This window comes from Pelobates fuscus, chromosome 5 (genome assembly GCF_036172605.1).
Source record: "Pelobates fuscus isolate aPelFus1 chromosome 5, aPelFus1.pri, whole genome shotgun sequence".
Lineage (NCBI taxonomy): Eukaryota > Metazoa > Chordata > Amphibia > Anura > Pelobatidae > Pelobates > Pelobates fuscus.
Window position 1 is genome coordinate 64,214,354 of NC_086321.1, and position 144,179 is coordinate 64,358,532.

A 144,179-nucleotide genomic window follows, 5' to 3' on the forward strand; every position below is an offset into this window, starting at 1 on the left:
GTCCGAGCTGAACCTACTTTGGTTTTCTTAATCTCGACCTTGCGAACCTTTCCATCATCGCTGGGCATTACGTTTGTTACAAGACCCATAGGCCACTCGTTGCGACAGACTTCTCTATCTTTCACTGCTAGCATGGCTGCACAAAGTTCAAGTCTGGGTATGGTATGCACAGGTTTTGGTGTAAGCTTTGTCTTGATTAGAACAAAATTGCAATGTATGTCTCCATTGATCCCTGAAGTCTTCAAAGAGGCCACTGCAGCTTTAGCTTCAACTGATGCGTCTGAGGAAATATGGGTTTCCTTCAGGTTAGCGGCTGAAATGGAGACTGGGGCATAGCAATGTGGAATTTGGAGCTGTTCTGGTGGATTCAGAGAACCTTTCAATTTCTCCCATCTTTGTTGTTTCTCAATAGTTTGCTACGGATAGCATCTCCTTTGTTCGGGTGAGAAGATCAATTGATTCTTTAGCAGTAGGAAAGGATTTGAGCCCGTCGTCTACGTAAAAGTTCATTTCGACAAATTGACGAGCGTCGGATCCATACTCAGCTTCTCCAAGCTGGGCTGTCTTTTTTAGTCCATAGATTGCTACAGCTGGGGAAGGGCTGTTCCCAAAGACATGCACCCTCATTCGGTAATCAATTACCTCTTTGTTGAGGTCATTGTCCTTGTGCCATAGGAACCTCAGGTAGTTTCTGTTGTCTTCCTTGACGATGAAGCAGTGGAACATTTGTTGAATGTCTGCCATCACTGCTACAGGTTCTTGTCTAAAGCGAATTAGGACTCCAATCAGGCTGTTGTTCAAGTTAGGCCCTGTGAGGAGCATGCTGTTAAGTGAGATGCCTTCATGTTGGGCACTGGAGTCAAAGACAACTCTGATTTGGTCTGGCTTTCGTGGGTGATACACACCGAAGGAAGGGAGGTACCAGCATTCTTCTCCTTCTTTCAGTGGAGGTGCGGGTTCAGCATGACCTCTATCAAAGATATTCTGGATAAAGTCTACAAAATGTCTTTCCATCTCTGGTTTCCTGCTCAAAGTACGCTTTAAGGAGGAGAATCTTTTAATGGCTTGATGTAGATTGTTGGGTAGCTTCTCTCTCGGGAGGCGAAAGGGTAGGGGGGCTACCCAACTATTGGAATCTTCCTGAAAGAACTCGTTGTCCATTACTTTAAGGAATTCTTTGTCTTCTACTGAAGGAGCTAACATGTTGTCTTCACTGCTTGCATTGAAAACTGTAGAGCCAAACCTGTCATCGTTTGTGCGGGAAAGGTTTGTGTTGCCATGTTGCAACTTGCAGCTAGTTACCTTCTCCTTTACCCAGTAGTGATGTGGGCATGGCTCAAAGTGAGTATTACGACCATTCGGCAATATATTTGTCTTAAATGAAGAAATGTTAGTAGGCCTTTTCATTTTGCCTATACAGACATTACCTATGATGACCCAGCCCAAGTCCAGGTACTGGGCAAATGGAGCATCTGGGGGTCCGCTGACCTGCCTGTGCACCTTGTGGACCCTTAGAATATCTCTTCCCAGCAGAAGAAGGATTTTAGCATCTTTGTCAAGTGGTGGGATTTCACTTGCTATTGACTTTAGGTGAGGGTGGTAGAAGGCAACTTCTGGTGTAGGTATTTCTTCTTTGTTGGCTGGTATCTGGTTGCACTCTACGAGTGTAGGTAAGGGTAATTGTACGTTATCTCCTAGAGAGGACACAATAAATCCATGTGCCCTTCTTCCAAAGACCTCTGTAGTGCCGCTACAAGTGCCTAAGGTGTAAGGGTGAACCTCTCCTCTTATGCAAAATAGATCAAACAGTTCAGATCGGGCAAGTGATCGATTGCTTTGATCATCTAAGATAGCATACACCTTTAAAGTCCTTTCTGGTTGATCCTTGTGGTGAACGTTCACTAGGCATATTTTAGCACAAGACTTGTCACAGTGGTCTTCCCCACAGACTTCAGTGCATGAGGAAAATATCATAGTGGAATTAGGCACCTGATCTGTACTCTTCCCATCGTGATTTGGCCTGGGAGAAAGGTTTGCAGATTGTGAAGGGTTGGGCTCGAGTGGATGGAGAGCTTGAACATGGTCCTCCGAACCGCACTCTATGCACTTGATAGGGATTTTACATTCCTTGGCAAAGTGATCAGTGGAAGCACAGCATCTATAACATACCCCAAAGGTCTTTAGGAGTTCCTTTCGTTCTTGTAGGGGCTTCTTCCTAAAACCGATACATTTTTTGAGGGGATGTGGCTTCTTGTGGATAGGACATAATTGGTTTGGGTTTTCGATCTTGCCGCTCTTGTTTGAGGCGGGAGCTGAGGTGGGAGCGGGAATAATGTCTGTCTTCTTAACAGACACGGGACCTCTACGGTTCTTGTAGCTGATTTGTAGGTTGTCACCTTTCAGTGAGGGAGTACTGAACTCACCAAGCGCAAAACTAGGATCGTTCTTGGTGTCAGCAATGTTCCTGACAAATTCGCAGAAGTAGGAGAAAGGGGGAAATGAAACCTTGTTTTCCCGTTTGTATTTTGACCCAATTTGGATCCACTTTTCACGTAGGCTATATGGAAGCTTGTAAATGATAGGGTTAACTCCTCGAGCAGTGTCCAGGTAACTGAGGCCCGGTAGTTTAGGGTCGGTTTTGGCAAGCTGGACTTCGAGAAGAAGGTCACTGAGTCTCTGGAACTCTTTATTGTCCTTACCAGATATCGTTGGGAAATTTTCCAATCGTTTAAGCAATGCATTCTCTATGGCTTCAGGACTACCATAACTCTGTTCTAGACGTTCCCATGCAGCGGTGAGACCTGCTGTTGGATTGTCGATGTAGACTGACCTGAGGCTCTTGACACGTTCTGTAGATTGTGGGCCAAGCCACCTGATCAGCAGATCCAGCTCCTCGGCAGCAGAAATACCAAGATCACCTATGGTAGTTTTGAAGGCAGCTTTCCAGCTTCTGTAATTTTCAGGATGGTCATCGAAGCTTACTAGGCCTGACTTGGTGAGCTCTCTTCGAAGTATATACTTTACAAACTCTGCTGTATCAGTTGTCTCTGACTTTACGTAGGAGGTCGCTGGTTGGATGTTGTGCATTGCGTTGTTTATGGTATTGTCGTAAAGAGACATTGGAAGATATGGTGCAGCAAGGGCGTTCAGCTGAGTTGTTGGGTTAAAGTCTGGAACGGTACTATTAGCAGGAGGTTGGTGACTTGCTTGCAGATTGGTGTGCAATTCTGTGACATATGCAGAATCAGCATGACAGTCAGGCGCTGTACTGGGGTGGTTTTGCATGTAGGAAGTTGCTGGAACAGCTTTTGCCTCGTGGTGTGGTGAAGTCCTTGCGTTGTCGTGAAGAATGGAGGCCATTGAGTGCTCGCTGCTGTGGTTTAGAACATAGTTCTTAGTGCGTTCGAATGGATCTTCCACATCTGCCTTGACGCTGACCCTTTCACTAGCATTTTCATCTGCACCGATAGCTTGTTCCAAAATCTTTAGTCTTGCTGCAGCTGCCTCGTAGTTGCTCTGTTCCTTTAAAGCTTCAATTGCTGCCCTTTGACGTGCTGTCTGAGCTTCCATTGCTGCCCTTTGACGTGCTGCTTTAGACGCTGCCTCAGCTTCCATTGCTGCCGCTTCCGCTTGCATTGCTGCAGCCTCGGCTTGCATTGCTGCAGCTTCAGCCTCCATGTCTGCTCTCTTTTTAGCATATGCGGCCTGTACTTTGCTAGCCTCTGCTTCAGCTCGGGCGTTTATAAGCTGTTCACTAAGCGTTGAGTGCCTTGAGCTTCGGGATCTAGAGGAACTTTTAGAATGTCTGGTGGATACGGATCTGTGAGATACAGTGTCCTGCGGCTGCGTTAATTTTGCTTCTGCCTTTGCTTTAGTTAGCAGGATAAAGCTTTCTCTTTCCATGTTAAGAAGCTGGACATTGTTAAGTTGCTCTAATGATTCCTCAGTGTTAATGTTTTGCAGAATAGTTTTATATTTATTGCTTGTAGTCTGGTACAGTTCATATGAAGCACAGAGATGCTTTATGGCGCCCTCTAGTTGCAGTACCTTATGGCTGGGACATGAAATCACATCAATGTGGGTGAGGATTTTATCCCAAATCTGCTTCAAACTGGTTGCTAGTTCAGTTCTCATGGATTCATAGTTCTCTTTAACCTTCCAAGTGGGTTTCACAGAGCGTTTAGCCAATGCACTGGGCTCTGGGTCCTCATCCTGGCTTTCTCCATGTGTTGCATGCTGTGGTGTTTCATCACATACTGAGCCTTTTCCACTCATGATGGCCTGAGGTACACAGGCTTGGCTGTAGCAGTGAAGTGTGTCTGTATACTGTGTGGGGCTGTAACAAGCTGTGCTGGGGCTGTAACAAGCTGTGCTGGGGTTCTATGCAGACTTCTCATACAATACACACAGTTACACTTCACTATGATCTGTCCTGTGACACAGCAATCTATGTACAAGCTGCTGGATACGTTCTTTTACTATTCTGGAACGGCTGCAAAGGCTATGAATGTGATTTTCAGGAGCACATGGCGCTCATTGCCCTGATGAGATTATCCATACCAAATCACCTTCCCAGATAGTTTACTCAGTCACAACTCACATGTAAGAAGATCTGGCGCTGTTTATTCGTCGTATGATCTGTAGAATGTGCAGTTACAACAGGTAAAAGAACGATTCTTCCAAACAGGTAGGAGAGATATCACAAGTCACATATAGATGTACAGCATAGAATACATTGGAACAGGAAAGGGGGAGGGGAGAATCTGAAGCATCATGCAAACTATGGAGTGGCCCAAGAGACAAACTTAAGATGAACATTAAAGAAACAGTACATTATAATAAAACAATATCATGTAACATGACATCCGGTATCATTATCAATAAGCATTCAAAGGTTTAATGCGTCATACATTGTATATATAAAACACAGTTTGTCTAGGGGTGTATACATTCCACCCCAAGCTCCCAGACAAATGCCTTGTTTGCCTCGTGTTCTGGGGCTGTCCACCTTACTGTGAGTGAGTGTAGCTGTCAGTGTGTGTCTGTGAGTGAGAATGGGTGTGCCAGTGTGTGTATGTAATTTTATGTGTACCTGAGAGTATGTGCCTGTCAGTGAGTGGGTGTGTCAGTGTGCGTCTGTCAGTGAAAGTGTGTGTTGGTTAAACAGTGTGTGCCAATGACTGTGTATCTGTCAGTGAGTGTATATCAGTGCATGTATCAATGAGGGCATGTGTCTGTCAGTCAAAAAAATGGCCTTGACACGAATTGGAGGGGCAAATTTACATTTTGGGAGTGCCCGAATTTAGTTGTGGCTAGGGCAGCACAAATCCAAAATACACCACTGTATACATCAACGGAAACATATAGTAATAGTGACTGGCTGGGAGAATGATTTAAATGTAGAAAATAATCCAGGCACTCCAAGGTATTCCAACAGGTAGGCAATTTTTATTGGACCCAAGCACCAAAAAACAAAGTTTCGACCCCTTAGGGCCTTTATCAAGCTACTGAAACACACAACTTACATAGAATATATATAGGTGTATATAACAATTAACAAGTGAAAAAAACATGTGAAATGTTACAATTTGTTAATGACATAATCACAAAAGCAGCGTCAGAACATAATCATCTCTCCAATTATAGTCTCACATATTGGGGGTGTCACACAATGCAATGGAATTCAACCAATCAAAAAAGAAGGTTCATTAAATACTTAACTAATTGCTAATTATATGAGATTTGTTTCAACAAGATTAGACAATTTTAAATAGACTGGGAGCGCCAAATAAGGATAGATACTTACATTTCCGGATCAGCTGTGTGAATCTAGTCACATGACTACATTTGACATGCCATGCACATCCCATTACGCCGGCCACCTGATCGAGCTGAACTAAAGCTATTAATGCACATGCGCCGAACAGTTCGACTTCCGTCAAGATTAAATTAACAAGGGGACGGGGGCACAAAGCCAATGCGCATGCGTACAATAGCGCATGCGCAAAACACACCTTAATACAATTAAATAACCCACTTCTCAAGGATAAGCCATTTTAGAGATAGGTAAGAGATGAGTTTCTCAAAATTCTCAGGTAATTCACCTCGTCTAAAATGGAATCAGATAAGTCATTAAGAAATACATCTACAAATGCTCGATAATTCCATTTTATATCTGCTGCTAGAGTGCGAAGTTCTAAGGCTGCATGGGCTTGTCTCCCTGGTGGATCAAAAGCACGGTTAAATGCAATGACAAACTCCTTATAGTCATAAACCAAATTACTGTCATTCTCTCAAATAGGATTAGCCCCGGCCAGAGCCTTCTCGATAAGAAGAGCAGGGCTCGAGTCCTGCAGGAACGCGTGGGAACGGCGTTCCTGCACTTTTCCCACAGCAGGAACGCCTCCTATTACTAGTCCTGCAGGACCCAGGGCTGGCACAAGCGGCTGCCAGAGCAGGGGGGAGCACAAATCCGAATCCCCTGCCTCTGACTGGGGACTCGGATTTTTAAACTCACCTCTCCCCCTGCAGTCAGTGGAGTCGTCCGGCCTCTCCTGATGATGTCAGTAGGAGGGGGCGTGACTTTCTCTGCTCTTCTCACAGGACCGCTGGGGAGCAGAGGAAGCCACGCCCCCTCCTCCTGACATCATCAGGAGAGGCCGGCTTACTCCACTGACTGCAGGCTGCAGGTTCCAGATCCTGTCCCACCCCTCCTGGCCCAAGGTAAGCCTCAGGGAGGGGGGAAGGCACTTTAGTTTTTTTTTTTTTGTCCCTTTCCCCAGTCCCTGTCCCCCTCCTCAGGCCCTGTCTCCCTCCTCAGTCCCTGTCTCCCTCCTCAGTCCCTGTCTCCCTCCTCAGGCCCTGTCTCCCTCCTCAGGCCCTGTCTCCCTCCCCAGTCCCTGTCTCCCTCCTCAGGCCCTGTCTCCCTCCTCAGTCCCTGTCCCCCCTCCTCAGTCCCTGTCCCCCTCCTCAGTCCCTGTCCTCCCTCCTCAGGCCCTGTCTCCCTCCTCAGGCCCTGTCTCCCTCCTCAGGCCCTCTCTCCCTCCCTAGTCCATGTCTCCCTCCTCAGGCCCTGTCTCCCTCCTCAGGCCCTGTCTCCCTCCTCAGGCCCTGTCTCCCTCCCCAGTCCCTGTCTCCCTCCCCAGTCCCTGTCTCCCTCCTCAGGCCCTGTCTCCCTCCTCAGTCCCTGTCTCCCTCCTCAGTCCCTGTCTCCCTCCTCAGTCCCTGTCTCCCTCCTCAGGCCCTGTCTCCCTCCTCAGGCCCTGTCTCCCTCCTCAGGCCCTCTCTCCCTCCCTAGTCCATGTCTCCCTCCTCAGGCCCTGTCTCCCTCCTCAGGCCCTGTCTCCCTCCTCAGGCCCTGTCTCCCTCCCCAGGCCCTGTCTCCCTCCCCAGGCCCTGTCTCCCTCCCCAGGCCCTGTCCCCCTCCTCAGGCCCTGTCCCCCTCCTCAGGCCCTGTCCCCCTCCTCAGGCCCTGTCCCCCCTCCTCAGGCCCTGTCTCCCTCCTCAGGCCCTGTCTCCCTCCTCAGGCCCTGTCTCCCTCCTCAGGCCCTGTCCCCCCTCCTCAGTCCCTGTCCTCCCTCCTCAGGCCCTGTCTCCCTCCTCAGGCCCTGTATCCCTCCTCAGGCCCTCTCTCCCTCCCTAGTCCATGTCTCCCTCCTCAGGCCCTGTCTCCCTCCTCAGGCCCTGTCTCCCTCCCCAGGCCCTGTCTCCCTCCCCAGGCCCTGTCTCCCTCCCCAGGCCCTGTCTCCCTCCTCAGGCCCTGTCCCCCTCCTCAGGCCCTGTCCCCCTCCTCAGGCCCTGTCCCCCTCCTCAGGCCCTGTCCCCCCTCCTCAGGCCCTGTCCCCCTCCTCAGTCCCTGCCCCCCCTCCTCAGTCCCTGTCCCCCCTCCTCAGTCCCTGTCCCCCCTCCTCAGTCCCTGTCCCCCTCCTCAGTCCCTGTCCCCCCTCCTCAGTCCCTGTCCCCCCTCCTCAGTCCCTGTCCCCCCTCCTCAGTCCCTGGCCCCCCTCCTCAGTCCCTGTCTCCCACCTCAGTCCCTGTCCCCCTATTTAAGGCCCTGTCCCCCCTCCTCAGTCCCTGTCTCCCTCCTTAGTCCCTTTCCCCAGTCCCTGTCCCCCTCCTCAAGCCCTAATCCCCTTACTCGGTCCCTGTCCCCCTCCTCAGTCCCTGTCCCCGTATTTAAGGCCCTGTCCCCCCTCCTCAGTCCCTGTCCTCCCACCTCAGTCCCTGTCCTCCCACCTCAGGCCCTGTCCTCCCACCTCAGTCCCTGTCCTCCCACCTCAGTCCCCTGTCCTCCCACCTCAGTCCCTGTCCTCCCACCTCAGTCCCTGTCTCCCACCTCAGTCCCTGTCTCCCACCTCAGTCCCTGTCCCCCTCCTCAGTCCCTGTCTCCCACCTCAGTCCCTGTCCCCCTCCTCAGTCCCTGTCTCCCACCTCAGTCCCTGTCTCCCTCCTCAGTCCCTGTCCCCCTATTTAAGGTCCCGTCCCCCCTCCTCAGTCCCTGCCCCCCTCCTCAGTCCCTGTCCCCCTCCTCAGTCCCTGTCCCCCATCTCCAGCCCCTGCTCCCTTCATCAGCCCCTGCCCCCCTCCTCAGCCTCTGTCCCCCTCCTCAGCCTCTGTCCCCCTCCTCAGCCCCTGTCCCTTTCCTCAGCCCATGGCCCCTTCCTCAGCCCATGCTCCCCCTCCTCCTAAGCTCCTGTCCCTCTTCCTCAGCCCTGCCACCTTACTCAGCCCATGCATGGCCCCTTCCTCAACCCATGACCCCCCCTCCTCCTAAGCTCCTGTCCCTCTTTCCACAGCACTGTCACCTTACTTAGCCCCTGTCCCCCTCCTTAGCCCCTGTCCACCTTACTCAGCCCTTGTCCACCTTACTCAGCCCCGTGCTCTTACTCAGCCCCTGCATACGAACATCAGCCCCTGTCCCTCTTCCTCAGCCCCTGTCCCTCTTCCTCAGCCCCTGTCCCTCTTCCTCAGCCCCTGTCCCTCTTCCTCAGCCCCTGTCCCTCTTCCTCAGCCCCTGTCCCTCTTCCTCAGCCCCTGTCCCCCTTCCTCAGCCCCTGTCCCCCTTCCTCAGCCCCTGTCCCTCTCCTCAGCCCATGCCCCCCTCCTCAGCCCCTGCCCCCATCCTCCCCCTCCTCAGCACCTCAGTTCCTGTTCCTGTCCCTTTCTTCCGCTCCTGTCCCTTTTCCTCCGCTCCTGTCCCTTTCCCTCCGCTCCTGTCCCTTTCCTCCGCTCCTGTCCCTTTCCTCCGCTCCGGTCCCTTTCCTCCGCTCCTGTCCCTTTCCTCCGCTCCTGTCCCTTACCTCAGCCCATGCCCCCCCCTCTTCAGCCCCGTGCACTTACTCAGCCCCTGCATACAAGCGTATCATTTTTTGGGCGGTGAGGGGGGGGGGGGGGGGGGGCGGGGAGTGGATCTTGGGTGAGTTCCTGCACTTTTTTACCCAGGACTTGACCCCTGAAGAAGAGTGATAATAAATCAAATTTTAGCTCTATCAGTAGGGTATGATCTAGGTGAAGCTCGAAATGTGTGCTCACCTGATTCAAAAACCCTCTACAGCCTATAGGGTCCCCACCATAACATAAAGGAAAATGCATATTGTTATTGCTGCAGGGATATGAATCTGATGCAGCAGTAATAGGAGTTAGGGATTCATCTTGGTTTTCGGGTTGCATGTTAGCTGACCGATTAAAATAATGTTTGTAAAGCCTGAGCAAACTGATCCATTCTGTGGTCAAGACCATCCAAACGTGTATCATGAGAGACTGGGGGGTTAATACCTGCAGGATCAATAATGGCCCTGTTGTAATGTCATGACTATGGAGTGACCCAACACACGGAATATTAACTCTCCTATAGAAAAGGGAATATTACCTAAACCAGAATGGCTGGATTGAAGGTAATAAAAGAGAATAGTCAAAAACAGGTCAAAGGTAACAAGAAAACAGCAAAAACAAATAACCAGAGCCAAGTCAAGGGAACCAGAAATCAGAATAGTCAATGAGGAAGCCAAATGAAAACCAGAATAACTACAAAACCAATCTTGGTATACTAGGCAAGCTAGGAACCACAGCAGGGCACTGAAACATTGGTCAAGTGAATTTTTATATATCTGGGGACGTGATTGATGTAGTCATGCTCCCAAAACGTAGGAGGGTGTCTGTAAATCCTGCCCATAGTACTGCCCATCGTCTGACGTCAGCACGCGTGCACCGCATCATAAACATGGGCATGCGCACAGCGGCCGGCGTCTAGGAGACTATCTGATCGGTTAGGAAGACTGAAGGAGGCGCTCCGCTCGATCGGAGGAACAGCTGATCGGCAGACCGCCAAGATAAGTATATGATTCCTTACAATCACCATATTCAGAACATCTGGAACTAGGACTAGTGGAGGATTGAAGGAATAGCAACAATAGACTAGTGATCCTGTGACACCTTATATTCGGACAAGTCGTCACACCACGTGGATTATGCGAGGAGCATCTCAGCAGGCTCTGGGGACTCCCATGCTGTGGACAATATCAAACAAATGCTCACAGAATTCTAAAAAGATATTAGGAAGGACATCCTCTCATTGGCCGCAGATTTCGAGAGGGAGTTAGGAACCTGGACCAATGAGCTAGAAGATAAAGTGACAAGATCATCACCCACCATAATTCTCTTTTGGATGAACTTATGACCCTGCGCAATAAAGTACATGCGCCAATTTAGAGGATAGGACAGGGAAGAATAATCCCCGCATCCGGGGGATCCCAGGGCAGGTGAAGACGTGCCTACCTTTGTCCGGGACTTTCTCTTAAAACTACTTCCTGATATCGACCTGGGAACAGATGTTTTTTTGTTTTTGTTTTTTACTACTCTTCACATGCTTTTACTTTATGCAGAGGGAATTAAGTTAGGAGGGATGCAACTATAAATTAGTTAAAGTAAAGTTGACTTGGTGCACTGTACAAATGCTCTTGTTCCTTAGGTCCTTCTAACACTGTAGCCTGTCCCCTTAATTCTAAAAAACTTGCAACATCTACATTTCTCTGTCCCAGGCTACATACCAGGAGCTTCTGCACCAAGCTCCAGCTGCTGAAACAATGTTTTAATTCTTTAGGCACACGCACCCCTTTATGGCGTGGCCAGTCACGTTATTCTCTTCATTGGCTCATCTCCTTTTATCCCGCCCACCGACATACTGCTTGATAGGGTTCTGATGTTGGAGGGTATGGGTTTGGTTGAGAGATGAAAACGAGAAATTAGCATAGGATATGTGTATTCTTAGAAATGCATCCTGTAAATGTGTCAATAAGATTCTGTAATTAGGCCCATTAGAATTGTCAGCACAAGGCCCAATAGGCTCTTAATTGAGCCCTTGTTATTGGACCTTATGCACAGGCTTCCGTAGGTAGTAAACGCACCTCAGGTGGTCCCTAGGGACGTGATAACAAGAATACATTTTTATACTGTTAAGGCTGAAGGTATAAAAATGCTCCCAGAGAGAATGCACCAGCAACTAAAATTGTAATGGCCCAACATATGCATTATTGGTGGGGCCATCCTGCCTATCTTCTTATTTTTAAAGATGGCTACTTCATCACGGCTTCCACGCCTAAGGCCTCTTCCAAGTTACTTCACTCGTGGGGCTTATTGCCTAAACTGCAACGGTTTGGAAGGAAACTGAGCAAATGTCACCCAAGTTATCTCAGGAGTGGTCCCATGTTCCTGTCCGTCCCCCTAAACTACTCATCTCACTGACACTATCTGCTCAAGATCCTGCCTGAACACCCTACATCACGGATCAGGGTTGCTTTATCTTTTGTTCAACAGAAATCTTTTGTGCCAGAGGCTGCACTTGTTTCAGGATACAAAAGTTATTTTTTACTAAGGTTACACTTTGCTTTTATTGATCTACGCTCCATTTAAAATGTTATATGTTATGATCCAATTGGGCAGTAGTTGCTCTTGACCATAAGGTTCTGAAATCTAATCTACGATCCTTCGCCCTCACCTGCACTGGAGCAGTTCCGTCACTGGACCCTATGCCATGTAATGGACCGCTATGTATTTATTTTTTTCTTTCCTTCTTGGCTCTGCTGTTTTTCTTTCTAGCCTGTTTCTGTTGAATAAAACTCAACAGGTAAATCCTGTAAGGATAGATTTGTCCGGGTACAGTTTAAGAGGAATTTAATTTATTCACACCAGCTGAAACACATTTGTCTGCCTTTTTTCGGCTTGTACAAATGTTTCTTCAAATCTTCAGATGAGCTGAACCACCAAATGAAGCAGTATTAGAGGTCCCAAACAAACTCATTTTCAGAAAAAAATTGATCTGCCAAATGGAAGTCTAATAGGAGCTTCTTTCATTAGTTAAATTATGCCTGTGCAGGAGAATTTGATGCATCTACTGAGTTTTCTTTTCAGGCATTTCTGTTGTAAAAGTAAAGCGTTACGGAATCGGTTGGTGCTATATAAATGTCAATAATAATAATAATAATAATAATGATGCAATGATAAATCTGGTCATACAACAAGCTATGGCACATCAAATAAAAATTTATAGTGAGAAGCCTATTGAAATTTACAGATTTGTATACAACCATGAACCTTTCCTTCTCACAGTAAAATCCACTTTTAATAAAAGTAAACAATATGTCAGGTATATCCGAGACACACAATTAACTGTGAAAGAATCAATTTGCTTCCTCCTGCACAACTCAAGACATGACTGGCAGTGAACTTGGGAGGAGCCCGCCATGGTATCCCTCCCCATAAAAGTAAAAAGATGGCCCCAGGATCCCCTATTAACCTCTTAAGTACTAAAATTTTGCAGAACAATCTGGGCTTTTTTATTATATGTTTGTTTAAATATGTTCAAATATAGCTTCCCTCTATCTCATTTTGTGACACCACACGTGTCTTGAAATTAGGTATCCCCCTAATCCTAAACTATCCTTAATAACATTACTCTCCTAACCCTAACTAAGCCGTAAACCTACATCTCACTTTTTTTTTTTGACAATCTTTATTTCTCATTTTTCGTTTTTCATTTCACAAGTAAAACAGTGTGTGAGTCATAGAACAACAGTATCAGAATAACATTTTTGCATTGTAACATTCCGAATGCCAGGTAACAATTAACCGAAGGTGAGCCCTGATTACGTATAATTAGGCTGTGCATTAGTATCATCCTCTGCTATTAGCTTTATACTTTTCGATGCGTCAAGGGCTTCGGGAGTATGATCGGGTACTATGAAAATCACCCTAGCTTGTGAGCAAGGCTGTTTAGTTTCATTCTGGTAGTTTAGCGTTTTAATTGTGTTCTGATTATGTATCAAAGAATAGCTTCACCTTTATATGAGTAAAACTTCGTCATGGTGTGGTTCCCTAGAGGTCGTGTCTAGAACAAGTCGATCGTAAGATCTGTCTGCGTCCGCTCGTCATTGAGCGAGTCACTTCAGAATCCTGGCTGGTAGAGCGCAAATGTCTACTGTCGTCTGTCTAAGTCGTGGGGTGGAGGGGATACAGTCAGAAGTCCCGTCAGGGGGTTGGTGTGTGTGGTGTGTCTGCGGGTCCTTGGAGTGTCGTACCTTGGGTCTGTAATCTGTTGGCTAAGTATGTTACCCATGGATACCAAGTCAGTGCACATTGCTCTTGTCTCCCATGGAGATCGGCTGTTAATGATTCCATAGAATGTATATCTTCCACCTTGGTTATCCATTGCTGGAGGGTGGGTGCCCCCTTCTGCTTCCACATCGCTGGGATGAGGGACTTGGCTGCATTAAGGAGCGGTAGCGTAACAGACTTCTTATATGTTTTTAGGGACATGGGGGTGTGGTGCAATAGCATGGTCAGGGGGTTTAAAGGCATTTCCGAACCAGTGATTGCGCGGATCTTTCCTCTGATCTTTTCCCAATACGGGACGATCTTAGGGCATGTCCACCATATGTGGTGGTATGTGCCGGGGTGGGTGTCGCATCTCCAGCAGGTGTCTGGTGTTGTCTCTCGCATGCGATGTAGTATGTCGGGGGACCTATACCAGCGGGTTAGGATTTTGTAATTCAATTCCTGGAATTTAGTGCTGATTGAGCTTTTATGTGTAAGGGTGAAGATTTTGTCCCATTCCTGTGCGGTTAGGCTTTCTCCTGAATCTGCCTCCCAGTGGGTCTTAAATCTAAGCACCACGTCGTCCCTAGTCTGGGCTATGAGTAGGGCATATAGCGCCGAAATGCCTCGGGGAGTATGTGTGCGTCGTGTGCATAGGAGTTCAAAGCTAGTGAGGGGTCTAAGCAGGTGTCCTCGTCCCGTTAGCGATTTAAAGTATGCTTTGATTTGGTGGTACCTAAACCGTTCGAGCAGCGTAGGCGTTCTTTCTGGGCAAAGGTCCCCGAGAGTTTTAAGTCCGCGAGGGCCAAGCCACTGGTGTAGGTATGTCCAGTCGGACCCTTGGAGGCCGGCCAGATCGCTAGGGTGGAGGGAGTCGGCAAGGTCCGGGTTGTGTGTGATGGGCGTGAGGGGGCTAGGCGAGGAGGTTAGTTGTAGTCGGTAGCGGGTACCTATCCATACTCATAGCGTGGCGTTGATCAGGGGGTTATTAGTGCGTAGGTCTGAGAAAGTGGTGGTGTGTAGCCACAGTTTGGAGGGGATTGTCTTGGCTGCCTGTTCTAGTTCCAGGGTCACCCACTGTTTGGAGGGTTTTTGTACGTGCCAATCGGTGAGCCTATGGATGTGTGCGGCGCGGTGGTATGTCTCTAATGAGGGCAGTCCCATACCTCCCATCTGTTTCGGTAGTTCTAGGGCAGTTCTCTTCGTGCGGGTAGGGCGGGAGCTCCAGACAAATTGGCGGACTGCGGTTGACATGGAGCGAAAGAAGGCTCTCGGTACCGCGGTTGGGACCGTCTGGAATAGATAGAGTATCCGGGGCAGTACGTTCATTTTAACTGCATTCATACGGCCAAACCAGGTGATGTAATACGAGGACCACCTCTCGAGGTCAGCCTGTAGTGATTGCAGCAACGGCAGGTAATTGAGGGGGTACAGGAGTGACAGGTCTTTGAGCAACCAGATTCCTAAGTATTTTAGTTTGGTGTGGCACCATTTAAAACGGTATTGAGCATAGAGGTGTGTTGCGCGGTCGCCCGGGGCTGGTAAGTGGAGGGCTTCGGACTTATCGGTGTTAAGTTTAAGGTTTGAGATCTCCCCGAATTCCTGGAACGTCGCGAGGAGGTTCGGCAGCGAGACCAGCGGCTGCGCAAGAAAGAACAGCATGTCATCTGCATATGCAGCTACTCTGTATTCTGTGCGCCCCACCGCGAATCCCGTGATTCCCCCATTCCGTCTGACCGCCCCCAAGAATGGTTCCAGGGAGAGGGCAAACAGGAGGGGGGAGAGTGGACACCCCTGCCGAGTTCCATTGCGTATCGGGAAGGGGGCTGAGAGAGCTCCATTGATGCGGACCCTCGCTGTGGGCGTCGTGTACAAGGAGAGCACCCAAGACAGCATATGCGGTCCGAATCCCATGTGCTCTAACGTGTGCTCTAGATACGTCCAGTCGACTCGGTCGAAAGCTTTTTCTGCGTCCGTTGACAATAGCAGTAGTTCCGTTCGACGCGACCGAGCGATGTGTATTATGTTCAGAGCTTTAATTGTGTTATCCCTCCCCTCCCTCCCCGGGATAAAGCCGACCTGATCTGAGTGTATAAGATCTGGAAGGTATTTCGCGATCCGCAAGGCAATGGTTTTGGCAAATAGCTTCAGGTCTGCATTCAATAAGGAAATGGGGCGATAATTTGCGCAGAGCGTCGGGTCTTTACCCTCTTTGGGTATAACCGTGACTGTAGCAGCCAGCGTCTCTGTGGGGAAGCGGCCCTCCTCAATTAGGGAGTTGAGGCCCCGGAGGAGGTTTGGCAGGAGGATGTCCCGGAATGTGCGTATGTATATCAGAGGGAGACCGTCTGGACCCGGGGCCCTGTGTGTTTTAGATTGTTTCAATGCCGCCGTCAGCTCCTCTATCTCTAGGGGTCGCTCTAGGTCTTCTCTAACCTCAGCTTCCTGTCTATGTTTTGACTCAGGAATTCTGAAATTAGGGTTCGGCGGCGTGTCTGAGCCGCTGCAGTGGTGGGTTGGGTGATATTATAAAGACTTGTGTAGTATTCTACAAAAGCGCGCTGTATCCCGTCTGGTAGACGTGTTTCAGCTTTATCCCATGGTTTGATCTTGTGTATGTGGTTTGCTCGTCGGCGGTCCTGGAGCTGGCGAGCCAGCAACCTGCCGCTCTTGTCTGAGTGTTCGTAAAAAAAACGCGCGGATCGACTAAGAGTGTTCTCCGGAGGAAGGTGTCCTCATCCGGACTTCGCTTATGGGTCTGTTCTAGACTGGTGATTTGTGCGTTTAACGCGGAAAGCTGTTGTGTGCGTTCTTTCTTCCGTTGTGTACAGGCCCTAATATATTGTCCTCTCACGACGCATTTGTGCGCCTCCCAGATGGTCAGGGGGGGCGTGTCCGGGGTGTTGTTTGTGTCAAAGTATTGTGTCAGGGCTAATCTGATAGGTTCCGTATCTTCTAATTTAAGTAGTAAGTTTTCATTTAATTTCCATGATCTTTCGGCGGGTTTGTGTAGTGGGGATTGGATCTGCACTATAATTGGTGCGTGGTCTGAGTCAGTTAGTGAACTGATATTCGCCTGGCGGAGCAGGGGCAAGGCTTCCTGAGCTAGGAAAACATAGTCTATATGGCTGTAGCGCTGATGCACTGTGGAGTAATAAGAGTAATCCCTGCGTTCTGGGTGCACCGCCCTCCAGCAATCTACTAGACCACTCCGTGCTAATGCCCTCCCCGTAGCGCGTATGCAGTGACTTGGTATTGCGCACTCTCCCCTGGATGTGTCTATTCTAGCGTCTAGTGGCGTGTTTAAGTCTCCAGCTACTATCAGGATGCCTTCCATAAATTTATTGAGTGCTGTTAATGTCTTATTCAAGAAGACGTGCTGGTTACGGTTCGGGGAGTACAGACAGGCAAACGTGTACATGTGTTGTGCTATGGTCCCTTTAATGAATAGGTATCTGCCCCCTGGGTCTTTCCGTTGGTCTACGAGCATGAATGGGACATTGCGGGAGAAAAGGATTGCTACACCCGCTTTCTTGTTATCCGGGTGGTTAGCGTAATATCCTAGGGGGTAACGCCCGTTCCTTACGGTGGGGGCTTCTGTTCCTTTTAGGTGTGTTTCATGTAAGAAGGCCACCGAGACACGCTCCGACCATAGCGCTCGAAGTACCTGGGAGCGTTTCTCGGGGACGTTCAGGCCCCTAATGTTATTGGACCACAAGGTGAGCGGAGCGGGCTCATATTTGGAGCCCATCTTGGGGTGTGTTCGTAGGGGGGAGAGGATGAGGTGGTAGTCAGTGTGTTGGGTTCGAGGAAGGTGCTGGGCGTAGTCCGGTCAATGTCAGGGGTTAGGGTGTCCGTCCGTGTAGAAGGTAACTGTGACTCGATTCGGGGTCAGTCGCCCACCGGTGTGCAGGCCTCCTAGAGAGTGCCTCCGGAATGGTCCCCGAATTTATGTACAACTAGAGTCCGTTACGTGGGCCGTTGGCCAGTTGGTCTGGGGTGTTAGATCGTGGGTATCACGCCGCTCTTTCGGCACCCAGCTCACCTGTCATGTCAATTAGGGTCATGTCTACCCAGGTTTGGGATCAGCAAGCGTTCTACGAGGTAGCGGTCTGCAGTCTTGGGTTCACGGGACAACAGGGTTCATTGTAGTGGGAAGTGGTGGATCGTCAGTCCATGCGTCTCTAACTAGAGTCTGATCACCCCCAGGGAGCCCCCCCTGGGGCCGCCCACCCCCACCCGAAGCCCGGTGATATCTCCTTCGTGTACCAGGGTGTGAGCTGATAAGCGGGGTTGAAGTCTGGTAAACACAGCGAATACAATAAACATAGTAAACAATACATTTTGTACATCCCATAACGCTTGATCAAACCTTTCCCCCACCCTCCTCCCGTCCACCACCGGCCGAGTCCACCCGCTGCAACCACCTAGGGCTGTGGCTGCCTGTCCAGCCATTATGTCTGCCAGTCACATTGGGATAGTCCAGAGACAGACCACGTGCCCTCGAGGGTGGGCACGTGGTAGCTCCAGTCCTGGCTGGGGGACGGTTGATGCAATTATTATTTCAATTAGCATTTTTTGCCCAAATCTCAAACTATAAAATAAAAATTCAGAAATCTCAAATATTACTAAAGTCTCAGTTATCTTCGGCCGGGCCCATCTGCGGCCCTACTTCCTAGGTGGCGGGGCATGTCTGTTAGTGAGGCCCAGGGCTAGCATATGGCTCTGCAACGGTTATGTCCCTCTGTACGTCTGCTGGTATGGCCCTCATCCCACTCAAACCCCCCACCCCATAAACATGGAACCCCAGGGCCCGGTGGTAGGCAGTTCTGAAAAGGGGCTATACGGTGTGGGCCAGGGGCTGGTGTCAAGTACATACCCATCTCTGCAGTGTCACCTCAGGTGGCGAGTGGAGCGCTCAGAGCCGGGTGGAGGCCCCACAGGGGGGGGGGGACACAGGTAGCAGCGGCGTGTACTGTCCAGCATTCAATTTACCAGAGTCAGGGTGGGCTCTCGGGCCTACCGTAGGGGCGTCGGCCGCCGATGGGCCCCCCAGGCATGAAGGCCCCAATCAACCAGAGCCTGTCATTCCTCGTGGCTGTCTGGACCGCCTCTTCGGAACCCCGGTCCAGTGAGGCCTGTGCCAGGCCTCTCGGTCGATGCTTGTGGGCGTTGTGGTTGCCTTTCCAATATCCAGTTGGAGATCGTGACAGCGGGGAGGCCTGCGGTTCGGAGAAAGCGCGGTACGTCCGCCGGCCAGCGTATGATGTGCCACGTGTTGCCTACTTTAGCCTGCAGGCTGAAGGGGAATCCCCACTTGTACTGTATCCGCCGGTCTCGAAGCAGGGTGGTGAGCGGGCGTAGAGCTCTTCTCGCTTCCAGGGTGAACACGGATAGGTCCTAGAATAGGGAGATTTGCGTGTCCATGAAAGTGAGGTTCTGCATGTTTCTCGCTTCCCTCATGATTTCATCTTTTTTTTTTTTTTTTTTTTTTAATTCTTTATTTTTGTTGTGCAGGAGAGTACAAAGCGCAAGTATACGCCACAACAGCGTACATACAAATTAAAACATAGATAGATTAAACAGTGGCTTGGAAGATTTTGCACAAATTTTTTTTTTAAGTATAACTAGCTTGAGGCGTCATGTAAAATCAACAGGTTTTTAACGTATGATAAAAAAAAAAAAAACAGTGAGATAGAATTCGCTTGCCGTGTTTTTACACCACATATACATAGTAGATTAAACAAGCTATTTACGACATTTCACAGGTTGGTTTGGTATAACCTACGTGTATAGTCATGAGGCATGCGTCTCTGAACAACTACGCTTGTTCTAGGTGCATTATAAACAGAATAAAATTAAACAAGAAACGTGAACAAACAATGAGTGATTACGGAACTAGTTTAAATCAGGAGTTAGAGCTCGGGTATTACGGTGCCGTTGCTCACTGTGCCCCAACAATAATCGTCAGTATTCTGAGTGACAAGGTAAAACAGTGTTAGGGCATGTATCATGCTTAAGATATAATATGGGTAAGACTGGCGTGGATGATTTCATCTTTTAAAGCGTAAGAGAGCAGGCAACAGATAATGTCCCTAGGAGGTCCCTCCGCGGACGCTGGACGCAGGGCCCTGTGCGCCCTCTCTATCCCAAAGTCCGCCGGTGCTCTGTCTCCCAGTATGTGGGCGAATAGCCCCGGCAGTAATTCTTGTAGTGCTTCTCCGGCAGTCTCTGGGAGGCCTCGTATGCGGATATTATTCCTCCGCCCTCGGTTATCGAGGTCCTCTAGGTGCCTCCTGAGTTCGAGTATGACCTCACCTTGTCTGGTGGTGGCAGTGTCTGTAGCCTGGCGGTGTTGTGTGTGCTGGGCTCGGTCTGCTTCCAGGTCCTCCACCCTGTGCTCAAGTGCTGACAGGTCCCTGCGGACCTCCATGATTTCTTCCCTGATCGCAGACCTGATGTCAGCCAGCATCTCCGCCTTGTCAGTTCGGGATAACATGTTTGCTGATATTGTGGCCAGGTCTGCAGCCATTTTAGTGAGGGATTCATCCCTGCCTGGTTCTTGTGGCAGGCTTGCGCTACTGCTCGCATCCGGGGATGCCAGCGCCATTTTGGACGTGGCCTGGGCCGACCGCATGTCTCGCGGTGTGCCGAAGTACCCATCCATGGGACCCGGCTTGGCGAACCTGTCTGAGAGGGGCCTGGGGTGTTGGGACGCCTGGATTTCCCCATCCTGGGTCTCGGTATGCGGGTGTATCGGTGCGTTTGGTGAGCTGGGGCCTAGGAGCTGCAGGGAGATGCGACTCACTCCATTCCCGGTCAGGCCACGCTCAACCTACATCTTTCAATCCGCTAACTCTAACTCACCTAACCATAAATCTTTGAAGACACTCCTATTACTCTGCCATGAACAGGATTCCCCAAGGTTGATGTAATTTCCAACAGAGGGATTTTCAAGATTGCACAGTATAGGGCAATCTATACACCAATTGCATCATAAAAGGGTTTATCTCCTTATCTGCCTCTCTGTATATGACAAAGTCCTCTCCTGGTTAATCATTACAAAGTGACCATAATGCAATACTTCACGCACCATAACTACTACAGCTTGCTTGATGTAGGTGTATGGTGCCAGGGGAGCCCAGGCACCCCTCATTGCAAGTAGTCAAACTGGGCGCCTCTCCCCACATCCATTACGGTTTAATAAAAAAATAGATTCACTTTATTCATGTGATTAGCAGTAATATGCATATAGGTGTAAAATATACCGTACATATACCTGTATATGTGCATGTATTATTAACAAATGTGTATTGTATTAAAATGCATAAATAAAATAAGTATTAAAAAGCCTTCTATCTGTACGTTGTGCTAGCAGAAATGCTAGCAAATGCTTAGATTTTCATTTAAAACTTGTTCAAAATATGGTCCCTTCCCTACCGGTCGATGAAACCTTTAACATTAAACATGTTTGACAGGGCCACACAGGGTCTACTGCCATAAGTTGAGTAACGGGCAGTCCTCTTTCTCCCTGTCACGGTGTTACACCCCCAGCAGGTGCTTGCTGGGTGAGTATTGGATGCATTGAAGCCAGCATGTTAGCGTCAGCATGGAGGATTGCCTTGCTTAGGAAAGACCCCAAGCAGAGCCAATCACGCCACACTCACATGCAGCCAAACCCTATATACAATAAGACTCAGCCAGCCATACACAAACACACTCACACTCAGCTAACCCCTCACACAATCCCACTCAATTGTATGGCTTAGGTGGAACAAAGAGGGGCAATGAGGGGGTCCTTCTTTGATTCTGGTACCAGGGCCCCATGATTCATAGTTATGCATCTAAGTGGTTGTGATGCTTGAAGATTCCAGTGTATTACAGGCTGAGAAGCAATGAGGCTGATTTGGTATATTTCCCAGATCTCACAAGTCAATCCTTCACTGGTGGTATACAGAAGTTCAGCCATGGCAGGTTTAATAGATGTAATATCAGTTATTATTTGGTCACTTACATCTTTCACTGTTTTATATTGGTACTTTGAGAGATTATGGAGCATCAGCAAATGAATTTAAAGTAATCTGTTTCCCACTTTGATTGTGTTTAATAGTTACATCAACAGTTTAATCTGTACATTGTATCTGCGTTTCATGGTTACTTTCAAGCCAATGAACGCAAGAAGATTTTTGTAAAAGTATTTTTTCATTACTATTAAATAGCTTATTACTATTATTGTAGTTCTTTTTTTCCTGCCCTTCTCCTAAGAACTTTTACAATAACCTGAACTGGAAGTCTTTTTATATTTTATTTTGTGCTCTACTCCCACACTTCACCTAAAGTATAATGTGATCCACCCAGATCTGAATGGTGGCTTACTCCCAAGTATTGTACTTCATGTGCTGTTTGCTTGCGCCCTTCTGAGTACTGAAGACAAACCCAAAGTTCTAGATGTCATAGTAAAGTTTTAAGATCTCATCTAGTCAACACGGTTTTGTGGTTCAAGCTGTTGTTAATTGGCATCAGACAGATCAACATGCTTCCCCCCCCCTCTCTAACAGGGTGGTGGTACTACAGTCAGGACCAATTTAAATGCCGTCAAATATGGTATCATGTAAGATTAACTAAAAAAACAAAAATTCATTTAAATGGGCTTTACAAAACTAATGTTTGCAAAAACATAACATACAGGGATATAATTTCTAATTAGTGGGGTAATAGCTGCTTGAGCCAAGGAGATTTCTGACTGCCATTTTGGGGTCAAGAATGAATTTTGTTGTAAAATTGGAAGTGCTTCAGACTGGGTTTTTGCCTTCTTTGGGATCAGCAGCAAAAAATGTGAGGAAGGCTGAACTTGATGGACACAAGTTTCTTTTCGGCTATGTATATGTGTATGTAACAATTTAAGAAAAGGCTAATTTCAATTGGATAAGGGCAACTAAAAAAAAAATTGACCGGCCAGAACTATTTTGGCAAACCCACAGAGGACAAATGGAAGGTTTTTAAACAAATTCTACAAAAGAGCATTTCTCAATGCAGATCATAGGAAAACAACTAAAAAAATAAGGAAATTAAAAAGCAATATGGCTTACTAAAGGGTCAGTCAAGTGATAAACAATAACAAAAGGGCATTCAAAACATTTAAATCACATGGGTCAATAGTAACCCATTAACAAATATAGGCCTGCTAATAGGACTTGCAAAAGGGCAGTTAGATAGGCTAAATTAGAAAATGAAAAGCTCACAATCCAAACCCCCAAAAAATGAATGCCAAAAGGGGTAAGAATTAAACTGTTGGTTCACTGGAATCGGACATGGGTGTGTTAAAGGGATACCATAGTCACCAAAACAACTTTAGCTTAAAGGACCACTCTAGGCACCCAGACCACTTCAGCTTAATGAGGTGGTCTGGGTGCCAGGTCCTTCTAGGGTTAACCCATTTTTTCATAAACATAGTTTCAGAGAAACTGCTATGTTTATGAATGGGTTAAGCCTTCCCCCTATGTCCTCTAGTGGCTGTCTCATTGACAGCCGCTAGAGGCGCTTGCGTGCTTCTCACTGTGATTTTCACAGTGAGAGCACGCCAGCGTCCATAGGAAAGCATTATGAATGCTTTCCTATGTGACCGGCTGAATGCGCGCGCAGCTCTTGCCGCGCATGCGCATTCAGCCGACGGGGAGGAGAAGAGGCGGATCGGAGGAGGAGAGCAGGAGGAGATCTCTCCGCCCAGCGCTGGAAAAAGGTAAGTTTTTACCCCTTTCCCCTTTCCAGAGCCGGGCGGGAGGGGGTCCCTGAGGGTGGGGGCACCCTCAGGGCACTCTAGTGCCAGGAAAACGAGTATGTTTTCCTGGCACTAGAGTGGTCCTTTAATGAAGCAGTTTTTGTGTATAGATCATGCCCCTGCATTCTAACTGCTCAATTCTCTGCCATTTGAAGTAAAGTCGCTTTTGTTTCTGTTTATGCTGCCCTAACCACACCTCCGCTGCCTGTGACTGACACAGCCTGCATGAAAAGAAATGGTTTTACTTGCAATCAGATGTAACTTATTTTAAAAGTTTTCATCTCCTGCTCTGCAAATTGAACTTTAATTACATACAGGAGGCTCCTGCAGGGTATAGCAAGCTATTAACAGAGCAGGAGATAAGAAATTCTAAATTAAACATAATTTAATAAAGGAAGTGTAAACATTAGATGACTTTTTACAGGTGTTATAAGTGTTTAGGAAGGCTGTGTAAGTCACATGCAGGGAGGTGTGACTAGAGTGTTTAAACAAAGTGATTTAACTCATAAATGGTAGAGAATTGAGCAGTGAAACGGCAGGGGCATGTTCTATACACCAAAACTGCTTCATTGAGCTAAAGTTGTTTTTGTGACTATAGTGTCCCTTTAATTAAGTAGGATCAGGACAGGGCAGAAATTAAATTTCTTTTTTTCTCTTTACCACTTAAAAAAACATCTTAGGAGTACAACTCTTTACACATGTAGGCAATGACCGCATATAATGATGAAACTACCCCTCTTCATACTCTCTTCACTACCCCTCATACTTCATATCTGCGGCCATGTGAATTCCAGAAGACGTGTTTCGGCATGCGTTCCAACTACACCCGCCAGTGATGTAATACGTGCCACTGGAATAAGCGAATCCACGCGTTTCATAGATAAAATCTACTTAATCACTGGCATCACGCTTACCCAGTGGAACAGTCTAGTAAAAGGGCTAGTGGTATACATTTATACTGCTTCAGGGGTTTCATCAACAGACGGCTAATTAACACACAATATACCAAGGCCAAAAGACATAAACCACAATCAGTTAAAACAAAATGATAGCAAATACATTTCCTTTAAAAGGCTATTAAGCAAGTGGCATAAAAGCTTCTAGAGAAACATCTAGGAGACAGATCCCCTGAGAGCAAATGCTGAATATTTTACCAGGTGGTCAGGGATATATATTTTATAGGACAAACCTTTGAATAAATGTAAAAATAAAAGTGACCTTGATAAAGCGCAATTGTGCAGCCTTAAGACAGAACCACCTCTAATAGTTCCAAAAAACATGTGCAATAAACCAAAAATTGTCTTTGGCACCAATAATAAAGTGCACAGTGTAAAGCTCACAATTATATGCAGAAAAAGATGTAAACAAAAGTGAAAATATTATCTTTAAAGATCTGGTCAAAGCACTCTCAAAGTGTATGTATATATATATATATATATATATATGATTCATATTATTTATATATATATATAACGAGAAAAACACACACACAAAAAAGTTTCATAGTGTAGTATTTAATATAACATTAAAAGTTAAAAATAGACAAATAGACACTCACAAAGAAGTACGCACAAAATAAATTGTGATATATATATATATATATATATATATATGCGCGCAGGGGGCAACTTCTCCGGTATGTACACACTGTCCCCAGGATAATATGCAGTAATGGCAATATGCTGGAAAAGCACAGTTATTCAGTATCTCACATTCGCCACAGTTCCCTTGTAGTGTATTAGTGTATTTGGATTCGCTCAAGGGGTTTATCCATTTCAGGACTTTTTCAGCTCTTGAAAAAGTCCAAAAAATGGACGAAACATGTCCTAGCCCATTATTATTATTATTATTGCCATTTATATAGCGCCAACAGAATCCATAGCGCTTTACAATATTGTGTGGAACCATATCAAACGCCTTGGCAAAATCCAAATACATCCTATTCACTGTACACATCACTAAAATACAACTTCAAAGCTCACAGAATGTAATATTTATTTGTTAGAAACATAGAAACATAGAAACATAGAATGTGACGGCAGATCAGAACCATTCGGCCCATCTAGTCTGCCCAGTTTTCTAAATACTTTCATTAGTCCCTGGCCTTATCTTATAGTTAGGATAGCCTTATGCCTATCCCACGCATGCTTAAACTCCTTTACTGTGTTAACCTCTACCACTTCAGCTGGAAGGCTATTCCATGCATCCACTACCCTCTCAGTAAAGTAATACTTCCTGATATTATTTTTAAACCTTTGTCCCTCTAATTTAAGACTGTCCTCTTGTTGTGGTAGTTTTTCTTCTTTTAAATATAGTCTCCTCCTTTACTGTGTTGATTCCCTTTATGTATTTACATGTTTCTATCATATCCCCCCTGTCTCGTCTTTCCTCCAAGCTATACATGTTAAGATCCTTTAACCTTTCCTGGTAAGTTTTATCCTGCAATCCATGAACCAGTTTAGTAGCCCTTCTTTGAACTCTCTCTAAGGTATCAATATCCTTCTGAAGATAGGGTCTCCAGTACTGTGTACAGTACTCCAAGTGAGGTCTCACCGGTGTTCTGTACAATGGCATGAGCACTTCCCTCTTTCTACTGCTAATACCTCTCCCTATACAACCAAGCATTCTGCTAGCATTTTTCTCTATTACATTGTCTGCCTACCTTTAAGTCATCAGAAATAATCACCCCCAAATCCCTTTCCTCAGATGTTGAGGTTAGGACTCTATCAAATATTTTGTACTCTACCCTTGGGTTTTTACGTCCAAGATGCATTATCTTGCACTTATCCACATTAAATGTCAGTTGCCACAACTCTGACCATTTTTCTAGTTTACCTAAATCATTTTCCATTTGGCTTATCCCTCCTGGAACATCAACCCTGTTACATATCTTAGTATCATCCGCAAAAAGACACACCTTACCATCAAGACCTTCTGCAATATCACTAATAAAAATATTAAAGAGAATGGGTCCAAGTACAGATCCCTGAGGTACCCCACTGGTGACAAGCCCAAGCTTCGAATATACTCCATTGACTACAACCCTCTGTTGCCTGTCACTCAGCCACTGCCTTACCCATTCAACAATATTGGAATCCAAACTCAAAGATTGTAGTTTATTGATAAGCCTTCTATGTGCAACAGTGTCAAAAGCCTTACTGAAATCTAGGTAAGCAATGTCTACTGCACCACCCTGATCTATAATTTTAGTTACCCAATCAAAAAAATCAATAAGATTAGTTTGGCATGATCTCCCTGAAGTAAACCCATGTTGTCTCTGATCTTGAAATCCATGTGTTTTTAGATGTTCAACAATCCTATCCTTTAACATGGTTTCCATCACTTTCCCCACTACTGAAGTAAGGCTTACTGGCCTATAGTTGCCCGACTCCTCCCTATTACCTTTCTTGTGAATGGGCACAACATTCGCTAACTTCCAATCTTCTGGGACTACTCCTGTTATCAATGATTGGTTAAATAAATCTGTTAATGGTTTTGCTAGTACACCACTAAGCTCTTTTAATAGCTTTGGGTGTATTCCATCAGGTCCCATTGACTTATTTGTCTTTACTTTTGACAGTTGAAATAGAACCTCTTCCTCTGTAAACTCACGTGTAATAAATGACTCATTTATCCTTTTTATTAACTGAGGTCCCTTTCCTTCATTTTCATCTGTAAATACCGAACAAAAATATTCATTGAGGCAGTCAGCTAGACCTTTATCCTCATCTACATACCTTCCTTCTTTTGTTTTTAATCTAACTAATCCTTGTTTTACTTTTCTTTTCTCATTTATGTATCTAAAAAAAGTTTTGTCCCCCTTTTTTACTGACTGTGCTATTTTCTCTTCTGTGTGGGATTTGGAAGCTCTTAAAACTTGCTTAGCCTCTTTCTGCCTAATCTTATAGGTCATTCTGTCTTCCTCACTCTGGGTTTTTTTATAATTACTAAATGCTAACTTTTTGTTTTTTACTATTTTGGCCACATCTGCGGAGTACCACAGTGGTTTCTTGAATTTTTTGCTTTTACTAACAAGCCTAATGCAATTTTCTGTTGCCTTCAGTAGTGCAACTTTTAAATAATCCCATTTCTTTTGGACTCCATATAAATTGCTCCAGTCTGATAATGACTCCTTTACACATATTCTAATTTTAGAAAAGTCTGTTTTTCTAAAGTCTAAAACTTTTGTTTTTGTGTGGTGTGACTCAGTCACTGTTCTTATATTAAACCACACTGACTGATGATCACTGGATCCTAAACATTCACCTACAGTAATATCTGATACCAAATCTCCATTTGTTAACACTAAATCTAGTATGGCCTCTTTACGAGTTGGCTCCTCAACGACTTGTTTTAGAGACAATCCCAGTAGGGAGTTTAGAATATGTGTGCTCCTGGCACAAGTAGCTATTTTTGTTTTCCAATTCACATCAGGAAGATTAAAGTCACCCATGATAACTTCCCCCTTCATTGTCATTTTAGCTATTTCTTCAACTAGTAGATTATCTAACTCTTCAATTTGTCCTGGGGGCCTATAAATCACACCTACACGAGTTACTGTGTGATTACCAAATTATAACGTAACCCAAACGGACTCTATGTTCGCCTCACTAACCTTTATTAGGCTAGATTTTATGCTATCCTTTACATACAGGGCCACCCCTCCCCCTTTCTTGCCTTCCCTGTCTTTTCTATATAAAGAGTACCCTGGTATTGCTATGTCCCAGTCATTTTTCTCATTATACCATGTCTCAGTAACAGCGACTAAATCTACACTATCAGTTGCCATTATTGCCACAAGTTCATGGATCTTATTCCCTAAACTGCGAGCATTTGTAGACATGACTCTAAGCTTATAATTTTTTAACACACTTGCTACAGGCACCTTCTGTCCTTGTTTTGGGGGACAATTGGATTGATGTTTTATCACCCTTTTGCCCTTTTGTTAACATCTTACCTAGGCAAAATAATGAGGGTTTAATTGCAGTATATAATCATACATTGCATAAGCTTTGCTAGCCAAAGCACGACTGTACCCTATTAATGAGAGGTCCTATCCGAACTACGAGATTAACCCTGTTACTTAGGAAAAACTTACTCCCGGTGCTCTCTGCAGTGCAAGATTAAATAGGGCCATAGAATGAGGCACTGTGACAGGGAGTTGGCTTGGACTCCCTAATATAGAAACCAAGAGGGCTGCACTCACCTGAACACACACACACACACGGCCTTACAACCATTCCCAGTTTAATGGGCAGCAACAATTGCTTCTCTAAGATCATTGCTGATGTCTTTCCTCCTTTGGCATTGTGTTAAACACCTAAATGCTCCAGACCTGCAAACTGCTAAAACATTGGCTTTTATAGAGGTGGTCACACTTGATGATGATGATATAGAAGGCATTTGTCTGCTACTTACCTCTTCGTTCCTATGGAAGCAGTAAGGGTGTACTACATTTTTCACACGTCTTCTCCATTTGGCTTTATTTTTGTTAAATAAATCATGAAACAGTGTAATATATGTCATGTGTTGTTCACCTGAGGTTGTATTTACCCAATTTTAAAACCTGCTAAGGAACAGATGATTGTAATCATGTCCCGATATGTAAAACTTTAGTACTCACAGCGTACTTTCTTTTCTCCATGACTGCACATACATACATACATACATAACCTCCCCCCAAACAAAAATACCACAAATCATAGATAATATTAATCCTTGATGTAGAGATATTAATACAGAACACATAACTTTACTACAGTTTATTATTCTTTTTAAATATCCAAAGGCTAAAATGTAAACCAAATTTTACAGGTGCTGCAGTTCAAATAAAAATGTCCACGTACAGAGAAAACATCCAGAAGTCACAGAATTTAAAACATTTGGCTGTGCTTGTATAATGCCAGTTTATGTTCACATGCTTAACTTTGGCAAAACCAATCACTAATGTATGCCTCAAAAGACACTCCCTAATTTGCACCCACAGTTCCTTAAGAAAACATTTCTTCTTGTAGAACTGATATAAAATAAAAAAACCTGAACAAAACATTAGTCCTTTTGTTTTGAAAAGTTTTTGTTTCAAGCAATCAGCGTTGTAGAACATAGTAACATATGTATCCGCTTTATAAAATGAAAAAAAAAAAAAAAAACCTGAGAGAAAGAATGACTTTTTAAAAAAATATATACACATAGTCCATGTGCAACCATTTGAGTAAAAAAGAAAGACTAACGGGAAGTTTTATTGCATCATGAAGTATTCCCAGCAGACTGGACTATTTCTGCAGCATTGCTCCCCAATACAGCGTCAAGTGTTGCTCGTTTTTTACGTATACTGCGTCCGGTAGAGATGAGGTCTGCATATCCTCTCTGGTGTGAGAAAGCATAAGCAGAACGGCGCGCGGCTGCGCCACGCCGAATTGTACTGAATCTCGGTCTCCACTTTGCTTCCTCCTTGTATTTTCTTCTGTTCTTCTGAACCTAAGAAAATAAAGAAATAAAAGAATACGTTTGAATGTTTAAAAGAAGGAGTCAGTTACATTGGCAAATATGTCCTGTAAAATATACTTACTAATTCACTATAACAAAATAAAGAGGCATTCCCGTGATCATTTATTGGTTCTATTTAAACATGGTGTACAGTCTAACTTTCTGGAAGAATAGTTATTTGATCAATGTGGTTCTTAATTTTTTGGGTTCCGGACCACATGCCAATTTATTGTGTCCCCACTTTTTGCAGCTGGCACACATTTGTCAGCCCTTGGGCAATTGCTCACAACAACCGGTGTCCTGTAGCAGCCCTACTTTACTCATAGTACTGGAGACACATCCAACAGCAGTGTGTGTGAAGATGGTCTGCAGAGGTTTTGTTTAGCATATATTATATTACAAATTATAAACAAAGAATGTGTTATTGAGATCATTTTAGAAGTGAAGGATGCGTTGAAAGCCAAGAGTTTGGTCCATGTTGAAAAACCATTAGGAACCCCTGTGTTGGATCAACAGAATTGTCAGATGTGATACAGTTGTAGCTTGTGTCCCAATCCCTGGTAATGTCCTATGCTACAAATGTGCACCCAGTTCTCCTGAAAATAAACATTGAGGTTCCTTTTGTTAAATAGCCAAATTTCTACAAATTCTCGTAACAATCTCTCTCCTGTAGGTTTCAGACTTTCAAATCATTACCCTATGATCTAAACAACTAACTCACAAATAACTAATTAGGCTTATGCAACCAGCAGACATGGTGTTAAAATAAATGGTGTAGTGACCTAACAGACAGAAGAAAACCTTCTTGGCAAATGTGCGACATGAACAGTAAACCTTCAGATTTTTTTTGTAGGAATTTGGTTATTGTACCTCAAACAAATTTGCCATTATGGTATAAAGAGCACCCTTACACAGTTTTTCCTCTGTAATATTATGAATAAATAAAATAATTTATTCTTGAATTAGGAAATGTAGGAGGAACTTGCCGATGAAATAATGTCACTTACTAGGTCACTTTCAGTAGGCCAGATCATCTTGGTCAAGAACCGTATCGCAACAATAGGAAGTAGACAGATGGCAACAGTAAGGATTATGGTTAGCCAGAGATATGGTTGTCGTAATGCATTTGGTGCTGCGCCTGAATGTTTGCAGAGAAAGAGCGTTGCATATTTTAGTTATCAAATTAATACTAGCCTCATTAAAAATAGAACTCCCATGATAAATCGTTAACCTATGCCCAACCATTCATTGTGAATACTTGTTCTGCCTATTTTATCACCTGGTCAAAGTTAGAGTATGATAAACTCACTGTATTACATTAAGAGCTATTTACATGTTAAACAAATGTGTCCTAGTCCACATTTAGATTCAGCTACCCCCTTTTCAATGTAAAAAAATAAATAAAAATTATTAAATAAAAAACTCACTCCTCCTCCCACTATGTCATCCTAGAGGTTACTTCTTCTATGATTGGCCAATCCACTGCTCTTTACAGAGTAGCAATGGGGACAAGATGCACCGGTTATATCACATGACCTAATGAAACTGTTGTTGCTGTGCAAGCGCCTCTTGTGGCTGTCAGGAAGACCGCCACTAGAGGTGTTCTTATCCCTTCAATCAAAACAATTCTAAGATGGTCATCTCCACTCTGAAAACATTTTCCCTAAGCCTAAAAGTGATGTAATTGTAATAAGCAATGCCAGATATCCTTTTTCAACATATACTGCACAAGTGAATATGATGTATGCCATTTTTAGGCAAAGTATAAATAATTTTACACTAAAAATTGAATCTTTCTGTATCGGCTCACATGAAGTTTTCCAACCACTAGATCCTGTGTCTGCCAGGTGCACCTTTAGAGAGTGTTTATATACGAAGTGAATATGAAGATGCATAGACACAACTTTGCAATGAGAAAGGCTGAAGTATACCTGTGAATATAAATGTGGATGGAAAGAGAACGTGGATACCAGCACTGTGGAGGTCAAATATTATCCCAAAGTAAATGGCAATACTTCCAAACACTGAAAATGCGTTAACGAAAGTCCAGTACGAGGTATCAAGCCCAATCTATTCAGAACAAGAAAAAAAAAAGTAAACTTAATTGTATCCTTAAATATATATTTTATTAATCTTTATTACATTTGTCATAACTATTCGCAATGTTGTTATAGAATGATAGGCAAGTTAGTTGTACATTTTCCAGACTTGAAAGCCCAATCGCCTCTAAAAGCAAATTCCAAAACAATAGAAACAGCACATATTATCCAGAGTCTTAATGCATAAAAGTAACGGACATATTAAAAGTTTATACTTTCCAGAAAAGAACAATATTTGTCATATGCAAGTTATAATATATAAATACATGGGTACATGGGGCAGAAAGAGAAAAAAATAAATAAAGAGAAAATGTTTCCCCAGAAACAAGATGGTGACAAGGAAGGACTGAGAGGGACAGGACATTTTCCAGGCAACTCCTATGTGATCCACCAAGCTTCAGTCAGTTCACAGCGCATGTGCATATAGTATGGGAATTAGCCTCCAATCATAGCAATGGAAAGGGTGTATGACATGTATACAGACCACTGGTGGGGAGTTGCAGCAGCGCTCAGTGACAGTCAACATGTGCTTACTCATGTATCAAGCACTCAGAGGAAAAAAGGCAAGTGCATCCAATATTAGTTCCCCCTTTACTAGGTGTACACCGAGCTAGTATTATACAGCTGCAAGGGGATTTGTGACAAAGGAGATGTGCATTACCTCTCTTATTTCTCCATGATGCACCTAAATTAAATTTAATCGCTTCCATATACATTGAATGCACCGTATATAAAATAAATGGTGTATTCAATGTAAAATATAAAAGATTTACTCACTATTCAGTGCCGCTTTGTGGGTGTTGCTTTTTGTGTAACACCCGCCTCCTGGCCGTCTTCTACGCCGCCTCTGTTCCTTTTTGCTTTGAGTTGCCCTGCTTGGGACCCATCCCAAAGCAGGGCAAATCTCGTTAATGACGTCTGCATGCTGGCTGAGTTGCCAGTATGCTAGCGTTGGAACAGAGTGATGTCACGTCACTCTGTTCCTATACTCTCTAGTGCAGGCATAGGCAAGCTTCGTCACTGCAGATATTTTGGACTACACCTCCCATGATGCTTTGCTAGCATTATGGGTGTAAGAGCATTGTGGGGGATGTAGTCCACAACATCTGGAGTGCCGAAGGTTGCCTATCCCTGCTCTAGTCGGTGCTAGAAGCACAGACTAGGAAGTTTCCATAGCAACCACAGAGCATGTGCTGTGGTTGCTATGGGAGGAGAGTAGAGGGATCTCCTGTGGGAGGTCTTTTACGCTTTTCCTGCTCAGCTCAATGGCTTGGTGTGACGGACGGCTAGGAAAAAAAAAAAAAAAAAAAACAACAACTACAACTACGACACACCAAGCTGACTCTATACCTCCAAAAAAAGAACAGCTGAACGCTGCTGGAGAAAGTCTCACTCATCTGACTTTCTCCACTATAAATTTATGCTGCGCTTGTACAGCTTGGCTCTTTCCTCTGCAAAAGTAAATTACTTCAATACCCTCATAACCACACTCTCCTGCCAACCAAAACGACTATGTCACACTTTTAACTCTCTTCTTCGTCCTGTTGCTCCTCCTCCTCCTCCTACCGACTTAATCGCCACAAACTTTGCAACTTACTTCACTGGGAAGATCTCTACAAATCAGGGAAGAGATCTCTCATCTCTCTCCTTCCCTTTACAATATTTCCCCCAACCTCACTCCCTCTGCTGTTCTATGTTCATTCACACACGCTACAGTGGAAGAGGTTTCTCATCTGCTCCAGTCCTCCTGCCCCACCACCTGCTCCCTTGATCCTATTACCTCACATCTCATCCGTAGTTTGTCTCCTTCTCTTTGCCTTTGCCTCTCACTAAAATTCTCAATCTCTCCCTCTCCTCTGGCATATTTTTCATTTCCCATCAAACATGCAACTTTAACACAGATTCTTAAAGAGCCCAGCCTTGACCTTAACTCCCTGTCCATTTACTGCCCTATCTGCGTACAAGATCCTTGAAAGACTTGTGTATTAGACTGACAGACTTCCTCGAGTCCAATTCTCTACTCGACCCACTTCAGTCTGGTTTCCGAGCTCAGCAATCAATTAAACTGTTAATGGCTCCAAAACCCCACACTAAGGTTTTATTGAATACTATTCTACCAATCTCCTTCCTTAATACTTTCCTTACCCTTTGTGTCATTTTACCCCACTCCCTCTAGCATGTAAGCTCATTGAGCAGGGCCCTCAACCCCTCTGTTTCTGTGTGTCCAACTTGTCTGGTTACAATTAAATGTTTATTAGCCCACCCATTGTAAAGTGCTATGGAACTTGTTGGTGCTATATAAATATAGTAATAATAATACATTTTAAATAGATCAAAAACAATGTTCAATCAAATGAGGATTAGTGGCTTGGGGCAGGAGTTAAGAGAGAAGTTAAAATTTGATATACAGGTTCATATTAGATGAAAAAAAAGGGGAAAAGTGAGTGCAACAGGTCGAAGCTACACTTAAACGACTCCAAATAAAGAATGTGTGATCAGGCGCTATTACTGCATGTATACAATGTGAGTCCCATGTATTCACAATGGTTCTACACACATACAGAAATCCCCACTCACACTACAGTCGCAGAAGCGACATTATGTATTCAAAAAGTCACTTTTGTCATTAACCCCTTAAGGACACATGACATGTCTGACAAGTCATGATTCCCTTTTATTCCAGAAGTTTGGTCGTTAAGGTGTTAAAGGAGTATTGTAAGCAACCTTAACCACTACAGCATGTTGTAATAGGAATAACAGTTATTTCCTGCTGCTTCCCAACCAATTTGGCATCAGCTTCCCATCTTCCCAGGGATCATGATAACGCACACCTAATACCATAACCACTACAGCAGTTTGTGGTTCTGGTGCTTAGAGTACTCCATTTACAATCACACTCAGGCACTCTTAAAATGAGTATACCTGTGACTATATTATAAAAATAAGTATTAAAATTAAGGTATGGTAATCAATCATGGGCATGCAGAAACTGGAGGGAGTCATTCCTGTTTCACACTGAGTTTCTCAAGGCCTAATGTTAACCCTGACATCATTAAATGGTCTATTAATAGGAAACCTCATACATGTGGATCGAAATGGCTTAAACATCCCTTGCAGAATATAACTGTATTGTCACGTTAAAAGAGCATATTAAAAATAAATGTGTGTTTTTTTTTTAAAGTTTGAATTTCTACTTGCCTGGAAATTGACAGTAATGACAAGTGCTGTAGCCGTCGTGACTGCAAATGACTGATAATCCGAGGGGGCTTCTCCATCCTGTCCCATTGTCAATAAGAATGCTCCATATGGTATGAAGAAAATGACGAGGGATGTTACGATACCGTGAAGCAGACTCAAAAAGAACTTCTTATAGTTGAAGAGCTGATCTTTTTGGCCGGGAATATACAAACGTGGGAACCGGAGACTTAGCTTGTCACTTACATCCTTCAAGAGAAAGATTATTAAAAGTTAAGCAAAGAAACTGCATAAAAATGTGCTGTACACCTTACCGCACAATGGTTAACAAAAGCCTACAGCGATGTTTTGCCAGTGGAAAAACTAATATTTTGAATGTAAAAATACCTATACAAGAACAATGATTTTGTTTTCACACATAACATTTGGTCACTAATTAGAACTTGCACTTGCTATAAATTACTTACTCATACTGGAGTAAAATCGAATATTTAACCAAATCATTCCAGTTTTTTGAGAAACTGTCACTAGAGGCACTTCTTGGTTGCTTACGGACTTTTCGTCGCCTACCTGACGCTGGATGTCCTCGCTCTGCATGAGCGTCCAGACCATCCCCATAAGACAGCATTGAAGCATTGGGAAGGGCCTTAGGCGCTAGTGGCAAATGTGCATAAGCCCCCCCACGCGACAGAAGAGGCATTGGAACCTGGTAAGGGTTTTTAACCCTTTAGTTGCTGGAAGGGGGATGGAGTGTGAGGACTCAGTGGTGTCAGGAATACAGATTTGTATTCCAAACACCATAGAATCCCTTTAAAGCCTTAGTGTGGCAAGGAATGTGGAAAGGTAATGAAACACATTTAACATGCAGCACTTAATCATAGGAAGTAATCAGATGCACCTGCTTTAGAACCCACTCAAGGTCCCTAATAAACACACACAATAAAGAAAGAAATCTTGACAAATGCCTTCTGAGGTAAAAAAAAAAATTTGCTAGGTCCAATATTAAAATAAACAATGGCAAGAATGGGTCTAAGTGGCAGTAATGTACAAAGACATTTATTCACTAAACACAGATTTTGCTAAGCAAAGTTACCAAATGAAGCTGGATCCCCACCACTTTTAAATCTATCCTGTTGCCACAGTATGACTTATTTGAAAATAACTCAAATTAAAACCGAATTTCAGCAAGCTCTCCCTCCTAAATAAGAAAGGGGCATGGGGGATGAGAAAGATGCCACTATGGTCAGAGTCAGGTTTGGAGAGGATTTAGAGTTGGAGTTCTTAGGGGGTTAAGTGGTGTTTAGTTTAGGAGAATAGGAAAAAATAAATTAACCCAATTTTGGCTGTTTGTGAATAGCTGAATCAGCCATGTTATTTGGACAATTTCGACAGACTAACTAAACTGCAGATGAATAGACTGGTAAATTAAGTTGAAATAACCAAATTTCCATTTCTGAGTAGTTGAATGGGTTAAAACAACCAAATCTTATTCGACTGTTCAGTTGATGTTCAGTGTTTAGAGAATGGATACAAAGATGTATTCTTAATGCTAAAGAGTCCCTCTGCCCTAGGAGCCATGCTGCCCCCTTCCATGAAAGGGTAAGAAAACCATTTAAGTCACTTACCTGATTCCAGTGTGGATGCCACTCCTCCTCCGACATTAGCCAATGGATGCAACCTATTGGCCATGTGTGGAGAGCGCAGCGCGGGCGCATTAGGCCTTCACCATAGGAAAGCATTAAACCAGGGTTTATGGTAACATGGACACTGCACCCAGACAATTTCAAAGAGATGAAGAGGTCTGGGTGCCTATTGTGTCCCTTTATGGTAAAGGGTTTATTTTTAGGTTTAGGCTTTGAGTGCTGGAACTTGAAGGGTTATTTACAAAGTACTCACCCTCCTATGTCTTCTGTAGACCAGTCAGAGTAATATTCAAGATGCACTAGCAGTTATGCAGTGTGTATCAGTTAAGGCTTCTCCTACAAACCATTTCCTCTGTGAGAGTTTACTAGTTGGCAGATGGGAAGTTTTCCTTTCTTCTTCCTATCAAGCCCCACACAAAAAAACACTGGAGGAGCTGGGATAACAGTTTTACACCCTGTGTAGCTGCTTCAGCTCAGCTATTAAGGTTAACTGGACTACAGAGGACACTTTCCAAGGTTCCTGGTACGGATCTACCTACCACCCTATTTAAGCTCAAAAATGCACATTATTAGTGCTGGAAAAAGGCGCCCCCTAGTGCAGGCACCTGTAGGCTAATGGGAAATCTGGCTCCGGATTGTAAGCCCTCCTCTTCTTCCCCAGCCGAGACTTTCTGTAGCTGTCCAATCACAGTCTTCCCAATGCAGCTGAATGACAGGTCTTTGCAAGGCAGGTGCTCTGGGCAATTGATGCCCTTTAGTTTAGCTCCACTGAGCTAAACAACCAGGAAGTAACGTGACCTGTTGTCTGATTGACAGCCACAAGGGTGTAACAAGATTGATTTATAATAGTGCCAATTTATATAGAAATATAAGCTTTTATAAAATGGGGAAAAAGGGGGAGGGTACACATTCTTCAGCAAGCTTTAGGTGCTTGGAACGTTCCTTAAAAGTATTTTTTTTTCCTACCTGATCCAACAAACCAACAAGGAGAACAGGGAGGCTGGAGTAAAGCACATTGTACAACGATATGAACCAGCTTTCATACACTGTCTGGAAAGAGAATACAATCCAAATGAAATCAGTTTTTATGTTAAAACATTTACATCTTAGGACACTATAACAATGTAATAAATCTAATTGCACTGTGATCTGCGCATTTCAAAAGAGAAATAAATGGCATAATGTAATAATCAACTGCTTCAGGACAGATTCTCCATTTCCGATTTATTTGGTATATAATCACTCCCCACGTGAATAAAACACATTAATCTGTTTCCTGCATCAATTGTGAATGAAAGTGAACCTCGGAAATATATATATCTTTCCTGACCCCAGTCTCCCCAGATTTCTCAGACTTTTTTATTAAAAGCATATTTATCACTGTGATCAAGGAGCTCAATTCAGAAGTACAGATTTTTTTTAATATTAACAGATTATTTTTTTGTTTTTATATTTTATTGGATATCATATCAGTGAATGTTTAAGCGTTGATGAACATTGGGTATATGTAGAAAACTGATAGCTTGGAGGAGGTACAAATTAAAATACAATGGGAGATGTAGCTTTACACACTGTGTTCTTAAAGTTACACAACCTCTGCATAGAATTCACAGGAACTATGAAATGTGTGTGTGAATGCAGAACAAATCATATTACCACCACCTATCTTGTCTATAAGAAGAAAAACTACCACAACAAGAGGACAAAGTCTTACATTAGAGGGGCAAAGGTTTAAAAATAATATCAGGAAGTATTACTTTACTGAGAGGGTAGTGGATGTGTGGAATAGCCTCGAGCTGAAGTGGTAGAGGTTAACACAGTGAAGGAGTTTAAGCATGCGTGGGATAGGCATAAGGCTATCCTAACTATAAGATAAGGCCAGGGACTAATGAAAGTATTTTAAAAATTGGGCAGATTAGATGGGCCGAATGGTTCTTATCTACCGTCACATTCTACATTTTTATGATTACGGATAAGGTTACTGTGAGTAATTATGTCAAAGTTTCAGAATGCCCGTAGAACAGATGATAATCATGGGAGTTGTAGTCCTACAATAGTTGGAGATCTACCTTTTGAGCACCCCAGTCCTGATAAAATACCAAAAGTTGACCACTTAAAAAATAAATTAAAAAAAGTTGAAAAAATAATGCATACTTTTGTGGAGTGGTATTTTGTCCTTTACAGCTACTAACCTTATATGCATTCAAACGTACCTCTGAAACAATGATACCTTCCTTGTAATCTACAAAGAACAGTTTTATAAGATCAGAACGCGAGGAGCAAGGTGCTTGACAAAGACCTTCGTTATGGTCAAAATGTTGCTCTGTGCGTTATGATTCAATAAAACTGCTCTTCATGTGAACCTATTGAGTGTCTGAAGCTTCTTTTTAGGTATATCAGATGTAAGGAATTTGGTCTAATTTATCTTTGGTTCAATTTAAGTGACATGATTGTATGCATTACCCTGGACCTGCTATTTATATAAAATGTAATCATTGAATACATATCTATTTTTTTTTTTTAATTCTTTATTTTCAGTGCAATAACAGTGGTACAGACATTTGAGTTTATGCCACAGCAGCATAGAGTTAAGTCGGTGCAACAAACATGTCCATACATTGGTTTGGCTATAACATAAAATGCACATTATTTTATATAGTGGACTGGTGGGTTAGATCGAGTTGCCTTCGTTAGTACTGATAAATGCTAGTTATGGGGACGTGGTGACTGTTTTGGGTTTGGCGCTTAACGCACAGAGCAACATTTTGACCATAACGAAGGTCAAGCACGTTGCTCCTCGCGTTATGATCTTATAGGCAGACATATCCATTTTAATATCAGCAGGTTGTACATATAAAGTAGAGGGACATTTACGATGTTCTATTGGCCACAATATGTTTGACAAATGAGATACCGTAATTACATTTATCAAAAGTAAATCTGCCAAAACTATTTTTTATAACATTATATAATAAAAATAAGTATACCCATTCAAAAATCTACGTGTACAGCACTTATAAAAATAAGTATACCCATTCAAAAATCTACGTGTACAGCATTAATAAATGCTTTTACATAATTCTTCTTACCTGTGCAGAAAAGCCGTTGAAGAATGCGTACCAGAAATGAACCAATGTAAACGCAAAGTTTTTGTAGAAAAAGTACCCGAGAAATTTGCACATGCGAATGTAGGACCAGCGGCCATGGACCAAGAGAAGTCTTTGAAGATATTTAAATTGTGCAAAGGAGTAATCACTGGACATGACAGCTTGCATTCCTTCCTGGCCACTTATACCAACACCGATATGGGCAGCTGCAATGGAAATACAAGGATAGATTTGTAAACTTTACAAGATCTGTTAAGCTCTAATGGGATAACCAACACAATGTAAAGTAATTTCTGAGTCCCTTTAAGGTGCTCAAGCAGTAACGGGCACCAAATAGACTATAGACTAATAAAGCGTTATAGGGGTTACATTTCTTTGAGATATAAAAAGAGCAGCTTGCTAGGAACCTCCACCTTTAAGCACTGTATGTACACAATGCTTGTGTTCTATGCAATGCACTTTGTAGAGTAAAGCAGAGTTACTAAAAATTCTAACTTTGTAGTAAAAATAGTAAAGCATTTTAAGTGAAAACCATTTTCTTCACGGAGTGTCAAAGAAGGTAGATTTTATATATATATATATATATATATATATATATATATATATATATATAGATATAGATATAGATATAGATATAGATATATATATATTAATTTTATTTGGCTTGATTTGATGTGTATACTATTGTGACCCATAACCGGACCAGTGAAAAAAGACTCTGAAGCAAGTATTGGTAAAACTCTGCAAACATATTGGAAAAACAGAACTGCCCGTGAAGGAATTAGATGGCAAGACACAAATCACTAAAATGAGAGAAACCAAAATACACACTGCCAGCAACAATCCTCAACTGAACATAACGTGAGAACACAGGAATTATAAGTCAATGAATTACATATTAGGAACTTGAAGCGTGAATCCTGATCGTATGAAAGATTGCGCACTCTGGCTAACAAACACTAGGGGGCAGATTATACTAGTCTATAAGTCTTACAATATTGTTGTTGATGTGTCTCACTCACAGAGTTTACTCATTTTGGCACTTGAGTACCATAGTTATTTTATGTAATAGACCAAATAAAGACTCCGCGATACAATATACCGTCAACCTACACATGGCGCTCTTTCAAACAACCTTCAAAAAGAAGTAAGACTTCTACAATGTCTGTGACAATACATATTTTTTTTTTTTAAATGAATCTAAACAATCAGTACTGTTTTAAAGGATCACTTAGATCTTGCCTAATCCAATGCTCCTCGTAGAGGAGTATTGGAGAGGAGAAGCACGTGCGTAGAAAGTTCTGCACTAATAAGATAATCTGATTCAGTACAATACAATACTGGGAACTACACATTCCAATCACCATAGCCCATATATACCTGGTGCCCATGAAGGCACCATTCCACCTATTCTATGTCTATACGTCTAATAGTGTTAGTGCTTCTTATTCTATATATGGGCTATGGTGATTGGAATGTGTAGTTCCCGGTATTGTATTGTACCGAAACAGATTATCTTATTAGTTACTGATTCTTTGCGCAACTTCTCCCGCATTATTAGCCAGATCGGCTTGCCCGCATTTGTGAGCGTGGTTCTTAGCTGTAGTTGTGCGAAAAATATTGAGCTTCCTGGTAAGCTTTAGGTTATTCCTCAAGATTATTTTTGTGGTTTAATAACTAAACCCCCCCCCCATTGTGATTGCATGATCTTACTTGAGCGCCACATAGTGTACATACACATCATTTGTTTTGTGCACATTATTACTGGTCTGAGCGAACTTGCAGCCTAATGATCTCCTATTCAGTATTAATTTGATTACGATTAGGAAGCCCTGATAGCTCTTACTTTGAGGTTTAGTACTGATAATTAATTATGGGAATTATTGAAGCTAGCTTATTACTAGCATAATATTCTCATACTTTAGTGTGTGGCAGTTTATCTTGAGGTACACCGATCCCCTTTAGTCAGCACTTTGTTACTCACTTGTTTTATTTATTATACATATATTTCTTTCACTTATGAGTGTGTCATCTCACTTCCCCTTACCTTTATGTACGGTTTAAGTTTTCTTTCTTCTATCTAATAAAGTATACCCTTTTTAACTGTTCTTTTTCTACTAGTACGTATATTAATTTATACTTTCAAGGACAGACCCTCCTCTTTTTCTTTTTTATGATTAAAACAGTGCTACATTGCTAAGGATGCAGAATGAAATCTGAAACGCAATGTCTACTTCCTCCTTAGCTGGGAATTCTGAAAAAATTACTTGTTTTTCTTCAATTATTGTGCTCAACTTAGACTTTTCCCATGGCCCTGCTCGAGATATGTAGATCAGAACAAACAGTACATTTGGAATAAGTATATTTGCTGCATCCCTAGTTGTGTTCTAAGATTCTTATGGTTCAGGACTTGGTAGTCCTAAGGTAGACCTCTTTCATCTATTTGTATGGAAAATATTAATTACATTTATTGATAATGATGGTGTCATTGACACTGCTTGGTATATTCTTTCACTTTTTAAAATAACGTTTGAACATTATTTGTGCAGTCTTTCACATTTGTTTATGTTGTAGATACAGAATTACAGATTCGCATTATACTCCACACGAGTTACTTTCTTACTTTTAATCATGTTAACATCGTTGGCTCCATCTCCAATTGCGAGTGTGACCGCTTTCTTGTATCGCTTTACTAAATCCACCACCATGGCCTTCTGCTTAGGAGTTACCCTGCAGCAGATCACCGAACTGCACTCGCAGGCGAGGTCCACAAAGTTCTTCTGTTTTTGCTCTTTTAGTGCATAGGTTGCCTGTTTCTCGATTACATTTTTCTGTTGCTCTTCTTTAGTCTTGGGGAATTTGAGTTTCAGACCTCTCTTTTTCCTTTTCTTCTTCTCAAGGAGTATTTCATTCTGTTCGATAAATAATAATGGGAAAAAAATGAATATATGGCACACCTATACAAATGCAGAATTTTTGTTTAAAGCAATGATGTCCAACAATAAAGTTTATTACGATGGACACAATTGGATAATCTTATTTAAAATATTTAGGTAGTTCATAAATGCCAATATTTCACTTTGTATTGTACGAAGCATCAATGTTCCTTTTTAAACGTCACCGGTTTATAACCCTTTTCTTATTTGTGTGAGCAAATTGGTTGAATATGAATACAATGCTCTGCTGCAAACCGTATAGCTCCTGACTGTGTTCAGAAATAGGACCACACATGGCGAGGTCTAGACTTCGAGGTGCATGGAAGCAAAAGTCTGAAGCTAAGCTGCACCTTAGCCCTTAAGAGAGTGATATTACAGCTAATCTTAGAAGACTTGGATATCATTTCCCCTGTGAATTTAGGAGCAAGAAGCATGCCAGGAAAAATGACAAGTTTGTTTGTCGCTTGAATGGCCCAACAGAGTGGCATCGCTCCTTGAGCAGGATCAATATGGTGGGGCGGAGGATCACGATCATACACACAGTGTCTCAGATCCCGGGGTTATGCCAATTACCCAGGGAGTTTTGTGTTCTCTCATTGACACCGTGTGTGAAAAGCTGATGGGTAAACTACAAAAAACAGTGGGAGACATCCGGAAGAAAATACAAGAACTTGTGGCCAGAACCTCTAACGTTTAAACTAAATTGGCTGAATATGCTGAAGTACACAATAAATAGCCTGGTGGATCACCTACAACTTATGGAAACACAGATGGAAGTTTATGAAGTTAAGCTTACAGACATCAAAGACTGGTCTCAAAGGAAGTATTTCTCAGTTGCATTTTCCCCCCGTTTTTGTTATATTTTTATTTCACAAAAAATATATATGTGTCTCCTAATGTTTACAAAAAAAAAAGTCTGAAAGACTAAATTTGTTCTTTTCCCTCCGACAAATATTCACACCACTGTCAGAGTGGCACTTTTGTTGTCTTCCTTTTTGCTTAATGTATAAAAAAAAATATCCTTTAATTGTAAATGTACATATTTTTTACTACAGCAATTTGTCTTCCTATTCTGTAAATGTAATCAATGGTAAATTCATCAAGGTAAAAAAAAAAAAAAAAAAGGGCAAAGATGCAAACGAGAATCACAAAGAAGAAAAAAAAAAAAAAAGAACAAATGTATAATGGATGAAGTAAAAGTTTTGTACATAAAGTGCACACACACAGCCGGTGTAAATACTTTGTTTAAATACACAAGCCCTTTTGCCTCCTAATTACATAACATTCTATATATTTAACAATTATTTTCATTAAAGTATGGCTCTCAGTGCAGTGAATACATACCAGCCAAGAACCGGTTATAATTAGTGCTCGTTTTTGGCCCGACTGGAAATAAGGCTCATGGCTGACTGATGCTCCCGGATTTCCTGCCACCATGTTCCTCTGATTTTCCATTCTCGTGTTTAAAAGGGCGCTGCAGGATAACAGAATGAACAAGGAGTTTAAGGACAAAAGACTTGCAAGAAGTTAGCCAACATGAGAATTTCTTGGAAAATTCTAAAAGAGAAGCAATCAGAAATATTCTGTCTAAATTGCACTTAATACACAAACGAAATAGCATCCACAGGCAATCTGAAACATTACATGGACTACAAATCCCATGATGCGCAACTAGGGGATTTCATGAACACAGTAGTAACCAAAACACATTTAACGAAACAGAAGAGTGCGTCTTTGAATATACATAGAATTAAGGACTTAACAGTGTTTTTTTAAATGTACACTTTTACACTACTATATGATAATATAGATCAAAGTGCTCTTTCATGTACGGATGTAAAAAGAGTAGCTTCTTTGACATCACATAAAAATAAAATATTTTTTACAAGTTCCCCAGGTGATACAAGTCTTGTGGTTCTCTGGAGTTTTCTGTCAAATAGAACTACGTTGTAGGGAAATTTAAACTACAGACAAATATGTACGTGTAGAAACAGAGAGAAAAGACCCACAAGAATACTCAGACACAATGAAGTGCTAGACAGCTTCAGCAAAAGTACAACGGATTCCCCGTAGACCATAGCAGCCTTAAATGTGATATTTTTTAAACACAATTTAAACAGGACTGGTCGTATCAGATTCACATAGCTGGTATTTATTCAGATACAAAATCCATTTTCCCCCTTTTGGAACCCCTTCACTTATTGTATGCTGGAAGACTAACTTACTTGATATCTTCACCATAACAAATCGCTGTTTCGTCTGTTAAAAGCTCACAAGCAAATCCAATGTTTTCTGCCGTTTCTAGAATAAGAACAGTGAATATCTTTAAACAACTTGGATACAAGATACCACGGTATTATGTTTTAATAATAAAGTGTTATTTGGCATACATTAAAGGACCACTATAGGCACCCAGACCACTTCAGCTTAATGAAGTGGTCTGGGTGCCTGGTTCAGCTAGGTTTAACCCTTTTTATATAAACATAGCAGTTTCAGAGAAACTGCTATGTTTATATTAGGGTTAAGCCAACCTCTAGTGGCTGTCTCATTAACAGCCGCTAGAGGGCTTGCGTGCTTCTCACTGTGAACATCACAGTGAGAAGACGCCAGCATCCATAGGAAAGCATTGTAAATGCTTTCCTATGAGACCGGCTGAATGCACGCGCGGCTCCTGCCGCGCATGCGCATTCAGCCGAGGAGGCGGAGAGGAGGAGGAGAGCAGGAGGAGAGCTCCCCACCCGGCGCTGGAGAAAGAGATAAGTTTAACCCCTTCCACTCCATCCAGCCCGGCGGGAGGGGCACCCTCAGGGCACTATAGTGGTCCTTTAAGAACAAAGGGGGAAAACAAACATTTAATCAGGCTTTCACTTTTGGCTGGACAGTCCCCATTTTAGTTCCCTGTCATACTGTCCCAAGGCATCACAGTGCAAACACATCCGAGGCACTTGCGCTGTGCTCCTTGCATGGTCCTAGTGTCCGCTGCACTTTAGATGGTCTGGTTTTGTGAGGCATGCCAAAACGTTGCCATCCTGGTGTGATTGATGCCAGGATGGCACACCCTTTCAGTGGTCATGACCACCCACTTTCTAGGCAGGTCAGTTAGGCCATTATGGGGAACACCAGTGATGCAAAATGAATCATTGGCAACACTCCTCTGAAGGCCTGCCCATCCCACATCCATACGTATCGATGCTAGGAAGTATGATTTAATTAGAACATTTACTACACCAGGTGTGTATAATACATGCATATATTTGGTAGGTGCCTTACTCCATACCTACCGTATATATTTTTTTAATGCAATTACAACTATTTTTAATATCATGAAAAATTTATAAAAAGTTGATTAAGACAAGTGAGAATATAAGAGCAATATAATATGCCTCAGCCATCAGGTGTTCAGGGAGCAGTAACAGAATGAGAGACAGCAAAAAAAAAAAAAGGAAAAGTAGATGAGATGGAATGATGTGTGACATCTTAATATCTAGCTAGAACTTGGAATGCTCCTCTCTGGGCAAATATTCCCACAGGAGACCAGGCTGGTCACCCTTTGCTTACAAACTGGTCTCCGCTCCACAAAAAGAAAATATGTGACATGAGCAAGACTGAGGCAATGGTACATTTTGCACAAACGCAACCGAATGACGACTAGGAGATTATTTCTCAAAAAAAAGCACAAACAGCGGGGAAGTATGCAGTTCCTGTTAAAACACTTACCCTTTTTATCACCAGTAAGAACCCAAATCTTTATGTCTGCTTTAGCTAGTTTGGAGATTGTGTAAGGAACATCGTCTTGTAGCTTGTCTTCAATAGCTGTGGCTCCCAATAGCTGTCACAAAGAAATCCCCACACCCCAAAAATAAATAAATAAGACATTGAGAAGTTTTCACAAATGCTTAACTCAACATAGAAAAAAGGTTATACTTATCACGATCTAGTACAATTAAAGGAAACTGGCAAAGATCAGCTGACCTTGGACCAATCAAGGGAAAGTACAAAGAATTCATAGAATGTTTAGTGAGTGATAGCCGTTCTTCCATGGTAGCTTTGCCATATTCACCGTGTATTTCTGGACACACATACATTCTACGTTATTTTCAAGTACTGCTCATTAATACGTGCAAGTGATGTGCCCAGGGAAACATGGTGTATATGGCAACCCTTGTGGTAAATAGGGGCAAATGCTGCTCAGGCATCCAAACTATGCATACATCACTTAGGCTTGATACTGTATATACCAGTAGAAGTATGACCAAAAATATCATACAAATATATAAAGAATAACATAAAACCTGACTTGTGCCTGTGTGAACACAGTCTAGTTCAGTGGTAGTCAACCTTTTTTTACCTACCGCCCACTAATGCAACTTTTTGGTTGAAAAAATTTCCTTACCGCCCACCAGTTTTCGCGCAAATGCGGAATATTTTTTAGAAAGGAGGGTGTTTTACAAAAAATAAATGTACGTACATTTATCTTTTTATTTCTACTTAATGCAGGTTTATAAGGTTTTTAACTTTATAAAGTTTAATGAGAAAACAATAAAGTAAATTGAAATTACCTTTACTAGTGATTAATGAGATCCTTGAGGTTGATGCTGCGAGACTAAATATTTGATATCAGGTTCGATTTTCGTAAGGAACAAACGAAGGTCTCTTTCAGTGATATTCAGACGACTTCTCTGTTTGCGCATAATATGATTTCTCATATTATCTCTATGATTTTTCTTGTGCGTCAGCTCATCTCCTCTCCCTCCTCAATTCCCCATCCCACCTTTTTTTCCCCTTTTTTCTATTTTTTAACCTTCCTTGTAGCAATGCCCAGTAGGAAGGCTGAGCTAGGTAGCCCACTTACTATATAGTCCACTATAACAGACAGACACACGTACAAGACACACATACAAGACACACGTACAAGACACACGTACAAGACACACGTACAAGACACACGTACAAGACACACGTACAAGACACACGTACAAGACACACGTACAAGACACACGTACAAGACACACGTACAAGACACACGTACAAGACACACGTACAAGACACACGTACAAGACACACGTACAAGACACACGTACAAGACACACGTACAAGACACACGTACAAGACACACATACAGACACACATACAGACACACATACAGACACACATACAGACACACATACAGACACACATACAGACACACATACAGACACACATACAGACACACATACAGACACACATACAGACACATACAGACACACATACAGACACACATACAGACACACATACAGACACACATACAGACACACATACAGACACACATACAGACACACATACAGACACACATACAGACACACATACAGACACACATACAGACACACATACAGACACACATACAGACACACATACAGACACACATACAGACACACATACAGACACACACACGACACACATACACACACACGTACAAGACACACATACAGACACACATACAGACACACACACGACACACATACATACACACACACGACACATACACACACACACACACGACAAATACACACACACACGACACATACACACACACGACAAATACACACACACACGACAAATACACACACCCGACACATACACACACACCCGACACATACACACACCCGACACATACACACACCCGACACATACACACACCCGACACATACACACACACACACGACACATACACACACACATGACACATACATACACACACACACGACACATACATACACACACACAACACACATACAGACACACATACAGACACATAGATACACAAATACAGACACATAGATACACACACACGACACATACATACACACACACGACACATACATACACACACACACGACACATACATACACACACACACACGACACATACATACACGACACATACAGACACACATGACACATACAACACATACAGACACACACGACACATACAGACACACATACATACACACACACACACACGACACATACATACACGACACACACGACACACATACAGACACACACGACACACATACATACACACACACACACGACACATACATACACACACGACACATACATACACACACACCACATACATACACACACACAACACACATACAGACACAAATACAGACACACACACACACACACAGACACACAGACACACATACATACACATACACATACACAAGACACACACGACACATACAGGAACACAGACAGACACACATACACACAAGACACATACACACAGACACACACAAGACACACATACCAACAGACAGTCACACATACATACACACACACAAGACACACATATATACAGACACACACACACACACACAAGACACACATATATACAGACACACACACACACACACACACAAGACATACATACAAAGACACACACACACACACATTATATTTAAGTCACCCTCCTGTTTCCTACCTTTTAGATTCAGGAGGGTGACTTTCCCTGGGGTCCAGTGGTGGCTCAGGTGGATGGGAGTCAGAGTTCCCACTCTGACTCTCTGGTCTTCCTCCCGCGCGGCTCTCAGGGTTAGCTGGGAGGAGTGACCGGGGAATCACTTCCTCCCAGCTCTGCGATGTCATCACAGGGGGCCCGGTCGCGCTGTTAAAGCGCCCAGCGCTGACCGGGCCCCCTCACAATCCACATCCATCGGGTGGCCCTGACAGCATGGGCCACCCGATGGACCCCTCCATATGCAGCCCCGGCGGTTTGCCGCGCGGGCCGGAGCCGCAATTTGTCACGGCGGTACCCAGTCGCAGGGGTACCGCCGGCTCGCACCCACCCGCCCGTCCGCCCGGTCGTCAGGTCGTCAAAACCTGGAAATCCCTACCGCCCACCTGAAATCCTAAAACGCCCACTAGTGGGCGGTAGGGACCAGGTTGACGACCCATGGTCTAGTTATATGCTAGTTTCACCTACCAATAAATCAGTTTCAATCTCTTCATATACTTTATCTAGAGCTTCATCCCGATCATTAATAGACACACTGGCTGCCATATACTTCTTGTTCCATTTCTCATATTCGACCTTGTCAATATCCTTGTAGCAAAGACAAAGGGTCCTCAGAGTCTCGTTGGCAAAAGTCTGTACCAAAAAAAATTAAAAAAAAAAAGTTAAAGTGATAAATATTTTACAAGAATTTATAAGAAATGGAAATTGACTATGTGTTTTACTCTAGAACAGATAATCACCTGATCCCTGTGCCAAAATACTAGGGCTGTTGTAGAGTACACTTACTATATTATGGAGGGTAATACCTAAAATTATAGGATGTATGACACATTTAACAAGATTAAAATTACTGCGTTACAGAGACATTTGCTGTTAATGCAATAGGTACAATGAATCACAGTCTATCCGATGGGTCATTGGACTAAGGGGATCCTTCATACATGTGATTAGAAACAGGAGGTATTTGTGCAGCTGAGATATAGATATAGGTCAGGCCTATGTGCAATGGATCTACAACAGAGTTAGGCAACCTTTGGCACTCCAGATGTTGTGGATTACATCCCCATACTGCCATAATGATGGCAAAGCATCATGGGAAACATAGTCCCCAACATCTGGAGTGCCTGTAGACCCATGCTATAGACCCACTCATGGCCACACCCCCAACAGGTCCTGATGTTGTAGATTACGAATGCCGGTCAAGAGCATTGGGCCCCTCTATTTGTTAAGCAAGGCACAGATCAGATGGATATTCGTACATATAGTGCCAATGTTCCCTTTAGCACTTTAGTTTTTATTGATGGAGTTTCCCATGTTTCTCATACAGGCCATGGAAGAGACTTGTGCCTCCCTGGCCACACGCTACGAGTACGCCATATAGCATTTCAGGCTGCAACAGATCAAAAGAAATAAGATATATCAGGCAGCTTGGGCCTATTGCAATGCATGGGCCTAGAGCTTCAGTTCCAATAGCCCCTATATGAAACTGGCACTGCTCTCACGTTTTAGTCTGAGACTGTGCATCTGGATGCAATGTCATATCCTTGTGCACTCTGTCAAATACAATGGAGAATTGAGTGATGGAGAGCATGGAGCAAAATCCCAAAAGGAACGCTCTCTACAGTGAAGACTTACATTTCTGGACATGTTCTTGCATTAGAATAGTACATGGAAAATGTATTCGTATCGAAACCAACACATTTATGTATCTTACATAAACGTGTTATAAAGATCACCAAGGTAAAAAAACTTACATCCAAAGCCTCCTGAGTCTGTTCTTTGATGGGGTTGTTTGAATGCAAACGTTCATATACAACAGTGTCAGCACCCTTACAGTAAAGTCTGAGTTTACCATTCGGTTCTCGCACTGTAAAATAAAATAAAATTATCTATATCCATCCATATACATATCTAAATATTTATGTCTATATATAAAATAATTATATTCTTGCCAGACTATATGACTCAACTATGGCCTTGATTTAATATCCTTGGCTAAACTTCTAATAAGATTTATTTTTATGCAAAGTATTTTACTCTTGAAATATTTAGATTTTATTTTATTTTTTTATATAGGATTTTTTTTTAATATTCAAAAATTATGTAAAAATTAATTTTGAAAGTTTATCCAAAAATATTAAATAATTTGAAAAGCGTATTTAAAGGAACACTAGTCACCTAAATTACTTTAGCTAATGTATAGATCATTCCCCTGCAATTTCACTGCTCAATTCACTGTCATTTAGGAGTTAAATCACTTTGTTTCTATTTATGCAGCCCTAGCCACACCTCCCCTGGCTATGATTGACAGAGCCTGCATGAAAAAAAACTGGTTTCACTTTCAAACAGATGTAATTTACCTTAAATAATTGTATCTCAATCTCGTAATTGAACTTTAATCACATACAGGAGGCTCTTGCAGGGTCTAGCAAGCTATGAACATAGCAGGGGATAACAGAACTTGCAATAAAGAAAGCCTAAATAGGGCTCTCTTTACAGGAAGTGTTTATGGAAGGCTGTGCAAGTCACATGCAGGGAGGTGTGACTAGGGTTCATAAACAAAGGGATTTAACTCCTAAATGGCAGAGGATTGAGCAGTGAGGCTGCAGGGGCATGTTCTATACACCAAAACTGCTTCATTAAGCTAAAGTTCTTCAGGTGACTATAGTGTCCCTTTAATATTAAATCTAGACCTTTGTTGATGTGGATAATTGGATGTGTACAGAGGGCTAATTAGATGTGTGTGGAGCTAGTTATGCATTTGTGTCTCATTACATGGCTAGTTAGGCGTGCGTGAGAAGTTCTATTTGGTCAATGAACAACCCCTCTTACCTATTATAGACATTCTTTTCCGATCACTGTTAAAGTCGAGCAGGGCAAGAACATCATAGGTTTGCTCATTGCCCAACTCACTAATCGTGATGGTGCTCTGAGTTCTGGACAAAAACACAAAACCAAAGTTTCGAGCTGCAGTAACCAATGCTCCTTCATCAGGGGAGGCTGCCTGGTAAACAAGTTCACCTGTTGCAAAATAAATAAAAAAAAAAAAAAAAAAAAAAAGAAAAGAAAAAAAAGAGGAAAACAAAAATGGAACTTTAATACATTCCATAAAGAAAACCAATGGAGACACAATAAAGCAATCAAGAATGTGTGGAACTTGTAACTTACCATCTATTTTCTCAACCATCACAGTATGGCACAGAGCAAGCAATTTAAAGAACAGATGGACACTGGCATCCTTCCCTGAACGTATTTGCTGAACCAAGTAGTGATCGTTAAATGTAAACTTTGCATCTGCTAAAGGATTCCAACTAAAATCTACTTCCTGAAACCACAATAAAAAGAAAGCAAAAATAAATAAATACATAAAAAAAAATAAAATAAAAAAATGATATTACATTACACATAAACTGTTTTTTTCAAAGACAAGGGGTCATACAAAAGGCTCTCTCCTCTAAAATCCAAATTAAAACCAGGTTTACAATTTGGGGAAAACAAAGTGGACGAAAAACGAATTCCACAGACATTATGCCTAAGTTTCAAAGCTACGTATTTCAGGAAAAATCAGAAGTAATTTTATTAGAATGGAAAAAGACCATGAGTAAAGAGTTCTCCAGCACGTTTATAGGACGCTTCAGAAGATTATAGGGGAAAAAAACACCAAAGTCTGACAATCAGACCGACGACACCCAAGTCTTTAGAAGTTTAGTATAAAATATTAAAACAAACCTCACTGTGGCCAGATTTATGTCCATCAGTATGCCTTTGTTCACCTAGAGAGAAAATAAATGATCAGGTAGTGTTTTCTAAAGTTTTAAATGTGCACTTCTTTCTTTCTTTGACAAGCTAATCAAAAATAAATACACAGGTAACATATTCCAATGTCATTAAATTTAGTACCATAAAGATGGGTAATCCTAATACATTATTCAGCTACTTATTCCATTTAAATGTGAGAACATTAGTAAGAGCCAAGTTTCAGACTCTCTCCATGTCAGGCTTATTTGCTTTAAATTGGAATTCAGTTCACTACCATACGGACTGACTTGCGTCCTCGTAGTGAGAAAAGAACACCTGTGGAACACTGGTTTCTATGTAGCATTCCAGTCTTTAGCTGCAAATTTGTTACTTTCTATTTCGCCTATATTTCTAATTTTTACGTGGTAAATGCAAGATTACTGCCAATTGTTGAAAGAGATGCCCACCAAATAAAATAAAAATCAAGCCCTAAATTTTCCTTTAACTGTAAGAGTGATCTGTTTTGCCAACTACAGCCAATGTAGCCACCATCATCTAAGGGCAGTGAAGCCGAGAGCACCTTAAACAATTCACTAAAATCATTTTATTGAGGAACTTTAAATCCTGTGCATTTCAAATAATTATTACGATGAGTTTTCCTCCCGGAACAAAACTATTTTAGGGGTTTCGTTCTTGCATTCCATCACATTTTGATTGCTACAATACAATCAAGAACACACAGAAAGACGCAAAGTCTGCCAATCCATTTGTCACAAAAATAACCTCCCATCATGCACCAAAAGGAGATGGGATGCCACGAGAGGGTACATTTGTAGATGCATAATAAAGGCAAATCCAGCCTTTCATATTTCAGTGATGTAGAGCACAATACATGACATTCCAGAGGTTGCTAATAAACGCACAGACTACTTTCCATCTTTGTTTTCTAATGATTTCCTCAGACACACAAAGTTCTTTTAAAATGTCAGTGGATAGAAGAGAGAACAGAGTATAGTATCTGTGTATATATCCCCAAGGAGCATGGTTTTGAGATTGCTTTTGTGACCATGTAGGCTTTGCTTACATTTCTATATTTTTCCATAAAGGCGTATTGTTATACAATTTAACACTACTACAAATAATCTTGCCATATTCATAATGCAAAAGTAGATGGGGACAGACAGAGGCTTCATGGAACACTATGTGAATTCCTAACGCTCCAGTGCCCTAGTCACCGTTTAAGTGACCAGGCCCCGCTGCCACTGTTAACTACCTCTTTCTCCCTCACAGCCCCGCTTACCTAGGGGAAGCTCCACCTCTTTGACTGAAGTCATCAAGATCGATTAACTCAGCCAATCCAATGCTTTCCCACAGGAAATCATGTGGAGGCTAGTACGCATACACAGCAAAACGCCACTCTGCATCAATCAGGTTTTTTTGGACAATCTGATTAAATCAGTTATGTTTTACTCTACTATTTCGCAAAGGCATCTCTAGTGACTGTCATACGGACAACCACTAGAGGAAGGTTAACCCTGCAATGAAAACATTTCTGTTCCTGTAGAACAGCCATGTTTTCTGCAGCAGGGTTAAAATATGAGGGGGGCATGGCACCCAGACCACTTTATTGAGATTAAGTGGACTGGATGTCTATTGAATCTCATTATTATGCATGAAATTCCATCCTCTCTAAACCCAAACTGAATCTTCACTCAAGCTGGTGATGTCCATTTTGTAAGCAAGAACTGACCCAAAAGACCACTTGTGTGTCAATCTTCCCAAGGGCTTTATCTTCACTGAACTATATTAAAGATGCATGCAAAATACTCTACTTTGCTGTTTTTGGCATTGAATTACCGTACGTCTCCTGGTTAATGGTACATTTCTTGAAGGTCATTATATTTTGTGTCAGAGTTCCAGTCTTGTCAGAGAAGACATACTGGATTTGTCCAAGTTGTTCATTCAGTGTGGTTGTCCTGGCTTTGGCGGGTGTATCCTTCACCTGGTAGTACATCTGTAGATCCCAATTTATAAAGTAGCTCTGTCCCAATCTGATAATTTCCACACTATAAAACAATAAACCAAATAATGTTAAAATTCTCAAGATTAAATGTAAAAGTTATTTTAAAACGTTAAAAAATAAATAAATAAAGGAGGTACAGGAGGTGCCCTAGTGCTATAGTGGCATCTCACCTACGTTTGATGGTCTACCATCAGTCACATAAATGACTAACTAAGCTTTTACTTCTATTAACAACATAATCAAGATGATGGGAAAGTTTAAAGCTGATGGACTTAAATATAATGACAAAAAATGGTTAAGTCAAATTGTGGTTGTATGAATATCAACGTTCATGTTTGGCCAGCACCAGTATTTATACAATCATAGATTGTTGGACAACATTTCAGAAAGCTCGTAGGCACACCCACAATTATTCAAATAATTGTTTTGCAAGTCATGGGAACCAGTTTTTCTCTCACATGAAATGATCCTCTTCTCGATTGCCACATAACTCAAAATCAGTACACAAATGGCTCCTGGCTACTATAATGCACATTGCAGTAAACCTGCAGTTTAACAAAAAATCTTAGATCATGACATGGGGTAATGTTGTATTTAACACCTGCTAAGGAACAGATATTTGTTATGTCGTAATATGGGAAACCATATAATTCAAAGAGGGAGTACTTTTGTTTTCCCATGAAAAAAACACACACATGCCCAAATATCCGGATATATAAAAAAAAAATCAAGGATGCACTCGCAGGACTTTTTAGAAGTAAAATAGGAGCTTCAGATTAATGTCCCAACAGCATTACATAATGGTATATGATCAATGAGACTCAGTACTTTGAAGCCACACAATCCACCTTCTGTTTTGTCTTCATGCCCATTAACGTCTCTTCGACTTCTCGTCCAATAAAATGCTTCTCATAGAAAAGTATTGTGGAGGTGAAACACCTGTGCACAAGCACCACACTCCTCCAATCAAATGTTGTTCTCATAGAAAACATTAATTGAACTTTTGATGACCTCATGCAATGCTTCAGGACATTGAACATGAAGCACCCTCTAGTGGCAGTCAATATAACAGCCAATAGAGATGTGTTTAGCCCACATCGCTGTATCTGAAACCCTCCCAGCCCACCATCACTGTTGGAACGTTATGTTATAAGTTTGCCAGCGCAATATTAAGATATACTTTTTGTTAAAGAGCATATGTTGGCTTGAAATGCTTTCAATGAATCATACCTCACATAAAGGGAAATCGGTACCATAGTGTTAAGAACAATGATATATCCCCAAAATCCTAAAAAGCCTCGATAGCTGGGTGAATAACTGTTACCATCATCGAGGTACCAAGACACATTTGTTGCACCATACTGTGCTTCCCAAAATGTCTGTCCTATGGCAAGACCAGCAGCAGCAAGGATCAGAAGTACAAATATCTGGAGGTAAAAAAAAAACAAAAAAACATGTTTTGAAGGGAGCTGAAACTCTTTTAGAACATTATAGGACAATTATACCGACTAATTTACAATTTCATACTGGGTTTCCCTAAGAATTAAGCATCTCAGTAGGTTCGCTCATACAGGCCACATAGATACTTATATTCTTGAAGGGTACAAAATCATATATTGACATAAGCAATGAACAAATGGATAAAGTAAAAAAAAAAAAAAAATACCTAAAAGTTGCAAAGTACAAGCAGAGCACAAAGCCACTACACAAAGCAAATTTTCTTAATTTGGATAAGTATTTGGATAAGTAACAAATTGTCACTTGAATACATTTCAGATGAACCGAAATGGGGGGAAAAAATTTATGTAAAAAAATATATTTTTCACCCATGCATATTTCACCAATGAATATTACAACTAGACATTTTATTTCACCCCATTTTAGAGTTTTGTATTTACCGTATACACCATGTAGTTCATCAGATAGTCAATTTTTGTCCGCTTCAATCTGGTTTTTCCACTATTCCTCATAATTTTAGTGTCAGCACCTAAACCATACAAAATAAATAAATTCATTAAAAAAAAGGAAAAAATAGGCTATGTGAAAATTATAGCGATTAAAACATAAATGTAAATATCTACATTTTAAGCATAACCCTCATTAACATTTATCATGGTTTGTCAGTTTGCTATTATATTCCTCTAAGTGCGGAACACGCTGGCATTATACAAAATTCATAAAAATATGATAACACTTATAAAATAGGAAAGTAATATTTTCCTCTATTTCATGACATTTATTTTTGTATATGCAACACTTTAGATTTTTCATACTTTGTAATTACTGTAGATATTTGTGAGCCACTAAAGACATTTGTTAATTTTTGGAACAGTATTCTATGTAACCAGTCAGGGTATATTCGGACTGTGGATATGTCACTCTTGCCTGCAGAGTTTAACCCCTTAAGGACACATGACATGTGTGACATGTCACGATTCCCTTTTATTCGAGAAGTTTGGTCCTTAAGGGGTTAAAGCATCCACATATATCACAAACCATTCTCACCTTGGATAATTCCCCATACACCAGTTAACCCATCTTTGGCATGGATAGCATCAATCAGCAGAGCACAGCAAAAGCACCCAAAATATATGAATTACATTTAAGCACAATTTCCATAAAATAATGTTTCATTTGAAGATTAGGGTCATATTATTGCATTATTTATGGCCCCTTGGCAAGATATCTTGTTCGTTTTCTGGAAGCATCAGGGATTTAATATTTTTTTTTATTTGTTGGAAACGTGGCTGTGGATTTTATATTTCTAATCACACAGACTGTTATTTCACTCAAGGGTGCACACACACACACACACACACACATGGTTATTCAATACAGGGAGAATTCAAAGGGAATTTCAAATTTAACGTCAAAATACCCAAACTGGAAAAACTATCTACGTCAGCTATGCTTTCATTTCAGATACTCGGGAATTCAAAGTGAATTCAAAATGAATTTTAAATATCTCACTTTATTAAGTAATGCTGACACTCTTTATCCTCATTTCTTCCTATACCAGAGCTCTATTAGAGTGTCCAATTCTTATACGGTTACCAGTGTCAAATTATCACTCAACAAGAAAGCAATGCAAAAGATTACTGGGCTAAAAGAGCAAGATATTTAAATTTAGAATAATTAATGACGCGGCCTATAAAGAAATTGTGATACACAATGACCATCAAAAAAACCTCTTTGTTTGTTATAAACGACAAAGAGACCACATCAATATATTTGATATATACACATTTCAAATGCATATTTTAAAGGTTTCTCACTTTAGTCAACCCTTTAAAAAAAATTTTTACCTGCAAAAATGACAAGTCCGTGGCAATAATGTGTGTTTCTGATTGTACAACCACGCAGCAAGATCTTATCAGCGTCCAGGCCATAACTCATTCCTCTCCAGTATAACGTCCCAAGAAACTTATCCAAACGATTATTTGGTTCTTCACTCACAACTAAGCCTGAGAGGAAAAAACATTTACATGTTAATTACTCCACCATTACTAGGTCTGATTAAATGTATAGGCATGAGAGACAGACAACTGCAAATAAATACAAAATATTATGGTTTCAATCATTTTACCTATGAAAAAAGAAACTACTAGCCCACCATAATACCATATTGCAATTTAATTGTAGAGCACAGGGTTTTCTTGCAGACGGTTGAAGGGTTAGTGCGGCTTGGGGTTAAGGCAGAAGGAGTAACGTTATTTAGAACATATTAGGGTTTCAGATTGGACTTACGATATTGTATAAGGCAGGTTTTAGGAGGGGCTTTAATTATTGTAGGGCCATCAAATGTACACATGGACTGTAGCTCCTTGTAAATTTAAATGGATCCTGCATCCACAGGCATTGCCAAGTGACAAAGAGACATGTATTACCCATCTTGAACAATACACATTTTTTGTGACGAATTTCACAAGTATATTTCATTTATTAGTAAATTTTCCTTTTCATAGTCACACAGGCTTATGGTTAAGGGCCCAAAACACATAAAGCATTTTTTTTTTTTTCATAATTTCTCCGTAACCTGCTCATGGTGAGAATTATTCTTATAATTTTTGTATCATTATTTTTTTTTTTTTTTTTTTTATCTTTTAGAAGAAATGCAATTGCATACAGATTATTCTCCGGTATATTTGTTGAAATCTGAAATGAGAGTTTACCGAAGTTAAGTTGGATTAAAGGGTCAGCTGACCGTTGTATGCAATCAGTGGTGTCCCAAACTCTGTTTCAGAAGCCAGATGCTGCTGGGGGGTCCGGAGATTTGGTGCTGGAGGCAGTCTTCACACACATTTTATCCCCTGAAGGTAACTCCATCAAAATGAAGTTGTTATGGTGCCAGAAGGCTTAGGCTTTCTGGCACCATAACAATTTCATTTAGATGGAGTTATTATGAAAACCATAGTGTTCCTTTAAATAAATAAAATTTAAAAAAATAAATAAAAATAAAAAAAAAAGTTTCCATAATAATTACCATCAAATTCTGCCAATGCACTTTCCTCTTGAAGGAGCTGATCTGTTACTTCAAGCGACATTTTAAACTTTAAGTTCGTTTCTCTGAAACAGATTTGTAGAGGAAAAATGTTTCATTACATATACATTTAAACACAGATAGCTTTTTAAATATCCTTGATAAGCATGGCTCTGTTTTAATGAAGCAGCATTCTTATTTCTAGGGGGAAATCGAGCCAATGCAAAATAAATAAAAAAAAACAACATGTTGACATCTATACAGTAAAGTTAGTACGAGGGGCTTTAGGGTGAAGGGAATGGGATGGAATAACACTAAAGAGGAACGGTCATGTCCTCAATTTTAACACAATCTAGCTAAACTGAACATTAGCTATAGTTTGTGCTAAATCCTTCATAGTGGTCTTGGTTTTAATTTATGTAAAGGAGAACCCTTGCAGTTCTGCATGCACAACGCGCTACACGTCGTGTAATGCACATGTGGCACTGCTGGAGAAATGCAGAGAGGGCATGTACACATATGGCATGTCTCTGTTAGTTTCCCAACTGCACAATAAAATTATGGGATGGCAAATCCCAGCAAAGTATAAGTGCAGCAGAGTTACATTTTATGGGAACAGGGTTTGGGGGAAATTAGGCCTATACTGGTGTACCTTGCATGTCCTGAATGAATGATGTTTGTTTTTTTCTTTTTTTTTTGCGCACGAGCATAGTTATTAATTCAAGATTTTTGGGAATTAGAGGAATCCCCCCAAAAAACTAGGAGGGTATATGAAATCTTTATCAGGTGGAATGTTGGTTGTTTGTTGGGGGGCAGCACTGTGTCCTGGCCCTGACACACAATCAAAATAATGAAAACATTTTATTTGCCCACTCACTGTATTTTACGCTCATCATACTTTACTAGAAATGTGGAATTAAAGCATGTGACCGGTCATTTGCACTTTTCCGCATTAATTAAATTTTGTTTAAAGAGATACCCCCAACAATTACCTTGCCTAGGTTATAGTGAAAGGAGCTGCTTTGTGTACCACACATATCTAGAAGCCTTAGCCTAGACAAAAGTGACAGTTTATTTTAGTATTTGGATATGAATCCTTAACCTCACTACATCTTACTATACAAATTGTGCACGGCTCTGCCACATAACTGTTCTGCTAAGTTATTGTCACGGTAATATACCCCAACACGCAGGAATAGTCCAGATAGTCAAGAGACAAGGAAACAGGATTCGTCTTACCGGACCTTAGAATGGCCGGACTTAGACGAGTACAAGAAAAGACAGAGTCCAGAACAAGCCGAGGTCAAGGGAACGGAGAGACAGCGTAAAGTAGAACAAGCCAGGGACTGGTACACAGGAGAGCAAACCGGCGGATAAACAAGCAAGGATAAAGAGAGAACGGAGTCAGGAACAAAGCCAAGGTAAAGCACCAAAAAAAACAACTGAACGATACAAGCACTAAAGGGAACTGAACAGAAACCACGATAGGGCAAGGTACAAAGGAAACAGGTGAGTATAAATACCCTAGTGTTCACTTCGATTGGCCCCTGTCATATCCACGCCCCCAAAACGTGAGTGTATGGGGAAGGTGGCATGACAGGGGCCAATGGGAGACGGATTCTAATTTTGTCTCCCACTGTCCCTTTAAGAGCGCGCCCGAGACACGCGGCGAGCTCTTAGTGTCAGGCGGGACACGTGACCGCTTCTCGCGGTCACTGCCCGCCTTCCTGATCTCGTAGTCGGATGAGCCGCGCGCGGCGAGAAGAGATGACCCTGGCCGGCCCCTGGAGAGGGTAAGTACTGCTACAGTTATCTGTTTGCCTTGCAATAGCTATTGTGGCATTGTAATCTTACCTGTAATACCCTGCACAACAAAAATAAAGAATTATATATAAAAAAAAAATAATAATTCAGGTTGAACAGGCCATAACATTTGCAACAGGATTCAAAGTAATTCGGTAGAATTATCTATAATCTAATCTTAGTGATAAAAGATAATGTCTTTATGATTAAATATTTACAGCTCCAATACAGGATTTTAGATTGCCGTAAGTGAAGAAATTATGTTGTCCTAGTGTAACAAAATGAATGTATTGCTGGCAAAAATGGTAACTAAACTTGTTGCGTTTCTCTGTTGACATTAGCGCTGACGAGGTTTGCATGCTCTAAAAATAAAATCATATTTGTACTGGTTTGTAATCGTATTGTTTGTAATAGTCGAGCAGCTCACGCTATTCTGTAAAAAACAAAGGTTTGCCACTGGGAAATAGATTTCCATAAGTCAGGTGATCCTTGTGTATTTTCCCACTGCAGACACACATTGTGTAGGGAACTCAGCATTACAATATTGTTTCAGTCTGCTCCTGATTAAGAATGTTTAGACGTTAAGGGAGGGATGAAAGTTTTGACCAGGGGTGTCGGGAGGAGGAAGGGGGAATTTAATCAAACCGCTTTTCACAGATCTCAGATTTTAAAGGTTATCAATTTTTCAGCAGAGATACAGAGTAGACTTACCCATCCAGTTCAGCCGTTTCCACATAGCACAGACTGTTTGGGTCAGAGCTGGAAAGCAACAGAACATCTGCCTATAGTAACACAAACAAAAACAAAAATCAAACCTCACAGAAGATATACTAGAGCTTTTTAAAATTGGTTCCATGTGTTTTTGACAATGTTGCACATAGAAGGCTTATCAATAAACTCAAAGACTGCATGGGTTAAGCAGTGACTAAGTGACAGACAACATAGGGTTTTAGTCAATGGAGTATATTCAAAGCAAGGTTTAGGTATCAGTGGAGTACCTCAGGGATCTGTACTTGGACCCATTCTCTTTAATATTTTTATTAGTGGTATTGCAGAAGGTCTTGATGGTAAGGTATGTCATTTTGCTGATGATACTAAGATATGTAACAGGGTTGATGTTCCAGGAGGGATAAGCCAAATGGCTAATGATTTAGGTAAACTAGAAAAATGGTCAGAGTTGTGGCAACTGACATTTAATGTGGATAAGTGCAAGATAATGTATCTTGGACATAAAACCCCAAGGGCAGAGTATAGAATATTTGATAGAGTCCTAACCTCAACATCTGAGGAAAGGGATTTAGGGGTGATTATTTCTGATGACTTACATGTAGGCAGACAATGTAATAGAGCAGCAGGAAATGCTAGCAGAATGCTTGGTTGTATAGGGAGAGGTATTAGCAGTAGAAAGAGGGAAGTGCTCATGCCACGGTACAGAGCACTTGTGAGACCTCAATTGGAGTATTGTACGCAGTACTGGAGACCGTATCTCCAGAAGGATATTGATACTTTAGAGAGTTCAGAGAAGGGCTACTAAACTGGTTCATGGATTGCAGGATAAAAAACTTACCAGGAAAGGTTAAAGGATCTTAACATGTATAGCTTGGTGGAAAGACGAGACAGGGGGGATATGATAGAAACATTTAAATACATAAAGGGAATCAACACAGTAAAGGAGGAGACCATATTTAAAAGAAGAAAAACTACCACAACAAGAGGACAGTCTTAAATTAGAGGGGTAAAGGTTTAAAAATAATATCAGGAAGTATTACTTTACTGAGAGGGTAGTGGATGCATGGAATAGCCTTCCAGCTGAAGTGGTAGAGGTTAACACAGTGAGGGAGTTTAAGCAACAGAAACTGACCTAGATTGGCACTAGCTGGTATTATGTCTTTCTGTGCCATCTCCCTTTGTAACATTTTCCCATTTTGATGTAGACAGTTACCATTGTACTCTAACATTATCTCCAACAATTTAGCACATTAACTATTCACTATGGAGCTCAATCTATGTGTAGGTATATAAAATGAAACCCGATCCTTCTTGAGGATTTTATTCCAGAGAGTCCAATTGACTGATACTGTGTTCCAATTATTTTTAATATATGCATAAAATCTCCCAGAGATTAATGCAGCATTCTTCCAGCTTAAAATAAGAAAACCAAAGTATAGTTGTATAATGATCAGGGCCATACAACAGTTTTAATCTACGGTAAGTGTGATTTCCACCACAAGTGAATAAGCCACCAGAGTCATTCATGATGATGATTTTTTGTTATTTATTTCTTTTTTTAATCAATACAGCCCACATCCCATAGGTAGGCCTTAGGGGGAATTTCATTTAGGACATTTAATGTAAAACTTGCTGCACAGGTCCACAAGTAATTTACAAACAGTGTACCTTTTAGAACGCTTATAAAATGGCTGTGGTATTTAATTGGACCCATAAAAAACTTAGTTACTCAATCAATAGTAAAAAACCCAAAGCATAACTTGATTGAATGACTCCATAATCAGACTCGTCGGCACAATATCTTCAGACACTTACCATCTGTTTCAACCAACTTTTATGGGTTCATTATACACTGAAGTGAGAATTTAAAGTGAATTTTAGATTTAAAGTCAAATAGCAGAACCGGTAGAAACTGGTGGAGCCAGCACACCACCAAAGCATAACTTGATTGAATGACTCCATAATCAGACTCGTCGGCACAATATCTTCAGACACTTACCATCTGTTTCAACCAACTTTTATGGGTTCATTATACACTGAAGTGAGAATTTAAAGTGAATTTTAGATTTAAAGTCAAATAGCAGAACCGGTAGAAACTGGTGGAGCCAGCACACCACCAAAGGCTGACCAATAGCCTATTAATAATAACTGCATATCTCCCGAACAATACAATCCCAATATTTTGCTAGTTTTTAATATCTTGTGAATAGAACGGTCAGTTTGTGCTGCTTCAGTTTTATTGTAAATCAATATAATTATTTTATATTCAATGTAAATTTAAAAAAAATTAAAAGTTAATCATAAGAATTCTATGCATTCCAAAAGTACGCATTTATGGAAACAAACTTGTCTACAGATAATTTTAGTTGTGTTTTGCAGTCATTTCAAATATACACATTGCAGAATGAAAATAGTACTTACAGGAATAAATTCATTTTTATTAATTCGGATGATGTTGCCCACACGAATATTTTTCCACTTTGTTTTCTTAAACCTAAAAGTAGCGCATATATTGTGTTTTAGCACAGTACCACTTTCATGGCAGATATAAAATAAATCAAAAATTTTGTCAATAAAAAAGTTAATAACCAAAAAGCTATTTTTCTATACAGATTTTTTTTTAAATTAAATACAAGATTAATCTACCTTCCATCTTTCATAACTTCAGAAGGTCGATTGTTTATCTCATTATCCGATCTATGTCGAGCCTAAAAAAAGAAGCAAAAAAAAATGAATATTAAAAAAGGCAGTTTTACAATACAGAATTATAGACACATACCTGGCTAATACCCCAACTCCAATAATATCGGAAATTCACAGACACACTTTCAATTGCCCTATATCACCCCAAGAAGTAGAAGACATTATATCAAAATCGGAATATAAAAATTATTATTATATTGTTGAACAAGGCTCTCTCCCTCAAGAAATGTTAGAGCCAGCATCCTGCCAATTCCCTTTATACATCTTTAATCCCCCAATTGTCCATGAGCCCCATGTTGTGTAGGTCAAGTCACCCACCAGTCAAGTATTTCAGGCCAATGGAGTCTGTCATTGCGTGCATCTAACACATTCTGGTGCTGGTCAGCGATCATAGAAATATAGAATGTGGTAGTTTCACTTCTTTTAAATAAGTCTCCTCCTTTACTGTGTTGATTCCCTTTATGTATTTTAATGCTTCTATCATATCCCCCCTGTCTCGTCATTCCTCCAAGCTATACATGTTAAGATCCTTTAACCTTTCCTGGTAAATTTTATTCTGCAATCCATAAACCAGTTTAGTAGCCCTTCTTTGAACTCTCTCTAAAGTATCAATATCCTTCTGAAGATACGGTCTCCAGTACTGCGTACAATACTCCAAGTGAGGTCTCACCAGTGTTCTATACAATGGCAGGAGCACTTCCCTCTTTCTACTGCTAATACCTCTCCCTATACAACCAAGCATTCTGCTAGCATTTCCTGCTGCTCTATTACATTGCCTGCCTACCTTTAAGTCATCTGAAATAATTACCCCTAAATCCCTTTCCTCAGATGTTGAGGTTAGGACAATCATATATATTACTGCCATATATGAGCCTAATGCACACAGTTTCTTCTTCATTTGAGATTTCTTGTGCCAGTTTTCATATATGGTACTGGTATAGCCTTATTAAGCATCTCTGAGAACAATATGCATTCTATTGATTATACCAAAATAACAGATCTTCTAATCAACAGATTACTATACGCAAAAGATGCAGCTATGTATGTAATGCCAATATACTGCTTTTCCCACATTTTTATTCAGAAACTCTCCTTGTGCACAGTGGATGGACGGATTGTCCATCCAAACCAAGGTCACAGCACATATTCCATATGAGAATAATAGTTTTCTTACAATGTCATCCACAAGATCTTTGATTGCCGTGATGCCCAACACAAGCAGAAGTGGTATCAAAGTGGTCGACCAAGAGACTGTTGAAATAGCAGGGATTGTCTGAAATAGAAGTTATGTTTGTAAGGTAAAAATTTTAAATCTACAAATCGTGCAACTTTGGATTAGTTAAGGAAACGTAATGTTTTTAAAGGAAGTTCTATGGTATATGGACTTTCGTTTATGAACTTGTCCTCTAAATACAAGCTCTGTATGCGGTCTGAAAATAATAATAAGTTTTAAACTGTATAGCTAATGTAACTTATGCTTGCTGAAATAAGAAGATGGTTTCAAATTTACGCAGTACATATAACCCAATAAAATGTATTTGTTTTGAACTATTAGGCCATGAATATCTTGTCCTGTTACCCTTTAGGTAACTGAGGTGCAGAGAAAATTTTAACTCTACATAGTACATTCGCTAAATGTCAGTCATAAAGAAACATATCACACAATTTATATACCCCCAAGTATTAATGTTTTACTATGCGTATGGCTGGACATGTGATGCAGGGTTTGTATACACCTTAATTATTCTGCCATTTTATTTATTTATTTTTAAATATGCAAACTACCACACTATATGCACTGTATAAGAATTATTGGGTACCCCACATAAAACCATTCCAAAAATTGGAGGGTTGAACCACTCATCTTTTGTTTTCTTTCTTATTTTTCATTTTATAAGATTTTTGCATCTTTACATCTACTTTTAAAAGCAAACTATTACACTATGTGTGTTAAAACACAATATATTTTAGAAATAAATGGACTTGGAAATGTTGCCCTTGAAGAGAGAGACATATCTGGTTTGTATGACATCACTAATGTTTTTTTTTGACAAACTCTTCCGACAGAAATACTTTAATAGAAAAACTGTTATTCAATTTACTATTACACCAAGTTGTACTTTTAATTTTATTTTACAATGCGTTCTTGTGTTTGTGAATATATTCTTTTTACATTCAATATGCAGCAAAAAAAATATTAAAAATAAAAATAAAATATATATATATATATATATATATATATATATATATATATATATATATATATATATATATATATATATATATATATATATATATAACATTTTGCCTTTTTTAACGTTGTTTGCGGTTTTGCCTGTTAATGAAAGCACAGGTGTAATCACGGACTGTGTCAGAGCCCTGGATTATTTTGTCTCTTGTTAGACTATTTGTATTGGGATTTATTCCTGCTGCAACATATGGCTGCAATCAAAAGCCATTCAATTGTTTGTAAAATTATAATTTTTAAATAAAAAATAAGTTTCTGGAATCATTTTGGTTGTTTTTTGTGTGCTTTTATTCTATTTGACATAACATAATTACGTTAAACTAAGAATAACCCTGGATGCTGATCGCTCTGTTCTATGTAGATTAGAATAGATAAAAAAAAATTTCTATCAAGCTACCACACTTTTCTTCCTAATTAACACCATGGCAAAATGTACGTTTTACAAATGTCAAAATCAAATTATATCCTACAAAGCTTTATCAAATGTGGTCCAAGCTGCATCTCTCCAAGTAGTAGATGACGATAGTAGATTGACTCCTTTAAAATGCTCTTATATCGGATATTCACATGAAAAACTGCTTTATAGTCACCTCAACCCCATGGAATATCCCATCCTGCCTATCAGAATTAAGGGGGGAGGGGGGAACAAAATCACTAAAAACGATTACTTGCCAAATAATTTACGTTTGGTATATTACCTGAAGTATGAGTAAGGTCAAGAAATATGCATTGGCAGCTCTCTTGAATTGTTCAAACAAATTAAGAGGTAAGAACGTGATGGGGTTATATTTGTAGGTTTTGATTTCATTCCCCTGGAAACAAAAATATTTAGAGATCAGTGAAAACGGATTAATAAAATAAAATAGAAGCAATTTATAACAAGAAATAAAATAAAGCTTTTTTTGACATTTGGCTTGGCCAGTTGCAAAGACATCATCCGTTGCCGAATTTTGTATTTTTCCAAACATGCTACGTTTTTATTGGCCTGCATGACATCTGTTTGATGTACCCATGGTTAAAGTAGAAATCAAACAGAGCATCATGCAAAACCAAATATATATAAAAAAAAATTACATCAATTTAATGGTTATTAAAACACAAGCCTGTTTTATAAATAGATATTCAGTGGCAGGTATGTTTGTAGCTTTCTATAGATTATCTAGAACAGCACTTGTTATTCTATTTCAATAGAGACCCAAAATGATGTGCGTGTCATACTTTGGCAGCAGTTCTAAAATTAACCCAGTGGCTACCCTAATTTGCAATATAAATATTTGACAAAACAAAAGTGGGTCTCCAGTGCTCAGAAGAATACACTCCTGTTACAGTAAACTATTTATCGAGGGCAATTAGTTACCAATGGCCCGATGAATTTAATTTGCCTCTGGGGACCAAATTTTGGATTCTGACCCAGAGTTATGAACCACTAATTAGGGAGACAAATCTAGGGCAAAACCATTCGGCTACATGCTGGGCCGTTTTGACTGCAAAACTCAGACAGACATTATTGAGGTCCTCTTCAATCTCTTTCAGGAAGTGTATAAGGAGACTGTGTAGATCACAGCAGATGGGCACAGTGGTGTGGTATGGGATGTGGCTCGGGGTGCATTAACAAAGTTGATATAACACCTAGGTGGCAGAGTATTTATCAATGAAACTGCAGGGGCATTATCTATACACCTAAACCATTTAATCAAAATAAAGCGGTTTTGGTGCTTCAGTGGTCGTCGACCACTTTAAAAATAAAAAGGGGTAGGGGGAAAAACACACACTAAATAGATGTCTTGATATCAATAGCTTTAGCCCTGTTGTTGCACAGATTGATATAAAGCAACCATGAGCTCTCATTTTCTACATGTTCCAGCACCCCCATGATCCAGGCTTTAGTAATATTACATGGGAACAGAATTGGAATATCAGTAAGTCACATAAGGTTTTGACTAGATTCAACTTGCCTTAAGCTCCAACCATAAAGTCATATTTCTGACAAGCAAGCAAGGTTAAATGTTAAATGTTCAGATAGCTTTATTATATTTATTATATAAAGACCCAGAACGAAAAATACATACTGCATATTTGCTTTTCTTAAGGCACAAAAATGATTTCTTCTTGAATTCTGGTTGATCACAGAAATTCGGATCATTTGCCTTCACTTGCCAGCTACATTCTGAAAATAAAAAATAAATAGAAATTAATCATTTGAAATATTGAGCAGTTTGGGTGTCACTATTTACCATCTTTTTTCTTTACAACAAAAACTAGCTTTAAGAAATCAGACTCTAATACATACAATTCCCTCCAGAGGCTAAATTCTGGTGTTTTTTTGTTTGTTGCTTTAGTTTTTTGTTTTTTTTTGGGGGGGGGGGGGGGGGGAGGGGGAGGGGGGGGAGAGGGGGAATGGTTTCTGGATCCTAAAAAAATAAAAAATAAAATAAATGAATAATAATAATAATAATTATTATTATTATATACACACACACACACACAATATGATTGCATATAAAATGGAATCATTGATATACTTATCACATTTCCAGTGTATCCTATAGAGTATGGGTCAGGATAACTAAATACAATTCCCACAAGTCTTTGCCAGTCACATGCTAGATATTACAATAAAATGAGCTCCAGCGCCCAGTTAAGGTTTTTGTATTTTGAAAGTTACATGATCAAAGCAATCTCTGTAAAATGGTAATCATATGAAAGCCGTGTATATGTATCCAAGGGCATAGATGCAGTGCTGGCTCAGATTAGGAAACATACAGATTTTAAATGTTGCCATTATTTTTGGAAGAATTTGGGGTTAGCGTTAACCAAGTAACATATTTCTCAGTCATTTATTTGCTTTACATCCAAGAAATTAAAACAAATACATGTCACGACTGAATGTTCTTTTATTTTTCACACATTTCATAGGAAAAAGCCACATCAAAATTATAGACTTAATTCACGGTTTAATTGAGGTTTCCTAAATTAGGTTGCACTATTTGTGGAGTAAATTCTTCCTCTTTATCAGTGTTGAAAGCAGGGACGTATGCAAAATTGCTGCTGACTCAACTTGCTATAATGGCATTTACGTTGTACATGTAGTTTGATTTCCCATGAGAAGTATCAATATATCATTCCGTGTGCAATCGCTAAAACAAAGCATTCTCAATGGAAATTGCACTGGGATTACAGGACAAGATTTACACTGCTGACTTGCATTATACAGATAAGGGCACTTGTATTGCAGAACTCTGATTGGAGCTTTGAAAAGATTACAACAAACCTCATCTTGGGCTCCTAAGCCCCCTCATGCAACATGTATGGACACCTGCCTGCCACCCAGGGGCATCGGCTGAATGGATCTGTGATGGATCAGCAAATTCCCCATAGCTATTCCAGTTTTACCCAAGTGATGTGATGTGCTCTGCTCACAATCAATGGCTGATCCCTATTACCACTGTTTAGTTGTTGGTTCCTAGCTGCATTTAAATTAATTTGTTTTATGTATAACTACTCTCAAAGGCAGCAGATTGATGCCATACTCTAACACAGCATGCCTGGATACATGTTGCACACTAACACTACAAGTTGCATGTTTTACATCCTACTTTACCTCATTTCTCACCATGTCTATGACCTTGCATTTCTCTCTCAATAGTTAAGCTAGACATGTTATGCTTAGCCTGCACTCTACACTACATTGAAAAAAATGTGCAGTATACTCCAATGCCATGTAAATAATATTCCTTGTCTAATTAATTTTTCTTGCCAATACTGTTGTGGCATTGTAAAAATGTCTGTTAATCTTATTTTATGCACACACAAATAAAGAATAAAATTTTTTTTTTTAAAAATGATAAAACAATAAGGAAACACTACAGAACATTACATTATAAATAAAAAAAATTACTCAAAAATGATATCTATATATTTTTTTAAGTAATAAAATATTACATTCAAAATAACGGTTTTAACATAGGACAAGAATAGCAACAAATGCTGGCTATGATAAATACAAATATAACAAATAACGCCTCATAAAGGCTTGAAAGTAGGTGTCACAAGCCGGACCAGGTGGATATGAAATGGAACATCCAAAACAAAAATGTATGTGTGAAATATTATAGGTTTATGAAACCATGTGTCCAGAAGCCAGATGGTTGTAACACGTTATTGAGCTACTTTGGACATAAAACTGGAATGTTGTCATTTTTGACTGATGTCCACATAAAATATAGACACGATTACATATTCCATACGTTGCTAGATAAACCTAATAAACCCTTAACTTACTCCAAGTCATGGATTCTTATTTGGTCAAAAAGGCCAGTGCTCCTTGACTAATGATAATGTATGTAGTCATTTTTTGTCCTAAATAAACCCATGATTTTGTAAGCTTGAGATAGCACTCAATCTTTGATTATTTTTGGATAAGTTAAAACATTTTCATAATTTTGGATGCAAGCTTCAATCCTACTTATAAATGTTCCTAGAAAAGAAATAAAACATTTTCAAAAATACTTTGCAAGATTATGGCATTAATAATAATTTAATAAAAGAAAGCAAATCTTAAAAATTAAGAATTTCTTTATACTTTGTGTCTTATTCCAGCTTTATAATGCAGATTCATTGAAGTCACAAGTTCATGGTATCCAAGTGGAAAATACAAAGTTTCTCACGTTTACATATGTATAACAATAAAGAAGGTATTTACCTTTGCTTGTTTGCTCATGAGTTTGTTCTGCTTGTTTATTGATCTGGTTTTGCTGTGGTTCGAGGGAATCGGGACTGTCCAACTCATCATCAGTTTCATCGTCACTGTAGGGCATAACCTCATCATTTGGCATTTGAGAGTCATCCTCAAATGTGGTGTCACAATCTGTGTCCATCCCGACCTGTGCAATAAACAAAAATATACATTCACCGTCACATTGTGATTGATCTCGCAGTGTTGCAAATTCTATGCCTTTTGAGCATCTATACACATACACATATATACAGACACACTCAAATTTTAAAATGTTGTGCTCCACCAGCATATCGCAAGTTGGACATTAGAAAACTGGGTCTATATATCAGTGTTCATTTTCATGTCAAGCTGGGAACTCTCTGATAGTTGTGAAAACATTTATATATAAAAAAAAAAATATACACATTTATAAAAGGTCACCCACTGTATTGCTCTTTGATCTGGCCAATGACTGCGTAGTTTTTAAATATTTTTACATAATTAAAATAACTTCACATTTTATATTTGTGTGTCCATGTCACATGGTCTGCAGACAAAATGTATAATTTTGTAAGACATTAGTATGACGGATATATTAAAAAGCCACTAAACTTCATACTTTTCTAAACATGAAGTATAAAAAGCCTTGAGTGAAGGTGAACAATGGCTGATCATACGGCCTTTCAGCCATTGTTAGGGAAGACTATTCAAAAGATGAAAAGAGTCAAAGACTGAGCCTTGAGTAAATAATTTAGCAGATTAAATATTAACTTCAGTCATTTATATTGGAAACCTTATAAATCTATTGTAAGTTACTGTTCAAACTAGTAATATGGAAATGTCTTGATAAAGCCAAGAAAAAACAAGTAATAAAAAAATAAAAATAATAAAGAGAGTAAATAAGTACTACTAAGAAAAAAAATGTTTTATTCAGTGCAAAGTTAATTATTCTGTCAAAGTCAAAGGATTGGGGGTGGGGGGGGGGATTGAGTGTAGGAAGATATTCTGGAGACAAAGAAGAATACAGATCTGTCAATCATATTTCCCAAAAATAAATAAAATATAAGATTGCATAAACTACAATAAATTACAGACAGCAATTATTTAAACATCATTATTACATTCCAACCTGTAATCTCTTTTAAATTATTATAGGCATTTAAGAGGCTGAGGTTAAAAAGAACAATGAACAATTTGTTTGAGACATCAATGTGTAATGAAAAGGCTTATTCTGAATGCTGAACTTATACACACACACACATATATATATATTTGTATTTTTTTTTTTTTAAATACTTTTTGACAAAGTCGTTAAAATTAAAAGTGAAAAAAATCTATTTCAATGTATGAAATGGTCATAGACATGTATTTAGTATTAAGAAAATGGTCATAGATATATATTTATCAGTTTGCAGTTACCTCAAGGCAAGATTGGCTACACACAGGTCTTACATACAGGCCCTACGTACATCATTTTTAAAGGACACATGGTAAACAAATGTGTTACAATGGCTAGTTAATGGCACACTAAGCACTCAATATTAATGAAGATGTGTTGGTATATCGACAAAGTCTATTTTTTTTGGACAATGTAAAACATTAACATTTCAGTTTATAATTGTCTGAAACCACACCTCTAGCAGCTGTCATGCTAACAGCCACTGGAGGCACTTCCTTATGAGGACCTTGAAAAATCGCATTTATGTCACACGCTGATTCTCATATATTCAAGGAGAAACATCTGATTGGCTTAGAGTGGCAATTGCCGGGCATGAACTTTATGTCCGCAGTGTTGCTCATAGAGAAGCATAGGATTGGATCGATACCATGAGCAATGTGTTTGTTCTTTTCCCAAATGAATTATCAAAACACAAAGTTAAGCACAAATCTACTAATCATGCACTATTTCACAGATGTCCCAAGGGCAAGACTTGATAAAAATGGGGAAAAAAAACTAACGAAAAAAATATTTTCTTAACTATCTTAAATTTATTTCATTTAAATGGACATTAAACTACAGCTTAATGTAGTTGTTCTGGTGTCTATAGTCTGTCCTTCAATGTTAAATCTGGCTTTTACATTTCTGGCTAGTTACATTTCTAGTGGCAGTTCTGTATCCCAGTGCAGCACGATCTGCATGGGCCAGCCGCAGCAACACAGACACGGCATGGAAGAAAAGGTGAGAAAAATCACCCTCAATCTCCGGAGCGAGGGGATTTAATGCTGCATTCCAGCGCCATAGTGTCAGGAATAAGTTTGTATTACTGACACTACAGTGTTCCTTTAAATCATTTGTTGGATGTCAGTGTGCTGCCAAGATACTCGGAAAGTGACAGAACATAATCTGCATTTTATTTTTAGCAAACTGCCCAATTAACTTGAAATTCTGCATTGCATGTTAGCGCAATCCTAGGGATTATCATCTTCAAAAGGTAACCATGACTTTATCCTCTGCAGAGGTTTACTATGGAACGTAAAATAAAAATACAGCCAAGATAAAGGCATCTGTCAAATCCAGTGTGTTTGATACATATTTAGCAAATAATACATTGTTATTAAAAAAAGAAAGACTATTTAAAAAAACACTCCAAGCACAGTAACCACTATTTTTTCCCTATCCGAAGTGAATTTATTGCGCTTGACCAGTATATATTTACTTGTATCCCTTAATTTACGCTCTTTTAAATGTATATGCTTCACTACATTTAATTGATAAGCAAAACACCAACAGTGGCATTCCTGTCCTCCTACCAGGATCACCGCTACAGTAGTGGTAGATAACAGGCAACCCTTCAACAGCCAAGATGACTTTAGCGTTATCCAGCAAAGTTTTTTAGGACCACAAGACCATTATTTAGTTTAGGATGGGAAACCATCAGAGGGTGCATAGAGTAATTGAATCGTAGAGGTAGATCTTACGTTCATTGGACAAAATAGTCAGCTGAATCACAATTGTCACCATTCATCATAATTCATTCTAAAAGTCAGGCATAAGGTATGGTTAGTGGCTGACAACCCACCACCACTTTAATTATATTTAGCCGTGCTACTAAGACTTGCTACGTTTATTTAAAATACTGGAGTATTGTAAAGTTTACTGGGCCCCTGTTTTCTGTAAAAAAAAATTAACCTGTTACTCCGCTGTAATGCAGTGTCAACAGGGTCCTTCTCAACAGTTCCTCAAACTCTGGGGGATCATCAGTTCTGATAATATCCTGGACAATCAAATGCTTCTTATACAGGTAGGTCAAATATACAGCACCTGGCTGCCTGATTCAGAGCTGGGAGGATGCAACCTAGGAACTTCATAATTATAATTTAAGAAAGAAGGGGCACAATGTTAAACTATAGGGCACTTCAGGAAATGAAAATGTTTTAGGGGTTTGGGGTGAGCCAAATGTGAGACTCCCCACTCTTGCGCTGTAAGTCATCCAGAAGTACAACTCTGCATGTTACCCTGGTCGTTTAAAGATTCTTCCTGGTAGACTCTAGTACTCTACGTGGCAGCAAGGTTTAGGAAATGCTGAAATATGACCAGCACATGGCCAATCATTGTGTAAGGCACACACACCACTGACACTGAAAGGAATAAAGCTGTGTGTTGCCCTGTCTCCTACATATTGCTATAAATATCCAATCAAATAGAACTCCATGAATCACAAGACTATTAATCAATTTCTGAACAAGTGAAGGTGTAATGAATTATCCACAATCAAATTAGCACTTAATTAAGATAGTTCCTACTATCCAAACAATTCTATTATCTCCCAGCTGTCCATGGGAATACATTTTTTTTTTTTTTTTTTTTTGTCAATCTCTGTTTATTGAAATTTTTCTTTTTTTCATATCAACGCATTTTGGGTTACAGAATAGAAAGGAAGGGTGGGGGATACATAGATATACGAGATAAGCTTTCACATTAGTCAAAGTTGTGGTATGTGTCTTTGCGCCAAGTCCGTGTGCATTAATATGTAGTCATGGGAGTATGGTTGGCTTAGGGAGATCAGCCATGCGGTCTAGTGCGTCAAATCCAAGGTTATGGAGTCAGGCCGTCTTCTATATGTGCCCCTAACCAAGGGGGTGGCGGGGGGGTGTGGAGTGCAATCCATGGCGTGTGCATTATGTCCGTACAGTCACATTAGGCTGCGTCTTATTTTGGTATTTCCAGGGTGCGTCTGTGGTGGGTGTATAGTCGCTGTCATGTCGACCTAGGAGCCTTGTAGTCATGTTTATAAGAATAACATAGTAATAGGGTTTAACAGAACTAAACAGCTGTGTATGAGCCTCATGGCATCGGGGTATCCCCCGGGGTATTCAGGTTTCGGATCTTAGAGTCGGGTGGTCCATGGTCGTTGAGGGTACCGCTGTTCTGGTTCCGGAGTGTCTTTCCGGGTGGGTCTGCTGGGCCTGGATACCCAGGGCTTTGAAGAATTGAGGCGCCTCGGCCAGCGAAGAAAGTTTATGGACAGTCCCTGTATGAGTGACCACTAAGAACCTGGGGGATCTCCAGTGGTATTCCAACCCTGCTGCCCTTAGCTGGCTGGTGACTGATTGTAGGGATCGACGCCATTGTAGTGTGGACCTCGTAAGGTCCTGGAAAAATGAAAGGTTGGTCCCTTCAAAGGGTAGTGGTGTCTTGCCATGCATCGCTGTCATCAGGAGCCTTTTATCCTGTGAGGTGGAGCAGCGGACGATCACATCCCTCACCATGGTAGAGGTAGCGCCACCTGCAGCTGGTAGGCGGTATATCCCGTCTATAGAGAATTTCTTGGCTTGGGACTGGGGTAGTATGGAGGCCACCAGGCGCCTCATATAATGAGGTAGTTCGTCCGGCGTGATTGTGTTAGGGATCCCTCTAATTTTCAGGTGGTTTCGCCGAGACCTGTCATCTAGGGCTGTGTAATGCAGTGAGAGTGCTTGTTGATGCGTTTGCATGGCCAAGACTGTGGCTTGGAGGTCTGAGAGTCCCTGCTTAAGTGTGCCTATATCCTCTTCCGAGGCCTTCACCCTAGTGTCCACCGCCTGTATGTCTGCCTTAATACTTGCCACGTCTGCTGCCAGGAGGGACTTGATTTCCTGCACCAGGTTGTGGAAATCCCGCTGGGTAACCGGCGCCGAGCCATCCACCTTCTCAGCTGTGCCCTGTACCTGCTCTGGTAGTGGGTCTGGGCGAGCAGACTCTGCAGGAGAGATTGCTGGTCTGTGGTCTGCTTTGTCCGCCATCTTAGCTGCCTGGTTTCGTTGCAGTAAGGCCCCTATGTCTCTGGAACCTGGTTGTGGCTCCAGGGGGGCCTTCTGTGATCGTCTGCCCATCTGTGTGAAGGGTAGTTGGGAGGTGTCAGCGAAATCTTCAGCCTCCGGGTCTCCGTGGGGCTGCCAGCAATCCAGCAGGTCAGACCAGTTCGGGCTCCGGGAGTGCGTGTAGGCCCCGGGTTTGCGTTTCAGCCGCTTGCCTCTCGCCGGCTGGATGAAAGGCATAGATCGGCTCCGGTTTTCACACTCCGTGGGTTAACAGCCTGTGGCAGGTAGGGCAGAGGGTTGAATCCCTCCAAATTCAGGCTTTTTCGGCCAGAACCCACGGAGCTCCGTGAGATGGCGACTCTGGGAATACATTTTAACCCATAATTTGAGGAAGTCTAAACACGCGACACATGCCTGACTAATAAGATCACTGTCCTGCGTTGTAATTTCCAAAAAGATGGAATAAAAAGTAATGTGTAAGAGCACATACATGCAAATTGCAGAATTTTATATACAGAATATTATTAAAAACACTCCACTGGGCCATACAAATCGATTTTCCCTTCTTACGGTTCCTATAGTACAAAGCTCTGCAGCATATGTACACTAACCTAGCAGAATATTAATTATTCAGAATGCGGAGACACCGCTACTCTGCTTAAATTATTAACAAGTCCAGGAGAGACCAGAGGCTAACACATTGCTACACAGATCTAATGAAACATTCACACAAACTGCGTGAGATACATTAAATATTTTACACAGCTTCTCAATCATGTAATCCTCTACTGCCAAGCTTCTGTCTAGAAGGCTTGCCTATTCCATGAGGCTCATGTTTAAAAACCTGAGGTTTATTCTGAAGGGGGGGGGGGGGGGGGGGGAGGGTGTAGGGTAAAAGAGAGGACACTTTTTTATTTTTATTATGTCATCCCACTATCCTAATGGTGGCTGGAATTTCAGGATTTTTATGGCAAATTACAATAATTTATATATTAAGCAGCATTGTACAATAGGAAACAAGACAGCCATTTGATTTTAACAAAACATGTATGACATAGGGCAACAGGTGAAGATTTCCCTGTCCAAACAAGCTTACAATCGAATACACTGTTATATTGTACATGTTGAGGAATTTCAGGATCTACACATGGGAGCGGACAGCCATATCATTTATGTAGATCATTCTGACCTTCTGTGAGAAGATAATGAGAACCTGCATTGTCAAAGAATTGCAGCTTTGGCCCTCTAAGAATGTTACCCTTGCAAAACCACAATAAGCAAATATTATTGAGAAGATGCAGAGAAACTCCATTGTTAATGGGATTCCAGTATGAGAATAGTTAATTTGTGGGTGTGTGAACATTTATTTCTCTTTAACGCTGGAAAGGAAAAGCTACCCAAGTATCTCATGGGACAAGTTGTCAAGACACACATCTAGGCAGATGGTCCTAATGATATAAGCATTAATCACATTCGTAAGGTGAATTGTTCATTGCAGAGAGCACAAGATCTGTTATTGTATTGAGACATGCCAAGATGCCCTGCATTGACTTATCTATGGCAAAGTCAACACCTTGTTCAAAGTTATTATGGCAAAGTCAATCCCTTTGTGACCTTTGCGCATGAGACTCGTTGACATAAACCCTTCCAGTAAGTAAAGGATACTAAGTCCTTAATTTTACAAGAGCAATAATTTCTGGCAAATGTCAGAAGAACTATTAATTATCTGAGTCACACATTGCTAGATACTTTAAAAATGAAGCAATATTGTGACTTCAGTATGAGTTATGAAAAGGTCAGGATGGATAAAAATAAGGGACACAATCCAACAGACTTTAAGGAAAAGGTTCTAATCTGCATTAGAGAGTATTGTGAACATTAATAAAAGTCTAACATTGTTATTACTCAAGTAGAAATGGTCAGTCCTATTCAAACTGTAATCTTAAACAGGTTTGGTCCCCTCGGAGGATAACACAATATATATATATATATATATATATATATATATATATATTTATTTATTAGAGTAGAAAGAAGAATAAAAGAAGAAAGTTGAAAATAGAGGTTTAACGTTGTAGGGTTGCCAGTTTGGACAGGTTACACTGGGGAAGCGTATAAAACTAGAGGGAGTCAAAACTTCCCAATGCTATCATTCTAGTCTTCGATGTCACTAGTTATGGATTTCTTTTTCTAAGTCATTTCTAGACCATTGTTAACCCTAGAATAGACCTGTGGAGGACCGCCTGGCAACCTGACTGGGTACCTCCGCCAATCGCTTTTTCCTAGTGCTCACCGAGTACTCCAAGCACTCCACCAGACACCATCAGCACTGTAGACCCTTAGACACTGTAGCTTGGCTGGGATCTCGCCGTTCCTACTAATCCTGGACCAAACTCCTGGATCCAGTCTCTTTCCGAGAGCACAAAAGTAAGTTTCCACCGAACAGTGCCTTTCTAAGTGGGGTAGAACTAAACACAGGCGATGATGGAAGTCCAGCAGTGTTCGGGAGTTTGTGTCCAATTTTAGTTCCATGATATTCATGCCCAAAACACCGCTGCCTGCGTTCGCGGGAACAAGATGGCCGCCACCTCGTGGTCGTTCATATGAAATGCGGCAACCCTGACGAACACTGCAGTTGAAATTGCTACAAAGTATCAATCGGACTTAACAAGCTCCCGGGTGGTATCTGGTTTGTGCGGCTGTTCGGTTCCCAAACCATTTAATCCCAATTGCACGAATAGAGAGTATTTAAAGTATATTAGCCACGGTCTATTGCAGGGGCCATAGTCCTGAGGAAGGAGGCTGACGAGCAGGCTCCTCCAGGAACCCATGGCGAGGTTCTGTTCGCCACAAGATCATTCATCACCATACATCTTGCAGAATAATTGTAATTATTAATGTTACTCATCAAAGGTCCACTTTTGCTCTCTGGAAAATAAGGTATTTCAGTTATTGTATATACCCATTTGTAACCTTTTAATTGCCAGGCCACATAAAATCTCATGAATTTATCTTAACGATTCAAGAAATGGAGAACATTTTTATTGAATAAGACATGCTCGTATTCTATTAACAAGAATGGTCACAAAAACAACAAAACACATGCTTTGTTTACATCTAACAAAACAGATCACGCAACTAAAATTGCCTTGATCACCTATGTTAAAAGGACAGCAATTGTTAGAAAAATGAGCTGAGGAACACAGGATGATGACTCCAGCTCTGGGTGTGGTGAAATGAACCTTGGACTGCGTCATGGAAAGAAAAACAGCTAAATGCGAGAAACGAGAGAACAAAAAAAAAAAACAAGGACTGAATTATTAATTATGAGTGTATTCAGACCTCGTGCACTGCAAATATGTACAACAATTTATTATTAGAAAATTATTCTCAGTCACACAGCTGAAAAGAACATGCATTGTTCACAGACCTAGATTCCAACAACGCCTGCTAATAATAGACACGTAGATCTGTGTGTCTACACATCTACTACACAAGTCTGTTCTGGACATTAAATCATGTATACATCTCCAAAATACCCAATTATCTTTTCATACATCTTTTTTTGGTCAGCTATTGCTCCTCATTTGCAGCCCACGTGGCCAACGTCTTATTGGTAACTACACTTACGGATAGGTTCAAAGAGAGAACATAACTATACTGCATAAATATAGCCTATACTTTAAGGGATTACATAATGTCAAACTCATTGTTGAGAAGATCCACATCAGAAGTAGTTAGTAAAAGAAAGATAACCTTTGCTAAAACGGAGGCAATTAAGTGCAGTTAAACATTGTGCACCCTTATACCTAAAAACCATGATGAGCATTTTAACAAACCTGTAATGACTTGCAATTGTGGTGCTGGTTATATTCTCTTTGTTTAACTTTTTTTTTTTACTTTTTCCAACAAAATATATATATTCTATTGTATGATGTATTAGAACTTGGAATAAAAAATAAATAAAAAGAAAGTGGGTCCCTGTCAAATAAACGTTGGCATTAGATCGGCGTGCTGCCTCCACACCAAAGTCTTGGCTGCAGTGCTAGGAGTGAAGCTAGAATTTCAGCATTTTTAGTGAAGACTGCTCGGACGACATGTCCCTGAGAAGGGCCAATTGAAACAGAGAGTGGGCAGAAATGTATGTTGGCAGTTAGAGCACTGTATCCCAGACACGCTGGGGTAGCAGTACTGGAACTAAAGGGGGCAATAAGTACTAATTCAACGCCACCCAAAGGACAAAATATTTAATTTATCATTATTATAAATTATATATCCAGCGCCTTTGGAGCTGTTCAAGTGCAAAGTGCCATGACAGGTTCACTAAGAATGAGATTCTAAACTTTGAAAAAGATACAGGAGTTGAATTGTAAAGTTGTGGGGGTCATGTTAGGTGCTTATTTCAAAAGCGCTTTGCTCCAAGCCACACATGTTTCACTTGAATCTATAAGCGGTGACAAGTTCTCCATTCCCTGGCAATTCTGACCACGAAGCCAGCCAATGGAATATTACACTTCATCAATGATGTAGCAGAAATATAACAACAGCTGTAACAGGAGAGATTTCCTAGAATGGAACCATATAATGGAACTATTCAAAATACTCGAACAAAAAAAAAAAAAGATCTGCAGAACAATTACCTATCCTTCAAGGCTAAGACTGAGGCTTACACTCCTCAAAACATGGAGAAGAAAAGAATATTAGATGGGATTTATAAATAATGCATTCACTGAACTGTAAAAGAAATGTTAAATATTTTGATCTATGCATTAGGTTCTATACTCCAAAAGGACTTTAAATAGAGAATCAATTTAATTGGTAGATATCCCCAAATAAACTACACATAATTTCCACATGTTTTCTTTGTGGGTATAATGAGAGTGGGTATAATGAGAGTGGGGGGGGGGGGGGGGAAATGCACACCTGCAAGACTCCCTCTCTTTCCCAGGCACAGACTTTCAATCTGTGCCAAGAATACACTAGAGGCAGCTCATTGAGAAGCGGAGGAGGCAAGCGCGTCTGGCAGTTCTATTATCTCTGTGGAGTTAACAGAGGTAGAAGTGGATTTCTATTGAAGTCGTCACAAATATGACAAACTCCAGACACAAGCAAGCTGAAGTGTTTTGTGTATTTGGAGTGTACAAGTAGAAATCATTTAAACTAGACACACCATTTTCTGATTTTTCGCATTAGTAAATATTCCCACTGAGGATGCTGATCATTTTAACCCCTTAAGGACACATGCCATGTGTGACATGTCATGATTCCCTTTTATTCCAGAAGTTTGGTCCTTAAGGGGTTAAAGTTATAGAATCTATACAAAGTCTATTTTTAAATTAGGTGAAATTATCAGGTTTAAACTCATTAGTAGAAACATTTGTTTTCTTTGCGATTTCTGCAACAGTTAAAACAGAAATTATGTGATACTGTTTGTTGTAGCTCTGGCATATTAATTACACGGAGTAGACTGAAAAAAAAAAAGTGTGTTGTAAGTGTCATGTTTTGACATTTAGAACCGAAGCAGTAAACCTGATTGGTCAGCTCATAATACGAGAACATCCAAGAAGCACCACAAAAGGTCATAAAACTTTGCATAAACACTACCAAGCCTGGGGTTGATATTGCATCATAAACCAAGTGCTAAAAGGAAGCGATACAAAAAACATTCACCAAATGTGTTAACCATTTACACAAATTATCACACAGTCACACTGTATAGTTCACTTTAGAAGATACAGTTCCCCTTTTAGTCAAATCACATTGCTCTTTTTCCAACTGAAGTTGTTAGAAAACGAGAATGTAAGGTGTGAGTATAACATACCTCCCAACTCAGACGTAAGAAACGGAGGGAGGTAAAAGGACGGACTAGTCATGCGATTGTTTTACTAGCTCTGTCCCCAAAGACATGGACACTCTCCAAAAGAGTTTTATGAAGTGCTTGTACAATGATTTTTGGGGACAGTTCGCTGGTGTCCCCAAAAGTGGGACACCAGGGAACTAAGGTAGGACAGGACCCGAAAAATCCGGACTGCCCCATTGAAATCTGGATGGTTGAGAGGCATGGTACAACTGTATAGCAGAGTTCCACAGCAAAAAAAAAAAAAAAAAAAACATACTGTGCCAAATGTGTGAGTAGCACAGAGAACCACAACAATAAAACAAAGAAACGTGCAGTATGTAGGAGTGTAAAGACTCCGAAGTTACACGATACACTCCTACATCCCACACATTAACCTGGTTCTTTAGGGTCGCTTACGTTGATCTAACACGATCACACTGATCTTCATACGGAAATCCCCATAAAGCAGTCATGGAATGCAATGCTGTATGACTATTTACACAACATATTATTCACATGCCAACTGCTGGAACTTGGGCAAATCTCGACACGTCTACTCCTTCCACAGGTCTAGTTAGTGGATTGTTTTTGAACTTTAATGTTATACTGGAAAAGTTACATTATTTAAAAAGATTGTGTACTATCTTAGATCACATCATTCTTTGTAGAATATTTTCATTTCCTCCTGTACAGGAAACATATATTTCATTGCAGCATTTTACAGACAATTAAAAACTAAATTTAAAAATCTAAAATAATAAATATAAATATAAATATATATATAAATATAAATATAAATATATATATATATATATATATTAAACACACAACAAATAAACACTAAGCACCATAACCAGTACAGCAAATTTTAGAATGGTCAGACTTCTTACTTGGGGTCCAACAAGCTTCATACCCTGTCTCCACTACTTTAGACAGGGATCCAGAAACTCTATGAGCTAAGCCCAGCAGTGCAGCAGCTCCTCTGGACCCCAGGTAAGCAAACCATTCCATTACGGTTTGTCTATTAACAATTGGGACGGGATGTATAAATCATGTCCCTGCTGTGTCACCGCTCAGTTCTCTGCCATTTAAGAGCTAAATCATTTTGGTTATACAGCCATAGCCACACTTCCTCTGGCCAAGACTAAAACTGTATCTAAATATGGACTAGGACACTATAGGGTTAGGAATACATGTTTGTATTTGTAATGCTACAGTATTCCTTTAAATCCAAAATGGCAGATAATTGAGCAGCAAGACTGCAGTATGAACTATACATCAAAACCACTTAATTCAGCTAAATTTGTTTTGGTGCTTAGCATATCTCCTATCTGTGAGCTGTAATGTTTAGCCTATGTGGCGGATTGGCTTTGCTCACAATGAAGGCACATCATTCAATCTATAGCCGAGCTGCAGACAGGCAGAGAAACAGACAGACCTGTAGTGATATAGTTACATGAAAGGGTTAATCTCGGTTCAGCTGAATCACAAGACTAGCAACCTTGTACACTGCAATTACGTCACTAGTGTCTTCATGGATATATGACCATCTTTGCTTCCCACTCTTCTTGAAAGACCACATTTCTACAGCCCCCCTACTCTTGTAAGCAGTGTTAATTTTGTCGACTAACAATTTTTGTCAAGATTAGAATTTTTGAGATTTAGTCAACAAAAACAATAAAGGTGACTAAGATGGCATTTTAGTCAAAAGACTGACAAACTAGACTCAGATTTGCTGTCAGAATTAACACTGATCAGGGGCTGGGGAAGGAGCAAGAGAGACAGATAGAGGCTTTAACTAAACCCAATAGATTTTAGTTGTGTCGACTAAAATCTGCTGGAGATTTAGTCGACTAAAACAATTCAGATGACTAAAATAAGACTAAAACTGAAATGTCTTTCCAGACAAAAAGACTTAAACTAAATTGAAATTTGCTGCCAAAATTAAAGGACCACTATAGGCACCCAGACCACTTCAGCTTACTGAAGTGGTCTGGGTGCCAGATCCAGCTAGGTTTAACCCCTTTTTGCAGTAAACATAGCAGTTTAAGAGAAACTGCTATGTTTACAAATGGGTTAATCCAGCCTCTAGAGGCTGTCTCATTGACAGCCGCTAGAGGCTCTTCCACGCTTCTCACTGTGATTTCCACAGTGAGAACGCCAGCGTCCATAGGAAAGCATTGAGAATGCCTGAATGCACGCACGGCTCATGCCGCGCATGCGCATTCAGCCGAGGAGGAGGAGAGTCGCCCGCCCCGCGCTGAAGAAAGAGGCAAGTTTAACCTTATAGGGTGAGGTAAGTCCTCACCCTATAACCCAGCGGGAGGGGGACTGATCGTGGGGGCACCCTCAGGGCACTATAGTGCCAGGAAAATGAGTATGTTTTCCTGGCACTATAGTGGTCTTTTAACATGGCTTGTAAGATCACACCTATTCCTATCTCCCTATTAAGTGTTAGAGCTATCATTTGGTGCATGCTTTCACCGTTAGTTAATAGTTGTGAATATTTGATTGGTAATTAATGATACTCCCGCAAAACTCGTCTTATTGCTTTGCCTTAAAACCTTCTGTTTAATAAACTTCAGACATTTTCTGAATCAGACACAATAGACAAATTTGATGCTTGGATAAATTGAAACCACCACAGTACATTAATCCAAACTTGTCAGATTTGCATATCCCGTTTGTTAACGGTGTACAGTGTGTTTTGATTTCCATATCAATTAATGTCAGTGTTACTTGACTGTTACTTCTTTGGACACGGTTTATTGCTAAAGAGTTCTCACATTTTATAGGTGAGGATATTGCAAACTATAAATGAAATGTTTTTGTGGAATCGAATTGGAGAAAACTAGATTTCTCGTGATTCTCAAGCAATCTTTCACCTCTGCAGAGACAGGAAAATGAATACCTAATAAAAATAAGTGGTGATTCAGTGGCACACCCTCGCCTGCCAAGAAAGAGTGCAGTCCTGGCACTTGACATCAGATGGTGACTTCCTAACTCACTAAATGACATTTGTGGTTGGTTTCATTAGAAAGTAGATATCCAAGTGTCAGCAAAATTCCTCCACATTTAAATTTAAATCCACTGCCATCTAAATCCATTCTGCAAAAGGGAGGCAGAAGCAGGGTACTCTTTGCCCCATGAACTCTGCAATAATGTACAGTTGTTATGGTGCTTAGATTGAATATTTTAATGCTGTTGGTGTGGTCTCTAAAAAGACAAAAGGTTGCAGTCACATCTTGGATATTTTAGCCTAAATTTAACAACCCAGTTTTATACAAACACAAAGAATATATAGGAAATAGAAACCACAAAGTTATGTGCTACAGCAGGGCTGCCAAAATGTAGATCCTCAGATGTTGGAAAACTACAACTCCCATGATGCTTTGCATGCCTTTACAATGACAAAGCATCTGGGGATCTACCTTGTGCTACAGCATATGCTGCCAGGAATTCAAAGTTAATTTCACATTGAAAACGGGCAAAGTGGCTATAGTTACCTAAACATTTTTAAATTCTCAAGGAATAACAGACAATTCACAATTTAGTGAACACCATGATTTTTTTTATACCAATACTCTCTGAACTCCGGAATCTCACCGCAGTATTCTGTATAAATAGTATAGTATAAAATAAAAACACAAATGCGGATATTCATTATGAAACAAACAAAAATAAATCATAAGCAATATATAAAAACTTTCATATCTGAAGTCAATAATTTATGATTTTCTACTCGAGAACAAAATCAAGCAAGTTTCCCTTGGCCTGTTCAATAGCACTTTGCCTCTGAAATGCTTATCTGCATTTTATGATCTCCTCATACGCAAATAACACATTTTTCCACAGCCCTCAATGCTCAGCCTTGGTTGTATTTTGCCTCTATGGCTTACACAGCTTGGGGGTCCACCTATCTCTACTGGACGCTGGGCAAATGCCCAATTTGTCGACTTGGTAACGTAATCCGAGCCAGGTGTATTTAATATATATCCATATTTCCTTTTTATTTAGTTTTTGACATGGCGAGAACTTAAGAGTGGTCACTACAAAATGCAGTTTTCTTTTGCAGAGGTCCTTCGTGACAAGGTAATAACTCCTTGTAGAACATGGTCAGGAGTGATCAAAAATGTCATGCTCTCTACTCTGGCCTTTAATGAAAGCCTTTTCTGGCTCAACTCTCTTTTAACCGCAGAGGACAGCTGCCACACAATGATAATTGCCAAATACAGCATTTGATTTGGGGTGAGGCTGGGAAAATAGCCAACTGAAGCGTGATAATTAGAACTTACAGTAAACGTGTTAGCAGGACTAACTGAAGTGGAACTAGACATAGCCTCACCCTTCTAAATTTCATTGTGAGGACATCTGAATGTATTGTACCTATTGCAAATCTGGCTAATTGCCCGATCTGCATTTCGAATTAAAGCCATGCTATATCTGATTACCAATCCCAATATACCCCTTGAACATCGACTGCAAAACAGGGTCAACTTGTATCCTACCCATTTGCTTAGTGGTCGAAAGCAAGCATTTTTATTTGATCACAAAGCAAATGGGTAGGCTATAAGCTAATACTGTTTGCAGTGAGTGTTCAAGGGATATATTGGAATTGGTGCGGTCTTCTGTTATTTTGAGTTCCACGTCACATATATCTGCCTCATTTCAGGAGGTTTTGGGTCCCTGAATTAATAAAACAGTTCTATTTGTGTACCAATAGATAATTATTGGAGTACAGGGTCAGTCTCAACAGGTTTTTCAAGTTTTTTTTGTTATCACGGTACTATTTTTATTGGTCTCTATGGTCAAAGCAGAACAGGTTTTTCCATTAATGACAATTGGGCATTTCAAGTTTTTATCCAAATGTAATCACTAATCATTGTAAGTTATTTTTGGGATAAGAAAAAAATAAAATAAATAAAATACACTAAAAATAAACAAAATTCCGTAGTAACCCCCCCCCCCAAAAAAAAAAAATCACACGTTTAAACAAAGGTGCAAACCCACACTCAAAACTAAAGTGAACTATGTTAAGATATAGAGAAATAAGGGCTTAAAATACACAGTATTAGAACTCCTATGAATAATGCACTTAAAAGTGAATAAAAGGGCTTCTGAATTAAATCTTTCCCAAATTCAATATTGGCTAAATATGTAGAGTAGAAAAATTTGAGTGTTTTTTTATACATCAGTAAGACTTTAAATTACAATAGTATAAATAAAAAAAAAAATAAAAAAATAAAAAAAAAGAACATAAGGCAAAGAAAAGGTTTTTTCACAATAAGAGCAATAAGGATATGGAATTCATTGCCGGAAGAGGTGGTTTTATCAGAGTCTATACAGATGTTTAAATTGCAATTGGATAAATACTTGCAAAAACATAACATACAGGGATATACTTTCTAATTAGTGGGGTAATAGCTGCTTGATCCAAGGAGACACCTGACTGCTATTTTGGGGTCAAGAAGGAATTTTTTCCTAGTTTGTTGCAAAATTGGAAGCACTTCAGACTGGGTTTTTTGCCTTCTTTTGGATCAACAGCAAAAGCATATGTGAGGAAGGCTGAACTTGATGGACGCAAGTCTCTTTTCAGCTATGTAACTATGTAACTATGTAACATCACAGAGTTCTTGGTAACAGATGTATTATTTGAGGCTGATAAAGATTCACAGATTGTTGTTACAAATGACTGTTTAGTGGATAAATTAATTTAAAGAAAAACTAAATCCTTAGAATAAGATGGGTTATGTTCATAACACTTGCACAATGTTTAGTTGATAATCCACTAGTCTAATTCTAAGTAAGTTAAAGCTATATAGGATCTTATTAAAATATTCAGCTAGCATGGGCTATTCGATGTAGAAGAATAGTAAATTGAATAACTTATTGCTTCCAATATTACAAAATTTTAATTACCTACTTCACCGGACTAAACAAATGTTACATATGTACAGAGCTCCTGAGATTTAAGGACCATTAGGGGAGAGGGGAGGGGGGGGGTAAGGACCATGAAGGGAGGGGGTAAGGACCACTAGGGGAGTAAGGACCACTAGGGGAGAGGAGGGGGGGAGTAAGGACCACTAGGGGAGAGGAGGGGGGGAGTAAGGACCACTAGGGGAGAGGAGGGGGGGGAGTAAGGACCACTAGGGGAGGGGGGGGGAGTAAGGACCACTAGGGGAGGGGGGGGGGGAGTAAGGACCACTAGGGGAGGGGGGGGGGGAGTAAGGACCACTAGGGGAGGGGGGGGGGAGTAAGGACCACTAGGGGAGGGGGGGGGGGAGTAAGGACCACTAGGGGAGGGGGGGGGAGTAAGGACCACTAGGGGAGGGGGGGGGGAGTAAGGACCACTAGGGGAGGGGAGGGGGGGGGAGTAAGGACCACTAGGGGAGGGGAGGGGGGGGGAGTAAGGACCACTAGGGGAGGGGAGGGGGGGGGAGTAAGGACCACTAGGGGAGGGGAGGGGGGGGAGTAAGGACCACTAGGGGAGGGGAGGGGGGGGAGTAAGGACCACTAGGGGAGGGGAGGGGGGGGGGAGTAAGGACCACTAGGGGAGGGGAGGGGGGGGAGTAAGGACCACTAGGGGAGGGGAGGGGGGGTTAGGACCACTAGGGGAGGGGAGGGGGGGGTTAGGACCACTAGGGGAGGGGAGGGGGGGGGGAGTAAGGACCACTAGGGGAGGGGAGGGGGGGGGGGAGTAAGGACCACTAGGGGAGGGGAGGGGGAGTAAGGACCACTAGGGGAGGGGAGGGGGGGGGAGTAAGGACCACTAGGGGAGGGGAGGGGGGGGGAGTAAGGACCACTAGGGGAGGGGAGGGGGGGGGAGTAAGGACCACTAGGGGAGGGGAGGGGGGGGGAGTAAGGACCACTAGGGGAGGGGAGGGGGGGGGAGTAAGGACCACTAGGGGAGGGGAGGGGGGGGGAGTAAGGACCACTAGGGGAGGGGAGGGGGGGGAGTAAGGACCACTAGGGGAGGGGAGGAGGGGAGTAAGGACCACTAGGGGAGGGGGGGGGGAGTAAGGACCACTAGGGGAGGGGGGGGGGGAGTAAGGACCACTAGGGGAGGGGGGGGGGGGAGTAAGGACCACTAGTGGAGGGGGAGGGGGAGTAAGGACCACTAGGGGAGGGGGAGGGGGAGTAAGGACAACTAGGGGAGGGGGAGGGGGAGTAAGGACAACTAGGGGAGGGGGAGGGGGAGTAAGGACAACTAGGGGAGGGGGAGGGGGAGTAAGGACAACTAGGGGAGGGGGAGTAAGGACCACTAGGGGAGGGGGAGGGGGAGTAAGGACCACTAGGGGAGGGGGAGTAAGGACCACTAGGGGAGGGGGAGGGGGAGTAAGGACCACTAGGGGAGGGGGAGGGGGAGTAAGGACCACTAGGGGAGGGGGAGTAAGGACCACTAGGGGAGGGGAGGGGGGGGAGTAAGGACCACTAGGGGAGGGGAGGGGGGGGGAGTAAGGACCACTAGGGGAGGGGAGGGGGAGGGGGAGTAAGGACCACTAGGGGAGGGGGAGGGGGAGTAAGGACCACTAGGGGAGGGGGAGGGGGAGTAAGGACCACTAGGGGAGGGGGAGGGGGAGTAAGGACCACTAGGGGAGGGGGAGTAAGGACCACTAGGGGAGGGGGAGTAAGGACCACTAGGGGAGGGGGAGTAAGGACCACTAGGGGAGGGGGAGGGGGAGTAAGGACCACTAGGGAGGGGGAGTAAGGACCACTAGGGGAGGGGAGGGGGGGGAGTAAGGACCACTAGGGGAGGGGAGGGGGGGGGAGTAAGGACCACTAGGGGAGGGGAGGGGGGGGGAGTAAGGACCACTAGGGGAGGGGAGGGGGGGGAGTAAGGACCACTAGGGGAGGGGAGGGGGGGGAGTAAGGACCACTAGGGGAGGGGAGGGGGGGGGAGTAAGGACCACTAGGGGTGGGGAGGGGGGGGGGAGTAAGGACCACTAGGGGTGGGGAGGGGGGGGGGGAGTAAGGACCACTAGGGGAGGGGGGGGAGTAAGGACCACTAGGGGAGGGGAGGGGGGGAGAGTAAGGACCACTAGGGGAGGGGAGGGGGGGAGAGTAAGGACCACTAGGGGAGGGGAGGGGGGGGGAGAGTAAGGACCACTAGGGGAGGGGAGGGGGGGGAGAGTAAGGACCACTAGGGGAGGGGAGGGGGGGGAGAGTAAGGGCCACTAGGGGAGGGGAGGGGGGGGAGAGTAAGGACCACTAGGGGAGGGGGAGTAAGGACCACTAGGGGAGGGGGAGGGGGAGTAAGGACCACTAGGGGAGGGGGAGGGGGAGTAAGGACCACTAGGGGAGGGGGAGGGGGAGTAAGGACCACTAGGGGAGGGGGAGGGGGAGGGGGAGTAAGGACCACTAGGGGAGGGGGAGGGGGAGTAAGGACCACTAGGGGAGGGGAGGGAGTAAGGACCACTAGGGGAGGGGAGGGAGTAAGGACCACTAGGGGAGGGGAGGGAGTAAGGACCACTAGGGGAGGGGAGGGAGTAAGGACCACTAGGGGAGGGGAGGGAGTAAGGACCACTAGGGGAGGGGAGGGAGTAAGGACCACTAGGGGAGGGGAGGGAGTAAGGACAACTAGGGGAGGGGAGGGAGTAAGGACAACTAGGGGAGGGGAGGGAGTAAGGGCAACTAGGGGAGGGGAGAGGGAGGGAGGACCACTAAGGGGTTTGGGAGAGGGAGGGAGGACCACTAAGGAGAGGGGAGGAGGGCAAGGACCACTTGGGGGGGGTGGGGGAGATTTCCACTAAGGGGTTTGGGAGGGGGAGGACCACTAAGGGGGAGTGAGAAGACCACCAAGGGGGATTGCAGAGGGACAGGGGGCCAAGGGAGAGCACTAAGGGACAGAAGGGGAGAACACGGAGGGACAGGAGGGAAGGGGAAAATCAATAACTGACAGGAGGGGAGAGCACCATGAATTTTTTTTTTTTTTTTTTTTTTTTTTTTAAATAAAGAGCTGCTCCCCTCTCAGTCCCTATCCTACCCCACAAACCCTCTCTTTTACACTACACACATACATAATGCATCCCCCCCACACACACAGAAACATACAATGCATTACAACTCACACACAGACACACCCGAAACACACAATGCATCCCTTACGTTCACACAAACACGTATTCTCTTACACACAGAAACAAAATGCATCTCTTACACAATCAATGCACCCCTTACACACACAGAAACATACAATGCATTCCTTACATGCAAACACACACTGCATCCCCTATAAACACACTACATCCCTTACACAAATTGGTATCCCTATACACTACATTCCATAAGAACACACACACATTGCATCCTCTACAATAACACATTAAACATCCCCTACACACATACACTCCACTTCCTGTGAGAGAACTCATGGGTGGGCCATGTAGGTATTTATGGGTGGGCATACTCATGGTCAAGCCCTGGGGGCCCAGACCTTGAGCTGTGTAATGGGCCCTGTTCGTTAATTGTTGTCTCCAGAGAGCCCATCATCAGCCTCTTGTCCTCATCTGGTGGTAAGTAGGCAATCCAATATATTATTAGTGGCACTAATATCTAATTTACCTCACGTTAAATGTATACTATAGTCACCAGAAGCACTACAGAATAATTTAGTGGTTCTGGTGTCTATAGCCTGTGCCTGTAGGCTTTATAATGTAAACAGTCATTTCAGATAAAAGACAGTTTGTGAAGACTGACGTTGGCCCATATGGCAGAGCATATGGGCGGGCATTGTGATGTCACATGGTGGGCAAGACAAATGGGGGGGGGGGGGCGGCAAATTTTTTTTTGCCTAGGGCTGCAAAAATCCTTGCACCGGCCCTGCCTGTGAAGGAAAGCTTACAGCCAACTCGTCTAGTGGGTCTTCCCCTGAGGAGTCTGTGAAGTCCACCTTGTAGTCTGCCATCTTGGAGCAAGCCGCTCCATGCCCGGTCAGAGCTTGTCGGGCTTCTGCCTCTTTGTTTTCTTGCCCATATTCGCCTGTTCGGCACCCTGGAGATTTGTTTTGTGTATTCTCGACGCCTCATATATATTTTGTACTCATTTTCATCAGTCATAGTTATTAAACAGAATATTCACACATTTTTATGCATTCATTTGCTTTCTGATGAGAACCACTATTCACTTATGATCAAATTGGACTTCGCAAAGTGTATCAATACATAAGTACAAACTAAACTTGACAACTCCATAGTAATTACTCAGATTTTTTTTCTGAATTACAGTACAGAGTGCTTCATTAATGGAACAGTCAAGGCACCATAGCAACTCTGTAGTTGATATGGAGCCAGTAGAGCCCAGACCCCCCCTCCCGACCCCTTATAAGTAGTAAAACTGTTTTAGAATGGGATGCCATCTTACCTGGAGTTTGCCGGGCGCTGCTCCCCACCTCCCCTAGTTCCACCCTGTGACCCCTGGTAAGAAATCAAACCATTCTAGAACAGTTTGTCTATTTCCAACATTGAGCGGCAGGGGCATTAGGGAAAACCTAGGACCATAACCACTGCAGTGCACTATAGTAGTTATTCTGCTTGGAAAAGAAGTGAAATAATACATAGAAAATAGCATTAAGCATTCCTATTTGTAAGCTGTTTCCTATATAGATTCTGTGGAGCAGAGTGGTTTTTGCAAAGCCAAGGTTAGCACTTGTAATTATAGCTAGTTATATTGTAACAGACCACTGTAGGGTGTCCTAGCCCTGGGCAAACATATATCACCCGTGCAGAGAAAAGAATGTGATTTTCTAAAGGTCTGTTAGCAGACTTTACCTACTGTTTACTTATTGATAACCAGTAATCGTGTTAAAATAAATAATGACATATCTTGCATAAACATTTCAAATTGGTGCCCTCACTCCAGTTTTTTTTTTTTTTAAAGTGGATATGGCACATTTCAGATAAGATTTATTTATTTAAATCCAGCATACGAAAGTAGCAGCTACTGGAGCATTACTTACATAGGATGAACAAGCGAAAGCACACATGGGGCATATTACTGCAATTTATTTATTATGCTACGTTTCGGAAATGTTGTCAATGTTTTATTTAATTGTTAAGTATAGGGGATAAGCAGTGGCGGCTCTAGACTATATGAGGCCTTAGGCGAAATTCAAACAAGAGGCCCCCAACTAACACTCATAATAAAAAAAACATATAGTGGTTGCATCTTGTGTATAATGAGCTGTAGTTATAATGTATGACAGGTTTGCAGCGCTGGATACAGAGCTAGTCTCTGTATTCACTGTTGGGGTGAGTGTGGCACGGTTAAAGGAGAAAGTGTGACAGGGCGAGGGGAGGTGAGAGTGACAGGATGAGGGAGGGTTATGTGACAGGGTGAGTGTGGCATGTCTAGGCAGGATGAGTGACAGGATAGGAGAAGTTAATGTGATAGGGTAAAGAGGGGGTGAGTTTGACAGGGTTATGGGTTATGTGTTGAACGGCTGGAGTAGGGAGTGTGACAAGGCAAAGGGAAAGTGAGCCGGACATGATTACGTGACAGGGTGAGTGTGGCATGGTTGGGCCCACGTGAAAGGGTTAATGTGAAAAAGGATGAGTGTGACAGGGTTGGGGGTGAGTGTGACAGTATGAGAGAAGATGAGTGTGATAGGATTAGGGGGATTAATGTGATAGGGTGAGTGTAGAAGAGCGAGGGCCAGTAATTGTGGTATGGATGGAGGGGGTGAGAGCAACAAGATTAGGAGAGGTTAATGTGAGCGAGGTGAAGGGGGCATGACAGCATGTGGGGGGTGACAGTGTGTGGGGTGGCTGTATGTGTGTGTGGAATTGTGACGGTGGGTAGGTGAGAGTGTGGGAGGCAGTGTTGGAAAGGGTGGCAGTGTGTGCAGGGGCAGTGTGTTGGAGGGGGGACTGTATGTATTGATGACATAGTGTTGGGGGCTGACAATATGGGTTGCAAGTGTGTGAAAGGGTAACAGGCTGAGAGAGCAGTGTGGTGGAATGTGACACTTTTGGGGGCAGGGTGTGAGTAGGTGACAGTGAGGAGGAAGATGACAGTGTGGGGGCAGTGTGTGACAGTGTGAGGGGACAGGGTGTGTTCCAGATTGGAAGGGCAAGGTGTATGGGACACAGTGTAGTGAGGGCAGGGTGTGTGACCATGTGGGTGGCAGAGTGTGTGGGAGAGCAGGGTGTGTGACAGTGGGGGGCATTTTGTGTGAGAAATTGTGTGGGGGCAGAGTGTGTGGCGGACAGCGTGGGGGGCAGGGTATGTGGTGGTCACTGTGGGTGGCAGGGTATGTGTGGGAAGGTTATGTGGTGGTCAGTGTGGGGGGCAGGTTATGTGGGGGTCAGGGTATGTGGTGGTCATTGTGGGGGTCAGGGTATGTGGCGGTCAATGTGGGGGACAGTGTCTGTGGTGGTCAATGTGGGGGACAGTGTCTGTGGTGGTCAGTGTGATGGTTAGTGTGGGGGGCAGTGTATGTAGTGGTCAGTGGGGGGGACAGTGTCTGTGGTGGTTAGTGTATGTGGTGGGCAGGGCAGTGGGGGGGCAGGGCAGTGTATGTGGATGGCGGGGCAGGGCATGTTTGAGGCAGGGCATGTGGGGGCAGGGCAGTGTATGTGGGTGGGCAGTGGGGGTGGGAGGGCATTGTTGGGGCAGTGAGGGTGGGTGGGCAGTTTGGGGGCAGTGAGGGTGGGCAGTTTGGGGGCAGTTTGGGGGCAGTGAGGGTGGGTAGTTTTGGGGCAGTGAGGGTGGGCAGTTTGGGGGCAGTGAGGGTGGGTAGTTTTGGGGCAGTGAGGGTGGGCAGTGAGGGTGGGTAGTTTTGGGGCAGTGAGGGTGGGCAGTGAGAGTGGGTAGTTTTGGGGCAGTGGGGGTGGGCAGTTTGGGGCCAGTGAGGGTGGGTAGTTTTGGGGCAGTGAGGGTGGGCAGTTTGGGGGCAGTGAGGGTGGGCAGTTTGGGGGCAGTGAGGGTGGGCAGTTTGGGGGCAGTGAGGGTGGGCAGTTTGGGGGCAGTGAGGGTGGGCAGTTTGGGGGCAGTGAGGGTGGGCAGTTTGGGGGCAGTGAGGGTGGGCAGTTTTGGGGCAGTGAGGGTGGGTAGTTTTGGGGCAGTGAGGGTGGGTGGGCATTTTTGGGCACAGTGTGTGTGGAGGCTGTGACAAGCCTCCACACACTAAAATACCTTTTTTTTATATATAATTACCTGGTGGTCCAGTGGTTGAAATTCCCTGGTGGTCCAGTGGCAGCAGTCCCTGGTGGTCCGGTGGGATGACTGTTCTGTCTGCAGCTCCGCGAGAGCTGCAGACCTTGTTCTCGCGAGAGCCTGTCAGAGCGTTGCCGTGGTAACCCGCGGCAACGCTCTGTAAGCCCGCGAGAACCACATTACGTGATCTGCAGCTCTGCACTCGGCGGAGCTGCAGATCAGAGGCTGGCTCTCCATGTGGGCAGACCTTATGGAGGGGCCACCCGGCGGCATACTGGGCAAGCCGCCGGGCCCCCTCTCACTGTCGGGTCCTCGGTCATAGACCGAGGATCCGACAGTTCAGTCTGCCCTGAGGCGATTTAGGCGGCCGCGAGGCCCCAGCAAGCGCGAGGCCTTAGGCGGCCGCCTAAATCGCCTAATTAGAGAGCCGCCTCTGGGGATAAGTAAAGAAAATATAATTCATTCTGGATAGAGACAGCTTCCTTTTAAATAAAAATGTGTTCAAGTACATTCAAATGTGGTTAATGCTAAATGAATGACCTTTTAATTTCTGTTTTTATTTAAAGGAACACTACAGTGCTGGACTACCAATCTAGGTGCCCGACCCCACTCAGTGAGGAGTTTAAGAGGTAGCTTTGCTTACCTTTTCTCCATCGCCGCACTGATGTTGCCTTAGCTGGTCCAGACTACACAACAGATTCAATCTAAACTAAGAAGCGCCTGTAGTGGCCGTTTGACTGACTGCAACTAGTGGTGTCACTAAAAGGCAGCAATTACAGTGCTATGACTTCAGGGACAGGCTGTAGACACTAGAACTACTACATTAAGCTGCAGTGGTTCTGGTGACTATAGTGTCCCTTTAAGAGAGACACTCCATGCACCAATAGTGCAGAATAAATGCAATAGTATCCTGCATAAAATACACCATTTTGTTTTTCTCTTTCAGGTATGCTATAATAATGCTTGTGATTCTGCTTTGAATAAAGACGTCATTTACTGCTGTGAAAAACAAGCGAGTATTACACTTGGAGATTTGCTTTGGATCAAACTGAAAATCGGACAAAATATGTGCAGATTGAGTGTTCTGTCTGCAAAATTCCCAAATTCTGAGTAGAAACAAACCCAGATTACAGAGTGAATATATCCCTTTATTTTACTACTCCTCTGCTTTCCTATTCAGCATGTTTTTTTCTCTCAGAATCTGTGAACCAAATGGTGTAAATTTTGCAACCCACTGATTGATGCACTTTCGAGTCTTTCTGACTTGTTTGTATGATTAAGTTCCTGAATCAATCTTTGACAGAGCTGAACCAACGTCCACACCAAATGTCAGGGTGTCCTGAAAAACTCTGTCTTCGGGAAAAATACAATTGGCAGAACTGGAATGAACGCAATCTTACAGTCACATTCTCCCTAAAATTCATAGGAAGATACGGGGGACTGGAGCTCTGCTGGTTTCAGGAATTAAACCGTCAATGAAGGTGAATCTAGGTCAGGCCACTATTAGAGAAGAGACAATAGGTGGATCCTTTACATATAAAAACCATATCCAGTATAGAATCATCCCTCAGGCAAAAAAAAAAAAAAAATCTGTAAACTAAGGAGATTTGCATTAAAATCTTGACGTCAAGGGCTAAAGGCAAACTTGTTTTTAAAGAACACCACTTACCACATTCCTTTCAGAGACAGACATATTAGACAATTAGATGATTGCGGCGGATGAAGCAGCGACGTGGGACATCGTCGCTGCCTCTGGTAAGTTACTGAAGGGGTTTTCAGCCCTTCAGCAACTGGGGATTGGGGGGTGGGAGGGAGAGGGAACCTGCAGTGCACTGGAGTTTCCCTTTAACTAAAATTATTCCTGCTCTCAAAAAATAAAAAAAAAATAATAAAAATTTGCTTCCACATTTTTTTTTTTCCTTATCTTGAATTACTTAGTGTCTCACTTGTCTGGGCATCTTAAGGAAACACTATGCAAATAGTTGAAAACCTAAGAACATATTGGTTACATTAAAAAAAAAACTAATTAAAAAAGCTAAACAGTTATAACATGCATGTGTTCTAAAGTTTAAATACCACACGAGAAGAACTCCACAATATACTCAATAAGTGTATCCTAGGAATTCCCACTGGGCTCTCTGTCTCTCTATTTTAAAAGAAATTATAATTTTCAAGGGGCCGTTAACGTCTTCAATCACATCTATCCAAGTAAAGACTTACAATATGATTTTATAGTAAGAAAAGTGAATGGGAGGTAAATGTATTGCGAAAAAACTCAAGTTCTATTACCAGTGTTCCAACATGTGTCAGCTTGCACACCCCTGCCTTTAACACACACACACACACACACACACACAAAGATTGGATTTGAAATTAAAGGAAAAAATGCAGGGCACCGCCTGTGTGGCAGAGGGGAATGTTTTAAAGATAGCAAGCAAGCCAAAAAGGTTACTTTCTTTTAGTATTTAGAGGGCAAAAATCCATGCTATTTTCATTTATTGCAGATTTACACAACTAGAACGGTCGATATTTTCTTAGAATAGCCATGATTACGTTGCAAACGAAAGGGGTGGGGGAATACATAAAAAAAATGCTTACATCTAAAATATTTTCAGAACTATTCAAATACAATTTTTCTTATATACACTTTAACTTTTTGTGTAGAATTGAATTCTAATTATTTATCAATTTGTATTTTATATCATTGATTTAAGGTCATGAAAAAACCCACAAAAAAAACCCCAGAAATTAAATGAAGGGGAAAAAAAATATTAAAAAGGTTAAAAGAATAGTATGTTTTTGTAAGAATATTTTATTGCATCATCAGTTTTGCACAAGACATACATACAATGAGGAATTCTGAGTAGAAATTGTAAAAAGCAATAACCACTCAATCCAATAAAAACGTCCCTGTGATTTACCTGTGAGTCACGCTATTTGTATGCCCCACCGTGTCAATCTCACATGCAATGCACATACAGAGTCAAAAGAGCCATGAAAAATGAAACCCAACACTGTATGCATCAGCATATGAAGAAACAATATGTATATGGGGAAGAGGGTCAGGCAAATTCCTCCAAGAGAATATTTCAAATCATACGGTGTGTTCTGTAGTCAAAAGGACACACCATCTCTGAGCAGGGTGAATCATTCTGAGAATCAGTGGAGTAATGCCATCTGTATTTTCGTGTGTAAACAAAAACGTTTTAATGGTCTGTTTTTTTTGTATTTTTAGTTTATAAGAAAACTTTTTTGAAATGAAAAAAAATAAAATAAGCATATTAGTTTTTTCCCCACATTTCCTCTTTACCTTACGGAGAATTTACTCAATGGAGAGCTGCTTGCAGGTGGATTCTCTAGGCTGTAGCTTAGTTTACCAGATCTAACTTTACAGGATACCTTAGGTTTACACCTAGTTTATCCTACCTTACATTATGTGATACTATGGGAAATATCTATGGGAAACCTTAGAGCTGCAGGTAATTGCTCTATTGCTGTAAAAAAATAAAAAAAAAATAAAAAAAATTTAATAATAAAATCGATTAGGATTATGGAAATAACCCCCCTCCTTTTTTTTTTAAACCAGAGTTTCTGATTGTAAAGTAAATGAATGGTGTGACATATGCTGAAACTGGCTGGTATAAAATCATGGCGATTGTTACAGCCAATACACTGTGATACCTTTCTTACATCTTCTGATCTTGCTACATCCAGTCACGCACACTAACACACTATATTTATATGCATCATCAACAACCTGTTATCAATGGAGCATTAAGGATTTTTCAAGAAGTGACTTTACTTTGTTGTTCTATACAGACATTGTTTAACAGAGTTGAGAAAGAAAAAAAATTAAAAAAAAAAAAATTATCTAGGGGTCAGTGCTCTTGATTTTCAGTCATCTTTTTTTTCCTTTTTATTTCAGCCCAACACCTATTGAGTATAATCTTTTGATACAAGAATGAACTCTCATGGGTAAGGCATTAAATGCTTTCAGCAAATCCAGAGTTTCCTGACAGTAAGAGGGTGGAGGTGATCGGGGGTGGAAGAGGACAAGGCTGTCCTACAAGAAAATAATTATTCTTTATGGGAAGTAAAGCTGCAATATTGCAACATCGGATAAGGAGAATGACGTCAATTTATCACATGTTGATATTGCGTGTAGTGATAGTCACTGTCTTTATTTGTGTTTGAGATGCTGCACAATATCAGGAGTGCCAAATATTGCCTTTCCCTGCCCTACAACATATTTAAACTCACAGGAAGCAAAATGTACCTTTCTTGGTTCAAAAATAATTTTATATTATTAACTGCAATTGATCACTCATATCAACCACATGAAGTGGGTAAATAGGTAGGAGCGGAGGTTCAGCAAACTGCTGAATACAAATGCCATAAAGAAATCGGAATTTATATGGAGACATATTCTCACAGAGAGACATGATACACTTCTAGAGATCTGTGTGGATCAACATCTCGTTGCAGTGTACAAGCTTCCGATGCGTTGTTGTGCAGTTAGGACAACATGGCCAAGGTACCCAGTGCTATTCTGATAAACCTAGAATATGCTATTCAAGTGTCTAGTTGAACTTTTTCTGTGAGTGCCTATTGGATTAAACTGAACAAGACTTGGTTAAGAATGTGTTATAATGAAAAGACAATTAATAAACACCATCAGCTATTTTTGTTTACTTAAGTGTAAATTTATAGGTCAAAAAATAAATAAAAACATGGGCTGACTGAAGGTTTGTTCCAATTAGTATTTTTTGTACGGACATTTTCAGACAATTCACACTAGTGAATAATAGGAAGCAAAAGTTCCACCTTGGACTATAAAAGGATTATATTCAGAGCATGTGGGTTCCCTTAGAATGGTGCTTCATCACAGAATATCTCTTCCACATGTGAGTTTTAATCAACGGTTCTCTTTCCAGCTGAAATACTTGGCCATGATTAGACTGTGCATATAAATTCGGAAGTGTGTGCACAAGGGAACTGCAAACATTCGACTAGGGATAAGATGCAAAATCATTTTCAAATGCAACAATAGCTGCTTGACAAGGGATATACAATGAAATAAGAAAGCTGGTCCCTGAAGACTTGGACACCCGTTCATCCCGGTCTCTCTGGGTGGCCCTACTCGGAAACCTACATAAGAAACGAAAGGCAAACCCTACCACACACAGACGAGTGTTGAACCACACAACTCAAATGAAACCGAATACATGGGAGGCACCTGGCACCCCGACTGGGTACCTCCGTTGAAGGATGGTCCTAGCGCTTCCTGAGGGCTCCAAGCACTCCAGCAGACACCATAACCACCGTAGATTCCTTCAGAGAGCAAAACAGGAACAAGCTCTTAAAAGAACTTCGTAGTGATTATAGCAAGAGAGTATGACTAGCATAGCAATCCCTTGTAGCAGATTCCCCCAATAAGAGACGGCACTCCAAATTGAGGGTGAAGTAGAACTACCAGAGCTGTGGGTTTATTGTTCTTATATACACGTTAGTACCACCCACAGGGTTTTGTAAAACAACCAATAAACATGTACAATACACTCAGACACTCCCACACAAAATCCTCCCCTCTGCCTGTGATACAATTACCTTACACAATGGGTAAATAGAACTATCACAGGCAGGAAAATACACAGTTTTACACAATATTCATAACTTTAAAAGTATACATCACATTCACATTTTCAGAATCAGCATACTCCAAATACCAACATATGTCAAAATCATACAAATTGGTCCAGTGGGTCAAAAGTTAGATCAACGTCCTTTGTGACCAAATTATGCATGGCTTTTCTGCCCAAAACCAGTTCCACAGAGTCTTCTATCCTGGAGATAATTGGGAAGTAATCCAAATATCTCCAAGGACAGAGGCAAAACTCCATTAGCCACATGGTAGCAAAAGACAATAAAATACATAAAAATATATAACTGTGCAGCTATTGCATAAAACCGGTACATTCAACATATCCCCAGATAGCTTAGATCTGAGCACACATTATTACTGAATGGCGCTCAGATCACATACACACAGTTCAATTGTCATGGAGCCAAAGTCTTTCACATAGTCTTTCGTTATACGAATGGGCTCCATGGCATAGCTAGTAACACTGACCGAATGACCTGGCTTTCGGGTCTTTTCAGGTGAAAATCAAGCATTTCAACATGGGGCCATAGTCACAGGGCAGGAGGCTGGCAATCAGTATTCTCCAATGCCCAGTGGCGAGGCTGGTTTCGCCACAATGGGTAATTATACAAAATGTACAAAAGCAATAAACAAAGTGTGCCAAGTGCCAGTGAAAATATTAACTAATAAAATACTTAACAGATTGGACAATACCCTATATTTAAAGAGTAAGCGTAGAAAAACATATATAGAAAACAAAAGAAAAAAAGAAAAAAAACTATTGTAAAATTATCTGGTGTCCCCCTCTCAAGCTAACAAAAATCCACCAGTATAGAAAGATAAAAAGGCATTAAAATATATATAAAAAAAAAAAAAAACAACAACACTGGTCGTGTAAAACCATTTCGACATACAAAGCCTTCTTCAAGTGCATATAAATGCCCCGCACATAAAGGGTCCAATTTCTCTTTATAAAGGGTCCAATTTCATATATAGTCACAGCTTGCTTTAATCTAAATTTTTCAATTTAGTTTTAAATCCACTGGAGTTAAGCACTTTGTGAATAAATAAGCATGCATTTTTATATATCTAGTCAAGCATAAACTTTGGTTAATTAGTAATGTGTGAATTAGAAGAAATTCAAAGTGAATTTAAAAGTGATCTTGAAAATTTAGGTTAAATAGTCAAATTGGAAGTGTAACGGAGATTGGTCCCAATTCAGCTACTTGACAGTAAAAAACCCAAAGGAGCTCATCGGGCATGGACAAGTGCTGTGTACACAGCTTTCATAGGTGCCGCTAGTCCTGAATTTGCCAGGACATTCCCACATTTTGGGGTTATGTCCCAGCACAAATCCGGGTTCAACACATTTGAGAATACAAGAGGGGACTGGGCAAAATAGATAATACACAGAGCACTGCAGTGCTCCGTACATGGTCTGATTTAGGGGGCAGGCTGTTATTTAGTCTGGCCACATTCTTTAGACCTTCACAGAGCTCTGCGAACCTGTTAATAACCCATCCCATCTCCATCCTGGAAGATCGTCAGGTCTGAGTTTTCATCAGTGCTGGTTTCATTGCCAGGTGACATGAATTGTCATTTGGGTGTGGTACTTCCACAAGTTTACCTTATGCACTGACATCTCAACCGTGACAGTCTATTTTATTTATTTATTTTTAGACAAGACATGCAGTAAATTAATATCACTCTTAAAATGTGCTGAATGAAAATCCATGTGAAATCATATGACTTTTCCATGGCTTTGTCTGATTACAATGGTTGAGACAAGCAAATATTTACATTAACCCCGGCATGACCTATCCTCCGGATAACATACTTTGTTTTATTTACACAAAAGCCTTTATTATTAGAGTAAAGCAGGGGTGAGCTACCACTCTCTTCACATTTAAAAAAAGTACCTCGAATTTGGGGAACTATGATCCAAAAACCGCTCGAAGACTAATTTAAAGAACAAAATGGAACAATTGTCCAACTGCACAATCTTTTCAGTTTGGCTATCTTGGCCAAACACTTGAAAGTTACTTTTAATTCTTGTTGACTCACAACTTACATGGTGAGGACTTCAAAAATTCCTGCTTTTGGCGGGACAATTTTGATTTTGGGATCCTGGCCTGCCATCCCACCCAGGTGTCCCAGATTCCTGGGCTGCACATTTAGGAGTTAAATTACTTTGTTTATGTAGTTCTAATCACACCTTCCTGCATGTGACTTACACAGCCTTTCTAAAGACTTCCTGTGAAGAGTCATCTAATGTTTACAATTCCTTTATTGGAAATTCTGTGTAATTTAGAATTTCATACCTCCTGCTATTTTAACAACTTGTTAGGCCCTGCAGGAGCATTATGTATGAAATTAAAATTTATATTTAGAGAGCAGGAGACAAAAACTTTTAAAGTAAGTAACATTTCATTAAAAATGAGACCATTTTGTTTTCATGCTGGCTGTGTCAGTCACAGCCACGGAAGATGTGGCTAGGGCTGCATGAACAGAAACAAAAGTGATTTAATGCCCAGTGAAGTGAGCAGTGAAACTTCAGAGGCATGATCTATAAACAAAAACTGCTTCATTAAGCTAAAGTTATTTTGGGGACTATAGTATCCCTTTAAGGGGATACTATAATCCCCCCCAAAATTTAGCTTATTGAAGCAGTTTTGGCGTATAGATCATGTCACTGCAGCATCATTGCTCAATTCTCTGCCATTTAGGGGTTAAATCACTTTATCTATGCAGTCTTTCCTGCATGTGACTTGCACAGCCTTCCTAAACATTTCCTGTAAAGAGTCATCTAATGTTTACACTTTCTTTATTGCACAGTCTGTTTAATATAGAATTGTTGTTTCTATTGCTCTGGTAATAGCCTTCTAGACCCCCTGTGTGTGATTAAAGTTCAACTTACAGAGCAGGAGATAAAAACTTCACATCTGATTACAAACAGGTAATGTTGCATGGTAGAATTGACACTGTTGTTGCAAATTTTAACTATGAAGGACCTTCTCTTCCAAAAAACAAAACAAAAAAAACACAAAACAAAAATATCTATTCTTCCACTACAACAAAAAAAATAATAAAAAACATTAACAAATATAGCAATCTGGAGTATTGGATTTATAAAGCACTATATATTGGAATTATAGGGTTTGTTTGCTCTTGTATGTTCTCGAACGCAGTTTCTATCATTCTCTGTCTAAAGTTTGAGTTGTTGGTAATTCAAAGTGAAATCTAAGGGAATTTAAACTTTTAAGCCAAAATAACTAAATTTGCTCTGCTTTCAGTTTGGCTCTTTCTGCCAACATTTCAAATTACAAACAATGACACAAAACAAAGACCCTGCTCTTAAAGGGACTTTCTAGTGCAAGGAAAACAAACCTGTTTTCCTGGCACTGTAGAATCCTGGAGTGATCCCCTCCTCCCCCCGCCCCACATCTCATGTCACTGAAGGGATTAATACCCCTTTAGTCACTTACCTGAATCCACACTCCTCCCCGCGCTCGCATTAGGATCTCCCCATAGGAAATCATTATTCAATGCTTTCCTATGGGGATTCCGGCGAGGCTGGAGGTCCTCATGCAGTAGGTGAGGACGTCCAGCGTGGTTTAGATCAGTGTTCCCCAACCCCCGGGCCGCGGACCGGTACCGGTCCGTGGATCAAACGGTACCGGGCCGCCCAGGGGTGTGGGGTGTGCGAGCCTGCCGGCTAATGCAGGGCTGGCATTGCCCAAGTGCCAGCCCTGCAATGTGCCTGCGGACCGGAGGGGAGATCAGAGATCTCCCTCCCCGGTCTGCAGGCACTGTGCTGACAGCCGGCAGGGGAGGGAGTGAGAGAGGACCCGGGAGCTCTTACCTGCAGCTCCTCCGGGTCCTGCTCTCGCGAGATTTAGAGCGTTGCCGCGGTAACCACGGCAACGCTCCAAATCTCGCGAGAGTGAACTCTAGCCCTGTAACTGGGCTAGAGTTCATCTCACCACCACTGGGACCACCAGGGAATCCCCACCGGACCACCAGGGACTCCCCACCGGACCACCAGGGACTAAGAAATGTCCCCCCTCCTCCCAGTAAAGGTAAGAAGGGAGGGGGGACATTAATATATTAATTTTAATTAAATAAAAAAAATATAAAAAAGCCTCCCTACCCTCCTTACCCCCCATACACACACTGCCCCCATGCACACACTACACACATTGCCCCACAATCACTGCCCCCATACACACACTACACACACTGCCCCACAAACACTGCCCCCATGCACACACTACACACACTGCCCCACAATCACTGCCCCCATACACACACACTACACACACTGCCCCACAAACACTGCCCCTATACACACACTACACACACTGCCCCACAATCACTGCCCCCATACACACACTACACACACTGCCCCACAATCACTGCCCCCATACACACACTACACACACTGCCCCACAAACACTGCCCCTATACACACACTACACACACTGCCCCACAAACACTGCCCCCATGCACACACTACACACACTGCCCCACAATCACTGCCCCCATGCACACACTACACACATTGCCCCACAATCACTGCCCCCATGCACACACTACACACATTGCCCCACAATCACTGCCCCCATACACACACTACACACACTGCCCCACAAACACTGCCCCTATACACACACTACACACACTGCCCCACAAACACTGCCCCCATGCACACACTACTGGCGCCATAACAGAGGGCAGAGGAGACTTGTGATCGGGCACCAGAGAGAAGGGGCACTGCATGGAAGCAGAGGCAGCTTGGGACAAGGTAGGTAGGAGACTGAAATACAGCCTTGAGTTCCCAGCCACAGAAACTCCCCCAGTCTGTGACTGGGAAAGAAGCTGCTGAGTATAGGTGGTGTTACATCAGCATTAGTCTGCTGGTGTAACACTACCTACCTATCCTGTCTGTCACATACCCTCATATGTACCCCATTTTTATTAACTCTCACATGAACATGCTATATACATTCAGTCTGAGTATGTGTGGGACCCTGAACCAACAATTTTGAGTCTATGTCTTTATGTGACTGTGTTTGTGATTTTCTCACTATGTATGTGTCTGTGTGTTTTTTTAATATATGTGACTTTTTTTTTGTCTTATTAAATCAAAACAAGCGGGCCACGGAAAAATTATCAAACGTTTACCGGTCCGCGGCGATAAAAAGGTTGGGGAGCACTGGTTTAGATGATTAAAAGTCGTCTAAGAACCCGGAAGTTCCTCTAGTGGCTGTCTGGTAAACAGCCACTAGAGGAGGACTTAACCTATACTGTAAGCTCGTTTGAGCAGGGTCCTCATCTACCGATTGTTCCTGTGTCACTGTGTAATTGTCTCATGTATTGTAAAATTCCCCCCCCCCCCCCTTTCATAATATTGTAAAGCGCTGCGGAATTAGTTGCCACTATATAAAATACTACTACTGCTACTAATAACAACACCGCAAGGTAATTATTGCAGTTTATAAAAACTGCAATAATTACACTTGCAGGGTTAAGGGTGATGGGAGTTGGCACCCAGACCACTTCAATGGCTTGAAGTGGTCTGGGTGCTTACAGCGTCCCTTTAAATTTATCTTTCATCTAGTACGGAGACAGATCCCTCACCTCAGCCTAATCCTTTGAAGTCATTTTTTCCCCAATTAATTTGACATCTCCATACTGTGCATGCTAACAATGGACTAAAATACATTCATCTATTAAAACTCTTTTAGTCTGAAGCTGCTAGTGGCTATTTGAATGACAGACACTAAAGGCGTGGGGATTGCAATCAAAAAACACTGGTGACAAATCACTTAATTTGCAAATGGTTTGGCAACTAACTTGGGTTCCACCAGTGGTTCCTCTAGACCAGGAGATAGACAACCTTTGGCATCTCCCATCTGGAGAGCTTAAGGTTGTCTACCACTGCTCTAGACTAGAGCATGTAAACTCCTACATTCATATATTTCTCACTGATTTTCCCAAATGTGGAGCCAATGATAGGCTGAGTGTTTCAACTCAGTAGCATCGGATATGTGGCTTCCTGATTGAAGCCTTGGACTTTTAGAAGATGTGAAGGAGCAAAGCAATTGGGCGCCTTCATCCAGTTTTTGGGGTTAAACTATTTGTTAATTGTTTAACCCCTTAAGGTAAGACAGCACCTCAAGATGACGTTGCTATGGTGTCCATTTAATTCAATGAATTCCCAAAAGGCAAACTTTAGGACAGTATAATAGATCTCTCAAAGAGTGTCAGGAACCCAAAGTGTAACATTTTATTCCAAAATAAGAGAACTGAAAGAATAGCCGACTTGGATAATTTTAACAATTTGGCAATTCCGGCCCAACACTTTCACACGTTAGATAATAACCCTATTTGGTGGGGAAACAAACAGAAAACAAGACCTTGTCAGAATTAACAGGCTGTATCCAATAGATTTGGCAGTTTGGTTTTTAGCTCATTAGAACACACTGTTTAGTAAATAGATCCCAAGTCTTTCAATCCATAGACAGATTACACACACACACACACACGTATATTATATTCTGAGGAGATATGCTTTAGAAATCAGTCGTAAGATGATGTACCACTGTTTCCGAGAAAATGACAAAATCACTCCAAATCCCAGCTTTTGATAGCCATTGCAAGCCAAGCATATAGTAAGCTTGATGTCAAAGAAAACAAACGAGGGGAGGTTTGGAAGGTATGAGCTGTGGATTTCATGTTTGCTTGGATTACAAATCCCATTACACACAGCCAGCCAAAAGAAGGCACACAAACACGGGAAATAAATACAATGTGTCGCCCAGACACAGACAGAAAGACAAATCCATTTCATTCAGGACAATAACAGCCACGGAATAAAGTGTGTCAGTCTGATCTCACCTGTTCAGCTTCCTGCAGATTCCGCCTTACTGATCCTATGGCTTTGAATTTTTCCCCCGAAATCAGATTGGATGAAATTCTTTTCCCATACTCCAAATAGAATCTTTAAAACACAGGCCACCAAATACAGCTCCTTATTCCATCTTCCCAAATGGCCTCTGCCTGCCTCTCCTGCTTGCTGTGCTGTGTCACACACTTGACAAACAAGTTTGTCAACTTTACACAAGCTGGTTTTCACCAGGTGTGGGGAGCATTCACACACACACTGTGCTCACCTCTTGGTTCTGGTGAGAAATGAAAAGTGAACAGGATGGTATGAGATCTCTAGGGAGGGCCTGGCTTAGGGTCATGTGACCTCAGGTAAGGCAAAGCCCAGTCTTTTAATGCTTAGGGTCCTGTTGCATTCATACATACCTCCTAAATGACCCTTCCCAAGCAGTGCCACCCCTCCTGTCTCCTATTTGAATGTGATCAGGTTACAAAGTAGTTCAGTCAAATAAACAAGAAACAAACAAGACCTGAAGGTAAATGCTGAACCTTGGAATATAGAGCTGTGCTGATTCTGTGCTGCTAGGTTTATACTATTATAAAAGGTTTAGAATGTGTGATATGGCCCCTATCTGTAAGAGTTCTACTGTGTGATTCATTGCTCCTTGTAGCATTTATATGAAAAGGAATAAATCAAGTCTGATGTTTGCAACAGCTTCTTTAGTTTTGTAAAATATTTAATTTTCCCAATAGTGCTGCCATATGATAAGTAAGGATTAGTACAACTGGCAGCTGTGCAAATAAATGAATACGTTTGTAAATATTGTAACATTTTTTAATAACTGATTTGGGTTTGAACACACAGCTACTTAAAGAAACACTCCAATCGTCATAACCACAACAGAGCGCTGTAATGGTTTTGGTGCCAGGAGTGCCCGGGATCCTCCCATTGTAAGTATTCAAGTCATTTTACTTTGTTTTCCTCTCTGGTGTTTGTAGGACACCGCTCCTTGCCTCCACTACTTCTGACAGAAAGCCATTAACTGATCTCTCTCACCCAATGGGCTCAAACCTGCACTGTCAGTTATGGCTCTCTGTTGCGCGTAATCCTTGAAAGGAACACCAGATTCATCAAAATTATGTTGTTATGGTGCCAGGAGGTCCCTGAAGGCTTTCTTACCTGAAGGGGTTAAACCGTTCTACGTCCAGGCTCTGCAAATGAAGCCCCAAAAGGTTGCCTGTAGCTTCTGCAATTTACTTTCCACCGGGGTGTCATCTGACACTCTAATCCAACCCGTAGCTCTCATTCATAAAAAAAAGTACGCACCTAATGGCACCATAACAACTTCATTTCAATTAAGTTGTTATGGTGCCCGCAGTGTTCCTTTAGGTCTTGATTCCTGTAAAATCCCCCTGCTACTCCTGGCTACCTCTGTTACTTATCTGCTTTCTCTGCTATTTCCGGACCATCTTATATCGCCTTGCCGAGTCGAAATACCTGGAGCCGTAGATATATATGTCTATCTCGAAGTGATCATCATTCATAGATGAACTATAGTGAATGATTCTAGCAGCCGTTATAGCCATTACCCCACGCCAGTCGAGACTACATTTAGTGGTCAAAACAGAACAGACTTTATTGTAGCTGTGCAGAGTTATTTATACGAGTAGAGCATACAATAGTGTAAGTAACACTACACACGGGTCCCCATTAAGTTCTCTTCCAATAACTCCTTGCTTTTCTTGCTGAAAACATCCCTTAGCCACACCAAACAAATACTCAATGCCGTTTTGTTCAGATAACTCTTAATACCAAAATATGGGAATAGATTTCAAAAATCTTTGTTCTCTGTTAGACCAATGTGCCCAATGCCATTAAATATAGTTCAAACAACATGAAATTTACATATTTTGTTAACACAAGGAATGCCCCTTGTAAAATTTCCACCCAAGCAAGAGGTACTTGCCCTGAAACCTTGGGTCCATGACAATTCCCTTTAAAGGACACTATAGTCACCAGAACAACTATAACTTAATGCAGTTGTTCTGGTGAGTATAATCATTGCCTTCAGGCATTTTAATGCAAACACTGCCTTTTCAGAGAAAAGGCAGTATTTACATGGCCCCTAGGGACACCTCCAAGTGACCACTCCTCTGATGGCCGCTGGAGGTGCTTCCTGGGGCAGTGCTTCACAGTAGGCAGCACTGCCGTTCAGTGTCTCCATGCTCTGCATTGGGACGCTGAATTTTCCTCATAGAGATGCATTGATTCTTTAAATCCTTTAAATATACCAGCAATGTATTGTTTAGGGTCATGCGAGTAATGTGAGTAAACACTCACCACCAGGTATCTTTGCAGAGTCGGGGCACATCTGTCAGTCATCCTGACTGCATTTCACAGATTTATTAAAGCCACATTTGGCTTGTGTATTTAATAGGGTTGCTCACAAAATAAAATTACCAGGCACGGACTGGATTTGCAATTCTCATATTTACTATTCCCAAATCCGGTTGAAAATCAGTAATCCTAACTGAATTAGCACTAACCGGCCAGATGACTTTAATGTCAGCTTTAAAATCAGTACTTTTTGCATCTGAATTTTGTATAAAGTATAGGATCATTTACAGAGCACCGGTTTGAATGAAATTGGGTATTGAATACATCTGGCAGGCTGCCCATATGGCCTCAGATGCCTTATTGCAAGTGAATTATAAAAAATCTGAGCTATTTTCCAGCTGACAGCCAGCGAGCAAGTAGGGGGAAAAAAAGTAAAAAACAAAAAACCCTCAGCACAAGCCAGCATTCACCGTAAAAAAAATGAAATGAAAGCTAATATGACAATTAGTATGTAGGAGCACTCAACCCATGTATACAGGGTGCAAATGTAGGAAGGGGCAGCTCTCCTGTCCTGGAAAAAAAACTAAGTAAATAATGACATTTCCTGCACGCAAAAATGTTTAAAATAAAATTTCACAAAAATTATAAAAACTTTATAAAAACTTATAAAAACTACCTAATAAAAAATTATAAAAACTGCCTAATAAATCTCTTATTGTAATATAGCGATTTCACAGTCATTCATATGTCCTGACACTCTTTGCATCTATAATGACTAGTGTTCCAGTGTACAAAACTGGACTCAACAAACACAAACAAACAAAATGAGCAATTCAAAGACAAGTGAAAAATAATAAAGGTCTATAACAAATGTTATTTCCAGGAACCACTTGATAAATGCTGTTTGCAGACAAATTGTTGGGTGACTTTTCCCACCTATACTGTCAAAAGGTAACACTTGATACGGACCAGTATTATTTTTGATTTGTCTTTGAGTCTTAAGCAATGTATCCTAGTGCTATAGCTATAAGAATAGGCCTCAGTCTGGGCACTGTCTCTGGTTTCCATGTCCCAAACTATTCGTAAATCACAAATGCAGCCATTATTGAATCCGTGTATCTTTCTCTGCTTTGCCTCTGGATGCTTCTTTTGCCAACCTACCATCTTTTCCAACACCTCTTTTCCCCTTCTTACCACAATATCTGATGAAATTAGAGGGCATCATCCTTTGCTCAAGTACATGCAGTGAGTTTAAAATGTACCTTTCTACTTCATGTACTGCTCTATTTGGAGCTGTTGCACTCCTCCCCCTCACTCCCCAGTTCCTTAAGTATTTCTTAAACTTGTGCACGGTCGACACATTTTTTATTTCAGAAAAAACAAGCTTTGTCCGTATAGCATTTTCATTCAAATGAATTTTGACCATGCAACAATTTAGAGAAAAAATATTGAGATTAAACAAAATGGTGTGAAAATGCACGTTTTCATCAACTGTATTCCCATGCCATTTGGTTCCACCTCTTGATTGTACTGGAAGTAGAAGCCACATCATGGCAACCTAAGATGCTAATTTGCATCGAGGAATGGACTCCACAAGACCTCGGAACGTGTCCTGTGGTATCTGGCACCAAGAAATTAGCAGCAGAGCAGGTCCTTTAAGTCCAGCAAGGTGTGAGTTGAGGCCTCCATGTATCGAATTTGTTATTCCAGTACATCCCACTGATGCATCAGATTTAGATCTGGGGAATTTAGAGACCAAGGCAACACCTTAAACCTTTGTCATGTTCCTCAGACTGTTCCCTTTACAGTGTGGCATGGCACATTATCCTGCTGAAAAAGACTATTGCTTCAGGGAACATCATTACCTTGAAGGGGTTACAGTCTGCAAGTGGTATGTGCCAAAGTTAAATCCAAATGAATGCCAGGGCACATAATTTCCCATCAGAACATTGCCCAGAGCATAACACTGCCTCCGCTGGCCTGCCTTCTTCCCTTAGTGCATCCTGTTGCCATCACTTCGCCAGGTAAACAACGCACACGCATGCCACCATTTACCTGATCTAAAAGAAAACATGTTTCATCAGACCAGGCAACCTGCTTCAATTGCTCCATGAGTGCTTTCTATGTGCCCTTGCCCTTTGATTTTGAGATAAAAAAATTATCATTGGATTACTCTCAAGTTGCACATTTCCTACTTGAAGCCTTGACCCATTTAGGCATATGTTTAGTCTTATTCTGTACCTGGGTTTATGCCTAGTACTTCCAGGTTATTGACTATGGATATAATCCATATGTAAAGTTAAAGGTGCCTTATGGTTTCACCCTCTGCCTCACACTAACATCCTCCTCTTGACTACCTGGTTATCTCTCTTATGCCTAGTTTAATCTCCAGAAATATACCTAGAACTAGGGCCCTCCAAATCTCACTACACGCAACCCAAGCTTCTTCCTCACCATGACTCCCTTTCATTAATATCACATAATTTCTTCAGGTCCACCAAAAGAAAGTGAAGTAGCTCCTGAACAATGAACTAGAGCCCCACCTTTTTCAGTGTTGCTTAATGTATTAAATAGCTATAGGCTCCAAACTATTGAGCAACCCATCAGTAGGAATTTGGCAGTAAAATGTTCACCTTTGTTCAACTTTATGCTGATGAGTATAATGCTTTAGTGATAGTAAGCAGAAGCTAGTTTTTTTGTTTTTTTTTTATCAATGCCTCCAACCTAGGTACCTTGATATTTTCAGGGAAATGTCAGAGAATCTAAAGTTGACTGTACTATCCAGTCATTAATTGCTGGTGTTTTGTGATCTTGAACTTTTCTTCTTAATTTTTGCTGGTAGTCAAGGGTCTCACGCTCAAGGCACAATGACATTGGCATGTCTTGTGACATTGTTGGAGACCTATTTAACCGCCTTTGTGCCTGAAGCCCAGAGTTCCTCACTAACCTTGTTTGGATCATACCTGCTAATTTGTACCCAGTTCCTGCCCTCATGTTGGTGTGTTTGTTTCTTGGCTTCTGCTTCACTTTTGGACTATTGCTGACAGCCCTTGACCTACTTATCTTTCCTTAGGTATAAACTTGCCTTAACTTTTCTGCATTTGACACACTGGCTGCTTTATCACCTGCGCCAGTCACTCCCCAGCGCCATTCACTCCGTGTCTTAATATATTTATTTTCTGAGGCTACGTCCCTCATGCAGTTCCTTAAAATCTGTCTCCAACTTCACGTGCTCCTCACATGTTTTGCAATTCTCTTTCCTATCCTGTAGTTGGGTTCCAGTTCTATATAGCCAAAAATATATTTTTGCTTCCTATATAAGCAGCCTGGACCTCCTTACATTTCCACTCTGTAGCAACAAATGTAAAAAACATTCTCTAAGACACGGTTAAACTTCCTGGTAACGTTTTGGAATACCCCTGCCTAACTTCCTCCTCTGCAGTTCCTGTCCACTCTGCTATTTTGAGATGACCCTTATGAAGTAATTGATCCCATTACCAGAATTAAATTTTCACAGCTGGTTACGTGAGTGATTGTGGTATGTAATTTTTTTAATCGTTTATCATTATATTGATATTCTGGATTGATTTTTAATGTTATTGTTTAATGCATGTCAATCTGCTCGAATGTAATCTAAGTTTTATTTAGTCTTTTAGATTTCTGAGCTTTTTTTGTTATTTACAAACATTATTTATACATTGTTTACACTTTTGGGAACTCAGCGGAGTCCAAAATGTTCCATCAAATTGCACAATTTGTAACAAAATCTCAGCATTGTCATTTATGTTATTAGTTATAGATCATATAGAGGAACAATTAATAATTAGACCTAAACATGTTAAAGAAACATTCTAAACTGCAAAACTACTATAGCCCAATGTTATGATTTTGGTGCAAATAGACTTGAATATCCTTGCAGTCTCTCAATCATAAACACTATGTTTTCTGAGAAAATGCATCTAATGAATCTCTGTGAGGAGATGATGATTGTTGCAGCGAGACTATTACTGTGCATGCGCAGAAGTCTCTCCAATATTTCCTCATGCTAAAGCATGCAGTTGCCTAAGATCATCTTCACTGATGATATCAGCCGCGGCAGAGTGGTGGTTGGAGCAGCAAACATATTATTGATATCTTAGGGGGGTCTAAACATCGAAACTGCCTGGAGTGTATTCTAAAGTGATAAGAACAGATATGTATTTCTAATGTTAAAATGCCCTTTTTTTTTTTTTTTTTTTGGGGGCGGGGCCGGGCCGCCGAGCTGAACGGACGCAGGAAGGACGAGCTCCTGCAAATCACATACAAATAAGCCTAAAAAGCGGGTCTTTTGGCAATTTACATGACCCACAACTGCGACCATCAGTGTTGAAGGGCCACCGGAGCCGAGGAGAGGCTTACTCCTGGAGTCCCTCGGGGGAGAGATCTCTGCCATGCCAAGCGGGACTTGCCCGGCGGTGAGTGGAGTGGACGGCCACCACTCCACTATCTTGCCCTACGGGCCCAACAGAGAAGCTGAATCGTTGCGGGCCCTGCCCCGATACCCCCCCCCCCTCTGGACCGGGGGGGTTATCCTGGTCCTCGCCCCATAATGGCGCTCGGAGGCAATACAATACCGCGCCACCAAGTGAGCCCAAGGCCCAAAACAAGATGGCCACCAGACCTGCACCCGCTCCTCTGAAGGCCTGCTTACAGCCTACCCACATGGCGGGCCCGCTGGGTGCTGACACTCAACAGTTAAAGATGGCTGCCGGTACCGCCCAACAACTACACGAGCAGAATACGCTCCTTGCAGCCTTTGGCCGCATATGCCGTCAATTTTAGGCACAGCTTGGTGCACAACGACTTTCCTCTCCTCCTACCAAATGAGCAGTAGCTCTCTGGAGCCAACCTGTTCGGCGATACCGATTGATAAAGCTCCCCCAAGGCTTTCCCAAGGGGACAGGGCACCAAAGGAAGCAAAACACTAGCCTAGCACTGCACAGACTTCCGGGGTATTAGTGCAATTCCACACATACAATGCTGCCACCAGGGACCTCAGATCCAAACACTCCAGCCTCCTGGAAGCACCTGCCTGACAGTACATCACCAGCAGTGGAAGACCTTTGGAGTTCGGGCACCCCTCAAGGCCTTGAGCTGAAGGTATGGAGACAACCGATCCACTCACAACAGGAAGCAGGACACTCACCTACCCCCGACACCCAGCATGGGAGAGAGTGGGAGAGCCACACCCTAAAGCATCATACTTGTCAGGATCGGGACAGGGATCCAACACGCAGAGTACAAAGAGTGGAAAGGTACGTATACCGGGCCTTAGAATGGCCGGACTAACGTACCGAGAGTAATAGAGAATAGTCAGAGACAAGCCGAGGTCGAGGGAACGGGAAGACAGATAAGCGAGAGACAAGCCGGGTCAAGGGAGAACAGAGAAGCAGGGAAGTACAACAAGCCGAGTCAAAACCAAATAGAGCAAACTAGAATACCAGAGCACTGAGTGACTAGACAAGCTAGAACCACGACAGGGCAATGAGCTGAAGAGAGAAGTAAGCTTAAATACCCTGGCTCCGGATGGTAAGCACGCCTCTGACAAGTGCCGATTGGATATCGGACACTTGAGTGACAGGTCGCTCGTGATAGCGTCATGACGTCACGTATTGAGCGTCCTGCTAGAAAAGGACGTGGATTCCTCGCGGCCGGTGTTTAAGTGGCTGGATGAACCGCGAGGAACGGAGGAAACAGCTCGCCTGGACGGATAAACCACCAAGTCTCTACCTCCCTTAGAGGTAGAGACCTCAGGTACCCTGACAGTACCCCCCCTCTCAGATACGCCCACCGGGCGGAAGGAACCGGGGCGAGATGGGAAGCGGAGGTGGAATGCTCTGCGAAGGCGAGAAGCATGAACGTCCTCCTGAGGTACCCAACTCCTCTCCTCAGGACCATATCCCCTCCAGTTGACCAGATATTGCAATTTACCCCTTGAAATTCTGGAATCAACGATGGAGCTGACCTCGTACTCCTCCCGACCCTCCACCTGAACAGGACGAGGCGAGGAGACCTTAGAGGAGAATTTGTTGCAAATAAGAGGTTTCAACAAGGAGACATGAAAAGAGTTAGGAATGCGTAAGGCAGGTGGCAGAGCAAGGCGATACGCAACCGGATTGATACGAGTGAGAACCCTGTAAGGACCTATGTAGCGAGGAGCAAATTTCATAGATGGAACTTTTAGTCGAATATTCTTAGTACTTAACCATACCCTATCCCCAGGAACAAAAACAGGAGCCGCTCTTCTATGCTTGTCAGCGTGTTTCTTGAACAACGAGGAACTATGTAACAGAATTTGCCGAGTCTGATCCCATAATTTCTTCAGGTTGGCGACATGATCATCAACCGACGGTATCCCCTGAGAAGAGGAAACCGAAGGAAAAATCGAAGGATGAAAGCCATAGTTCATGAAGAAAGGGCTAGAGCGAGTTGAATCGCAAACAAGGTTATTGTGTGCGAACTCCGCCCAAGGAATCAGACCGACCCAATCGTCCTGGTGTTCGGAAACAAAGCAACGCAGATACTGTTCGATCTTTTGATTGGTACGTTCAGCAGCTCCGTTAGACTGAGGGTGATAGGCCGAGGAGAAGTTCAATTTGATGCCCATTTGAGAACAAAAGGATCTCCAGAAACGTGAGACAAATTGAGAGCCTCTATCAGAAACAATCTCCGAAGGAATCCCATGTAGGCGAAAAACCTCTCTAGCAAAAATCTCCGCCAATTCAGGAGAAGTCGGAAGTTTAGGTAATGGCACGAAATGGGCCATCTTAGTAAATCTATCCACCACCGTGAGAATAACAGTCTGTCTCTTGGAAGCAGGCAAATCAACGATAAAGTCTATGGACAAACAGGACCAAGGTTTCTCAGGAATGTCCAAGGGGTGTAACAGGCCACATGGAGATGCATGAGGTAGTTTAGTCTTGGCACAAGTTTCACAAGCTGCGACGAACTCCTCAATATCTTTTCGAAGTGAAGGCCACCAGAAATCCTTGGATATCAAAGAGTATGTCTTGCGAATACCAGGATGACCAGCTATTTTACTTTCGTGAAAACATTGTAAGAGCTCCAGTTGAAGTTCAGGAGGAACAAAGTTTCTTCCCTCAGGAGTGTTTCCGGGAGCTAGATGTTGTGACTTCAAGATCTGGTCAAGCAGCGGAGAATGAATTTTGAGACTGGTATTAGCAATAATATTGCATTTGGGTACAATGGAGGACATAAGTGGTTCAACTGAAGCAGAGGGCTCATATTGGCGAGATAGCGCATCGGCTTTAGAATTCTTTGACCCAGGTCTGTAAGTCAGAACGTAATTGAAATGGGTAAGAAACAACGACCAACGAGCCTGCCTGGAGGACAACCGCTTAGCCTCTCCGATATAAGACAAATTTTTGTGGTCAGTTAGAATGGTAACAGGATGTAATGTACCTTCCAATAAATGTCTCCACTCTTTCAAAGCCTTGATAACCGCTAGTAATTCTCTGTCACCAATGTCATATCTGCTTTCAGTACCGGTCAATTTTTTAGAGAAAAATCCACATGGATGTAATGGTTTATCAACCCCCAACCTTTGAGATAGGACAGCACCTAAACCAGTCTCTGATGCGTCTACCTCAAGTAGAAAAGGCAGAGAAGTGTCGGGGTGAACTAAAATTGGAGCGGAAGCGAAAAGCTCCTTGAGAGTTTTGAACGCAAGGAGAGCTTCAGTAGTCCAATTCTTAGTATCAGCCCCCTGTTTGGTCATATTAGTGATAGGTGCGATAATGGAAGAATAGCCCTTAATAAAGCGCCTATAATAATTAGAAAAACCAATAAATCTCTGTACGGCTTTAAGACCTTTGGGTAAAGGCCACTCTAGAATGGATTGGAGCTTATCCGGATCCATCTTAAATCCCTCCCCAGAGATCACATAACCGAGAAAGGTTACCTGGGTTTGATCAAAGCTACATTTCTCTAACTTGCAGTACAAGCCATGCTGGAGAAGCTTGTGCAAAACCCTCCTGACTTGCTTGTGATGAGTCTCAATCTCACTAGAATGAATGAGTATATCATCTAGGTATACAATGACGCAATCTTGCTGAAATTCCCTAAGAACCTCATTTATCAGATCCTGGAATACAGCTGGCGCATTGCATAACCCAAAAGGCATAACAGTATATTCATAGTGACCATATCGAGTATTGAATGCCGTCATCCACTCATGTCCCTGCTGGATTCTCACCAAGTTATATGCCCCTCTGAGGTCTAACTTGGTGAAAATTGTAGAGCCCTTCAAACGATCGAAGAGTTCGGTGATCAAGGGAATCGGGTAGGCATTTTTAATGGTTATCTTATTCAAGCCTCGATAATCAATACAAGGTCTCAAAGAACCATCTTTCTTTTTAACAAAAAAAAATCCAGCCCCGGCAGGGGAGGAGGACCTCCTGATGAATCCCTTGTCTAAATTCTCGTGAATATACTCCTCTAGAACTGAGTTCTCTTTTGTAGATAATGGGTATACATGACCTCTGGGAGGCATGGTACCAGGGAGTAGGTTAATTTTGCAATCAAAGGACCTGTGTGGGGGTAAGGTATCGGCTTTCTTTTTGTCAAATACTGCCTTTAAATCTAGATACTGAGGCGGAATTTGTGTCTCTGTAGGATTGTCAGAGGTAGTCGATGTGTTAGTTAATCCGAGAGGTAAGACCTTCCGCAAGCATTTTTCTTGACAATTCTTTCCCCACGAAACTATTTCCCCTGACTCCCAATTAATAATAGGGTTGTGTCTCCTCAACCAGGAGTACCCCAGGACTATGGGAATAGACGGAGAGGAAATGAGCATTAAGGATATATCCTCTTTATGTAGGATGCCAACAGTTAAGTTAATCGGTATGGTCTCATGGAAAATAACAGGCTCAAGTAACGGTCTACCATCGATGGCCTCAACAGCCAGTGGTGTCTCTTTTAACTGGGATGGGATAGCATGCTTGGCAACAAAACCCTGATCTATAAAGCTCTCAGCAGCTCCAGAATCGATTAGTGCCATAGTCTTTACTACTCCCTTCTCCCACCTCAAAGAAACGGGTAACAGAAGCCTGAACTCTTTGTAGTTGTGAATAGAGGACAAAGTAGAAACACCCAAGGCCTGTCCTCTAGAGAAACTTAGGTGCGAGCGTTTCCCGAACGATTAGGACAATTTAGGCGTAAATGTCCTCTAACTCCACAATACATACATAAACCCTCCCTTCTTCTGTACTGTCTCTCTCTCTCTGTGAGATGAGTACTGCCTATCTGCATAGGTTCAGAAATACGTAAGTCCTCGAACTCAGAATTTTGAAAGGTAGGCGCTAGTTTAAAGGAGGGTCTACGGGTCCTATCTCGAGTGTTCTGCCTCTCTCTTATGCGTTCATCAATACGAGATATAAAAGAAATTAAATCCTCCAAATTCTCAGGGAGTTCTCTAGTAGCGACCTCGTCAAGAATTACATCTGATAACCCATTCAGAAACACATCTATATAAGCCTGTTCGTTCCACTTAACTTCTGCCGCCAAGGACCTGAACTCTAGTGCATAGTCCACAAGTGTTCGATTGTCCTGTCTAAGTCGCAACAGTAATCTAGCTGCATTGACCTTTCTACCAGGAGGGTCAAAAGTTCTTCTAAACGCAGCTACAAAGGCATTATAATTATAGACTAGTGGATTATCATTCTCCCATAAAGGATTGGCCCATCTCAGAGCTTTCTCAATGAGTAAAGTAATAACAAATCCAACCTTCGCTCTATCTGTAGGATAAGAGCGGGGTTGTAATTCGAAATGGATGCTAATCTGGTTCAGAAAACCACGGCACTTCTCCGGTGACCCGCCATAACGTACTGGTGGGGTAATACGGGAAGAAGCACCTACAGTGGCTACCTCTAGACCTGAGACTGCAGGAGAAATAGAAGGAGTACGTGTCTCCTCAGGTGGGTTACTAGCACGAGACAAAAGTGCCTGTAGTGCTAAAGCCATCTGATCCATCCTATGCTCCATGGCGTCAAACCTGGGATCAGAAGAACCAAGCTGACTGTTTGTACCTGCAGGATCCATTGGCCCTGTCGTAATGTCAGGATCGGGACAGGGATCCAACACGCAGAGTACAAAGAGTGGAAAGGTACGTATACCGGGCCTTAGAATGGCCGGACTAACGTACCGAGAGTAATAGAGAATAGTCAGAGACAAGCCGAGGTCGAGGGAACGGGAAGACAGATAAGCGAGAGACAAGCCGGGTCAAGGGAGAACAGAGAAGCAGGGAAGTACAACAAGCCGAGTCAAAACCAAATAGAGCAAACTAGAATACCAGAGCACTGAGTGACTAGACAAGCTAGAACCACGACAGGGCAATGAGCTGAAGAGAGAAGTAAGCTTAAATACCCTGGCTCCGGATGGTAAGCACGCCTCTGACAAGTGCCGATTGGATATCGGACACTTGAGTGACAGGTCGCTCGTGATAGCGTCATGACGTCACGTATTGAGCGTCCTGCTAGAAAAGGACGTGGATTCCTCGCGGCCGGTGTTTAAGTGGCTGGATGAACCGCGAGGAACGGAGGAAACAGCTCGCCTGGACGGATAAACCACCAAGTCTCTACCTCCCTTAGAGGTAGAGACCTCAGGTACCCTGACAATACTGCGGGACTGTATCCTGCCCCGAACAGGCATCGGCTGAGGAGTGACCGGTGGGACCTCAACGTGGTTCTCTCTACGCCAGGCATATCTACCCTGTAGAGAACTGCGGGGATACTGTCTACCCTTATTATTCTTGGCATCCCACATCTTAATGTTCTATTATGCTTTTCCACTAATCTTTGATGATATAGTTCAGTGTCTTGTGTTCTGGACTCTCCCAATCTTAAAGAGAACCCTATGGGGAGGTGAATTCATGTTGCTGATGAGCTCGGCTAGTTTAGCTTGTCTCCCCAACTACTAGGCACTGTTGTGCTCCATTATTCTGCTTTGTTTCCTCTTAGCACCCCCATTGCATGGTGTTGATCTTGTCTTATTGCAGGTTTCATGTTACTTTCACTTGCTTTCAGTCTATGTCCTCTTGTTGGGTGAAGGTCCCTATAGTGTTGAGCTCTCATAATAATAATAACACTCAGCATGTCCTGAATCTATAATGTACCTGTGCACCCTATATCTGTCCTCCCTATTGCTGTGACAACAAGCTTCCAGTTTAGCTAAAGGATATACATATCTAGCCTGCATTACTTTTATTATACTAAAAATGTGCAAGTTTATCAAAGCTATGACACTGTTACATATGTGATATTTTAGGCTTGTAGAGGCTGTTGTGGCCAAATTAATCCTACTGTATAACTATGCACACAAAAATAAAGAATTTAAAAAAAATGGCCTTTTTTTGCTTTTGCTTTACTTTTAAAAAATAAATAGAAAAAAGGACAAAAATTTTGACATTTTATAATATTTATCGATTTTTAATGTTTATGAAAATACCAACTTGCATTCATCTTCCTGCAGGCAAAGGGATAAAAGTAAATAAATCTGGAGGGTGTAGCTGACCAGTGAACTGAGCAGACGTGCCTAGCTGAAGCTCTGTGCAAACGAGCTGATAAACCCTAACTAAACCGCACAAAAAGCATTTTATTCTCAAAACACCTCAATGGGGAAGCGGGCAAAGAAAAACAAACAATTGCCAAACTCCGGATCCCGAAATATCGAAGATTACCTGCATGTAGGCCTACCGCTTGCAAAATCAAAAATAGCAGATCCACCAGTAGAGGAATCATCCTCCAAGGAGGAACCATCTCTGGACACACTGGACACTCTGGATGCCTTAGACTAGACCTTAGACTAAGCAGATATTTTCCCATCGGTTTGCGTGTACAGCCATCAACAGTTGTTTGTCTGGATTCCTGTTTTTTTGCAGAGTAAATCTCAGAGCTGTGCCTGAACTCACTCAGCATGTCACACTGCTTCTGTATTGCTCGGCACATGCTTAGGGGTGCAGTTTGGCTAGCGGGCAACTAGCATGTGTTAGTCTTGTACCTTTCATGGCATAAGCCCCCATAATACAGTGTGCATCATAGATTCCCTCTCATATTGGACACTCCATCTCATTACTCAGATTCCAGAGGACTAAATTACAGTGTTCATTTAGGACAATTGGCCTTAACCCCTTAAGGACACATGACATGTCTGACATGTCATGATTCCCTTTTATTCCACAAGTTTGGTCCTTAAGAGGTTAAAGGGGAACTATAGTCACCAAAACAACTTTAACTTAATGAATCAGTTTTGGTGTATAGATCAGTCTCCTGCAGTCTCACTACTCAATTTTATGCTATTGAGGGGTTAAATCACTTTTGTTTCTGTCCATGAAGCCCTAGTCACACCTCCTCTGGCAGTGACTAACACAGCCTGCATGATAACAAAGGTTTAATTTTTAATCAGATGTTGCTTACTTTAAAAGTTTCTCCTGTTCTGTAAATTGAACTTTAATCACATACAGGAGGCTCCTGCAGGAGATAATCAAATCTAAATTAAACAGAAATTGCAATATAGGAAATGTAAACATTAGATGACTCTTTACAGGAAGTGTTTAGGAAGGCTGTTTAAGTCACATGCAGGGAGGTGTGATTAGGGCTGCATAAACAAAGTGATTTAACTCCTAAATGGCAGATAATTAGATTGAACACCCTTCATGACTGCTGGGAAGTGTATACAAAGCAAAGGGCTCACAAAATGAAGCTTTAAAACACTATTATGTACAGTGAAGATGAAATCCCAGAGGCTCCATAGACTTGGTTTGTCTAATCTCCTTGTTAAAAGCAGGATGTCATGAAATCTGTTTGCTTGAAACAAATAGAAAATGTTTGCCAAATATATAAATATATATATATATATATATAATGTCATCTTGGTCAAACCTGTACAGTTTAAAAAAAAATTCAAAGTTCAAAGCTTTTCTCTCTGTTTTTTGTTATTATATGAATGCACTTTAACCCAGGGCATATATCAAATAGTAACATTACATGTTTAAGTGCAACATTATAGGTTTTTAATAAAGAAGTTATCAAACATGTCAAATGTATTTTCATTCTAATACAAACTGCCGTTTGGTCTCCATTCTCAGTTTCGGCTGTGTCTAGCTCAGGGGTAGGCAACCTTTTAGCAGCACTGTGCCGATACAGGATTGTCATGTCCCGTAGCGTGCCGGTCCTATTTTTTTTTTTTAATCGAGGGGTGTATGCTGCTGTATTCTTCTTGTGTTATTTTTACTGTAATTGCTTTGTATCGTTGTATTTGTGCGTATAAGCAGGGCCGTCTTTAATAGTGACTGGACTCTGGGCAAAGCATTTGCTTGGGGCCCCCTGGACCCTGTCCCCCCTCCTCAGGCATGCAATCACGTCCTCCATCTCAACACAGTGGCGGACCTAAAGTAGAGAGGTGCAAGAATTTTTGGGGGTCTCCCTGTTGCACGGGTGATTAAAAGGTAGATCCCCATCTGTCGTGCAACTCCAGAAATGCATTGACAGCTGGGGCTCTACCATTTACCCATGTTTGCAAGTCTGTATTTAGCACTAAGCAGTTTGTGTGTTTGAATGTTAACAGGTTTTTGTATGGAATATGTTTGTATGTGGTGTTGGCGTGACTGCAAGCATGTATTTGTGTAGTGCTGGTTTTTGAATGCAGGGGTGTATTTACATGTAATTTTGGTGTGTAACACAGACATGTGTTTGTACGTAGTGTTGAAATTTGAATGCAGGGGTGTATTTGTGTGTAGTGCTAGTTTGTGAATGCTGAGATGTATGCACATACACACACACACAGATCTATACACACTGAAATGCGCACACACACACAGATACACACACACACAGACATACTGACACACACACACAGATATACTGACACACAAAGACATACTGACACACACAGATGACACACACACACACAGACATACTAACACACACACACTGACAGACATACTGACACAGACATACACTTTAAAACCCACCCTCCAGTTTCCTACTTTTCCTGCTGGTGGCTGAAGGTGTTGGGAGTTGGAGTCTAGAGCTCTCGGCCAGCCCCCTCCAATCAGCCTACTCTTCTTTCCCACGCGCTCCTCTCTTTGTGGGAGGAAATGATGCGCGGTCGTCACTTCCTCCCAGCCTGCTGCCGAAAAGCAAGGGGCCTGCTCGCGCTGTTAAAGCGCCTCAGCGTGCGACAGGGCCCCTGCTGACAGGAGCCCACCGGGTGGTCCTTTGCGCATGGGCAACGCGGTGGGCCTCCTTAGTGTGCGGATTACCGGGTAAGAAATAGTTGAGGCCAGCAGGGCTCACGATGCAGCTGGCCAGTTTACCCCGCGTTAAAGACGGCCCTGCGTATACGAGCTATTATATTGTATATGTTCATGAGTAGTTTATGGTATTGTGTATGATACATATGTATGGGGGCTGCTTGTGGAATTGTGTATGTGTGTGGATGGATATGTCACAGTGTGTGTTTGGTAGTGTGTGGGGGCTGTTTGGGGTATTGCATGTGGGGTTGTGTGCATGTATATGGACTGTTAGTGGTGTTTTGTTTGTGCGGATTGTGTGCATGTTTGTGTGTGGGCTGTCCGTATTATTTGTATGAGGGGAGGGTTATTCTGCATTTCTGTGTATATCTAGCAGTGTGGGTGGCTTCCAGTGGGGACTAGGGCGGCCACGGGAATGTCAAGGATGGGAGCTGCAACAGCAACTGCGAGCTGCTCTATTACAGTGTGGATTCCTCTACGTGCTGCAATGCATAAATTGAGGATTGTCCTTCACCACCTTTTCGGATTAGCAGATATCTGAAATTTTACCTGGGACTCCTGATAGGTCAGAGCCTGTTTGGCTCTAGCAGCCTTGAGTGCCGTGCAAAGACACCTCGAGTGCCGAGCATGGCACTAGTGCCGTAGGTTGCCTACCCCTGCTCTAGCTGGTGCAGAATAAACTTCTATATTATACATTTACAATTTTCAGCTTTTGCAAGAGAGTCAGTGAATAGAAATATAAATTGTCAACCTGCCATTGCTTGATCACATGGAACGCTTGCCCACCGTCTTTCCAAGCACCCTGGTCAGAGCACAAAGTGATATTAACAAACAAAGTGCAATAAACGTAGTTTCCCTGGGCTCTGTTTTCCAAAGATCTATACCGGTATATACAAAATATACAGAGTCACAGGTGGTCTGGCATTTCTGATAGGAGGCAAATGCCCTTGGATTGCTTTAATTTGACGTATTTGAGCAAGTAACGTTTAAAAAGATACCTGCAATATCTCATATGGTTGCCTGTAGCTTACATCTACTGTTAATGAGTACCAGAGACTTATATTTGTATTTTATTACATTATATATGTGGCACTGGGTCACTAAGTGTATTACAGCACTTTTGATCATATTGCAATTAATTAATATACTGAAAGGCCCGTGTTTCTATTGGCCTTGGGGAGTGGGATTCCAGATTCATGGTTATTCTGTGGATACAGTTACATCCTTAGTGGGGGTTTTTGACATTTTTTGCAAAGATTAGCAAATCTGCATTTGTAGATCTCAACTCCCAGTGAAGTCAGCCATCCAGAATAGCCAGTCCATTATATTATAATTAGTATTGCTCTGGCAGAAATGCAATTTTGGAGAACACACATTTAACTGTGAACAAAGCTCAGGGTAATTACTGGTGCAAATTCAGAGACAGAAAAGATTACACAAGAAAATGCCACTCCCTGTCGTCACTCCCACCAGAACAATAGCAGAAATGTAATCCTCCCCATTATCAAAGTGTAAGGTTACAAAATAACCAAACAGGGACGAGATGACAAATCAATGCAAGGGCTCAATGATTTCTTAAATATTTATAATGAATGTCAACTAAAGATTAAACAACCACAATAATTAGGCTAAACAACATAAATAAAAATACAAATTCTGAAGATTTAAAATGTCGGAGTACTTTTGTAAACTAATGCCCAATATGAGCAATAATTAAAATAAAATAATAAATTCAGGTTGTGTATAATAAAAATAAGTGAAAATATCACATTTTCACCTTTCCATTCCAACAGAAAGAAACAGCTAGGAAGGAATTTAAGGTTCTTAATGAATAGTTTTGAATTTAGGGGTTTTTGAATATTTTGCAGGTAATCTGTTTTTTTAAGGTAAAATGCCTCCATGTATTCCAGAGGCTGAAGGGAGAATCTAAAAAGATATATACTTACCTTTGCCACTGTCCATTTTCCAGAGTCTATCTTCACCTACTAGTGCTTTGTAGGAGTTTTGCACGGTGAAAAAATTTGGTTCGGCCACATCAATTCATTTGAAAAAAAGTTTTGTTCAGGTAGACCAAAATTTGTTCGTGTGGCGTTTCGGCTTGGCCGATGTTCGTCCATTTAATCATTTTGGGGGACAAGCCAAAAAGTTCGGACAAATCAAAATGGAGCAAAAAATAGGCCAATCTGTGTAATGCAAAATAAATATTAAATATTTTATATTGGTTCACAGATCAAATGAGAAAAATTAACCAATGGAGGGAAAAAGGGGAAACAGTAAAAAAAATAATAGTTCTATTTATATTTTATATATTGACCCTTTTAAAATGCTCTATCGGTCACTATTAATTAGCCCCCCCCCCCCCTTGCCTCAAATGTTTGCAATACACCTCTACACGTTGGTTTCCTGCGTGCGCTGATGACATGCATATTTTATACACAGAATTGACATTAGTCAGCCCTGAATGCTGACAAAGGGAAGTGTGCCGGGGGTGTAATTATAAAATAAGTATAAATAACTCTGTATGTGCAGCTTTTCAAGCATAAATGCTGCACATACAGACTCCTACCACCATTGTCACTGAAATGGCCATGGTAGTTAGAGTAATCCTTTAAATATCTAATATATCAATATAAAAATATCGTAATATAATATATACATATATATATATAGTGGAACAAACAAACCATTCTCTATGTTGTTTGTTTTGTGAAACATCCATATTATGCTTAAGAGTTGCAGAATTCTGGCGACCGAAATGTCAATTTGTTTTTAAGCTGAATGCACAACTCTGGTGCTTCATTACCAGGCGTCTGCTCCACTCTTGTGTTTTGCACATGATATTTTTTAATTGAGTTTGAATCGTAATGAAATTTCAGTGCAATCAATATGAGTGTTTCATAAAAATTACATCCTTATGAAATGCTCATTAGTGACAGACAGTAGCGTACCTTCCACAGTCGCAGCAGCATCACCTGCAACCGTGGGCCGCCAATATACCTTAAGGGCCGGTGCACAGCCTCACCGCCCCAGGGCCCATGGTTGCCAGATTACCGGAAGGAGGGGAGCGCTGTGCTGCTCCCCTCCTGCCGCTATGCATGGCTGAGCGGTCTGACAGGAAGTGCTCACTGCTCACTGAGACAGTGGTGAGCAGGTACAGGAGGGGAGTGGGGTAGAGAAACATGGAGGGGCAGGGGGGAAGGGAATGGGACACAGAGGGTCTGGGGGGAGTTACTGAAACATATGGAGGGGTGGGGGGAGGAAATGAGACACATGGAGGGGCTTGGGGCAGAGGAACTGAGACACATGGAGGGGCTGGGTGGAAATAGGACACATAGAGGGACTGTTTGAGGGAATGAGACACATGGAGGGGCTAGGGGGAGGGAACAAGACACATAGGTGGTCTGGGGGGGGAATGAGACACACGGAGGGGCCAGGGGGAGGGAACAAGACACATTTTGTCTGGGGGGAATGAGACACATGGGGGGGGGGCAGAGCAATTTGCGGACCAGGGCCCGGTGTTTCTAATTACATCTCTGGTGACAGAGCTACTTTAGAATGCCACAATTCTGCCAATTCCCTCTTCAATTAATTAAAATCTGAGGTTATATCTTGCAATGTACTTAGGGTGTTTAGGTGGTTAGAGCTAGGGGTTACTTACGGCGTACATGTGTTTAGCTTTAGAGTTTGTTTAGGGGCATGCTTAAGGCTAAAGTAGACTAGTCCATTCCAAGAGGGGGGATGAAAAAGAGGTCTTTAAAACCCCACCCATACACATTAGGTTCCCCTGATGTTGGAGGTGGCAGAGACCTAGCTAGTGCAGAAGGAAATCGGTACTGGACCGAGGTGAGTGTTTTAAAGGGTTTTTTAAACCTTTAATTGTCGGGGGTGCGAGGGAGGGTGGGGAGCAGAGGGAACTACAGTGTTAGAAATACAACTTTGTATTTCTAACACTAGTGTTCCTTTAAATATACAATACTGTGAAAATTTATTTGTCTTAAGACATTACTGTGAGTATTATTGCTGTGGAGCTCTGTAATACACTCAGACACAGCAACAATATGGAGTGCTCAAACAGATTTTGGTCCAAAATTGGGACGATCCCTCTTAAATAGGGACATTTAGGAGGTGTGATAGTACCTCTTTAAATAATCTAAAATAATCAAATTATTATAGATCAACATGTTTAGAACATTGAGCTATTAGACTTCCACATCCCAGACAATCACAGACTAGATTAAAAGGCTAGTAATGTGTCACCAAAATACAATCATTCACATTTAATTACATGTAATTTGCAAATAAATGAGGATTAGATGGGATGGGCAAAAACTCCAACTTTGCCATTTTACTGAGATCTTATCATCTGAAGACGAAATAGCAAAAACACTCATTGATGCACCAGAAGCTTCAGAATGGAACAAGGAACAACAAGTTCAGTACGTTTTGAAACCTTTTAAAGGTTCTCACTCAAGACCCATTTTCAGCCACAGGTAAATGTCAGAAGTTATAAACAAGGAATTAGCATCTATTTTATAATTAAACAAACAGAAGTAAGAAAAGATAGGAAATAATATTATCACTGTATCTACAGGCCGTTCATATAATATTTGGACTAAACTGCATTCAGACATAGCAATGGGAAATAAAAGATATATACATAGGGGCATTGCTAGGTAGCAGAATAGAGGTAGAGATAAGCCCCTCTAAAATTCCCGTCCTGTATCTATTTAATGCTCTATTTCCAACACCAGCTTGTTCTATAAATCACTTTATGACACCAAATCTTTAAATTATTTGAGTATTATAGAAATCTATATTTACAAACTCCACGCAGCATTAAACCAATTACATTAAAAATACTACCACCAGAGCAATATCCCATACCACGCTGTATCATTAAAGGAACACTCCACTATTTTTAAAAAACAATTTAGTAGATATACCCCTAAAGGAAACATTCATTTCTTTGGGCATATATGAAAAAAAAACAAAACTTGCTTTCTATCTCCAGCGTTGATTTTCATTGAAAAGCGGCTCTGCTGGAGCCACAAGTGTATGCACGTGACGACGGCTTCCAATTTTTTTTTACATTAACTGTAATACATTTCATTGAGAAGGAAGGAGGCACGTTCCAGCTTAACACACCTGTAGCTTCTGTTAGCTCTGTAGATCATTGTTTAATTATTACTTTCAATATCCAACTTCTCTTACTGTGTAGTATGGCTGAGCTATTCAGAATTGGCCTGCGTTCTTTACTAGGCTCTTCACTCTGCCCGGTGGGGGGCTGTAGTGTGGTTTAAAGGCTGTAGTAGGGGGTTAAGGGCTGTATTCCGATGCACAGAATTGCATTCATTGGCTGAGAGCGGACAGCTGATGCTCTCATCAAATGAATGGTAACAGGATCAGCATCTGGTTTTTTGCAGTTCTGTAGATGCTGGACATTGTCACTGGCCCCTAGAGGAAAAAACGGTTTGCCCCATTGATGGGAAATGGGGCCAGGGTACTCTTGGAATAATAACCACTTCCGTGGGCTAACCCTTTAAATGTTTTTTTGTCACTTCTTTATAAATCTGTTTTAGTAAATAAATCTCACTATGGGAACATGCACGTATGTATTAAACACTCAATGTATATATGTAGACAACATGCACATTAAATACACCACTGGGGTTATTCAATAAGCTCTGTATCGATTCTGGATTTGCTAAATTATTATTTAAGAACGTAGGACTTTGCAATATTTATGGAACCCTGATAAATGATCAGTTTGACTTCAGACTAGAGTAGGGGTACGTTCCAATCCACCTTTATGAAACCATGAAAGGCTGCTGATGTACTGTTAATGATGTCAAAGCAATCACAATCTCCAAGTTCCATTACATTTTGACAGCACTTTTAAGAAGAAGAGTTAACAGCACATTAACTTTACCATTGGACATTTGGCAAATTCACCAAACAAAACAAGCTTGATAAAGAAGTTTATTAACAAATAAACAGAAAGCACTTTATTAACAAATACACAATATTACAAAAATGTTCAAAGTGTTTGTGAATAAGCAGAACAAACATTAGAAGCAATGATGACATCTGCAAATAGCGTCACCAAACTTTTACTTACCATTCTTCCTTATTGGTCCAGTTATGCACTGGAACATCAATATAACATGGTAAAACTGATACACCTAAAATATCAGAATGAAGATCCTTTAAGAGACATTTGTTGATTTGGAACACAACAGATTAATGATAAACATTACCATTTCACTATACATGGGGTCAAACAGACAGGTCGGATCATTCCAAGATGAATCCATTTTGTTGTTAAAGGGATAGTATAGTGTTAGAAATACAAATCTGGTCTTCTTATACTCTAGTGCCCATTGCCCCCCCCTCCTTCATGGCCCCCTCCCCTGGCATTTAAAGGGTTAAGAAAACTTTTTGTCATCTTCCCGATTCCAGTCAGATGTCCCTCGGCGCTGGGTCAGACCTCTGCCTCCTCCAACGTCATCCGACAAGCAGCGTGTTAGGCTCTCCACAAAGGCAAGCATTGCTTCAATCCTTTCCTATGGAGATTTAATTGACACTGGATGTCCCCATTTAGAGCATGAGGACACCCAGTGCCATTTAGGCGACCTAGACTTCGTTAGCAGCCAAGAAGGGCCTCTAGTGGCTGCCAGATTGACAACAACTAGAGGCAGTCTTAGTCTTGGAAGGTAATTATTTAACTTTCTCAAAAATAAGCTGAAGTGGTGTGGATGACTATAGTGTCCCTTTTACCAGGACCGCCATCAGGGGGTGACAACCATGACGGGGGTGACAACATCTGCACCGGGGCCCATCAGCATTTAGGGCCACCCAATGAGCCCTACATCTTCAGAGGCCCGGTCAGCGCTGCGGCCGCGTAATAGCGCGACTGGGCCTCTTTTAAAGAGCTGGCAATGGCTGCTGGGAGGAAGTGGCGGACGGTCACTTCCTCCCAGCTTACTCCGCGCGGGGGGGGGGGGGAGACAACCGAGGAGAGGAGAGGCATCACATCCACTCCCATCATTCCCGGCCACCCTCCTGCAGCTTAAAGGTAAGGAATGGGAGGGTGGCTGATAAATGAGGTGTGTGTGTATATGTATGTGTCTGCGTGTATGTATGTATGTCTGTTTGTCAGTATGTAACAAAGGTTTACGAATAATATCAGGAAGTATTACTTTACTGAGAGAGTAGTGGATGCATGGAATAGCCTTCCAGCTGAAGTGGTAGAGGTTAACACAGTAAAGGAGTTTCAGCATGCGTGGGATAGGCATAAGGCTATCCTAACTAGAAGATAAGGCCAGGGACTAATGAAAGTATTTAGAAAATTGGGCAGACTAGATGGACCGAATGGTTATTATCTGCCGTCACATTCTATGTTTCTATGTTTCCATGTATGTCTGTTTGTCAGTATGTATGTCTGTGTGTGTGTGTGTGTGTGTGTCTGTCTATATGTATGTATATATCTATCTATCTATCTGTATGTATGTGTGTGTGTATGTCTGTATGTATGTACAGTTGCAAGAAAAAGTATGTGAACCCTTTGGAATGATATGGATTTCTGCACAAATTGGTCATAAAATATGATCTGATCATCATCTAAGTCACAACAATAGACAATCACAGTCTGCTTAAACTAATAAAACACAAAGAATGAAATGTTGCCATGTTTTTATTGAACACACCATGTAAACATTCACAGTGCAGGTGGAAAAAGTATGTGAACCCTTGGATTTAATAACTGGTTGAACCTCCTTTGGCAGCAATAACTTCAACCAAACATTTCCTGTAGTTGCAGATCAGACGTGCACAACGGTCAGGAGTAATTCTTGACCATTCCTCTTTACAGAACTGTTTCAGTTCAGCAATATTCTTGGGATGTCTGGTGTGAATCGCTTTCTTGAGGTCATGCCACAGCATCTCAATCGGGTTGAGGTCAGGACTCTGACTGGGCCACTTCAGAAGGCGTATTTTCTTCTGTTTAAGCCATTCTGTCGTTGATTTACTTCTATGCTTTGGGTCATTGTCCTGTTGCAACATCCATCTTTTGTTGAGCTTCAGCTGTTAGACAGATGGCCTTAAGTTCATCTGTAAAATGTCTTCGATGATAGCAATCCGTCCAGGCCCTGACTGTCAGGGTACCTGAGGTCTCTACCTCCGAGAGAGGTAGAGACTTAGTCGTTCATCCATCCGGACGGCCTGATTTCCCTCTTCCTCGCGGTCCATCCGGTCATGCAAAGCCGGCCGCGAGGGAGGGACTCCCTTTTATAGCATGACGCCCGGAAGTCGACGTCTGGACGTCAACCCGGAACGACCTGTCACTCAATTGGTTCAGGACCAATCAGGACTCGTCGGAGGTGTGTCTACTTATCTGAACAGGGCATTTAACAGTGCTTCTTTCATTAGCTCATTGCCCTGTCGTGGTTCTAGCTTGTTCTAGTCACTCAGTGCTCTTGTTTTCTAGTTATCCCTTTTGGTTTTGACCCGGCTTGTTTGCTCTACTCTGCTTATCTCTGTTACCCTTGATTCGGCTTGTCTATCGCTTACCTGTCTTCTGTTACCCTCGACCTTGGCTTGTCTTTGACCATTCTCTACTGTACTACTTACGTTAGTCCGGCCATTCTAAGGTCCTGTATACGTATCTGGCTACTGTTTGTACTCTGCGTGTTGGATCCCTGTCCCGATCCTGACACTGACATAGAAAAGCAGCCCCAAACCATGATGCCCCCACCACCATACTTCACAGTTGGGATGAGGTTTTGATGTTGGTGTGCTGTGCCTCTTTTTCACCACACATAGTGTTGTGTATTTCTTCCAAACAACTCAACTTTGGTTTCATCTGTCCACAGAATATTTTGCCAGTACTGCTGTGGAACATCCAGGTGCTCTTGTGCAAACTGTAAACATGCAGCAATGTTTTGTTTGGACAGCAGTGGCTTCCTCTGTGGTATCCTCCCATGAAATCCATTCTTGTTTAGTGTTTTACGTATTGTAGATTCGCTAACAGAGACTTTTGTAAGTCTTTAGCTGACACTCTAGGATTCTTCTTCACCTCATTGAGCAGTCTGCGCTGTGCTCTTGCAGTCATCTTTACAGGACAGCCACTCCTAGGGAGAGTAGCAGCAGTGCTGAACTTTCTCCATTTATAGACAATTTGTCTTACCATGGACTGATGAACAGCAAGGCTTTTGGAGATACTTTTATAACCCTTTCCAGTTTTATGCAAGTCAACAATTCTTAATCGTAGGTCTTCTGAGAGCTCTTTTGTGTGAGGCATCATTCACATCAGGCAATGCTTCTTGTGAAAAGCAAACCCAGAACTCGTGTGTGTTTTTTATAGGGCAGGGCAGCTGTAACCAGCACCTCCAATCTCCTCTCACTGATTGGACTCCAGTTGGCTGACATCTCACTCCAATTAGCTCTTGGAGATGTCATTAGTCTAGGGGTTCACATACTTTTTCCACCTGCACTGTGAATGTTTACATGGTGTGTTCAATAAAAACATGGCAACATTTTATTCTTTGTGTGTTATTAGTTTAACCCCTTAAGGACTGCACTGTTTTTGCGATGTTGTACATTTGCGACCAGGCCTCTTTTTACACTTTTGTGGTGTTTGTGTTTAGCTGTAATTTTCCGCTCTCTCATTTACTGTTCCTATACAAATTATATATTGTTTTTTTCAGGACAAAAAAGGCTTTCTTTACATACCATTATTTATATAATCTCATGTAATTTAATTTTAAAAAACAAACAAATATGATGAAAAATTAAAAAAATACATGTTTTTTTGACTTTTACTTGAAAAATCTTTTACTCATCTACAAAAGCGAGTAAAAAAAAACTGCTAAATAGATTAAAAATATTGTCCTGAGTTTTAAAATACCCAGTGTTTACATGCTTTTTTGCTTTTTTTTGCAAGTTATAGGGTTATAGGTACAAGTAGGATTTTGCGATTTCAAAACATATATTATTTCAAATTTATCAATAGTGACATTGTAACACTATTATCTGCCAAAAGTCTCTGAATAACACCCCACATGTACATATTTTTTTTAAAGTAGACAAACCAGGGTATTCAATATAGGGCATGTCCAGTCTTTTTTAGTAGCCACCTAGTCGCAAACACTGGCCAAAGTTAGCGTTCATATTTGTTTTCTGTGTGAAAAAACAAAAAAACTAAATTGAACGCTAATTTTGGCCAGTGTTTGTGACTAAGTGGCTACTAAAAAAGACTGGACATACCCCATTTGCAATACCTTTTGTTGTCTTCTTTTGCAAATGGTATGCCATCATGGGGGTAATTCTCATTCCTGGGCTACCATACGCTCTCAAAGGCAACATAACCAACCTGGCCATTTTCAATGTAAAAATATTTGACCCATATATTTGATCCTGTAACTTTCAAAAACGCTATAAAATCTGTACATGGGGGGTACTGTTATACTCGGGAGACTTTCTTGAACACAAATATTAGTGTTTCAAAACAGGAAAACATATCACAACAATTATATCATCAGTAAAAGTGCTGTTTGTGTGTGAAAAATTCGAAACAAAGTCACTTTCACTGACAATATCATCGATGTGATAGGTTTTGCTGTTTTGAATCACTAATATTTGTGTTCAGTGAAGTTTACCGAGTAAAACAGTACCCCCCATGTACAGGTTTTAGGGTGTCATAGAAAGTTACAGGGTAAGATACAGTGCTAGCAAATTAAATTCTCTGGAATTTCGGCCTGGGTTGGCAGGCAGGTCCCTCAAATTGCAATTAATAAAATTACTTAATTATGTAAAAATATTACATAAATATGCACGTAGAATTTAAATATATATGCATATTTATATATTTGAAGTCTACGTGTATATTTATATAATTATTTATGTAATTTTGTATATGGACATATGTATATTTCGTATTATATTTATTTATTTATATATACATAGATATATATACAATTTCATTCTAAGTGTATTTTGATATAAATATATATATTTTAATATCAAAATACAGTTAGAATAAAATTTATTATTATTTTTAATTTTTTTAATTTAATTTAATGTACTTATTTTTTGTATTTTATAATAATATATATATACAATAGATATAGTTACTATATATATGATATATATACGTGTGTAATTTAATTATAAGTGTATTTTTATATTAATATATGTACATATTAATATAAAAATACACTTAGCATGACATTATATAAATGATATATAGACGTATATTATATAGGTATAATATATGTCTATATATCATATATATACACATATATAATTATTATTTTTATTTATTAACTTTAACTTTAATTTTTTTTTATGATTTTACACTAGCAGGGAGACTGCCTGTCAGCACAGACAGTCCCCCTGCAGGCAGACACATGGACACCTATTGTGACCATGTGGTCGCCCTGTTGAGCGATCACATGGCCACAGGGGTCCTAATTCGCCATGGGGAGACTGTCTGGGCTGCAGGCAGTCTCCCCACAACGGGAGCACCGCCGATCGCCGCCGGGGGAACGACGGCGATCAGGTAAGTACATCTGACCGTTAGGACGGTTCAGGACCGTCATCGGTCGGCAATGCAAAAATGCCGATGACGGTCCTGAACCGTCCTCGGTCGTTAAGGGGTTAGGCAGACTGTGATTGTCTATTGTTGTGACTTAGATGATGATCAGATCACATTTTATGACCAATTTGTGCAGAAATCCATATCATTTCAAAGGGTTCACATACTTTTTCTTGCAACTGTATATCAATATGTCTGTGTATGTATGCCATTATGTATGTATGTATGTATGTCAGTATGTATTTAATATTTATGTGTATGTATGTCTGTTAGTATGTCTGTATGTCAGTTTGTATGTCTGTTTGTCAGTATGTATGTATGTATGTATGTTTGTCGGTATGTATGTATGTCTGTATGTGTGTGTGTGTGTATGTCTGTATGTGTGTGTGTGTGTATCTGTATCTCCTTATGCATGTGTCTGTATATGTGTGTATGTCTGTTAGTATGTGTGTATCTTTCTGTGTGTGTGTATTCCTGCCGGCGGGATTTGGAGGCGGGCACCCGTGGGCCCAGACCTTGAGCTGTGTTAGGGGCCCCACAATTTCTGATGGTGGCCCTTCCTTTTACATTGCAGTCTCAAAGTATTGATTTCAAGATCCTGTGTTTAATGATCATGACTGAAGCAAAGCCTGTTTTTCAGATAACGATTGCTAACTTTGGCAATGTTATAGAGAGGAAGGTGTTGATTGATATTCAGGGATTGTGATTACATTGAAAACAGTAATTTAAAAAAATAAATACTTGCTGTATTGCATTCTGTCAGCAGAGGGCACAATATAACCACAGATATCAGCTAGCATATTTTTGGAATGTCTACAGGATAGCTTCGAAATTCTTCTCAAATGACTCTATTCTAGAGCTATATCTATCTATCGCTCTTCATTTTCTCCCGCACATTAGTTTTAATTTTAGTGATATTTCTTTTATTTTGAAGTATGTCCTGTAAAATCTGTAGTATATATTCCGTAGTGTAGAGCATACTGTCTCGGGCTATGTGACCTGTAATATGCATATGTGTGGTGGCAATGGAAGGGTTGCTGTTGTAAGACAGATTGATAGTAGCTAGTCAGATTCTCAGGTAACAATTAGGTAATAATTTGGCCCTCCTCCCCCATGACATCACAACCATATGACCCGCCCATCTTAGCTTATTTGCCCAGATTCCAGTAAAGCCACCACGTGCTGCGCATAGGGCTGTGCAGTGCATTTCAATAGGATGTGTACCAGGAAATGATTTCACTATGTTATTTTTTTAATGTTATGTAATGTGAATTTTTGTTAAAATGTTGAGTAGATGTGTGGTGTGGGTGTGCGTCTTGTGCAGGTGTGTAGGGTGGCTGTAAGTGTTGTGGCTATGTGTTAGGTGTTTGTTGTGGCTTTCTGTGTGTGATGTATAAGGCTGGCTCTGTTTATAGCTGTGAGTGATTTGCATGGCTGCACGTGGGTAGATGTGAGTGGTATGTGTATCTGTGTGAGTAGCCATGAGTGAAAAGTTTGGGCCACTGTGAGGGATATGTGTGGCAAAAAAAATAAAAACATGTAAAAAGTAGAGGAATTTCCATTTAGCATAAGATGGGAAGGGGTAATAAGGGTTAGCCCCAATTGTATTGGGGGTTTAAAGGCAGCTGCCAGAGATAGGGGCTGTATTGATGGCACAGGGGCTGTAATGGTGGTCAGGAACTGTAGTGGTGGGTGAGGAGCAGGTCAGGACCTGTAGTGGGGGGTCAGGGGTTGTTGTGGGGGGTCAGGACCTGTGTGTTGGGTGAGGGGCAGTAGGGGAGGGGCAGGATCTGTAATGGAGGGGTCAGGGGCAGTATTGGTTGATCAGAGGCAATAGTGGGGTGTTTTGAGCTGTAATGGGGGTTAGGGGCTGTAGTGATTGCTTAGGGGCAAGAGTTTTGTTAGGTCCTGTAATAGGGACTGGGGGCTGTAGTGGGGTTTAACATTTGTAGAGGGGGTTAGGGGCAATAAAAGAGGGCCCTGGACTAGGACTCTGCCTATAGCTGAACATAGCCTGGCTCACTAAACAGTTGTAGCGGTACTTACCCTCTCCAGGGGCCGGCCGGGGTCCTCTCTTCTCGCCGCGCGCGGTCCTGCTCCTGCACGAGCCGCGCGCGGCTCAGCCAACGATAAGATCAGTCAGGCGGGCAGTGACCGTGAGAAGCGGTCACGTGTCCCGCCCGACACTAAGAGCGCGCCGCGCGTCTCGGGCGCGCTCTTAAAGGGACAGTGGGAGACTAAATTAGAATCAGTCTCCCATTGGCCCCTGCCAGGCCACATTCCCCATACACTCACGTTTTGGGGGCGTGGATATGACAGGGGCCAATCAAAGTGAACCTTAGGGTATTTATACTCACCTGTTTCCCTTGCTCCTTGCCCTATCGTGGTTTCTGTCCAGTTCCCTTTAGTGCTTGTATCGTTCAGTTGGTTTTTTGGTGCTTGACCTTGGCTTTGTTCCTGACTCCGCTCTCTCCTTATCCTTGCTTGCTTATCCGCTGTTTTGTCCTCTGTGTACCAGTCCTCGGCTTGTTCTACGTTACGCTGTCTCTCAGTTCCCTTGACCTCGGCTTGTTCTGACTCTGTCTTTCTCTCGTCCTAGTCCGGCCATTCTAAGGTCCGGTAAGACGAACTCTGTTTCTTGTCTCTTGACTGTTGAACTATTCCTGCGTGTTGGGGTATATTACCGTGACATTACGATAGGGCCATGGACCCCGCAGGTTTAGGACAACAGATGGCCACTCTTGAGGCTAGATTCGCAGAACAGGATCACCATATGGATCAAATGGCTCAAGCCATCCAGACACTGTTATCCAGATCAGCTCCGGTACCTGTACCTGCGCCTCCTGTAAACCCTATACCAGACACTGCTACTATGCCTAATGCTTCAGCACATCTAACCCCGCCACCTAGGTATGGAGGGGACGCTAAGACATGTAGGGGATTCCTTAATCAAGTGGAGTTCCACTTTGAAATGTACCCACGTTCATTTCCCACTGATAGATCTAAGGTGGGTTTTCTTATGCACCAACTTACGGATAAGGCACTAGAATGGGCAAATCCTATTTGGGAGGCTAATGGGCCTATGGTACACGACTTCACTAGCTTCCTCACAGCGTTTCGTAGAACATTTGACACGACTAAAAGGTCAAAAAATGCCGCCAGGGCATTAATGAGAATAAAGCAAGGATCTAAATCTGTAGCCGATTATGCTATTCAGTTCCGTACCCTTGCCTCACAGGTAGATTGGACTAATAATGGGCTTACTACTGCGTTTATGGAGGGTCTGTCTGAAACTATGTTGGATGAGGTAGCAGCTAAGGACCTCCCTGTACCTCTGGAGGACCTGATTGACTATCTTATCGATATAGATAACAGGATCCGTGACAGGTTATATACCAGGTCCAGAAATAGACATTTTGTTCCCGTTAACTCCCCTAGAGCTGAGACTCCCGAGGGATCTAAAGGTTCTGAGGAGGAACCTATGCAGTTAGGGGTTGCTAAACTTACTGACGCTGAAAAGCTTTATAGGAGAAAGGAGGGACTTTGTCTTTACTGTGGTAGGAGGGGTCATATGAGACAAGAATGTCCCGTGCGTCCGGGAAACTATCGCACCTAAGACCGTATAGAGGACTGGCCTTGGGTGTGACATCACAGTCCTCACATTTGCCTCTTAATAAATTACTTCTTCCTGTTTCCCTGCACCTTGATAGTAACTGCATAGCAGGGAATATACTAGCCCTGGTTGATTCCGGAGCGGCCGAAAACTTTATTGATTCCAGTTTTGTCAAGGAGAATAACATACCCACCAGAGAGAAGGAGACGCCCTTGGCCGTTGAGGCCATAGATGGTAGACCATTATGCTCTCCAGTTATCACACATGAAACTGTTCCACTACATATGTCTACAGGGGTGTTACACTCTGAGACCATTCGGTTTCAGATCATTACTTCTCCTTCCTCTCACCTCGTCTTAGGGTATCCTTGGTTAGGTACTCATAATCCCACCATTGATTGGGAGTCAGGACAAATAGTTTCTTGGAGTGATTCTTGCCAAGAGTCTTGTATTATTAAAGTCACCCCTTTGAATTCTACTAATATTCCTCCCGTGCCTACGGTCATACCCTCTCAGTACCTGTCTCTTAAATCTGTTTTTGATAAAAGGGACGCTGAAAGATTGCCACCTCACAGGCCTTACGATTGTGCAATTAATTTATTACCTGGTACGATGCCTCCCAAAGGGAGAATATATCCTTTATCTCCTCAGGAGAATCTGGTTATGGAGGAATATATTAAGGAATCTCTAGAAAAGGGATTTATAAGAAGATCCTCTTCCCCGGCAGGGGCGGGTTTCTTCTTTGTATCTAAGAAAGATGGCGAATTAAGGCCTTGTATTGACTATAGGGGCCTAAATAAAATCACCATCAAAAATGCGTACCCCATACCTTTGATCACAGAACTATTTGATAGGCTTAAACAGGCCACAGTTTTTACTAAATTGGACCTTAGGGGTGCTTACAATCTCATACGTATCAAAAAGGATCACGAGTGGAAGACCGCATTCAATACCAGGAGTGGCCACTACGAGTACACTGTGATGCCCTTTGGTCTTTGTAACGCCCCAGCAGTTTTTCAAGAATTTATTAATGATGTCCTACGTCAATTCATACATACATTCGTTATAGTATACTTGGACGACATATTAATTTATTCTACTGATTTACAGACTCATCACATGCATGTTAAATTAGTGTTGAGAACTCTTCTGGTTAACGGTCTCTATTGCAAACTCGAAAAATGTTCATTTGATCAATCTGAAGTCCAATTCTTGGGTTATATAATCTCTGCCAAGGGTTTTCGTATGGATCCCAAGAAACTGTCTGCCATTATGGAATGGCCTCTACCCCAGGGTTTGAAAGCCATTCAGCGTTTTCTGGGGTTCTCTAATTATTATAGGCGTTTTATTAAAGGGTTCTCTGCCATTGTAGCGCCTATAACCAGAATGACCAAGAAGGATGGTAATACTCATGTCTGGAAACCAGAAGCACTCGAGGCCTTTGAATTCTTGAAGGCTACATTTGCCTCTGCTCCTGTTTTACAGCATCCTGTCCCTTCACTGCCCTTTATTCTTGAAGTTGATGCTTCCGAGATAGGGGTAGGTGCTATCTTGTCTCAAAGAGATTCACCTGAAAAGCCGTTACACCCTTGTGGCTTCTTTTCCAGACAGATGTCCAAAGCAGAGAGGAATTATGATGTAGGCAATCGTGAACTCCTTGCTATCATTTTGGCGCTCAAGGAATGGAGACATCTGCTAGAGGGTACTAGGGATCCCATCCTCATTTTAACGGATCACAAAAACCTCTCATACCTTAGTGAAGCAAGAAGATTGTCTTCTAGGCAGGCCAGGTGGTCTCTGTTTTTGTCTCGTTTTAATTACATAATCACATACAGACCGGGTGATCGTAATACTAAAGCTGACGCTCTCTCCAGACAATTCGAGACTACTGACAAACTCGAGGTCGATGTTACCCCTGTCATTCCGCCTGACAGAATAATAGCGACTACTGTTCTTTCCATTTCGTCTTCTCTCTTACAAGCTATTCAGGCTAAACAAAACTTGGCTCCTGGGGAGAGGCCTGCTGATAAGCTATTCGTTGATATACCGGAGAGACAAGACATCTTGTCATTATATCATGACACTAGAACTGCTGGACACCCTGGTATTTCTAAGACATTCTCAGCAGTCTCTAGATATTTCTGGTGGGCTTCCTTGCGCAAGGACGTCACCGATTACGTTAATGCCTGTAGCACTTGTGCCAGTATGAAGTCCTCCCACAGAGTTCCTTGTGGGTTGTTGCATCCGTTGCCCATACCCGAGAGACCGTGGTCCAATTTATCCATGGATTTTATTGTTGAATTACCTCCCTCTAATGGTAAAACTGTCATCCTGATGATTGTGGATCGTTTTTCTAAGATGGCTCATTTTGTGTCTCTTGTCAAATTGCCATCATCCAAGGAACTTGCCTCTATCTTTGCCAGGGAGGTGTTTCGGTTGCATGGTATTCCCACTTCGATCGTGTCCGATAGGAGTAGCCAGTTTATCTCCAGATTCTGGAGAACGTTTTGTACAGAGATGGGTATCTCCCTCTCGTTTTCTTCAGCCTACCACCCCCAGTCTAATGGAGCTGCTGAACGTGCCAACCAATCTCTAGAGCAGTATCTTCGTTGTTTCGTGTCCCACCATCAGAATAATTGGGCTGACCTTCTTCCTTGGGCTGAGTTTGCTCGTAATAATGCTGCTCATGAATCCTCCGGTAACAGCCCTTTTTACGTTGTTTATGGCCGGCATCCCGTGGTTCTTCCAGCTGCATTCTCCTTACAGGGCATGCCAGCTCTGGACGAACATTTGGCTAGTCTACGTAATACTTGGGAGCAGGTTCAGTGTTCTTTGGTGGCCTCAGCTGCTCGCCAGAAGGTTCAGGCAGACAAGCATCGCAGGGCGGCTCCATCCTATGCTGTGGGAGACCGGGTTTGGCTTTCTACTCGCAATATTCGTCTTCGTGTGCCTTCTATGAAGTTGGCCCCTCGTTTTATTGGTCCTTTTCGTATCTTGCATGTGGTTAATCCTGTCTCGTATGCATTGGATCTTCCTAAAAATTTGCGCATTCCTAACGTGTTTCATACCTCCTTGTTAAAACCCCTCCTGTGCAACCGTTATACTCGGCATGTCCCTCCTCCTCCTCCGGTTTCTGTGGAGGGCCATGAGGAGTTTGAAGTGGCGGCTGTAATTGACTCTCGTTTGCTTCGGGGTCGCCTCCAATATCTGGTACATTGGAAGGGTTATGGGTCTGAGGAACGCAGTTGGATTTCCGCTGACGCTGTTCACGCTCCTCGCCTTGTGCGTTCTTTCCACGCTCGTTTTCCTGCCAGGCCTGCTCCTCCCCGCCCGGTGGGCGTGTCTTCAGGGGGGGGGTACTGTAGCGGTACTTACCCTCTCCAGGGGCCGGCCGGGGTCCTCTCTTCTCGCCGCGCGCGGTCCTGCTCCTGCACGAGCCGCGCGCGGCTCAGCCAACGATAAGATCAGTCAGGCGGGCAGTGACCGCGAGAAGCGGTCACGTGTCCCGCCCGACACTAAGAGCGCGCCGCGCGTCTCGGGCGCGCTCTTAAAGGGACAGTGGGAGACTAAATTAGAATCAGTCTCCCATTGGCCCCTGCCAGGCCACATTCCCCATACACTCACGTTTTGGGGGCGTGGATATGACAGGGGCCAATCAAAGTGAACCTTAGGGTATTTATACTCACCTGTTTCCCTTGCTCCTTGCCCTATCGTGGTTTCTGTCCAGTTCCCTTTAGTGCTTGTATCGTTCAGTTGGTTTTTTGGTGCTTGACCTTGGCTTTGTTCCTGAC

At 41.9% G+C, this 144,179-nt stretch overlaps 1 protein-coding gene across 1 annotated transcript; it reads right to left on the reverse strand.

Annotated features, from left to right (window-relative positions):
• Positions 1–29,112: 29,112 nt before the first annotated feature.
• On the reverse strand, positions 29,113–108,993 carry ATP8B1 (ATPase phospholipid transporting 8B1). Its single transcript, XM_063453937.1, has 29 exons — positions 108,964–108,993; positions 108,550–108,652; positions 71,762–71,944; positions 69,129–69,226; positions 67,758–67,871; positions 65,986–66,084; positions 64,755–64,816; positions 64,530–64,602; positions 62,091–62,161; positions 59,580–59,662; positions 58,402–58,560; positions 56,995–57,083; positions 56,327–56,523; positions 54,931–55,139; positions 53,065–53,108; positions 52,504–52,660; positions 52,168–52,356; positions 51,090–51,202; positions 49,804–49,968; positions 46,549–46,660; positions 45,057–45,132; positions 44,176–44,305; positions 42,519–42,807; positions 39,878–40,101; positions 37,755–37,838; positions 35,149–35,394; positions 31,783–31,921; positions 30,859–30,989; positions 29,113–29,842 (listed from the first exon to the last, which is right to left on the reverse strand). Exons 3-29 carry the CDS (start codon positions 71,934–71,936, stop codon positions 29,612–29,614), a joined length of 3,759 nt encoding a protein of 1,252 aa, XP_063310007.1. The 5' UTR covers positions 71,937–71,944; positions 108,550–108,652; positions 108,964–108,993; the 3' UTR covers positions 29,113–29,611.
• Positions 108,994–144,179: the final 35,186 nt, after the last annotated feature.

What these genes read in the sequence shown, in the direction of transcription:
- ATP8B1 (XM_063453937.1), bottom strand. Translation starts at nt 71,936, where the DNA reads ATGGACACAGATTGTGACACCACATTTGAGGATGACTCTCAAATGCCA. An exon ending in TGACCTTACTCATACTTCAG is followed by an intron (nt 66,085 to 67,757) that starts GTAATATACCAA and finishes CTTCTATTTCAG; the next exon opens with ACAATCCCTGCTATTTCAAC. An exon ending in GAAGTTATGAAAGATGGAAG is followed by an intron (nt 64,603 to 64,754) that starts GTAGATTAATCT and finishes CGCTACTTTTAG; the next exon opens with GTTTAAGAAAACAAAGTGGA.